Below are 112792 nucleotides of genomic sequence, written 5' to 3'. Positions count from 1 at the left end.
GTTATCCAAGTCCCCTTCTTGCAGAAGCCTTAAACTAGACAAGGTTACACAATATATGAAACCTTTGCTTTTAGACATTGGGGCAACATGATATGCAAAACTGTGAACCCTGAGAGAAAGGAAATAAACAAGGTGAGTTGGTGATCGTCCCAGTTTACTACATGAAATTGGTTTTCAGACTGAAGCAAAGAAAGAGGAAAACCCCAAAAGAGCTCCACAACCTCCCTGAGTTGAGAAGACAGAAACTAGAGTTTAACAGGCTGAGGCAGCTGGAATCTGTGGGCTAGAGAACCAGAGAGAAGGGAACTGCATAGAGAGTATGCCAGGGACCTGCAGAGGAGACCCTCACCTTTTCTGGTTGATCCTGATGTGCCATTGTGTGAGAACAGACATACCTAAGGCCAGGGAAAGAACTAATGGCAAACAGCATGTCAAAAAATTCCTGGACCTCACGCAGGGCTAGAAATTGTATTCCCCCCAGCCAAAGTGGAAAGATCTCGTCACATGTGAGATATTGGTAGAATCCTTAAAAGGATATTGTCTTAGTAGTGGGGCTAAATTAACTTTAAAGTTGCTCTGGATTTACAGCAACAAAGCTTAAAAGCAAGACAAAAGAATCCAACCGGATTCAACTTGCTTAATTGCTAACCAGAATAAAATTCAACATTTCTGAAGGATCTGAAAACATAAAATTATCACTGATTGGCATCCATTTAAAAAAAATTACCACACTTGCAAAGAAGGAAAATACGAAATATAGCCAGGAGACAAGTCGATTAAAAGTCATTTCTGGGAAAAAAAAAAAAAAAAGTCATTTCTGGGAACAGACCCAGAAATGGCGAAGACGGTGGAATTAACAGATTAGGACATTAGATTGCATATTATGTGTGTTTTGAATGCCCAAGACAGTAGAGAAAAATCTGAGCACGATGAAGAGAGGGAAATAGAAGATATAAAAAAAACCCAAACTGAACTTCTAGATGTGAAAAATACAATATAAGAAATTGAAAATCCATGCTATTTAAAAGTAATACTCACTTGGAAGAATATTTAAGGAATACATATGCGTAAGGTCGGATCTTAACAAACGGCACCGCGAAACAGAGGAAAGCTTCAAGTGAGCTTTATTAGGGAGCGCTCCCGGGCGAGGTTCACTGGTCCGAGAGAAAGGGGCCAGAGAAGTCGCTCTCTCGGGCGAGGGTTGGGCAAGATTTTATAGGGGAAGAAGGGAAAGGGGTGTGGTGAATCTCCTAGGGCACAGGGTATTCCTTATTTGGTGGTCTTTTCGGGTATCCTGGGGGACCGTTAGTCCCGCCCCTCGAAAGGCGGGAAGGCTGGGCTGGGTTCAAAGTCCCCAGGTCAGTTCCTGGAACTGGGTGGTCCGGAATGTCTCCAGGGCAGTTTCTGGAACTGGGTGGTCCAGAGAATTTCGGTCTGATGCAACCTGTGAATCTGATTGTGTTCCCCTGCCTCGGGCCAGTTGGCCTTACAATATGTATACGCAAAATAGAAAAGTAATGACTCCTGTAATCCTGAATTTCATGTACGAACTGTTTTATTTAAGAGGTTGACCACTGTCTTTCCAGACTTTTATTTGTCTGTGTGAACAAATATAGTATTATTTGAAACAATAAAATAGTAATGCATAATTTTTTGCCGTTATAATAATTCAAAGTTGTGACCATATTTAACTTCGCAATAAGTATTTTAATATATTGGATTTACCTAACATATTATATTTATATTTATTAAGTTCACTCTCAAGGTTTAGAAATTTTTGTCCATTAAAGATATATAAAACAGGCCTTGAAGATAGTTCCAAAAGAAAAATTTAAAAATATTTCAGCAATTATCATTAGTGAAATCAAGATGTAACTTCCCAAGCTGCTACTTTAAAGGTGGTAACAGCTATTTAAATGTATTAACTCCGGTATCTTTACTAAATTGAAACTTCCATTATGCAACATTAAATGGAGTTTACATAAGTGGAGTTTATATAGGCATTTTTTTGGTGGTTGTTTTGATTGTTGTCAGAAGTAGACTGTTGGCAAATTCGAACATGTAGTCTAGGATGTGGTAATAACTGAATTTTGCCAGAGTACGAGATGTTAAAGCAAAGATGGGATGGGGTATTTGAGAAAGAAGAAACAATGGAATGAATGTTCCCAGTTCATGGATCAGAAGTTCTGAGTGATTTAGAAAGACCTAAGAGAGGGGTCAGCCTGGGGAGGTCTCCAGGAGCCCAGCATTCAAAGGGTCTGAGATACATTTGCAAGGACTTGTTTGCTATTTATAGACCCCCTGTTCTAAGCACTAAGTTTGTTGTTTAAAGATTCCCACACTGCAACTTTTTATCATGTAAATACTAATTAGTTAAGGTTTATCTTTGAAATCACAGATTTTCCAATGATCAGATTATCATTGTAGTGGGGAGTTTTGACAATTAAAAAAAAGGTTTACTTCGCTGTGTTTTAAGCAATTCAGTAAATAGACTCAAAATTTCTAGCAGTGAGGAAAGATCAAAAAAAAAAAAAAGGAAACCAGATTTTCTTTAAAACCGAATGTATTTGTGTTATGATGACTAGGATATGGTAAATTTTAAATCTGAATCCTGTTTAAGCAATGTCTAAAATAGCTACCTATTCCAAAAATATTTTGGGAGTGCATCATTATGTGAAATGTAGTGAAGATAGACTGAATGGTAAATAATACTATGTTTTTTAAAATGGTCAGTATATTTTTATAAAAAATTCAGGAAAGTAGTTAGGTTTCACACTTAAAATTGTTTTTGTCCTTGCCAGTGAGATTAATAACACTTGTTTACTTTTTAATACGTAGTAGACATTGTTTTTAAAACTCTACTTGTTTAACCCATTTAATCCATACAACAACTCGTGGAAGTAAGTAGTATTATCATCCCCATTTTTGCAGGTAAGAACATTTAAATGTGAGAGGTTAATTAACTTTCCCAAGGTCACCCAGCTAATATGTGGAAGGGCCAAGGTGTCAGCCTAGGTAATCAGGCTCTGGAGTCTGTGCTTAAGCACCAAGTGATACTAATCCCACAGGGAAATGGCTATTCTATGTCTTATAAAGACAGTATACACATTAAGAAACATAAAATTACAATTAAGAAAAATTGGCCAGGATACATTATAATTATGAATTGAAAATAAAGTTGGTAATTGTAATGTAGAAGAACAATATAAACATAAAGTAAATCTCTCAGTAGTTCATTTATTTACAAATAAACATGTTAACTGGAATCAAACAAGTCAGAGAAGTTCAGTTGCATTGTATTATAGTGGAGAGAATACAGAAGCCATTTCCTGACCTACCAATTATGACTGTGTCGTTCATTGCACAAGTCTCCTAATCTCTGTGTATTTCACTTTTCTCCTCTCTAAATAGGAAGGCTTGTACTAATTATTTTTAAGATCCTTTCTTTGCTAACCTTTTAGATTTGTTTCTTTTAAATGAATATGTGTAGTTTTTCTAAGTCAAATTTAAATCGAATATTCTTTCATTGAAACATGTTACCTACTGGGTAATTGTTGTTTGTAAGCAGCATGTATTCAGTATTCATATTTTCTCTATGATGGCTACTTTTGGGAGATGTTATCAAAATGGCTAATTAGTGTCTATTGTTACAAGTTAAGAGAAATAATCAAATGAGGATTAATTGAATAAAAGCCATAGACTCAAATGTGAAGTTATCCTTACAGCACTGGATTATGACTCATTCCTTCAGAGGTACCTCAGTCAAATTCTAGCATGCTGCATACAGTGGACATTCTGTATATACTATTGATTTGCATACACAAACTGTTTCCTCCTCACGCACTCATTTTGATAAATGCTATATCTACTGCCACCTGGTGTTCAAAATATGTCAAGTGTTTTAGAAAGTCATAAAAATCTTTTACACTGTTTTCTTTTTCTTCTATTTTTGTTTTACTTTATTTTTTTAGGGAAGTTCTGGGTTTACAACAAATCTGAAAGGGAGGTACAGAGCTTTCTCACATACCCCCTGCCCCCATGCATGCCCAGCCTTCCACATTATCAACATCACTCACCCGAATGGTTTATTTTTTACCAAGGATGAACCTACATTAATGCATCATAATCGCTCAAAGTCCATAGTTTACCTTAGAGTTCACTCTTAGTGTTGTACATTCTATGGGATATTGGACAATTGTATAATTACATATGTCCGTCATTAAACTATCTTACAGAGTATTTTCACTGCCCTAAAATTTTTCTATGCTCTGCTTCTTCATCTCTTCCCTCTCCCCCTCCGCCCTTGGCAACCATTGATTTTTTATTGTCTCCATAGTTTTGCCTTTTCCAGAATGTCATATAGTTTGAATCATACAGCATTATGTACCTTTTCAGACTGGTTCTTTCACTTAATGATATGAATTTAAATTTTCTCCATGTCTTTTCATGGCTTGATAGCTCATTTCTTTTCAGCACTGAGTAATATTCCATTGTGTGGATGTACTTTGGTTTATTTATCTATTCATCTGCTGAAAGATATCTTGGTTGCTTCCAAGTTTTGGCAATTATTACTAAAACTGCTATAATGTCTGTGTGCAGGTTTTTGTGTGAACATAAATTTTCAGCTCTTTTGGGTAATATCAAGGAGGGCAATTGCTCAATCATATGCTAAGAGTAAGTGTTGTTTTGTAAGAACCTGCCAAACTGTCTTCCAAAGTGGCTGCACCATTTTGCATTTCCGCCAGCAATGAATGAGAGTTCCTGTTGTTCCACATTCTCATTAGCATTTGGTGTGGTCAGTATTACAGATTTTGGCCTTAATAGGTGTGTAGTGATATCTCATTGTTATTTTAATTTGCATTTTCCTGGTGCCATATTATGTAGAGCATCTTTTCATATTCTTTTTTTTTTTTTTTTTTTTTTTATTTATTTATTTATTTTTGGCCGCGTCGGGTCTTCGTTGCTGTGCACGGGCTTTCTTTAGTTGCGGTGAGTGGGGGCTACTCTTTGTTTGCAGTGACGTCTCTTTGTTGCAGAGTCTGGGCTCAAGGCATGTGAGCTCAGTAGCTAGGTTCCCGGCTTTAGAGCACAGGTTCAGTAGTTGTGGCGCACGGGCTTAGTTGCTCCGCGGCATGTGGGATCTTCCCGGACCAGGGATCGAACCCGTGTCCCCTGCATCGGCAGGCAGATTCTTAACCACTGCGCCACCAGGGAAGTCCTCTTTTCATATTCTTATTAGACAGCTGTATATCTTCTTCAGTGAGGTAGCTGTTAAGGTCTTTGGCTCATTTTTAAATAGGGTTGTTTTTTTCTACCTGTTGCATTTTAAAAGTTCTTTGTACATTTTGGATAACAGTCCTTTATCAGATGATATGTCTTTTGCAAATATTTTCTTCCACTCTGTACTTATCTTCTAATTCTGTTGATATTATCTTTGGCAGAGTAGAAGTTTTTACTTTTAATGAAGTCCAGCTTATCAATTCTTTTTTTTCATGGACTGTGTCTTTGATATTGTATCCAAAAAGGCATCACCATACCCAAGGTCATCTGGGTTTTCTCCTATGTTATCTTCTAAAAGTTTTATAATTTTGCATTTTACATTTACGTCTGTAAACAACTTTGAGTTAATTTTTGTGAAGGGTGTAAGGTCTGTGTCTAGATTCATTTTTTTGCCTGTGAATGATCAGTTATTCCAGCATTGTTTATTGAAGAGATTACCTTTTTTTTTTTAAACATCTTTATTAGAGTATAGTTGCTTTACAACTATGTGTTGTTAGTGTGTTAGTGTGTGTTAGTTTCTGCTTTATAACAAAGTGAATCAGCTATACATATACATATGTTCCCACATCTCCTCCCTCCTGCATCTCCCTCCCTCCCACCCTCCCTATCCCACCCCTCCAGGTGGTCACAAAGCACCAAGCTGATCTCCCTGTGCTATGCAGCTGCCTCCCACTAGCTAGCTATCTTACGTTTGGTAGTGTATTTATGTCCATGCCACTCTCTCGCCTCGTCACAGCTTACCCTTCTCCCTCCCTATATCCTCAAGTCCATTCTCTAGTAGGTCTGTGTCTTTTTTTTTTTAACATCTTTATTGGGGTATAATTGCTTTACAATGGTGTGTTAGTTTCTGCTTTATAACAAAGTGAATCAGTTATACATATACATATGTTCCCATATCTCTTCCCTCTTGCGTCTCCCTCCCTCCCACCCTCCCTATCCCACCCCTCCAGGCGGTCACAAAGCACCGAGCCTAGCCGATATCCCTGTGCCATGCGGCTGCTTCCCACTAGCTATCTACCTTACGTTTGTTAGTGTGTATATGTCCATGACTCTCTCTCGCCCTGTCACAGCTCACCCTTCCCCCTCCCCATAGTCTCAAGTCCATTCTCCAGTAAGTCTGTGTCTTTATTCCTGTTTCACCCCTAGGTTTTTCATGACTTTTTTTTTTTTTTTAATTCCATATATATGTGTTAGCATACGGTATTTGTCTCTCTCTTTCTGACTTACTTCACTCTGTATGACAGACTCCAGGTCTATCCACCTCATTACAAATAGCTCAATTTCGTCTCTTTTTATGGCTGAGTAATATTCCATTGTATATATGTGCCACATCTTCTTTATCCATTCATCCGATGATGGACACTTAGGTTGTTTCCATCTCCGGGCTATTGTAAATAGAGCTGCAATGAACATTTTGGTACATGACTCTTTTTGAATTATGGTTTTCTCAGGGTATATGCCCAGTAGTGGGATTGCTGGGTCATATGGTAGTTCTATTTGTAGTTTTTTAAGGAACCTCCATACTGTGCGTTTGGTAATTTTTAAATTCTATTTGACATGTTTGTCTTTTAAGTGGAGTGTTTAGATCATTTACACTTTATGTAATTATTGATATGGTTGAATTTATATCAATGATATTGCTGTCTTACTATGCTTTCTATTTGTTCCATCTTTTGTTTGTCTGTATTTGTTTTTCAAGTTTTCATTCTTTTGAAAAATTATTTTAGCACTTTGAAAGTTTCCATTTGTCCCCTCTTTTGGCTTATTAACCTTCTCTTTGTTTTATATTTTTAAATGGTTATTCTATAATTTAAAATGTGCTTCTTTAACTTATCGAAGTCTAACTTCAAATAATATACCACTTCATGTATACAGTATAACACCTATTCCAAAATACTTCTATTTCTTTAATCTTGTCCTTTTTGCCATGTTGTTAGGCATTTTTTATACATGTTTACAAACAAATTATAAAGAACATACATTATTATCTTGCTTTATACAGTCAACTTAAAAATATTAAAGATGAGAAAATATGTCTTTCATATTTATTCACATGTTTACAATTTCTAGTGCTTTTCATTCCATTGTTTAAATCCACATTTCAATCTGATATAATTTGCTTTCCACCTGAAGAACTTCCTTTGACCTTGTAGTGCAGCAACACTGGTGATAAATTTTCTTATCTTTTGTTTGTGTTAAAAAGTATTTATCTGATTCACTTTGTTATAAAGCAGAAACGAACACACCATTGTAAAGCAATTATACTCCAATAAATAAAAAGTATTTATCTTTGTTTTGGCAAGATTACACATATATAAGATTGTTAGATATTGGCCCATAGGTTACTGAGACTCTGTAATTTTTTTTCTCTCTAAATTTGCATAGTTTTTATTCCACATTTTCAAGTTCACTGATCTTTTCTACTGCAGTTTCTAATGTGCAGTTAAACCCATCTGGTTTATTTTTCATTTCAGATGATTTTTGTTCATCCCTAGGACTTCTATTAGGATAATTGTTTATAATTTTAATTTCTCTCCTTATTACTTCATGTGTTCCTTTATAACCTTGTCCATGGTTATAATATTCAGAATAGCTATTTTAATATCCTGTTCTGCTTATTTCATAATTAATATCATAACTGAATCTGTTTCTTTTTACTTCTGCTTAAGAGTCACATTTCCTGCTTATTCCATTTTCTGAAAGTTTTGATTGGTTACTGGACATTGTGGATTTTATAGTACTGAGTGCTGCATTTTACTGTATTCTTTAAGCATGGCATGCACTTAAATTCCTTTCAGATTTGTTTAGCCTTTGTGAGGCTTGTGTTAAAGTGTGTTTAAGTCAGGTCTGGAGCAGCCTTTGATAAAGGGCAGAGATCCTGAAACTTAGTTGTCTCAGGACCCATTCTGTCAGATTTCATAATCTTGTGCTGACTATTGTTCAATGTCTAAAAATATTTGTTTCCTACATTTTGTCAAGTTTTCTAGTTATATACAATGAGATGGCAATTCCCACATCAATCTTTTTTAAATATAGGCAGAAGATCCTGACTTTAATTTTAAGTAATCTTAAATAAAGCCCTCTTCCCCAGTGATTGTACCTCATATTAATGACAGCTTAGAATTTGATTTTTTCTCTCCCACATTAGCATATTTAATTTTCATCCATTAAATCAACACAGATCTCTTGAAGTAACTAAGATATGGAGACTATAACCATAACAGAGTAATGCTATAAACAAAACTTCCTACCACAGTCAGCAACATAGAATCTCCGGACCGCCTAGATGAGTTACTCTACTTTACAATTTCAAAGAGAAAAAGTTAATCATATACAGTTAACCTTATATAGGACTCAACTGATAACATAAGAGCCACTGACATAAAACAATATAAAGCAAAATAAAACATACAGAAATTATTTGAGTGCTGTCTTAAAAATACCTATAAATGCTTACTATAATAATAATAATTTATAGTCTAGTTAGGATAGTGTAACACATTTCCATCTTCTTGTTAAAGAAGATTTGTGTAAAAGAGTAGAGAGGCTTATATTTGTAGTGTATGACTTGGCCGTGGGGGCCATCCTCCCTCCCTCCACCAAGAGCAGCAATCAACTTCAACCAATTATGTTGATAATTCTGGCAAATTGAGGTGAATGCACAAAGGCTGTTATGTTGTAGGTTTAACACATAGTCTCTGATTGGGAAAAAAAAAAAAAAAAGTGCCCACTGTTTTTTTCATCTAAAATAATAAAAAAGTAACGTGATCATATTAGAGATTAATGATGGCTGTTCCAGGAAGGTGTTTAGAGCCTCCTGGCATTTCTTGTCATTGGTGTTAAGAAAATGGACTAGAGTGGATTCATATCCTACAAGCTGTTCCATTGGTAGCACATCAACACTTCATGCTGCCTCACAAGCACTTACCCAATTATAAGGTGACCTCATGACAAGCTGCTTTTGCTTCTTACATACTCTGCAGTGGGTGAACTGTTCTGGATTTTCATACTTGTGGTTTTAAAATATTTTATATTTCTGTTTAGCACTACAATTCTGATTATTGCTACAATTTGCTTGGGTTTTCAGTAGAAAACAATGCAGGTCAATGCAAGCTAATGCACATGCAATCGATGTCTTGAAAGCTTTTAATCATACTTTCTTCCTGTACAGATCAATCGTTAATGAAGGTATCCAGTTACTTTCCTTGGAGTGTGTTTGGGAATAGAATTAAGTGAAGAGATCTTGATATGGCTACCTGTTTATAACTGTGCATTATTCATGAGACTTTTCCTGTGTGTATCAAATGCTGCAGCAGCAGAGATCCTCAGCAGACCTTGGCTGGTTTTTCTTGGGTTGCACTGCAGTAGAATCTTTGTGTGCACTGGAAGGATGCAGTGCTTTCTTCTGCAGAAAGCAAGGTGAGGACAGGGAAATACGTTTAATAATTTAAGGTTCAGGAGAAAAACAGACATCTTAGAGATGATTCTTAGTCACTCTTTGGGATGTAAAAGAAAATAACTCAACACATCTCCTTTAATCAAACTGATGCTACTACTGCAGAGCCTTGCTTTTCCTAAATATGGCAGTGCTTCTCCTTGATCTAAAAGCTTCGCTCAGTTGAGAGAATGAATACTTTCCTTCACCATAACTGTCAAGCATGGTTGATAGAACAATTCGAAAGAAATAATTATTCAGCAAAAAAAAAAAAAAAGATAGCTCTTTCATGTACTGAAACAGTATGATGTACCCAATGATCGAAAAACACTATTTTATGAGTTTATGATAGTTTCCTTCCAATTCACTTGTTTAGGATTATTGGAGAGAATCCTAAGCAAAAAGTGAAAGTCAGTGCAGGGTTGGAAATTACTGCCCGTAATACCCATATGGCTAAAAAAGAGACAATTATAATAGGATATTATATTAGAGTTCTATGCTCTCTACTGCACTACTGTATAACAATTTTTCAGTTTTAAGCTCTAGAGAATATGGTTCTGCTATAATGGTGTGATTTTTTTTTTTTTTAAAGATTTGGACCTTTGCCCGGAAATTTTGGAAAGAGGTTTGGTTCATCCCTCAGTGTTCACATTTTTCTTCATTGCTTAGGTAAAGGAGATACAATGTGATCTGACTGTTCCCTACTTTAATCATAAAATATGATTATACTTTAATCATAAAGTATGATTATCTGAACCAGACCCTTCTAACATTGCTTAGCATTCATTGATTGTTGGTCTCCCTTGTTTCATAACAGATGCCCTGCCTCTTCATCCATGTTCTGGTCAGTGGAAAGAAAGTTAAAAAGGATAGAATTTAGTTACATGGACAGCCTTAATTGAAAAAAAAAAAAGGTTATAAAGTATAGTATTTATTCCAGAAGGTCATGTTATCTAGCTAAGAATCAGGAATGCTATTAACACGTAAGGATGGGAGAACAAGTTTGGGGGAAACAAAGAGTCTTTGTAACATACTAAGAGTCTGCTTAACCATGAGACCTAGTTAGAAAATTAGCCTTTATCTAAATCTTACACTTATTCAAAGGAACTTATTGAACAATTTTCACTGTCGTGCCTTGAATTTTCTGTAGTTTTCTCATCAGGATGAGAGTATGGTGCCCATTTGGAAAGGAGGCTGCTATCTCTGTTTCTGCTGGATGGACTGGAAGCTTGGAGAGAATTAAGACAGTATTCTTGGTGATGGATTTTCAAGTGCTCAGGCTGGGTTGTGGCAGCAAAGATGTGATTTTCTGAGCAGAAGAACTTCAAGTAATTGGGAGTTGAAGCAAGAGTGGAAGAAGAATTGGGCTGAAACTTGTGAAAATACTGTTTTTCCTAATTGTGTTCATACTGCTAGTGTGTGATCAAAGGCCAGATCAAGTCCTATGGTGATAATCAGTTTAGTAGCTGTGGTACATTTACTTCCATTAGTAATCTGAGTTGCAGCATATACCACCTTTAATTATTTTTATATCATTTTATTAATGGTCTGTTGCCCCACCTAGATGTCAACTTCTTGAGGTCAGAAAGTCTGTATTTTACTTGGTTTTTGTACCTAAATATACTACTTGGAAATAAGAACAGACTGGTTTTTTGGCATATGTGAGACAGTCTATGCTATAAGAATTTTAACACAAAAAGGATTATTCAGCAAAAAAAAAAGGATAGCTCTTTCATGTACTGAAACAGTATGATGTACCCAATGATCGGAAAGCACTATTTTATGAGTTTACGATAATTTCCTTCCAATTCACTTGTTTAGGATTATTGGAGAGAATCCTAAGCAAAAAGTGAAAGTCAGTGTACGGTTGGAATACACTATTTTGCATATTTTCAGATATTATTTGATATCAGTTCAGATTTTTTTTCACCCTTTTAACCTTTGCTTCTGCCCTCCCTCAATTTCCACACATTTAGGAAGAGAATTGATTTGTTCTTTCTAAACCCAGTCAATTATATGTCAAGGCAGAAAAGGCAAATAGCTTCTAAGTACTCTGGACTTTGCTTTTGAAAAGCCTGGATCTTTAGGAAAACTTATAGGTTTTAGGTAATCTTCAGATAGAAACAAAACATCTTGACAAAGCACAGGGGAAAGGTGAATTTCCTTTCTTCAGACTAGAAAAAAAGGTTCTCCCAGACGGAAATCAGGAGTGCTTCTTTCAAATCGGGGCCACCAGGGAGGTGAAAAGATCTAAACAATTCACTCTACAAGTCTCACCACACAGGTCACTTCTTCCCAAACGTTGCTTGCCCAGCTCTTCTATATCTAAGTTTCCTCTCCTACCTCCCATGTTCTCAGAGCCATATAGTTTCTCTGTTGTCTTGAGCAATCAATTCAGCTGTGGTTCCAAGCTTGTTAACACTCAGCAAAATACAAGTATCATAGGATGTACTCTTCCTTCCTTCCTTCTTTTCTTCCTCTCTCCCTCCCTCCCTCCTTTCCTTCTTTTCTTCTTTCCAGTTTTCTTGCCTTTACTTTTTCAAAAAAATAAAGTTAATTTTAAAAAATTTAAAAAAAGAGAGAGAATAAGATTTAAGCTTACTTTGAGGTCAATTATTACAGGAGGTAGAATTTGAGTTCTTTCAGTTTCAAGAACTATAAAAGGCCAAAAGTTTAGGTGGTGTATGGATTAGGGATAATTTGTGGAGAGTTGAGCTCATAAAATGTATGGACAAAGTTTAAAGGGAAGTCAAGGGATTTTGCTTCTAGACCTGAAGGTGTGGTGGGGGTTGGGGATCAGGGTGCAGGAGGCATGGTTACAAGAAGTTCCCTAGAGACTAGATGTAGCTATAACAAAGTGTCAGTTACAGAAGTTGCAGCCATAAAGAGTGAAAATTAAACCCAGTAATCTGGGAGATGCAGAGACTTTCCTTCTCTGCCCAGAGACACCTGAATGGTTGAGAGGAGCCAGCAAGGAGGATGCAGGCACAAGTAGCTGGTCCAGAAGTTCTCCTTGTCCTCATGAGCTGTTAGTAGAGGGATCCTTCCTCATTCCCTGACCTCCCTCTGAGAAAAGCCAGGTTGCTTGGCCTATGGAAACCTCTTTCAGTCCAGCAGGGACGAGTGGCAGCCCAAGCCACATCAGATAAACAAGGAAAACCAAAATAACACCTCCAAGGCTCTGAAATTAAACGACTATGAGAAACATAGCCTGCAAAAATAGACCAAGACCTATATGCTAAACCTAAACAGTGTGATTAACTGCTAAAATAAAAGATTTAAGTAGGGTCCAGTATCTCCTAATATAGACAAAATATCCAGAGTATGATTTTAAAAGAGCAGCCAACATACCAAGAACTAAGAAAAATCACAAGTTGAAGGACAAAAGACAATTTGTTGACACTAATCCTGAGATGAGTCATATACTGGAATTATCTGAGAAATATTTTTAAAACATCCACTATAACAATGCTTCAACAATGAATTTCAAATTCTCTTGAAACAAATTAAAAACCAGAAAATCACTGCAAAGAAATAGATTCTATAAGAAAAAAACAGTGGAATTATAGAACTGAAAAATACAATAACAGAAATAAAAAACTCAATAGATGGGTTCAACAGTAGAGTGAAGATGATGAAGGAGAAAATCAGTGAACTTAAGCAGAGAACAATACAATTCACCCAATCTGAGCAAGAGATAGAAAAAAGATTGTAAAAAAAAAAAAAAAAAAAAAATGAACAGAGCCTCAGGTACCTGTGAGACAATAACAAAAGAGTCATCCATCATGTCATTACTATCTCAGAAGGAAAGGAGAAAAAAGCGAGGCTGAAAAATTGTTTGAAGAAGTATTGGCTGAAGATGTCATAAATTTGGTGAAAGACACAAATCTACAGTTCCAAGAAGCTGAGTAGATACCAAACAGGATAAACACAAAGAAATCCATGCCAAAGCTGCACCCAATTAAAAAATTTGAAAACTAAAAATTATTGAAAGCAGCTGTAAGGAGATGACATTTTACCTACAGTGGAATGAATACCAATGCAAATGACAATGGATTTCTTATGTGAGGTTATGGAAGCCAGAAATGGCACAATATTCTTCAGGCAAAAAACTGTCAACCACAAATTCTATATCCTATGAATTTATCCTTCAGGAATGAAAGAGAAATAAAAACATTCTCAATTCTCAGAGGAAGAAAAGCTAGAAGAATTTGTTACTAGCAGACATAGTCTTTCTAAAAATTTAGTAATATATTCTGTTTAACCCAATATATCAAAACACTATCATTTCAACTTGCAATAAATATATATTAAATATAAAAATATTAAAGAGAAATAAACTCTCTTACTTTTAAAGATTGGCGAAGCAAAATTCTTCAAACAGAAAATAATTGATAAAAGAAGGAATAATGGATCATCAGGAAGAAAGAAATAATGCAAAGAGCAGAAATATGGACTCATACAAGGGACTGTCCTTTTCCTTATGAGTTTTAAAACCATATTTGATGACTGGAGCAAAAATTGCAGTGCCTTCTGATTCCCAAGAAAATAATATTTTCAAATAGGGAAGACAAAGAGACAAATGAGAGTGAGGTTTCCATACTTCACTAAAAGTGGTAAAATGCTTTATATTAGACTGTATAATTTGTAGATTGATATATATATAGATGAGTAGATATAGTAATACTCAGAACAAGCACTACCAAAAATATACAAAGAGATACACTTAAAAGCACTATGAATAAATCCAGATGGAATCCTAAAGTATGTTCAGAATTGTGCAGGAAGGTAAGAAAAGAGAACCAGAGAAATGAGACTGGAGGAAACAAATAAAAAACAAATAATAAATGACAACCTTAAATGTTAACATATCAATAATTACCTTAAATGTAATTGATCTAAATATACCAGTAAAAAGTAGATTAAAAAATGTGACCCAACCATATAGTGATTATAAGAAACCCACTTCAAATTCAGTGACATATGTCTATTGGAAGTAAAAGAATGAAAACAAGGAAGATTTCTCTCAACAATGGGCAGGCATCATCCAGTTCATTTAAGGTCCAAATAGAACAAAAAGGTGGAGGAAGGATGAATTCTCTCTCTCTGTTCTTGAGCTGGGACATCTATATTCTCCTGCTCTTGGACATTGGAGCTCCTGGTTCCAGGGCCTTTAGATTCAGATTTTAGGACTTACACCAGTGTCCCTCCCCAGTTCTTAGGCCTTTGGCCTTGGACTGTGAGCTACCCCATGGCTCTCCTGGTTCTCAGGACTTTGGATGTGGACAGAACTGTACTGCCATCTTTCCTGGCTCTCAAGCTTGCACATGGCATATCTCAGATTCTATAATTGTGTGAGCCAATTCCCATAATAATAAATCTCCTCTTATATATCTCTATGTATCCTATTAGTTCTGTTTCTCTGGAGAACCTTGACTAATACCTTTTTAAGGATAAAGACAACTTTATCTCTAAATTACTGTGCCTAGGAGATGCTCAACAGTTTTTTATGAAAGATAGTAAGAAGAAAAGAAGGGAAGAATGGTGATGAAATTTTGTATGAATGGGGACCCTGAATTTATGGGTCATTTGAAGATGTTACCTTCATGTGGTTTAGACTAGAATCCAGGAGTAGGGGTGTTGTGCCACCTGGATGGTTAATAGAGTAGATAGCTGGAGTTGAGAGAAAATCCTGTGAGCTAATTTGTAATTTTGAAGTCAGTGAAGATAAGAGGTTCACTTGCAGATGAGGAGAAGAGTAAGTGTCTGACCCTGACAGTTTTAGGTTACCTAACATAAAGAGGAAAATCCCCACTGGTAGAGTGAAGCCTCAGTCATTCACTAGGCATGTTATTGAGTGTTAGAGTTGAGCATGTGGACCTGGAATTTATTGAAAGGAGCAGTTAAAGGAGGAGAGGGTTCAAGAACCAAAGGGCAAAATAAAGCATGTCTGGGAAGGGATTCAGAGTGCCCAGAGTAATTCTACTCCAGTTTCTATTCCATCTCTGCTGTGAAAATTTTATCCTATTGTTGATTCCTCTCTCTCTTTATTGTCTAGCTTGAAGAACTAGTAGCTGGAAACCTAGGTCTCATCTCCATGACGAACTCCTCTCCTTAAAAGTGTCTCTGTGTTGAATACAGTTACGTTTTTCTCTAACTGATAAAATCTTTCTTTTTCTTCAGGGGCTCATTTAATTAATATCACCTGTAATTTCTAATGTAGAATCCATCATTCCTTCCTGTATATATATATTACAGGTTATATGAAATAGTATAAAACTTACCATATATTATATATCCAGCTGAATAGTTATGTTTCCCCTGGCAGCCAATAAATTCTTTAGTTTCATATTTATCTTTGTATGTATCTATGTGTATATGTATGTATATCTATCCAGGCTCTGGGTTTATCTCTAGTATCTAGCATTCAATAAATGTTGAATGAAAAAAACTTCTATAGTTTCATCCCTTGTGCCTTTCCTTTTTCCAGAAGTGGTCATGACTTTTAAAATTCCTTCCACGGGGGTGGGCTGTGGGTAGTGGTGGTGGGGGGCTGGATGTTGGGGAGAGAAGGAGAGAGGGAGAAAGGGAGAGAGAGAGAGGGAGAGAGAGGGGTGGGGGAGAGGGCGAGAGGAGAGGGAGGGAAAAAGATTCCTTATCTCTGCACAAAAATATAATTTATCTTAAACTTCCTTTGTCTTTACCCAGGTCATTTATTACTAGGCAGGTGTCATACAGAGTGGTTTACTATTCAGGCTCTGAAACTAGCCCTGGTTTGCATTCCTGGCCATGTTAATTACAAGTTCTGTGTCATATAAAAGCCCTTATAACCCTTCTAAGCCTGAGTTTTTTCATCTATAAAATGAGAATTATCATTGGTTCATGAGTTGTGAATGCTGAGTTCATGCATGGTAAATACTTAGCACAAGGCTGGGCTTAACAGTCTGCTCAATAAATTGTAGCTATTTCCAACATTTTAAAAACCATATTAAAGTGAATTATATTTATTAAAGAAGCAGAAAGAAAAATTTTAAAGAAGCAGGTATTGATAAATATTAGCATAACAATAAATTTAATTTCAGCATTATCTTCCATATAGCAACTTCTAAAAATATGGAGATATATCCAGTAAACTTCGGATTTTGCTAAGAGGAGTGCTTTTTACATTTTTCAGTTTGTAAGGATCTCTGGTAAGCTTACTAATATTTATTTTACAAAATTAAGTTAATCCAAACGAAGCAAAAATGTTTCCAGTTTCGAACTTTGAACCTGAATGAATAAGCTTTAATGTAAGGCTCATTTTAAAAAAGTTCTTATTACACCAAGTTGCCAACCTAATTTACGAAAGAAAAAGAACCAAAGCTTACCTTGGTTAACAAGTTGTATTTACTATTTTCTTTAGTATCTAAAAAGTAAAATATGTTGTAAGATTTGTTAAAAATAATTCTTTACATAGCTTTCGGAAGGTTAGTGGCAAACACGATTTACAATTAAAAGATATCATTTTCGAACTAAAATCAGTTCATAGTCTTTATGGAATTTACAGAAGCAAGCTTAGATTCAGTTTAAATATTTGAAGCAGTTTCCACATTAAAGCATTTCCAAGAAATAGAAAATTGAGAAGCTTAAATAAAGCACCAGCTGTCACCATGTCACCAAATTAACACTGATTCCTCACTGGTCCCCATCACATGATAGAGAACAGGAGGAGAGAGGGAAGCAACATTTATAGTAAGAAACAGAACTCTGAAATTACATTTGCTTAGGGGATCCCCCAAAGGCATCTTGGTCAGGTTAATACATTTCTGAGGAGCAGAAATAGATTATAATAGTTAAGGCTCAATCAAGATCATGCATCATAATAAAATACAATTACTGATATTTAAGTGATATTGAATGTCATACAACATATTTAAAGCTTTTCATTAAGTCATCAGTATACATATTTTCCTTCTGAATCCTTTAGGGCTTTGTAGGCACACTGAAATCAATCATCACACAAATAGAATAAATATCTGAATCTCAAACTACAGGGATGCAAGAGACTGCATTTTATGATTACATCAAAACAACAATTTGTGCCTATCTTACTAGTGAAAATTAATGCTTAGGATTTTAAAGTTTTTCAAACATAAAACATTTTACATAGTAATTATGTATGTGATGAAATAAACACAAAACAAAACAGAAAACTTGGAAAGATAAATGTGAAAGTGGAAACTAAGTTGCATACACTGATGTTATAAAACACCACGAACAGCAAACTCACACTTTGATCTCCTAGTTCAGAGTCCACACAGTTTTAGTGATCATTTTCTTTCTGAAAGTTATAAAAATCCATGAAGTGCAGTGAAAAGTACTACAAAGTGGCCACAGTTTCCCAATGAGAAATGAGAAAAATTAGAAAATGTAGGCTATAACTGTAGCTCCCTTTATGCTGATTGTTCTAGGAACTCATTCTCTTAAAGAGAGAATGGTCCTTAGCTGGAACTAGCCAAAAAGATGAGAAAACAGGAATCCAAGAACAATGAAACAACATTAATTCACAAACCAAAAATAAATAAAACCAAAACAATCAAAAACAAAACCTAGGCTCTAGTCAATCTTTTTCAAAAGTGGTTTGAATCAGCCCAAGAGTCTCTTTGATTAATCTCAGAGACACTTTCTAAGAACTGCCTTTCCTCTTCCCCTGATTGGCATCGGCCTAGGCAAGTTTATGATTTAATGGCCTGTAGCATTGTACTATTTTTTAAAATACCATCCCACTTTAAGAAAGTACTTGTTTATTTGTAATTAAGTCCCATTAGTAGTGACTTGAATCCCATCAAGTTAAAGTAGACATAAAATGTATAAGTAAGCTCCTTTGGCTACTAATTTCTGCTATTACCTCCCCCAACCCTCCAGAAGAAGCACACTCCATATAAGCCATATAGAGAAAACAAGTATTGGATTATTAAACAATAGTTTTAACCCCATTTAACTCTGCAGTAATATCAAGGGGTTGTCTTGGTCAGACTGAATATACAGGGGTAAAAGTGAATTGGACGTGGGATCTTGTGAGCACAAGCTTCTCTTCCATGGGTTGTAAACAATTGATTTTTAAGTGAAATCTTTAGTTTCTCTGATCTTTGCTTTTATTTCTGATCTAAACTTTTAACATTTGGGGAATATGTAAAGAAGGTGAAAAGGTAGTGAGTGGGATTAGATCTGGCTTTAAATAGTTGACTTTCCTTCAGTTTTGTCAAAATATGAACCTTCTTTGATAGCCTGAACTTCCACGTCTCCATCTATCATATGAATATCTGATGTTTTCTTGTCATTTTGCCTCAAACGGTAACTTTTATAAGCACGCTGAATGATGGTTGCTGAGACTGCCTCTTGTTTTCGTTTCAGAGTAGTTGTAATTGGCTCATATGTGATCTTAAAAGGGTTGGCTAACATAAATCCAGATTCCACCTCTGAAAGAACTTTCTCCATGCTTACATCTTGACTCATAACTCGCTTTGTTAAAGCAAGTAGGATGTCAAGGCAATGAACTCTGTCCCCGACAGCCATGGGAAGATCCATGGCAACGATCTGGCCCTTGTTTGGTTTTGCCATGAAAAGAGGAGGATGAAGAGCAGCTGCAAAGTCTGAAAGCTTGCTAGAGTCTATATACTGGGTTCTATCAGGATCAAACCTCTTCCATACCTGAAAAAATTTTCTAAAATCATCTTCACTCAATGTCTTGGCTTTTTTCTTAGAAGCAATATTTAAAAACTCCATGACAACAACAATGTACATGTTTACAATGATCAGCCATGATATGAGGATGTAACTGACAAAATAAACAATCCCAACAAAGGGGTTACCACAGTCTCCTCTAACCTGAGTCCCAGGGTTAATTTTATCAGGATCACAGTCAGACCATTTACTGTTGAAAATTGCATTGAGCATCCCGTCCCAACCAGCAAATATTGTAACTTGGAAAAGACAGAGCATACTGCTGCCAAAGGTTTCAAAGTTGGACACATCATTAATTCCAGCTTCCTTTTTAACATAGGCAAAATTGTACATTCCAAAGATGGCGTAGACGAACATGATCAGGAAGATGAGGAGACTGATGTTCAACAATGCGGGGAGGGACAGCACCAAAGGAAGCAACAGATCATGGAACACCTTTGGTCCTTTCTCAGGACGCAGGATGTGGATGATCCGTGAGAGAAGTATCAGTTGCACAAGGGAAGGAGGTACAAGGTAATACCCCACCATCAGAGGCAGAAATAGTCCTTGGTGTAGGAAAAGATAAAGCAGGCAATACAATTATTTAGAGGAATATAAATTATTTTACATTTCTTTGGTTTTCTTCTATATGTTAAGGTAATTAATCCTTCCCGTATAACATTTAGCACATATTGAAAGTCTGGGTTAGCCAAATACTAATTGTGGCAATGCTCAGAGTGTCTAACAAAATTTGGAAGAGAATTATTTCTACCATCATTTTCAGAGTATTACAGATCAAGCACTTCTGGAGTCACAGATGGCATGAATTCATAATATAGGACAGTAGTTATATTTTTTTTCCTGATTGCAGTTAGATCAAGAAATTTAATTCAACCCAACCTTTATTGGATACCTCATAAAGGTGTCAAGAAAATATGCGGAGATGAGTGACATGACTCCTATCCTCAAAGACCCTATAATCTAGGGAGTAGAGGTAGATATTTAAACTAACTATAATGCAAGGCAGAAAGACCTAGTGGGTAAACACAGTTTAAAAAATATTTTGTATTCAGTGATCACAGATTATAATTTGATTTATTGACTTCATAAATAGTATCTGGGACATTAGGAGCTTTAAATGTGAATTGAATAAATGAGTCTTCGCCAAGAACTTTTCTTTCTGGCAATGGTGGGAGGATGACGGCACTATGAGAAGGAGATATATAACTATAGAGCAAGGTGAAATTATAATTACCATAAAAAAACATAAGGGATGCTCTCTGAAAGTACTGGAGAGGGTGTGGTTCATTCTGAGTTGAGAAGGTGGAGAAGGGGAAAATCCCATGAAACTTCTAAATGAGATGGTATGTTTGCTGAATCTGGAAGGATCATGTCTCACATTTCTGTTAATTTGGTCACTGTCAATGATGGCATTCTCTCTGACGTTCTATCTTACACATACCCTCATTTCCACAGTGCTTTAGTGAACTTTCTACTCTGACTCAAATTTTCATTTCTCCTCAATCTCTCAAACCCTTCCATTATGCAGGAGGTTTCCCTACTTAATTATAAACACATTTTTACTTCTTCATCACTAAATTTTCTTCACTTCCTTTCTTATCTAAAATCTGACTCTATCTTGAGGACACTATTTCCCTTGCAACACTCTCAAGCACAGATAACTCACTCTTTCCCATTCCACATTTCTCAGGGTAGAAAGATGGAACAAGCAAGCATATTTCCCTCTTTCCAATGTGATTTTCAGATACTTTTCCTTCACATTAATTTTATAAACAAAAAAGAAATTTTTGAGTTTGTGGACCATGACATTCAACTCTACCATCTCCTACCATTCCTTGATTCTATGATCTATTCATTCTCCCTCACTCATATTCATTGGAGACTTTCATACATGGCTCACTGTCACCCTTTCCACCCCAGCACCTACCATCAACAACCCATTGAAAGGCTAGCCCTCCAGTATTTAGCTTTCTTAAATTTTAATAATCTCCATCATTTTACTGTAGACACACCCATCTATGGCCACATTCTGCACCCAGGATACCTGACCTTCTGAGATCTCAAATTCAAACATCTTTATCTCGGACTGCAATTTCCTCTCCTTCTAGATGTCTGATTCAGTAACTTTCATTTCAATCTCATGGGGCTCTTTAATTCTGTTTTCCTCTGTTTTCTTCCTATCAGCCCTTTCCTGACTTTACATACTTTTCTAGCAAGCTTCTTGTACTTGTCTATCAATATTAGCTGCACTGCCTCTACTACCAGCTGATGAATGAATTTTCTGGGAGCACAACTGAGCAGTTTATCTACATTTTTCACTACTGACTGCATAGAATAGTACCTGACAATAACATTAAATATTGTTTCTACTCTTATGGAGATAACATTATAGTATGTGTCTTATGGGAGGCAGACAATAAACAAACTTTTCTCTGCCTAAAACACTTTTGTCTTAGATTCTTGGCTACCTCCTTATCCAATGGGTCTCTATTTAGATTTTTGCTTCTTCCGTGAAGTTTTCTCTGATCTCTACTTACTGATTAGGTGGTCCTTGCTCTGTTGTGCTGTTGTGGCACCCCATGCTTCTTCCCTTATCATAACCTTAATAGCACAACATTAACATGTACTGTTTAATTATCTGCATCCCTTGATAGATTATAAACTATGTATATACAGGAATTATGCCTACTTTGCTTGTAACTGAATTCTTTGCACACAGCATAACATATATTCAAAAAGAGGGTAATCAAGTATATTTGTTAAATAAAGGACTGGGATCTCCAGAGTAAGAGAAAACTTGTAACAAATTCATTAAACCCTAAAACTCTAGTGTTGTGAAAGTAGCAAACAGTTTTAGAGATTAGAGGAAAGGGAACAATAATGAGTTTGAAAGGTTATATCATGCTAAGACATAAAGGTCCTTCTAGTGTCATCTTAGAAAAATAATGTATGTGATATACTGAAGGGGTAATTAAGCATTTATCTGGTGGTCTGTGAAGTAAAGTCTATGTATTAATTCAGAAAGTATTTTAATATCTTATATCTGTCAGGCATGTGTACATGTATGAATGTAAAAATGTAAGGCATTCCTGCTGGAAATAAAAAGGATCCCTACCTGTTTTGCTTATTAAGAGACTATATCTCAGGAGATATTTACTCTAAGAGCTTGCCTGAATTAATATTATTACAAATGAAAATTTGACTAAACAAAATCTTACCTGTCATAGAGAAAACAACCACCATAAAATCAAAAAGGTTCCATCCATTGGTGAAATAGTTATAACGGAAAACGATGAGCTTTAGTACACATTCTCCAGTGTACAGTGTAACAAAAACTGAGTTAATCCAGTAGACAGCAATGTCAATTTTGGGGTTCTGTTCATCACTTTGTATCATAATGGTTATTGCTTGGAAAAATATAAGAACCATGATGATGATATTAAAAACTTTATTTGTTACCAAGTCAAAGACAAATCCTTGGAATTTGTTCTGTGTGTAAAGAAAAAAGGTGTAATATTTTTATTAATAAGATATTTATACAGACATATTGTCTTTAGATTTACAGCTTCCCTCCCAGCATAAATAGGAAAATAACTGAAGACTAAGTTTTTACCAAGCAATAACTATAGCACAGAGTAAAAGCAAACAGAAAGACAACCAAAAGCTCTTTCAAAGACTATATTTTAAAAATTTTGTCAAAAGCATTTGTTGTTAAGAATTTTAAAAACACATCTTCATTTGTAAGAGAGACTATATAAAGGAAACTTTTTCAGAACTTAAAAAAAAATCTAGGTATTTCCTTACTCCTGGGCGAGGTACTGGTTTTTGAGAGACTTCACACATCAGCTTCTTCAGTGCATGGTATTGTTTCTTCTGTTTTACTGTTATAAAGATATTTGAGCCTCCCAGGTAAATAAAGGGAAGAAAAAGATATTAAAATCATATTTAATCCAAATTTCATCTTACATTAATATGCGTTTTCGAAAGCTTGGCAATTATTGATTTAATCCTTTAAAAAAGGCTTAACTGCAATGAACTAAATCATGTTTAAACATGTCTGATCTTCTGAACAGAAATTCATACAAAACACAGAGTATACACTGGAAATGATTGATAATTATCTTTTGATGAACTTTCCTGTGGGTAGTCAACCCTATTTTAACTTTTTAGTTACTGAGGCCGACCTCTTGTTAGAGACAAAGGAGAAACAGCAGAGGATATCTGGAAAGGTGACTAAGAAAAGTTGAACTAAAAAGCTAAAGGTAAAGCTGGTTTATACCTTTTAATAATCAGGAAAAAATGTAATTGGTCATATATGTGTTTTTATATGTTCATACGTTACTTAATTTTCCAAATACTATTAGAAGATACTTTTCACTATTATTCAAAAAGCACCAGTGTTTACCTCTTCATTGAACCTTCTAGGGATTATTCATCTTTGTGTTTCTAGTGCTAATTTCAGTATCTTATATAGAATATGCAAAGTGAATAAGAGGTGAACATTTAATGTGTTAATCTAGGAATTAGGAATTGTTACTGCCCATGGCAGGACTTGCTCACTTAAAATTGACAGGGGTCATCAGTTTGAAGTCCAGAAGCAAATCCTAGGATATCATCCCATTAGGTTGAAATCCCTAGGAAGATGAAGCATCCAATCCAATGAATATTTCATTTGACCACTGATCTTTCTAATCCCATCTAATTAGTGCAGACTCAGAGTGGTTTGTTTACCAGATTCTGCATGTGGTTAAGCTTTGATGACATGGCCAAAGATGGAATTTCAAGATTAAACTCTTCTTTTCTTTGATTTACCATAAGGCATTCCTACACCTAATAGAAAGTAGGGCCCTGAGGTTAAAATAAGTGAACTTATATGACTTTTGAGATATTTGTATTAATAGAAGCCCTGAAGGGAGTCTTTGTGTGGAGATGGCACCAAACATGGGTTGTTCAATTCTGCCTCTGAATTCTCTCTTATTTGTTTCGAGCACTCCTATTTAGGTCATGTAGTTAGGATTTATGACTCTACTTCTAGCAGAAAAAGCTATTTCAACCGACAAAGATGTCTCTGCTGGTTATGACTCTGAAAGCTTTGAGTATATCAGAGAGTAAAAAAGTGTGGTTTATTTTTCTTGAACATCTTCAGATATTTGTGCAGATGCATAACAATGTTATTTTTCAGCATGTCATTATTTACAAACCCATATACAGAAACATTTGTAATTTTTAACTTTTAATCTTGTCTGTGCTTACTTAAATATAGAAAACAATGTAAAAGTGAACATTTCAGCAATATCCATCAATCTGTAGGAACATCAATCATTTTTTTAAAGATAAGTACTAAATAAAAACAATATTAAGCTGGATCCAAAACTAATTATTTGAAGCAGGACATTTTTTTCCCCTCAGACATTGATGAAAAAAGAATATTTATACTTATCTTTACTTTATGTTTGTTGAAATTAGCAATAATAGCACCAATCAACATACTCAGAGGAAGAAATAATCCAATGATAATGAAGTCAATAAAGTAACAACACATGTAGATGTTGTCTTCAAAATTAGGCTGCATATCTACCTAAAAGTTAAGTTAAAAAATAAGTGAAATAAGGCAGAACATAGAGGATTTTTAGGGCAGTGAAAATACTCTGTATGATATTATAACGAAGGGTATATGTTATTATACATTTGTCCAAACCCATAGAACGTACAACACTGAGTGAACCCTATGAACTATGAACATTGGGTGATTATGATGTGTCAATGTAGGTTCGTCTTTGGTAAAAAATGCAGCACTGTGGTGAGGAATGTCAATAATGGAGAGGTGTGCATGTGTGAGAGCAGGGGTATATGGGAAATCTCTGTACCTCCCTCTCAATTTTGCTGTAGATCTAAAATTTCTCTGAAAAAATTGTTTTTAAAAATAAAATAAAAAGTGAGAAAATAAGCAAAATATTTATACTGACCTTTTAAGACTTAGAAAATAATTTATGACAAAAAAATACAACAGTGATACTTGAGGCAATATTTCCTCCTTGGTCTTTGGTGAAGAGATATCATGGCTTTTATTTGAATTTTAAAATTTATTGCATTGGTTTAATCATTGTTATGATAATCCTTCAAATGGGTCTGTTTGGCCTCAACCATTGTATATAATCCTGGAAGGAGTTCATTGTTCATGAAATATTCAATCTGAGATGTATTTAATTTCTATCTAGCATAAGCATTTGCTTTTACCATGTTAATTACTCAATTATTGCTTGTGTCCTGTCCTTGAATTGCAAAAATGTCTTTGTGTGAACCTTAACAGTGGCTCTAGGATTATATTGTACTTACACCAATAGAATCAACTGCTGAATTCATAATAGTGATCCATCCATTAAATGTGGCCTGTAAAAATGGCATGTATTTAATTTTTATGGAAATCTTATGCTTTGTGGCAAATAAAAATTAAAACTCAATCTGTTATTAATACAGTAAAGCATTTGATTAGTAAGGCTGACCACACTTCAATATACTGTGTAATTGAGATCTTTACCACTTTCATTTTTACATTTATACTGTTTATTAACAACTATTTAAAACTACTTAGCTTAATTGTAGTTAATAACTTAAAATATTTTAAGATAGTATTAATAAAAAGAGAGAGAGAGAGCACTGGTTAGATAGATAGATAAATGGTAAATAAATACACGCTGCCCAAGTGTCATAGTTAGTTGTAACTGCTGTATGTGTGCTTTACTATGACAGAGGTAAGACAGGAATTATTCACCACCTTATATCTGCTAGATATTGGGGGACCAAGTAGCCATTCCTCAAAGTACTAAGTAGAAACAAAATAGCAGTAATCTGAGTTAGATCAAAAATTGTGAACCTATTATCTCATCAGTGGTGGAGGAAATAGCTTTGGCCCGTACCTGTCATTTCCTCCGTTAGTCCTACCTTTATTTCCACTTCCTTCTCCCAACAGAGCAAGGACTTTTGTCTTTCTAAATGAGCTTAGTATAGTATGTCCCATAACATGTATCTACTAATAATTGCTAAAATAATTTAAAACCAACTTTATTAAGCACCCACATTTTGTCCTTTATGTTCACATACAATATGAATGAACATGTAATTCACAAATTCAAACATGTACTTACTACTTGAAGCAGTGAAAGGAAACTGATTCCAACATTATCAAAGTTCAGTTTTGCATTCTCCCATGGCATGGATTCATTAAACACAAGGCTTTCACATTGACTTCTATTCATGACTTCAGATATAGGAAACCTTTCTCTACTTGTTGGGTCAATGCATTCATAGAATGTGCCAGCAAATAAGTGTACTCCTATGATGCTAAAAGCCAGCCAGATCATAAGGCAGACCAGTAACACATTCCATGTGGGTAAAGTTGTTTTTACCAAAGCTCTCACTACCACCTGGCATATAAAAAACAAACATGTAAACTTTAGGTAAGAAATGTGAAAGTGTTTTAATTAAATTGGAAATATTTATTAATGTAATGTCATATTGAAATAACAACAAAAAAGACCATCTTTAAAGATTTAATAGATCACATCTGGTATTTGAATAACCTAAAAAACAAATTTCAATTAAAAATATATATTAAAGGCCATGAGCCTGTGCTCTAGTGTCAGCCTCAGTGCACCCCAAGTTACCTCACCACCCACACCTGCCCAGACTGTCCTGCTGCCTACTGCCTGAGCAATTTCAGTGCTAATTAGATGATACCAGCCTCAGATTGCTGATCTTTCTGGAAAGTTTTAACTGTGGAGGAGAAAGGAAATGTCTTAGCTTTAGAAGATAGGCCTGCCTTGAGGGAGTGGCAGACAGGTTGAGGAGGGCGGGATTTCTAAGAATTAGAGAGAGGCTGGAAGAATATAATAGCTCCTGAGGGCTTCTGAACCCCAACCAGGTCAGCCCAGCACAGCTTCACCGAACACGACCCTTGGAAGGGAAGAAGCGAGGTCCTGGTTTATTAAATGTGAGGAGTAAAATGCCTGCAGTAGAACTAAAACAATCAGAGTGGTTGATGAAAGAAAGAGAGAGAGAGAAGAGAAGAGAAAAGAAGAGAAGAGAAGAAATGAAAAGAAAAGAAAAGAAAAGAGAAGAAAAGAAAGATTGAAATGTTCGAGTTTTAACAAGCTGCCACATGATAACCATGTGCTGGTCTTAAGATCACATTTTGAATACAGTGTGGCTGACAGGGTCGTGGTGCTCCGGCTGGGTGTCAGGCCTGAGCATTGGAAGTGGGAGAGCCAAGTTCAGGACAATGGATTACCAGAGACCTCCTGGCCCCACGTAATATCAGTTGGTGAGATGTCTCCCAAAGATCTCCATCTCAATGCTAAGACCCAGCTCCACTCAACGACCAGGAAGCTCCACTGCTGGACACCACATGCCAAACAACTAGCAAGACAGAAACACAAACCCACCCATTAGCAGAGAGGCTGCCTAAAATCATAATAAGTTCACAGAAACCCCAAAACACAACAACAGATGTGTTTCTGCCCACCAGAAAGACAAGATCCAGCCTCATCCACCAAAACACAGGCACCAGTTCCCTCCATCAGGAAGCCTACACAATCCACTGAACCAACCTCACCCACTTGGGGTAGACATCAAAAACAACAGGACCTACAAACCTGAACCCTGTGAAAAGGAGACCCCAAACACAGTAAGTTAAGCAAAATGAGAAAACAGAGAAATACGCAGCAGATGAAGGAGCAAAGTAAAAACCCACCAGACAAAACAAATGAAGAGGAAATAGGCAGTCTACCTGAAAAAGAATTCAGAGTAAAGATAGTAAAGATGATCCAAAATCTTGGAAATAGAATAGAGAAAATACAAGAAACGTTTAACAAGGACCTAGAAGAACTAAAGAGCAAACAAACAGTGATGAACAACACAATAAATGAAATTACAAATTCTCTAGAAAGAATCAATAGCAGAATCACTGAGACAGAAGAATGGATAAGTAACCTGGAATATAAAATAGTGGAAATAACTACAGAGCAGAATAAAGAAAAAAGAATGAAAAGAATTGAGAACAGTCACAGATACTTCTGGGACAAAATTAAATGCACCAACATTTGAATTATAGGGGTCCTAGAAGAAGAAGAAAAAAAGAAAGGGACTGAGAAAATATTTGAAGAGATTATAGTTGAAAACTTCCCTAATACAGGGAATGAAATTGTCATTCAAGTCCAGGAAGTGCAGAGAGTACCATACAGGATAAATCCAAGGAGAAACATGCCAAGACACATGTTAATCAAACTATCAAAAATTAAATACAGGGCTTCTCTGGTGGCGCAGTGGTTGAGAGTCCACCTGCCGATGCAGGGGACACAGGTTCGTGCCCCGGTCTGGGAAGATCCAACATGCCGCGGAGTGGCTAGGCCCATGAGCCATGGTCGCTGAGCCTGCGCATCTGGAGCCTGTGCTCCGCAACAGGAGAGGCCACAACAGTGAGAGGCCCGCATACCTCAAAAAAACAAAAAACAAAACAAAAAACAAACAAACACACCCAAAACAATTAAGAAAATGGTAATAAGAACATACATATCAATAATTACCTTAAATGTAAAAGGATTAAATGCTCCAACCAAAAGACATAGGCTGGCTGAACGGATACAAAAACAAGACTGTACATATGCTGTCTACAAGAGACCCACTGCAGACCTAGGGACACATACAGACTGAAAGTGAGGGGATGGAAAAAGATATTCCATGCAAATGGAAATCAAAAGAAAGCTGAAGTTGTAATTCTCATATCAGACAAAATAGACTTTAAAATAAAGACTATTCCAAGAGACAAAGAAGGACACTACATAATGATCAAGGGATCAATCCAAGAAGAAGATATAACAATTGTAAATATTTATGCATCCAACATAGGAGCACCTCAATACGCAAGGCAAATGCTAACAGCCATAAAAGGGGAAATCGACAATAACACAATCATAGTAGGGGACTATAACACCCCACATTTACCAATGGACAGATCATCCAAAATGAAAATAATGAAACACAAGCTTTAAATGAGACATTAAACAAGATGGACTTAATTGATATTTATAGGATATTCCATCCAAAAACAATAGAATACACTTTCTTCTCAAGTGTTCATGGAACATTCTCCAGGATAGATCATATCTTGGGTCACAAGTCAAGCCTTGGTAAATTTAAGAAAATTGAAATCGTGTCAAGTATCTTTTCCAACCACAATGCTATGAGACTAGATATCAATTACAGGAAAAAAATACAAACACATGGAGGCTAAACAATAGAGTACTAAATAACCAAGAGATCAGTGAAGAAATCAAGAGGAAATCAAAAAATACCTATAAACAAATGACAATGAAAACACAACAGCCCAAAACCTATGCAATGCAGCTAAAGCAGTTCTAAGAGGGAAGTTTATAGCAATATAATCCTACTTCAAGAAACAAGAATAATCTCAAATAAACAACTTAACCTTACAACTAAAGCAATTAGAGAAAGAAGAACAAAAAAACCCCAAAGTTAGCAGAAGGAAAGAAATCATAAAAATCAGCATAAATAAATGAAAAAGAAATGAAGGACACGATGGCAAAGATCAATAAAACTTAAACCTGGTTCTTTGAGAAGATAAACAAAATTGATAAACCATTAGCCAGACTCATCAAGAAAAAGGGGAAAAGACTCAAATCAGCAGAATTAGAAATGAAAAAGGACAAGTAACAACAGAAATACAAATGATCATAAGAGATTACTACAAGCAACTATATGTCAATAAAATGAACAACCTGGAAGAAATGGACGAATTCTTAGAAAAGCACAACCTTCCAAGACTCAACCAGGAAGAAATAGAAAATATGAACAGACCAATCACAAGCACTGAAATTGAAACTGTGTTTAAAAATCTTCCAATAACCAAAGCCCAAGACCAGACAGTTTCACAGGCAAATTCTATCAAACATTTAGAGAAGAGCTAACAGATATCCTTCTCAAACTTTTCCAAAATATAGCAGAGGGAGGAACACTCCCAAACTCATTCTATGAGGCCACCATCACCCTGATACCAAAACCAGACAAAGGAGTCACACACACAAAAAAAACCTACAGGCCAGTATCACTGATGAACATAGAAGAAAAACTCCTCAACAAAACACTAGCAAACAGAATCCAACAGCACATTAAAGGGATCATACACCATGATCAAGTGGGGTTTATCCCAGGAATGCAAGGATTCTTCAATATACACAAATCAATCAATGTGACACATGACATTAACAAACTGAAGGAGAAAAACAATATGATAATCTCAATGGATGCAGAAAAAATTTTTGACAAAATTCAACACCCATTTATGATGAAAATCCTCCAGAAAGTAGACATAGAGGGAACTTACCTCAACATAATAAAGGCCATTATATGACCAACCCACAGCAAACATTGTTCACAAAGGTGAAAAACTGGAAGCATTTTCTCTAAGTTCAGGAACAAGACAATGTTGCCCACTCTCACCATTATTATTCAATGTTTTGGAAGGTTTAGCCACACCAATCACAGAAGAAAAAGAAGTAAAAGGAATCCAAATCGGAAAAGAAGAAGCAAAACTGTCACTGTTTGCAGATGACATGATACTATACATAAAGAATCCTAAAGATGCTACCAGAAAACTTCTAGAGCTAATCAATGAATTTGGTAAAGTAGCAGGATACCAAATTAATGCACAGAAATCTCTTTCATTCCTATACACTAATGATGAAAAATCTGAAAGAGAAATTACAGAAACATTCCCATTTACCATTGCAACAAAAAGATAAAATACCTAGGAATAAACCTACCTAAGCAGACAAAAGACCTGTATGCAGAAAACTACAGATGCCAATGAAAGAAATTAAAGATGGTACAAACAGATGGAGAGATATACTATGTTGTTGGATTGGAAGAATCAAGATTGTGAAAATGACTCCACTACCCAAAGCAATCTACAGATTTGCTGCAAACACTATCAAACTACCATTGGCATTTTTCACAGAATGAGAACAAAAAACTTCACAATTTGTATGGAAACACAAAAGACTCCGAATAGCCAAAGCAATCTTCAGAAAGAAAAATGGAGCTGGAGGAATCAGGCTCCCGGACTTCAGACTATACTACAAAGTTACTGTAATCAAGACAGTATTGTACTGGCTCAAAAACAGAAATATAGATCAATGGGACAGGGTAGAAAGCCCAGAGATAATCCCATGCACATAGGGTCACCTTATCTTTGATAAAGGAGTCAAGAATATACAATGGAGAAAAGACAGCCTCTTCAATAAGTGGTGCTGAGAAAACTGGATAGCTACATGTAAAATAATGAAATTAGAACAGTCTCTAACACCATAAACAAAAATAAACTCAAAACGGATTAAAGACCTAAATGTAAGGCTGGATACTAAAACTCTTAGAGGAAAACATAGGCAGAACACTATGAAATAAATCACAGCAAGATCCTTTTTGACCCACCTCCTAGAGAAACAGAAATAAAAACAAAAATAAACAAATGGGACCTAATGAAACAAAGGTTTTTGCACAGCGAAGGAAACCATAAACAAGGCAACCCTCAGAATGGGAGAAAATATTTGCAAGTGAAGCAACTGACAAGGGATTAATCTCCAAAATATACAAGCAGCTCATGCAGCTCAATATCAAAAAAACAAACAACCCAATCCAAAAATGGGCAGAAGATCTAAATAGACATTTCGCAAAGAAGGTACACAAATTGCCAACAAACACATGAAAGGATGCTTAACATCACTAATCATGAGAGAAATGCAAATCAAGACTACAATGAGGTATCACCTCACACCAATCAGAATGGCCATCATCAAAAATCTACAAACAATAAAGGCTGGAGAGGGTGTGGAGAAAAGGGCAACATCTTGCATTGTTGGTGGGAATGTAAATTGATATAGCCACTATGGAGAACAGTATGGAGGTTCCTTAAAAAACTAAAAATAGAACTACCATAGGACCCAGCTATCCCACTACTGGGCATATACCCTGAGAAAACCACAATTCAAAAAAGAGTCATGTACTACAATGTTCATTGCAGCACTATTTACAATAGCCAGGACATGGAAGCAACCAAAGTGTCCATCGACAGATGAATGGATAAAGAAGATGTGGCACATATATACAATGGAATATTACTCAGTCATAAAAAGAAACGAAACTGCGTTATTTGTAGTGTGCTGGATGGACCTAGAGTCTGTCATACAGAGTGATGTAAGTCAGAAAGAGAAAAACAAATACCGTACACTAACACATATATATGGAATCTAAAAAAAAAAAAAAAAGGTTCTGATGAACCTAGGGGCAGGACAGGAATAAAGACATAGACGTAGAGAATGGACTTGAGGACACGGGGAGGGGTAAGGGTAAGATGGGACGAAGTGAGACAGTGGCATGGACATATATACACTACCAAATGTAAAATAGATAGCTAATGGGAAGCAGCCGCAGAGCACAGGGAGGTCAGCTCGGTGCTTTGTGACCACCTAGAGGGGTGGGATAGAGAGGGTGGGAGGGAGGTTGAAGAGGGAGGAGATATGGGGGTATATTTATGCATATAGCTGATTCACTTTGTTATAAAGCAGAAACTAACACACCATTGTAAAGCAATTATACTCCAATAAAGATGTTAAAAATATATATATTAAAAATCCAGATATTCTCAAAGTTTTTGTACTAAAAATATTAAAAGACAACAGGGCTGATCGGTATAAATACTAGAATACATAATTATTTCACTTATTTAACTCGTTTTTCCATTTTCTCTATTGTGCCAGAAATGGGCAAGACAACTGAACCTGTGTATATGTATGAGATTATTTAGAAAGCATATAAAATGAGAGTGAAATAAGCCTGGATCTAATCTTGGGGATTCTAACTTCAGGGAGGATTAGCCTATAAAGGAGATGGTGAAGAAGTGGAGGGAAAATAAGAGGAAGACCAAGAGATTGTAGAGATTGTAGATTCTTGAAGCCAAGGCAAGAGATTGTGTCAAGAAACACTGAATGCGCAGCTGTGCCTCTCAAAATCATAGATCTCCTCTCTGAACCACTGTCTCTAGTGACCTACTCCAGAGTGGGTCATTTGGGAAATGAATCTACCACCTAAGCTTAAATATAACAATAATCTATGATCACTGTCTCCATTTCCTCAGTTCCTTCATTCTTTAAATATTATTGATACATTCAGAATTTTATTCTTATCAGTCCACTAAAGCTGTTATGGTGAATGTAAACCAGTGGCTATACCCAATAAAATATTTTCAATCTTTGCTACCTCTTTATCTTTCCTTTATCATTTATACTTTGACTCCTTTTCCCCAACCTCACTTCTTTCTCTCTCTCTCTCTTTTTTTCCCTGAGGGACCCTTCTCTTTTCTACCATTCTAACCTTCCCTTCCCTCAGCCATTACTGGATACGGAGCCTTTTGCCTATACTTTCTTTCTTATATTCCTTAGATTTCTGTCCTTGAATTAATATTTTGATTTTTAATTATGCTTTTAATTACATTTAGTTTTACTTCTAAAACTAAGTCACAGATCCTTTGTTGACATTTAGATATTTTGAAAGGCCCACTGATGCTTCTGATGAAAAAAATGCTATGTCTATTAGAAAATACACACAAATGTAAGAATAAAAGCAATAGATATGGTTGAAACAAATATTTAAATAGTAAGAGCACCTGAAGCTTATTAAATACATAAAACATTAATTTTGTAATCACTTAGCTTCCTTATATACTCAGTTAATTCAGCTACAGAACTTCCAGAGGATGAGATGAAGTTTAAGGTCTGGATCTGACCTTGACCTAAACATAATTATTTACCTGACCTCGAATTGTCCATGGCTACTCTCTCATGGCCGTTCTAATTAATGAATGGCATCAAATAGTAACAGCACTTGATTTCTGAGAGGCAGCTTCCCTGGCAAATCGCTTCCTACTTTTCTGTGAATCAAGGGCAGAAAACTTGCTGATTTTGACACTTTTTTTTCCTCTTTGTATGTAAATTTATTAGGATAAAGAAACGCTGATATTATGCCAGAACGATTTTTAAAATAAGGAAAAGTAGTCTAGTTACATTCATTATCTAATTTCTGTGTGTTAGTGTGTATCTGTACATGTGTTTTGCTTTATTTAGGTATAATTTACAAAAATTGTGTAAATTTAAGATGTACAAGGTGATGTCATGATATATGTATAAATTGTGAAATGATTCCTACAATCAAGCTAATTAACACATCCATCACTTCACATAATTATCTTTTCGGGTATGTGGTGAGAAACATTTAAGATCTACTCTCTTAGAAAATTTCGAGTATACAATGCAGTATTACTAACTGTAGTCACCATACTGTACACTAGATCCCCAGAACTTATTCATCTTATAAATGAAAGTTTGGACCCTTTGATCAACATTTCTCCATTTCTCTTACCCACAGCCCTTATGTTTTAATAGGCCATGTGTGGTTTATAGCCCTAGAATATACTATGAAATTATCTTATCACTAAACTGAATTTATGCTAGAAATTTGGCTGTATTGTCATTCCTGAATCTTACAGATCTTTTCAATCATTTTCTCCTTTTCAGCTTATTTTCCTCCTTAAATTGGTTTAAAAGCACTGGGGAATATCACCACCTTGTGGACTTCCATAACATTGTTAATAAAGTGTTTCGTAAGTCATAATGTAAATTACAATTAATATTCAAAATTTTTGTTTACTAGATGTATGATAACTGGAAGTTTTCTGTATTTGCTACATGATCAAATGTTTCTTTTCCAACATCAGCACATCAAATGTATTTGGAGAATAGGTTGACCAGTCACAGATTCGTATTAATTACAAAAATATTGTCAATCATGCATTTGCATATATATTAAAATATAATTAACATACTTAAAACATATACACATGTATACACAACTGTGTATCACATAATCATATTATATTGAATCATATAAAGATGGTACTATTAAAATTTTGGAAGGATGTTTTAGGTAAAACACATTTTTTAAATTACTTATATTTGTTTAGATTTATAATAACCACTCAAAGTTTGAAATAAAAATAAATATCTATTTTTTAACCAAGTGGAAGGAATTTAAGTATTGAGTTTCTTAATGAATGGCAGTTTAAATGTAACATACAATGTATCAACTATAAAAACAATGCAGCTTAAACATAAATAAGTTTCTTATTGTTTCCACCTACATTGGATATATGATATTCCATAGTATTAGTCAAAGAGGCAGGCTAATGTTAAATAATCCATGTAAATGACAAATGCAAGGAAATATAAATGTATGATTACAAAATAAAAGGTAAAATACTACTCTCCCATTTCTGCATATAATTGATCACTGTATGGCTATATAATTATACTAATTGTGGTGGTCATAGACTCTGCTTTTTCTTCTAGGTTGAGTCATATGGGACTTCCATTATAGGCCCAAAGATTGAACATTGGCCATTTTATATGGTGCAACCTATTAGTTTCCCTCACATTGTTCAGAAGAAGTTTTAACATGGGAGTGAGAGAGAGAAGACTGGCAAGAATTCATAATTTGTGACGTGTGACTTAAAAGTGAATTTATTTTAAAACTCAAACTGTTATTTCATTTGGTAAATTAATAAGTGTGTATGATGTCCTTATAATTTAAAAAAGTTAGCTAACTGATCAACATTTCATTTTCTATCAGTTATATATATATATATATTTTTTTTTTGCGGTACTCAGGCCTCTCACTGTTGTGGCCTCTCCCGTTGTGGAGCACAGGCTCTGGACACGCAGGCTCAGTGGCCACGGCTCACAGGCCCAGCCGCTCCGCGGCACGTGGGATCTTCCCGGACCGGGGCACGAACCCGTGTCCCCTGCATCGGCAGGCGGACTCTCAACCACTGCGCCACCAGGGAAGCCCTATCAGTTATATTTTTAACATGGATATCATTTCATTAATACTTCTATGTATCAGTGGGTTATTATTTCTTCTCTCTCAACTATTAATTTTTTGCTTATCTTTATTAGTTTTCATATCTTATGAGCAATAAAGGCCTAAAATGTTAATAAGCATAACTAATAAACCTTTCTTCTGTACTTTTAATTAGTGATATGTAAGACTTCTGTATTAATATTGTTAAAGGTACAAATGTGAAGACAACATGATTGTTAATTTATGGAGATTTATTAATCCTAAATAAAAACCTATAGATTAGAAACTTTTCTCTTACCTTCATTCTTTCAAATTGAGATAGAACTCTGAGTGCTCGAAGGAATTTAATGGAAATAAGTGGTTTTAGTTCTTCCCGAGATTTGCCTATTAAGCTAAGACAAAACACCTGGGTATATCAAAAAAGTGAATAGAATTTAATTTTAACTTTAATCAAAACAATGTGTAAAAAACTTTTATTATGGAAAAGATACAGTCAAAGCCTACTAAGAAATTTATGAAATATTTTAATATACATTTCAATATATCTTAATGATGACCTACAGAAAGATATAAGAAAATCATTCTGTGTTCAAATCACTTAAAGAAAGATAAAACTATTTTCTGGTAATAGGAATATATGCTATCGAGATAAACAAAAGTTTGTATATTTGAGATTCTTCATGGTCAAAGCTTAATATTTATATCCACTTTTTATTTTTAAATTAAATTAAGAATCAGTTACATGATTATTTGCAATATGGTAATAGTACACAATGTATTCATTAAAACAAAATTCGGAATATATTTACATATGAATCTAAATATGAAGATGGTTAAGATGATATAAAAAATAGGATTTCAGAGAAGAGGCATAAAGAAGGAAATGAATACTGTTAAGTCCAAGTACTAATTACCAAAAAATGTAGCAAGATTCTAAGGTGATTTTTTAAACTAAACATATATGTATAAATATGATTCAAATTCTAAAAAATTAACGGAGATTGAGCAAGGTGGTATAGTTATGATTAACTTTTGTTGTATCTTCATATTTTCTGTATTTTCAAGGCAATATAAATGAAAAAAATTACTCTCTTTTACTCCATGCTAAAGAGATTATCTTGAAGTGGACTTTGAAGTAAGGGTATCATTTATATAAGCATGGAGGGATGTGGACTCAAAAGAACAATACCAGGAAACAGGAAGGTGGGTTGCAGGTGTAGTATGGTTTGGTTGAAGTAGAAGGTTAATTGCAAGAATTAATTTAGAAGACAAAGGTCAGATATTGTAAGTCATTATTTAAAGACTGAGAAGCTTCAATCATTGTTTATAGAATAGGGAGACATTTGTGCATTCAAGAAAAATTATTGAGCACCTAATACGTGACATGAATTGTTCTAGGATAACAATTGTATAGGATAAGGAGAGAACCAAACTGAGAAACTATTTTGCCTTAATGGAGCTTATCTTTCAGTAAGCAAAATCAGTGAGTAAATTATATTGGGCTGGCCAAAATATTTGTTTGGTTTTTTTCTGTAAGATGGCTCTAGTAGCACTTAGTTGTCTTTAACTTCATTTGAAACAATTTTGTTAGATTGTATTGTGACAGCTGTCATATCTGTGTGCATTTTTTAAAAACTTATCAAAATTGGTGAATTTTTGTGTAACCATTTTAATATTGAAGATGGAAAAAAAGAAGCAACATTTTCAGCATATTATGCTTTCTTATTTCAAGAAAGGTAAAAACACAACTGAAATGCAAAAAAGATTTAGCAGTTTTTGAAGAAGGTGCTGTGACTGGTCAAATGTGTCAAAAGTGTTTTGCGTGCTGGAGATTTCTCGCTGGATGATGTTCCATGGTTGGGTAGACCAGATGAAGTTGATAGTGTCAAATTGAGACATTAATTGAGAACAATCAGCGTTATACCATGTGGGAGATAGCTGGCATACTCAAAATATCCAAATCAAACACTGAAAATCATTTGCACCAGCTTGGTTATGTGAATCACTTTGATGTTTGGGTTCCACATAAGTTAAGCGAAAAAAACCTTCTTGACCGTATTTCTGCATGCGATTCTCTACTTAAATGTAATGAAGACATTCTGTTTTTTAAAAAAAATTGTGACAGGCAATGAAAAGTGGCTACTGTACAATAACGTGGAATGGAGGAGATCGTGGGGCAAGTGATGAACCACCACCAACCACACCAAAGGCCAGTCTTCATCCAAAGAAGGTGATGTTGTGTATATGGTGGGATTGGAAGGGAGTCCTCTATTATGAGCTCCTTCTGCGAAACCAAACGATTAATTCCAACAAGTACTCCTCCCAATTAGACCAACTGAAAGCAGCACTCAGCAAAAAGCATCCGGAATTAGTCAACAAAAAACGCATAATCTTCCATGAGTTTAATGCAAGACCACATGTTTCTTTGATGACCAGACAGAAACTATTATGGTTTGGCTGGGAAGTTCTGATTCATCCGCTATATTCACCAGACACTGCACCTTTGGATTTCCATTTATTTTGGTCTTTACAAAATTCTTTTAATGGAAAATATTTCAGTTCGCTGGAAGACTGTAAAAGGCACCTAGAACAGTTCTTTGCTCAAAAAGATAAAAAGTTTTGGGAAGATGGAATTATGAAGTTGCCTGAAAAATGGCAGAAAGTAGTGGAACAGAAGGGTGAATATGTTGTTCAATAAAGTTCTTGGTGAAAATGAAAAATGTGTCTTTTATTTTTACTTAAATCCGAAGGAACTTTTTGGCCAACCCCATATAATATTAATAGGAAATGAAGAAAGCAGAGAAAGCACAAAGGAGTATTGTAGTGGTTGCAGTTTTAAATATGGTAATGCAGAAAGACCTAACTTCAACACTTTCTTTTCAGCAAACATAAATGAGGTGAGCCAGCAAAAATTTCAGGTGGAAGGAAGAATAAGTGCAAAGGCACTAAGATAGAAGTAATTTTGGCATGGTTTTTGAACTTCAAGAATTCCGGTGCTGGTGGAGCAGTATATAGACCAGGATGGGGGAAAGGGAGAGTAGCAGGACATAAGACTGGATCATGTAGAGACTTGTAGGCCTTTGATTGCAAAGACTGTAGCTTTTACTATGAGTGAGGGGTGTTTATTGGAGGATTTCAAGAAAAGTGACTTGAGCTGAGTTTCATTTTACAACAGTACAACATCTGTGGTTGCTATGTGGAGAGTAGAACAAAGGCGTGCAGTGGTGGAAGCAAGGATCTCAGCTTGGAATCTACTGCAGTGATACAAATGGGCAGTTCTGGTAGCTTGGATCAGTGTGGTACTGGTGAAGGTTATGATAAGTAGTCTAATTTTAAATGTATGATTTAAAGGTAGAACCAATCTAAATATTTTAGAATGCTGATATTTTCAAGATATTCTGCAATAAGAGTATTCTAATTAGCAGCAGGTTTATAGGCAATGATTAGAAGAATCAGGAGTTAAATACTGAACTGTTAAAATTTTAGAATGAAAAGAAAAGGATGGATGTGAAGCATTACATATGAAGATATATGGGATGTTGGTGACTGAAAATGTATATAGAGAGGGAAAAGAAAGACATAAGTAAATGGAAGAGTAAGTCAGAGTAAAGAAGGAAGAGTAAATCAAATAGCCTTTCAATTTTTTCTTTAAAATACGTACAATAACAACCATGAAGTCTAGTTGGTACCAGCCATTAGTGAAATAGGCTTTAAAACCGTATGCCATCCACTTTAGAAGCATTTCCAGAATAAAGATGTAAGTGAAGATCATGTCACCATATTCTAATAAGATTTTAATAGTCTTCCTCTGATCAATATATATATCTTCAAAAGCCTGTGGGTAAAAAATTTAAGGATTAGTGTACATGTAATTTCTTTTTTTTTTTTTTTTTTTTTTTTTTTTGCGATACACGGGCCTCTCGCTGTTGTGGCCTCTCCCGTTGCGGAGCACAGGCTCCGGACGCGCAGGCTCAGCCGCCATGGCTCACGGGCCCAGCCGCTCCGCAGCATGTGGGATCTTCGCGGACCAGGGCACGAACCCGTGTCCCCTGCATCGGCAGGCGGACTCTCAACCACTGCGCCACCAGGGAAGCCCTACATGTAATTTCTATAAGCTCTTTTGGCACAGAGGGGAATGAAATCCCATCTCTAGATGGTGAGCATTGTCATAGGTTGTAGTCTCAAGGGCTTGTTCACTTGGTTTGGATTTATTCACACAATCCACATCTGTTTTCTGATCCCATGCCTGTAGCAGACATCATTCATTGATTCCAGAACCTCCAAATTGTGTTCTAATTAGTGATCTGAAAAGCCTCTCTCAAATCAATTAATCAAACTTAAGAGGTGGAATCTTTAGTCACATCTGACCTGGTTCTTGTCTCTAATTCCACATAGCCATCTGATAGATATATGCTATTGAGATTAAAGGAGCAGAGATAAACAAACAAAGAAACAAAACCCCCCAAACCTGTGTTTTCAGAAATCCATGCTGCTATTACATGAAAAAGTCACAGAGTTTGTCAGATCAACCATTGGAAACACATGAATATGAAATAAAATTATAATGTTTTTCTAAAGTTTCTTGGTTTTAATAGATCAACCTCAATTTTACTGTGAAGGAAGCAAATTCTGATAATGTCATTCAAAGCAATTTCATAGTATTTTTTATCACTGTAAAAAAGGCAATAAAATATCAATAACCTCAGGCAGACTTGTTTCAAAGTGTATTTGAGGTCAAAGATTAAACAAGGATGAAAATAATCTTTGGTAAATAATGGTGTGACTCTTAAAAACCTATTAAATAAAAGTAAATATAAAATAAGAGAATTGCTGACTCAACTGAACGAATTATGGAGTAAAAGTGTTTATAAAAGCAGATTATAAATATCATCCAAAGTTATTTTAAAGGACTTTATTCATTACATGTATTTACTTACTGAATAGGTATATAATGTGAAATAATATAAAAAGATATACAGAAGTCTCTATTTCAATTAAAACATTAAAAAATAGGCAAAACCAATCTGTGGCAGTTGAAGTCCACATACTGGCTATCCACATGGAATGAAGAAGTAACTGTTAGGGTCAGAGTATGGTTCTGGAGCCCTGGTAGCATTCTATTTCTCAAGCCAAGTGATGGTTACATAGGTACATACACTTGGTGAAAATCTTTTATGCTATACACTTAAGATTTTCATGCTTTTCAGTATGTGTGCTAAATGTCAGTATAAAGTTTACTTTAAAAATATTTGCAGTACAAAGTCTGGTTCCCAACCATGACTCTGTTTTGTGCATCTCATGATTAACTATTTCTTGTGTATCATTCTTTGATCTTCTTTAATCAAACAAAAGCAAATATCAATATGCGTTCTATTTTTCTCCCTTTCTTACATAAAATGTAGCATGCTGTACACTTTATTCTTTCTTTTTTTCACTTATTACCATATCTTGGGGAATTGCAATATCAGCATGCAGACAGCTCTTGTATTTTCTAGGTAACTGCACAGTGTCCCATTGGATGACTGTACCATAGCATATTTAAACAGTCATCTAATATGGTTTCTTTTTGTTTTTCAATCTTTTGCTATTACAAAAAATTCTTCAGTGCATAGCCTTGTAAATGCATTTAATATGTGTGAAGATTTTAAAATAATTTCCCTGAATTAAGATTCTTGGGTCAATGGGTAAATATATTTGCAGTTCAAAGGTTCTTAAAAGTATGTGCAGGGACTTCCCTGGTGGTACAGTGGTTAAGAATCCTCCTGCCAATGCAGGAGGCACGGGTTCGGGCCCTGGTCCAGGAAGATCCCACTTGCCGCGGAGCGACTAAGCCCATGCGTCACAACTGCTGAGCCTGTGCTCTAGAGCCCTCGAGACACAACTCCTGAGCCCATGCCCCTAGAGCCCGCAACAAAGAGAAGCCACCACAATGAGAAGCCCACGCTCCGCAATGAAGAGTAACCCCTGCTTGCTGCAACTAGAGAGAAAGCCCACGTGCAGCAACGAAGACCCAACGCAGCCAAAAATTAATTAATTAATTTTACAAAAAAGTAAATGCAATATTTCTCTTTCCAATGGAACGGGTAACAAAGTACTAGCACAATATGTGCATTTTATTAAACTTTATTAAAATAAGAAAAATTGGGTATTTATTAACATTCTTTTTTCCTGCTATCATTCATATATTTTGAAATTATATTATTTATTTAATATTGAATGAGGCATATACAGACTTTCTGAGAAACTGTAATGTATGTCTTCCACAACTAAAATCCTAGAATATGAAATTTTGTGCTATAATAAGTATTCTGGGGAAAAATGATTTGGCATGGTGACTTCATGAATGTAGACTCATGATGCATTTTTTTCCATAAAAATATGAACTCTCACTTACCAGAGCACCTGTGCTGAGCAGAGTGACAAGGCCAATGAAACACTTAAAACAACTGTTTTCTACTATCTTGCAGCAAGTTTTCCTTATGTTCTGCCAAATTTTTCTTTTCCTGGAGTCTCTGCTGATTTGAGCAGATGAAGATCTTCGTCCATAACCTGTCAAGAATGAAACTATTAAGAACAGAAATCTAGAAAACTCATGAAAAAGTAAACATTCCAAATGTTTTGGCAAGTATTTATTTACAGAGTCTAATATAGGTGGTTTCTGACATAAATATTTGATTTTTACCTCTATTGTAGTGACCACTGCAATCACTGAGGAAAAAAAGAAAAAACTTAGCTTGTGAGTTTGGTAACAGTAAGAGGAAAGAAATTGTGAAAGGAAGAGATGACTTAGAACATCCTCTTACCCTGCTGGACAGAGTCTGAGAATAGAACTCACCCCCACTCCTACAAAACACACACATGCATACACACAAGACACACACACACCATCTTCTGATTACTACATTTTTGTATAATGCCTGAAAAGTCATTCTCTGAAGATTCACATGGCATAACAAGCATTTCCATTTAAATATACAAATATTTATGACATGGTAAGAGGTATAATATCAGTTAAGTAAATTAAATTGATCCCAGCTCTTAGGTGGCATGGGAATGGAAATTTTGATTGAGACTCTTTAAGGAGCTAAGCTTGGAGTAATTTGTGGGTAGGGTACTGGTGTATGAGGTTGAATTCTACCTTCTCGTCAAGAGAGTTAGCATAAGGAAAACGTGAGGCTTGAGAAGGGTATGATTAACAGGTAAGAGAATGAAGAATGGAGGTGGGTGGAGTTTAAAGAGACACATTTTAGAATTTTATAAAATTTTACCTAGAGTCAATTTATACATCTTTGGTCAGAAAAATATAGAAAATGTTTCCTCCCTGGTCTTGTATGATACAAGTGCTATAACTCAAGCTACCAAGAGCGGATTCTTATTTTTGAATATAGGAATTTGAACATTTAGCAATTACCATTTTGATGATTTCCAGCGATTTCAAATGTTCAGAACCTACAGTTATTTGTTAATCTTGTTAGGAAACTAATTTGAATTATAAGTCATTGAGGGTTGCATGCTACATATCTAGTGAGTCGGTCAACTGACAGAAGCCCCATACATTTCTTAATATTCATGTGGTATATAAAAATACATGACCATCACGTGATTTGTTTTCCTATGAGTATTTTAAATATTGACCCCATTCCACGAGTTATAAAAACATACACACGTACACTAATTTAATCTTTTTAATAATCCCATGAAGTCTTATTATTATTCTCATTTTACATGTTAGGAAATGAGCCAGAGAGAGGGTAAGTAAAAGCTAGTAAATGGTGGGCTGGCATACGAACTCAGGCTGTCTGATTTCAGAACCAACACTCTTAACTACTTCATTAGACTCCCTAGGAAGTAGGCCCTTCCTCTCTTTTCCAAATACTGACTTTTTCTTAGATATTTATTATAAGTTTCTATCAGGATTCATATGGGCATGTGTACAGGTGCATGCACACAAACATGTTCATGTGTGTGTATTCCTTAGTCAAATTAATAAACTCTTTAAAATTAAAAGTATATTCAATAGTATTATTTAGGTTAAGAGAAATTTAGTCTAATTTCAATACAATTTTCAAAGGAATTACTTTTTTTCTTACCGTTTTTAAGACGCTTTGGCTTTCCACGTTCATAGACCATTTCTTCTTCTTCAGAGATAGAAATATCAACCGTACTGCATTCAGATGAGCTAGATTGCTTTACCTTCTGAAAAGTAAAATCCCACCAAGAAAGTTGTGATTAAACTTTCATTTACTCACTGTAGTTAAAGTTTATTTTATTTTCAGAAAAAAGAAAAATTATGTACAGAAAGACTACTGTCAGGCGTAAAAGACTTCAGGCCAATTTCATAATTGATATTAAAATGCATACATATCTCTGGGAATTGAAGTTTTTAAAAAATATTTAAAAAATTAACTTAAGATAAAATGATTTTTAGATTAAAATTAACATATAGTTAATAACACTGTTCTCCTAAAAGATGTGCAGGCTATCTCAAATTTCTGAAAGGAAAGATCTAGGTAGAGTATACAAAAAAGAAAATTATAAATATTTTGTTCTACCTCTTTGTCTTTTTCACAGTAAGCATCAAGGAAATAAAATTAGAAGTTTTGTTTGCTTTAAACCATATACGGTCAATTGTAAGACATCATGGTGCTCAATTAAAAAAATAAAATATACAGCAGGATATTACTCTTAAATAAGCAAATCTCTTGAAAAATTATTTCATTTCCCTTTGTATTCTCTTTATTATTGATAAAATAAGGGTATAGCAATGCACTTATTTGGGAGTAGACAATAAATAAATTAATATTATATCATGTTTGAGCATTCAATGATTGAAAATTATACATTTTATATTTAAATGCTTTATTAGAGTTTGGAAAACCCTTGCACATAAATTATTTGATGACATTTTCCCAAAACTGTGTGAGTACTTTTATTCTAAATTTATAAATAAATCAATTAAGATTCAAAATTATAAATCATTTTAGTAAAAGATTATTTAATGGCCAATATATATTGCTACATTATGAAAAAACAAGTTTCAAAATCTGATTTAAATTTTATGCTTTTATGAAATTCATATAGTTATATATTTGTAATAAAATATGAAAGCTTAAATACCAAAGAGAGCATGAATCTATGAATTATCAGATCACATGTAATTTTATATTTCATCTTTGGCTTTTGGTATATCAACATCCTAAGCACTCTTGGGCTACATAATCTGGAAAGTGTTATAAATATATAAATGAATAAATCTTCTTTGAGTAGTTAACCAATCAACAAGACCAAATAATTATGCAGCTTAAATGACAACTTCTGAAACTTCAACATTTACAGTTATATTGATTTCCATCTTTCCTATGTATTTTCGTATCTCCAACTTTCTAATGAGATTGGCAAGAAGTTTCCCATTTCCACATGATGTGCTATGATAAATAGTAATTTTACTGAGAAATGGATGGTAGTACATGCCTTATAGTGTTGTTATAATTTAAATAAAATCAGTTAGCACTCTATAAATATTCATAAATATTTAAGTGAAGATATAGAAGTGTGCTGGAGAAGAATACTTTTCATTTTCTAATAATGGTATTAATTAAAGGAAAATGAACCTGAGAATATGGGGTGTGACAAGGAGTGAAAATGATTCTCGGAAACAAAGATGCCTGCACTAGAAACTAGAAGGACTTTGAATAATTGAAACTTAATTCCTTTTAGAAGGCCAATTTGATAAGTTATTGCAGAGAGCGGCTGCCAAGCCAGAAGAGGTCTGGGAGATAAGATGGTGTCCGAGACTACGGGGACCTGGAAAAAGATATTCTCTGCCCTTCCCCATGCCAGTGAATGAACTAAAACGATTCTCTAGTGAGGTCCAATGCAAGTGGCTCACAGTGCAGATGTGATCTCTATAGATGTAGCTTTGAATTAAATGATAGCTCCTACTAACACATTATGCTGCTCGCAAATGAAGACAGTAAGACTGTATCCCGTAGGGTATACATTTTAAAAGCTAAGTGAACAGCAGTATCTGCCCTTCTTTGAATATGACCCTTCTCCCCCACCACCCTGTGTTTATAAAGTTGCAAAATGTTCACAATTCAAACTGGTGGTTTTTTCCTTTGTTCTTTTAGTCCAACTCAATTATATATGCTATAATACGTTGCAGAAATGGACTGACAAGAATCTTAAAATTTTAGCAAGCAAGAAAGTAATTTAGCACTCTTCTAGTCCCATCTTATATTTTAAATATGATAAAGTCCAGGAGAGTTTGGTGATTTCTCCAATAACACACATAGATTTTAAAAATGTAGTTTTCTTCAATATGCTTTTCATCACCCCATGCTGCTTGCTTATTAATGGACAGACTATTATAATTATATTATCTGTTGTTTACTAAGTGCTTACTATATATGGGCATTATTCTATGCACTATTGAACTATTTTTCTCAATCTTTCTTTTCTATCTCCTCTAAGAAATAGATACAAGTTTATCCTCATTTACAGACGAGGAAACTGAAGCTTAGAAAGTTTAAGAAACTTGATCAGCAGCAGAAAATCAGGAGCAAGGAATGCTATAGCTAGGATTGAATGGGTAATCTAACTTGGGAACTTCAGCACTGCTTCACTTCCTTATCAACAATGCCATCAATCAACAATAAGAAATCATGATATTAAAACAACTTACTTCTTTGCTGCTTCCATCACCTGACTTGCTCTGAATCTCCTTATTGTTCAGATTTTCTATATCAGATTCTTCTGACGCAATCGGTACAGTTTCTGAGACACTGGGACTGGGGATAAGTGACTGACTCCCATTTTCGGTCATTGTGTTTTTCTCTGTGCCACTGCTTTTTTCCTTATCCTTGAGGAATTCTTGGGTGTTGCTCAATTCAGAGAGAGTATGGTCAGAAATATTCTCTTTAACATATATATCACTTACATTGTCCATTGTTTCCTCTGGAACATTTTGGTTTTTGCATAATATTTTAGAAAGCACATAATTTATTCCTTTTTTAATCCTCGCCATTGCACGCTGGAGATTTTTTGCTTCATCATTCTCTTCAGTTGTTGCAGCCTTGTATGAACTAAATGAGCTGACCAATGCCAGAAACAGGTAAAGTATCTGAATGAGGAAGTAAATGAGGTTAAATGCATCTCATTTTTTTGTTTCCTTTCAAACAACAACGACAAAATAATCTTTTAAAAAAGCGGACCTGAGATTTGAAAACAGCATACACACTGCAATGCTATTTAGGCTATTCAGTTTTTGCTCATCTACAGTGGGCCAGGTGCTGTGTTAGTGGTTTGTAAAGCCAGAACTCATCTCAAGGTCACACTATTCTATGAAATATCATTTGTTTCTCTTTTACAGATGAAAACCACAAAGCTTACAGATGCTAAGTATCAAAGATCACAGAGGTTGAACATAAGTCTGTCTTATTCCAAAGTTTGTTTTTCTCACTAAACCAGGCTAACTCTCCCAAAGTGAGAAAATGATTTGCTACTCCAGGTGGCTGACTTCACTTTAGCCCTAACCCAGGAAGATGTGTAATGACATCTTCATGGGTCTGCAAACCCATGAGGAATCTCATGGGGAGAGAGCTATCCCTGGTTCTGAAGCCCACATCTAACTTTCCTTGTGACGTGCAAGCACAGGGATTGGGTAGGTTAACTGATTCTCTGTGATAATAAATTTGGTCAAATAAGAAAGAGATGAGTGATGGAAGAATCATTCCTAATATTTGCAAGTTATTTTGAATTCGAGGATAGTGTGTATTTCGACCTTTACCATCACTGAGAAATAAGATCAAGGCATGTACATTTTGCAGAGAATCAGATTTTTATTTTGTTTGTTGTTGTAGGGTATAGATTATAATTTTAGATTCTAGTGTTGGAGATTTATGTTGATTATTCTCTTAGACTTAAAGTAGTAATTTGAGCATTTTGTCTATTCTGGCAGTTTTCTCTCCTCTCTTCAGATATTTGAGTTTCTGAAGATTTAATTTACTTTATGCTTTGCCTATTATTTTTAAAGGGAAAGGTTCAAATGTTACACATTATGTGTAATAATATGTATATAACTTACATAACATTTTCCTGCTTGTATTTCTGATTTCTTCATATATTAAGATCTACTTTTAAAAATACTTATACTGAAAATTTATGTGTACATAAAATAAAATAGCTAAGTAGATGAAGATCTGCAGCATTCATTTGTTAAAATATCTTTCAGAATTTTGGATCTATGTGAAGAGGTGAATTCTCAAGGTCTGATAATTACTGTTTCTCATGCGCATATACACCTAAAATATTATGAAGTACCCACCAAATCGTGTTCATTTCTAATGAATTACTTTTACTTCTCAATACCCAGATATTTTTTAACACTTAGGAATAGAGAAAGCTCAAATGAGACTCACTCATGGAAAAATCAAAATATTGTTGCAGTTAATAAAGTCATCAAATAAATCATCTTAATCGTAACCATAGTTCTGGTGTAGCAATAAAACAGAGGGTATAAGATGGCTCAGCACTGGAAATTTCTTGCAGGTAAGATCATCTGAACAACTAACATATATTTTCTATAACCTACAATTACAGAATCTCAATGGAAAAAAAAAAACTGAAAAGACAGTAATTGAATGCCAATATCCCCAGAATAGTTTGATTTTCTCCCACTAGTGTCCCATTTTGATATTAAGGCTTACTTACAGATAATCTGGGCAGGGGCTCCATGGCCCTTGTAGGAACTAGACTATTAGCATCTCTATCATTCTCAAAGGACAAAGGGAAAGACCAAGTATAATTTAAGGTAGTTGGTTGTTTTTTTTTCCTTTGTTTGGTTAAGTATTGTCCACAGTGAGAAAAATGAAAAGGGTGTTTAGTAAGAATTTCATGACTATAAGCTTCATATGAGTAGAAACCATGTTTTCTCTTAAATAGACAACCAGCACAATGCTAGGCACAAAGTACATGATAAAAAATATTTGTTGAAAAATTAATTAAGTATGGAATGAATGAAAGAATAGATTTTTGTGTCAGGATTTGGAGAAGGAAAAATTATGCTACAGCAACTGTATATTTAAGAGCTTACAATGTAAGATTTCTTATATCTTAGACACACACACACTTCCCCCTATATATATATATATATATATATATATATATATATATATATATATATATATATACAGTAAGAGCGTTAAAAGGCTGAAAATCAAGTTCAAAATGCTCTGGAACTGTGATCTAAAGAAAGAACTTTATAACACTGTAAAATGCTACTGCTTTGTTTAAGTGCGCTCTGAATTAAAAATAGCCTAGTCTCCTAAAAGATTAATAGGAGGACTCATGATCCCTTCCTTCATGGAGCCTACAGTTTAATAAGGAAGATAGACAAGTACATGAACAATTAAACATAATGTCAATGTGTGCATATGACAGGAGTATGCCCAGGGTAAACAGAAGCAATGAGGAAATGTGCTGATACAATGGAGTCTAACCTGTGATTTTTTTCCCCACCTTTTGGGAGATGTGCTTGACCTCTATGACTTAAGAATAAAACGTAAATATTGAATCTCTTTTTTTTCCTGTAAGAAGAATTTTGTCTTATAAGCCATTTTTTTCTTGAAGAAGTAAAAGGTAATATCACTCCAATTACTGGAAATTTAAAAGTGAAAGTACTTCCTCTTAGTTAATGCATAACAGTTTTATAGATCAGTGGTTTTCCAACTTTGCTGCACAATTTAATCAAATGAGGATTTAAAAAAAATCGTGATGACCAGATTATGTCCACATACCAATAAAATCAGATTCTCTGGGAATGAATCCAAGACATTAGTTTATTTTTATTAGTTCCCCTGGTAATTCCAACGTGCAGTCAAATTTGACAACCAGTGCTACATTTAAGTGCTTCTTAAAATTTAATGTGCATACAGATCACTTGGGGATATTGTTAAAATATAGATTCTGATTCCACAGGTCTGGGATGGGATCTGAGAGTCTTCATTAATAACTATCTCAAATAAAACCAAAGCTACTTTGAGTAGCAGGTTATAACCAGTGCTATCCAATGGAGATATGATGCATATCACATATGCAATTTTCCAGTAGGCACACTAAAAGTGTAAACAAAAACAGGTGAAATTAATTTTACTAATATATTTTATTCAACTAAATGTATCAAAATACTATAATTAAAATACATTCGATATAAAAATTATTAATGAAATCATTTACATTCTTTTTTGGGAGGTAAGACTTCAAATTCAGTGGGTGTTTTACACTTATGACACATCTCAAAGTGGACCACTCATATTTTAACTGATCAATGGCCACATGTGGCTAGAGGCCACCATATCAGATAGCACGGTTATAGACCACTGGCTTCCATAAGTCCACATTATGAAAATGCCAGACTACAATACATCAGTTTTTCAAGGAAAATTTTAAAGCATGGATTACTTACCAATAAGTTTCCAACTAAAATCACCATCATGTAAAAAGGAATACAACTGAATTGGCCTGCTACCTTAAAGCAATCCCATAAAGTTTCTATCCACTCTCCACAGAGAATCCGGAATACATTCAGGAAGGAGTGGAGGAAATCACGCATGTGCCAGCGTGGAAGTTGACAGTCTTCATCTATGTTGCAGACGTATATTTTGTAATTTGAACCAAACAGCTTCAGGCCAAGCACAGCAGAAAAGAATATGAATGTGAACAACAGCAGGACCAAGTCTTTCAGGGCCATTACTGAGTTACCAAGAGTCAGCAGCAAAATCTTGAAAGTTGGCCAATATCTCCCCAATTTGAAAATTCGCAACTGATAGAGCAATGTAAAACCCAGAATAAGAAAAAAACAACAAAAAATCTGGTCACTATTCATTACGATGTACATTAAAATTTTTTATCAGCATTATACACATATACATATGTAGTCTTTAATGTAATATTCAGTTTTGAGCATTATTAATACTAAGCACTGAAAATTCAGTTTATGTATAATTCTTAATACATCTTACATATTCTATAGTTTATTACTGTAAATCCATGTATATTTTCTTCTATTGATCTGTCAATTCCCATTCAATATTACACTATTATAATTATTCTAGTTTTATGTTTTAATATCTGGTAAAGCAAGTATCCATTCTTTGCTTTGTTTTTCACAGTGTATTGAATATTTTCCCACATTTTGACATATAGATGATGCTGGAAAAGTCTTCAGCTTCCATTGAATTCCATTGACAGTTCTATTGTGTATTTACCTTTAAAAATAACATGGAAGACCAAACATAACATGCTAGGTTTAGTCTGAATATTTCATTTCTTTTCACCAGATTAAAAAAATTTTATTTATATGGCACAAAATCACCTTAATATTTGGGTCATCTAAAATCCATATATTATTTTTATATGTGCTATACCTTCCTCAACATTTTCTGGTATATAGTTGGCTTTCTGGACTCAGGGGTAGGACTTAACATTTATCCATGTAAAACTTAATCATCTTAGGGCTTCCCTGGTGGCGTAGTGGTTGAGAATCTGCCTGCCAATGCAGGGGACACGGGTTCGAGCCCTGGTCTGAGAAGATCCCACATGTCGCGGAGCAATTAGGCCCGTGAGCCACAACTACTGAGCCTGCGCGTCTGGAGCTTGTGCTCCGCAACTAGAGAGGCCGCTATAGAGAAAGGCCCACGCACCGTGATGAAGAGTGGTCCCTGCTTGCCGCAACTAGAGAAAGCCCTCGCACAGAAACGAAGACCCAACACAGCCAAAAAATAAATAAATAAACGTAATCATCTTAGATTCAGTCCATTACTAGTCTTTGAGATATTTTGATACTACCTTTTATTACATTGTCTGTATTTCCCAGTCTTGTTTCATCCATAAATTTGATAAATACAGCTTTTATATTTTTCTCTTACTCATTAGACAAGCCTATGGATAAAGATTTAAGATAGGATTCTGAAGAATTATTTGGATAAGATCAAATCTACTTAATTGTTCTTGATATCTGCTACATTCCTTCAACTTGTTACCAAGAATGAGACAATATATTATTTATCAAATGCCCAACATTTCTATAAATATCATTCTAATAACATTATTTCTTTGCCTAGTTTTCTGATGCTTTTACTACCACCTACATTGCAGGCATATAGTGATTCTGACTTGATAATTTTCTAATAACATTTTATTGGCCTGACCGTTCTTCTTTTACAAAGTTTTCTACCCTACATTTAGAAATACTCACCTGATTCTTTAGTTACACACTGGCATTCAGCTTCTGGGACTCTTTATTATCCTGCTTCTCAAAACTGACCCAGTATTCCTGACCCTGCTTTCTAAAACTGTATCTCAAATTTGCTGTATATATGGCGTATTTCCTTTAATGCCTGAGCCAAACAACAGCATTGGAGACTACTTACTCTTTTCTGGGTTACTTTCTAAGCTTGTTACATATGAATCAGTTCATTTACTACCTCCAGTATACCAAAAGGATAGGTATTACTATTCTTCCCACTTCACGTCTGAGGAAACTGAGATGAATTTTTATAAAATAAAATTTAGGTCTTGGATTCTACTTACCACCCTGAATGATCGTAAAACAGCCAGTCCATGACAATGTGTTACATAAAGTTCTACTAAACCATGGAACACAATTAGGCTATCATAAATGTTCCAGCCTACTTGGAAATACCCATATGGATGCATGGCAATTATTTTAAAAATCATTTCTGCTGTGAAAATTCCAATAAACACCTAAATAAAACAAAACACAGAGATGAGAATATAATTCCAGTAGCTCTGTCAGAACCCTCACACGCAGAAACTGTAAATTTTCACTGCCACCTTTTTCATATTTCCTCTGTCAAGATCTGATTAGTTTCAGAGTCTGTATTACAAGTACAGGCTCATAGCTTTTGTTTGACAATCTAATGTCAAACATCGTGTAATCTTCAATTACTTTAATAAAAGTCATCCTGGAAGAAAACAAAAGAATACTTGAGAGTGAAAATCTTTTCATTTTGAATAGTTCCTTTTGGGCTAAAGAGTACATATTAAGATATTTAATTTTTAAAAGAGTAAAAGAAATTTTTCAAAAGTATATATGATCCAGAAAAAAAGCAAACCCATGGAAATTGTCCTTTGAAAACTACACTGGCAGAACTAACTAAATTACTGTTTTGGTATCAAGTAAATGTATAGTTCAAAATTGGTAGCAGTTGGCTGTTTGTATTAGTATCAAGTAACTAAACAACAATAAAAGCAAACGAAATTGAACAATATATATTTGCTTGAATGTGACTTGTTTTTAAACTCATAGAAATCTTTCTCTTTTGTATTGTATGTGGAAAGAAAAGATGGGCAAATCTCAAAAATACCTTGCCAAAAAGATAAGCTCCAGTCTAAGATTAGGTGCAGTTGTAACAGAATTCAAAATTCAGATGTCAGCGAAGGACTTGTGTCTGTTATTTCACCTCTGCCCTACCTTGATCTAGGGGCTACCATACCAAAAGAGGGGATATTTGAGAAGGGAGAGGAAATAAATAATTTCTACTTAACCTGACTGCCATGCAGCTAGCTAGAAGTATTAAATTTAAACGGACTCTAGCTATAAATCTATTCAATGATAAGAATATTCACAAAGCAGGGCTGGGGGAGGTGAGGTGAGAAAGCATGAACACAGTACTTCATCTCATACTCATATAATGCATTTGCAACATTTTGGAGTTATAAAATAAAATAGCAGGGATAATGATGACTAAAGAAAAGTTGAAATTGCAAAAGAAAATAATGTACAATGAGAGCCTTACCTGGTTTTCAATGTTGAGAATATTGTTCATTTCTAAACTCATTGGGTAGTGTTCTAAGGCCAAAAAATGTACATTTAGAATTATGCATATGGTAAGGAAAAGATCGGTAAATGGGTCCATTATAATCATATGGACAAACTCTTTCAACTTTAACCAACAAGGAGAACAATTCCAGATCAAGAAAGTTTTAGCAAATCTATACCAACAAAATGGGCATCTCTTCCTGGATTTTCTAAGTTCTGAAATGAAAGAATAGAAAAGTTATGCATTAGCTAATTGTTTATTTAAGCTCTAACTAGTAGAAATTTTTGACTTTTGCATGCAAAGGGAGGTTTGAAACTAGACTTCTGATTTTGTATTAGCAAATAGAAATATTTTGTATTAATAAAAATCTGAGCAAAGTAAATTTCTTCTATTTTGTTCATGCTTTCAAGTTAGACAAATGAAAATGAGACAAATTACGTATTAGAATCAAAACATAGGAGTACCTCTCAAGAAAAACAAATATGGAATATAACTGAGAGTATATTTATAATTTTAGATTTACATGCTTTACAAAATAATGTCTTTCAATATTGTCTATAATAATGATTACTAGTTATATATATTTAAAAAGCAGAGACAAGTATAAAAAGGACCTTAATAGGTTAATGTTATATACACCAAACTGTATTTTTAGTTACAAGGTAATACTTCATGTTGTTTTCAGTGTTAAACAAAGAAAATACCTTGGTACTCTTTGGTTCCTTTTCCAGTGTCTAAAACACTATGCTTATGATATTTTAAAGTATTGTTTATCCTAATAGTCTCATGTTATTCCTTAAATTTTAGTTACTATCATCCAAAATTCTGAAGAAATTGGAGGATTTCCTTAAAAGTGAGTCATATGGGGACTTCCCTGGTGGCGCAGTGGTTAAGAATCCTCCTGCCAATGCAGGACACACGGGTTTGAGCCCTGGTCTGGGAAGATCCCACATGCCACAGAGCAACTAAGCCCATGTGCCACAACTACTGAGCCTCTGTGCCACAACTACTGAAGGCTGTGCACCTAGAGCCCATGCTCCACAACAAAGAGAAGCCACCACAATGAGAAGCTCACCACTACGAAGAGTAGCCCCCGCTCGCTGCAACTAGAGAAAGCCCGCGGGCAGCAACAAAGAACCAACACAGCCAATAAATAAATAAATAAATAAATAATTTTAAAAAAAAGTGAATCATATGAATGGTACCTTCCATAGTGTCTAAATATTTTTTACTTTACCTTCTTTATGTCTGATAGTAGCATCATCCAACATATCCAAAGAAGTAATCATAGAAGTTGATGATCTTTTCTTCATTTCTATTTCTGTAGTCTTGGTCTAAAAAGAAATTTGATGAGTCTAATACTGGCTTCTCCCCTTTGTATATCTAAGACAATAACTATAAGACGGCTTATAACCTTCTTGAAAATGCTGATTCTTTCTTCCAAAAGCCTTTCTGTGTTCCATAATTTGCCACTCTTTACACTATAGATATTATTAAACTGACTTAGGATTATTTGGAAAATGAATGTGTACTACTTGCAACTCAACAAAATCATTTTATATTATGAGGTCAACTATAAAAGGAGAAAATCAGAGAATGATAGTGGTATTACCCATATTTGACAAAGAATTCAGTGTACAGTTTAGAATTATTGTGGAATATGCAGTTGGCAAACATGCTACTGGACAATAACACCTTACATTTCTCTAACACCTTACATTTTTTACTTGAGGATATGTTAACTACGACTTTGTAAACTCTCTTGATAAAATCAATTATTTGGTGTTGAGACGATGAAACATGTCTCATGTAATATCAGGTAATAGAATGAATTTTAAAGGATATTTTTGGTTAGAACAAATTTGATACTTCCAAAAACGAATCACTTCTTTCTGTCCCTCATGACTCTTGAGTAACGGTTTTAAGACACCCTTTGTTTTGCTGATGTGGTTACCGAGTTAAAAAGAACCCTTGCATTGGAAAGGCACTCAAAACTCCTCGGCTTCGATGCAGATGTTACAAGTTCTACACATTCATGATTATCACAAGTATGGCCCCAGATGTTTCTAGTGACCATGTATAAACTTTGTATTTGAATTTAAACAGTAAGAAACTGGCAATGGGTAGATGACATTGCACCATAGAGCCCCCAACAGTTTTTACACTTGGCACACACAAAGAATAATAATATTTGTATGCTTGTTAATTTGGTAAATAGGTGAGCCTAATAGGTGAAATAAATAGTAAATAAATTTAAATAGGTGAGGCAGCTTTTGAATAGAGATAACTGGCATGGTCCTGCTGCTGCCCTAACACTGAGGGGATTCATGGTTGAGGCTCACTGATAACCCATACCCAGAACACCCTGGCTGGCAGGTTCTGCTGTGGTCTATCTGAAGTCCCAGAGTAGATATCAAGGGAATCATCACATTCATCTCACTCAGTAGGAGTCAAGTCCTTCTAATTTAAATACTAGAGCTAGAGGAGGTAAAAACCAACTGTACTACATACTGAGTTCCATCAGGAAAATGACAGATTCTTTAGGTCTACAGATCTCTGTTGCCTCACTTTTTTTTTTTTTTAAACTGAAAAAGTAAGCAAAAGCTCAGGATGTGAAGCTAATTTATTTATTTAAACCAATGCTTATTCCAGAAAGTATTTTCTTTGCTGACTTACAAGGCTACATAAAATATGTGATCATTTATATAACTCCAAATTTCCATGAGTTAAAAACTGACAGAACTATAATTTTTGTTATTAAAGTCTGATAGGAATTTCCCAGGTGTTTCTTCATAAAGATGATACTTTGTCATATCGTGAACAATATCCTCCACTATATTCTTAATACCGAGGAATTACTTCTCATAGAGCTGCTTGTGGTAGTGACGGTGACAATGTTTGATGAATTTACAACAAAGAGCAATCCAGTTAAGATCATCATCTGTGATGGGGGGAGCAGTGGAGCGGGGAGAGTGATAACGTTATTGTTGAGACAGTCAATGCTCATTACTGATTTGGCTTGAACTATGGATATGTTTTAGGATACAAAATGAACAAACCACATATCAGTTTAGTAATTATCTCAATTGAACTTCTCAATAAGTGCCCATACGTTGGCCAACTCCTAAGGATACACCTAGTTTACAATGTAAATTGAAAGGATTATGACTCAAAAATTTTCTTTTTGGAAGTTTAAGAGCTAATGAGGATATATGCCTGAATTTTAGACAATCCAGCATTAAAATTAAACTGGAAGAACGGGCTAGGATTCTTCTCACTGCTGGTTTCAATTTTCTCTGGAGGGGAGATATGAAAAAGGAAGAACCCAGTCATACTCCTGGCATTTAGCAATGAACACCTGAAGTGCTCATCTGGGACCCAGACTTCCTCTCTCTACTGCAACCCCACTGGCCTTTTTAATCCTCTGACTCATCCTGTTCCGTCCCGCCGGAGAGAACGGACTCATTCTTCAGATCTCAGTTCAAGTGCCAAGTCCTCAATAAAAACCTTTTCTGACTCAGAGAAATTCTTTATTACAAGTTTTCAAAGCACTAAGTTTCTCACTTTTATAGCACTTCCCATATTTTCATTTATTTTTTTTAGTGGAGAATAATACTCACCAGGTACCCAATAGGTTGCTTCAACCATTAATGACATTATACTTTCCATTTTTCATGTATTACTCACCCTACTTTTTTCCTGAATTATTTTAAATCAAATTTCAAATATCATAAAATTTCAGAATAAGCTTTTTAAAAAGATAACCACAACACCATTATCACAGTCAGCAAAATTATTAATTCCTTAATATTATCCAAGACCCAGACCATGCTCAATTTTCTTTCATTTCTCAGAAACATTCTATTATAGTTGACTTGTTCCAATCAAAATACAAAATGATATACATTTTTTTTGGTTTGCAGTTCTACTGATTATCATGCTTTTAAATTTATTTAGCCTGTGTAATTTGTTAAAGACACTGAATCACTTATATTGTAGAATTTTCCACATTCTTAATTTGGCAGATTATGTCTTTTTAGTTTAATTTAATGCATTCTTCTCTCTCCTATAGTCTCTGGAAAAAGATGGTTAGATCTAGAGGCATATTAGACTTAGCGTGGATTTTGGCAAGAATATATTGTGGTGTTTTATGTTTCCTATTTCATAACATCAGGAAACACAATGTCTGGTGGTCCTAAAGTTACCATTTATTTTTATAGTTTATCTCCCCATTAGACCATTAGCTTCATGATGATAGACACTGTATTTATATTTATTAATTTTAAAATCTCCAATGCTTAATACAATGCCTAACATACAGAATATTGTCAATAATGTTTAATTATACAGGTGAACTGTAAGGATATCAGTTTAGATGGGCAAAACTTTTTTTAATATTTATATTCCTACAGTTGTATAAATCATTCTTTTCTAAGGTTTTGCCAATAACTGACAATTCATAGGAAAGTTTCACCTACAAACTGTGTAACTGATGAAATAATATTGTTTCAGTGTTGATTCTCCAGAACAGTGATGGTAAAGTGATGAAAAATGGGTTCTCTTTCTCAGTGTTGAGAAATCAATTACCAATAAATATAGATCAAACTTTGTAACTGGAACTTCTCAATAAAGATTAAATTTGAGAATTTGTGAAGACACTAATTATGTGCCTGGCACATAGTTGACACTCAATAAACATTATATACTATTATTATCATTATTATTATTATTACTTTAATTATCCCTAAAAGGGGGACATAGTCAAAGACTTAAAGAATTTTATATTGACAAGTATTCTCCATATGGACGACAGTGCCTTCTTGCAGTTGTCTTCTTGTCTTTCCTATAATTAGCCATTACCATTTTTTCAGTTGCTTAGTATATTCTAAGCAGTGCTAAGTGCTTTACAAATGTTTATTTAATTTGAATCTCACAACAACCTATGACACAGATATTATAATACACACCTTACAGATAAAGAAGCTGAAGTTTAGAAAGGTTAACAGGCTTGGCAAATATCATACATCTATTAAGTGGCTAAAATGGACTTAAATCTATATTTATCTGACTGCAAAACTCTAATTTTAGCCAATATGATCTACTGTTTTCTTATAATGTGAGAATATGAAACACATATGTAATTTCCCAGTAATTCCAACATTGGAATTAGAATCTGTCTAGGGTTAAATCAGGTTGGTCATCTAAAGGGTCCTCAGTATGTTCCATTTTAAATTCTTCACTGTCCAGTGTTTTCTTATGTATAAATAAAAAAGGAAAAGAAAGCACATCTTGTGAAAATAACTTTTATTCTCATTTTCCCAGAAAACTTTTGCATGACAAAATGTTCTAGTACTCTTCCAGGAACAGAAACCTTTTATAATTGAAAGAATTTAATTAAAACCAGAAAGGCTTTATGTGATCCAAATAGCCAAAGGAATGGAGATATTGGGAAATTAGGGAATAATCTAAGTTCTTCATAAGCAGAGCTAATAGGGCATCTCATCTGGAATAAGAGAAGTATTGTGCTCTTGAATGCATTTGTGTGTAGCCCTTGAGATTTGAAATGCCACTTCAAAACAAATTACACATTCAACATATCATTCAGACTACAATCATTCAATCTGAAGGACCTCAGACTCATTTCTAGAGACAGAAAGCTTTTGTAATTTGTTCTTCTGTGACTTCCTCATGGGTGATATGATGGCTATATTTGATAGCTTCTTTTTATACATGTTTTCTTCATACCGTCTGTAATTGATTCATTTTTCAATTGTATGCATTGAAACCTCATAGATACACATATCTATCAATAACTTGTCATTTGGTATGATCCTATATCATATCATTCAGACCCCACTTTGTAGTGGAATGACTTTTCTAGAGCTTCTTTACTGATGACAACTTAATGAAAGGGTTATATAACAGGGAAGTTAACATTTTCCTCTTTTTGGCCCAGCAGGGGCCTTTGGTATTAATGAATTTCTTAGCCAGTCATACTACACATGCCGGAGTGAATCTTTTGCCCTTTACTTTTCCTCAGCTCTTTTTATCTTTTTATGTGAGAGGATCCTGGATATAGCCCCTTTCTATCTTTTGTTTGCTCCGTCAATCTGTCCTTTTTACATCTACTAGAAAATATAGTTCGAGTATTTTTCCTGTGTAGACAATCTTTATTAGCAAGTGTTAAGAGTGCAAAAATAAATATTCCAGAAGGATGGAAAAGAAGGCAGGGCATGGCCCCCCTCCCGCAAGTGAGGGTCCTGTAACTAGGCCAGTGGGGTGGGAGCACTGGACTTGCTTGTGATCACTTTGGGCCAAGCACCCTCCAAAGAACAAGCTTCTTGGCAGGGGGACTGCTCACAACACGCAACACCTCAGAAGAGGCATGGGTTCCGTCCCCCTTAGGCTGCTTTGGCTTCTGCCCACTGCACACCTTGACAGCTTCTGGGTGGGGATATTAGGAGACTGAGCTAAACCTATCCCTCTCTAAACCTAAGAGGAGGTGTGAGCTAGCTAGGTCCTGTGGAATATAAGAAAGCTACTTCTGGTTGCTTTCCTAGGTCCTGTTCTTCTTTTCTGCACACTTATGGCACAATTTAGATTTTTAAAGATAATTTTCTACAACTTCTTTAATGTTACTTCTGTCAATACTTTTAGATTCGTGGGCAAAATCTTTTGCTATGAGGCTAAACATCTGAAAATATATTCAAACACAACACTAAGGTCATTGAAAATTAGAGTAAAATTGTATTAAATTTTACTGATCATGGATTTAATTATTCCACAGGTAAAATAACTCCTTAGGTCAGGATGCACAGTGCATTTCCTCTTGAACGAGTTAGAAAGTCAATAAAGTAAAATTTTTTCCTCTTTTTACAACTTCAGTACTATACTTCGATCCATGCTTTTAGTACTTTCTGATTTCTAAATTATGGAAGGCACTGTCACTTTTGAGTTGAACACTGAAATTTTCCAAAGCTAATTCTGATGTGCTGTCTGAAGCAAGTTTAAATTAATAAATTATACCTGCATTAAGAGAAGTCAAGTTCAAAAAAATGTATAATATATCCATAGTTTATCAGCAGCAGTAGTATGCATTTTGGAGCAAAAACAAAATCTTAAACATGTTGGTCACTCTTACCACACCACACTCAGGAAAGAATGTTATGTAGCAAAAGTGAGCCCTCCTATTAAAATCACTTACGATCTTATTATGTACCACACACAGATATTGAGCATCTATTAGAAGACAATATGCTCCAAGAAGATAAACTCTGATTCCAAAAAAGCATTTAAAAAATCTGTACCTCTGCTGCTTTATTTCCTTCTTGAAGTTCCGTTAAAGCCTGCTGAAGCTCCGGCTCAATCTTCTTAGCTTTTTCAGCAGCTCTCTGCTTTTCTTCTTCACAGGAGATAGCAAGTATGCCTAAGAACAAACTTGCCATATAAAAGGCAAACCAAAAACTTATCACAACAAAAAATATCATGTAGACCTTCCCAGAAGCATAAAGGATCTAAGGAAAGGTGGAAAACAGGACAGAGAGGAAACGTTATTTGTCTTCCTGCAATCTGTTATTTTTAAATGAAAAATGAAATTTTGTTATGAAAATAATTTAGTTATAAGTGGAATGTAATCACAAGACAGCTTAAGTACTGGCTCTACCTGGAGAAATAAATGAAAGCTCTTCAATTTAGACATATATGTAAGGTACAAAATATATGGTACAAAACCAGGGAAGAATTTAGTAATTTAATTAATTCAGGCTGAACATCTGACTTTTATGTCTTCATTAACAGAGTAAACATGTTGAAAGGAAAAAACTATCATCTTTCAATAAAGAAAGCTGGACAGTCTAAATATGAAAGATTATTTACTTTGAAGTAGAATCTTTAACTATACGAAGTGTAATAAAGTCAAAGAATGACTGTTTGGAGATTACTTTCCTCTGAACTTTATGGAAACATCACAACGAAGTACAAAATCAGGTCTATTCAAAGGGGTGAGGAACAGGAATATTTCTATATCTGTCGGAATACCTGCTTTGTTGATGAACCTCTAGACAAATCACAAAGGAAAGTTATATCATTCACTTATATGAAGTCATTTGTGGATAGAAAAATACAAAATTGTAGATTTCCAAACTGCGCATTGACTAGCTTTTATTTCATAATAATTACCTAAGATATATCAGAAAACTTTTAAATTTATAAGTAGATATGACAAATCTAAAATATAGTCCACTGATTTATCTTCATTGATTAAAAGTATATGAACAAATTTCAAGAAAACAAATGGGAATAGTTTTAATTTTTAAGTATTCATTTGAATCAATAGACAGGTATTTACAGAAAATACTGTGTTGATATAACAGAGTTAAGAATGTTTACAAATTAATACGACCTTCTAACATTTAGTCAGAAATAATTTCTTATTAATCTATAGTATGTTTTTCTTTAAAGGTATTTTTAATAAACTCGATTATCCCAGTGAGTCAGCTATTTAGGATGTGGTTAAATATTTTTCCTACTAAATGGCTGTCATTTACAGTATATTCAGGAGTTAGTAATAGATATCATGGAGTACACTGCAGGACATGTATATTAATAAATACTTTATGGTTATCATTTTATTAATTCTGGGCAAAACATTCGTGTGGTATTTACCACATAGAAAAGAGATGAAAATTAGACAGGCAAAGATCTCACAACTGTGGGGGAATGCCTGAATTCAAAACTTTTGCTCTTTCCCCTATATGAAGCTGATGGCGAATAAAAGTATACAATCTTATTAGAATGGAAAAGTATACAAATTCTAGTTCTATTATATTTTAGCAGGAAATAGGGGCTAATTATACCCCTTTGTCATAGATTTGTTATGAAAATCAAATGAAACAATGTATGAGATGATCTTAGCTCATGGCAAGTATGCATTACGTTAACTATTGCTAAACATAACTCCATTCCATGAGGATTGACAATCTGCTTTGTTCATTTCCGTACTGATGCTGTATCAAAGAGTACTTGGGTCAAATAAATATTTGTTGAATGAACGGAGAATGATATCCTCTAAAACATGAGCTGTACTCTTTGGGAATAATTACCAAATTTCCCTAGCCACAGTCAGTCTAGTTCAGTAGGGCAATGCTCAGAGTAAAAAACAAGTCCAAATCAAAGCAAACCTTATCTACACTAGTCAATAAAAATTTAGAGTACAATAATGATGAAGGTCCTGTAAGACTCCAGCACCAGGGCACTCCCAAACTGATTTCTCATTTCACTGGTTGTATGAGAGGATTTCCTTTAGACCAATGTTACCAAGAAAATTAGCTAACGCACTTTGAAAGCTGTAAAAAAAAAGGCAAGACGTTCACTATTATATAAAGTAACATAACCCATGAATATTTACTTATATTTTTGTTTATTAAAACTTCATCAAACATTTCTATGTGTTAGATGCTGAGAATACAAAAATTAAAATAAGACCAAATACTTCTTCTTAGGTAGTGTATCTCCTAGTGGGAGGAAATGCTGAACAAGCAATTAAAATAAGCACTACCTGAGGCAATTATAGGGTACCATGGAATTCTGATGTAGAATATGTACAGCTCTAAAAGAAGAGGTTGGGGAAAAGCTCAAAAAAGAAATATAGCTTGGAGGCAAAAATCTGAGGCATGAGACTGAAGATGGAAGAAACTTGAATTTGTACACACTGAAACAAGAAATTACAGGAAAAGGTCATTTAGGAAACAGCAAATCTTTTTGACTGAAATAAAGCAGAGAGTATATATTGGGATATTTTGGGAAATGAATCTGGCAACAAATGCTGAGACTAGATTTTAAAGGGCACTATGGACAATGCATATGGACTTTGAACTTCATCTCACAGAAATTTGGAAATCACTGAAGGATTGTTAGGAGAATAACATGATGAGATTATTTTAGAAATAAGAAGTTTACAGTGTTGTGGTGGAGGCATTGATGCTTGTCAAAATTTTGGGAAATAACAATATAACTACTCTTACAAAATTAGAAAAATATAGTTTGCATAAAGAAAAAAATCACTTGTAATATTTTCATGTACTTTTACTAGAAATATAATTATACTACAAGCATGTTTGGTTTACTTGATTTTCATTTAATAATATATTATGAATCTTTGTACCAAAAATATATTATATTATCCTTATCATTATTAATGGCCTGTAAACACACATACACACACACCATAATTTACTCAATCATAAAAAGTATGGTGTGTGTGTTTAAAAAGAGTGCTCTTCTTCAACTGTAAATACTTTTGGAATTTAAAGTAATTTACTTATTTTATCTAATATCCTTTGATATTAACTATGCTGCTGAAATGACACTGCATATTCCACTATACTGGAACTTTTCTTAAAAGAAAAATTGAATCTCTATTTTAATGAGCACGTATTATATCCTTCTGAGACACTATGGCACACAAATCGTCAGTTATAAAGGAGGACTCTCAGCATTTTGATTTCAAGTCTCATAACAGCAGGCTTTCTGCTATTACAACTGGAACCTGATTGAATATTAAAGGAGAATGAGAAGAAATAGAGAATTAAAGAGAAGGAGTACATTGTGGGCATTCAACAAATAATTTCTTAATACATGGTAATCTCATAGGTTCAATTTTTTTGTCTAAAGAATTAGTACTTAGAAATGCTCTTTACTTAGTTAATGTCAAACGTCTGAGACCACAGAGCAGTATAGTGATCTCTGGCAGATACATGTGTTTTAACTTTCGGGAGATTACCTAAATGCTCTGATCTTAGGGTCTTCATAAAAAAGCGCATATACATATTTATATCCTTGTAGGATTGTTTCAAAGATTAAATAAGATATCAATACCATACATAAGAACACAGACTTGGGCTCAGTTTTAACATAGAGTTTGACATTAGGTTATTCTCGTCCTCTTTTCTTCTGTCCTCAAATTCTTCTTCACATAAAAATTTAATACAGTGTATTATATTTGATCATTATTTCAGAAAGGAGGAGCATGGCACCATTTTTCTGTGCAGTGCAGATTCTCTGTGTTCTTACCTGGTGATAAAGTGCTTCAGGGTAATCCTGCATCATTAACCGAAATAGGGCTAATAAGGTCCAGCCAAAACTGTCAAAATTTGTGTAGCCATAATCAGGATTTACACCAGCTTTTACACACACATATCCTTCAGGACACTGACTAATTAAGACACAGAAAAGAAAAACTGTTTACTCTTAGGTGACTTTCAGATTATGGTCAAATCATAAATACATAACATCTGCCCATGAATAATAAAGGGCTCCCTCTTCCACAGGAAGTAGTCTTCTCCCAAACAGTTCCCGGCGGAAAAAGCTGCATATGAGTTAGATTTTAAGTTGATATAAGTGAACAGTGTTAATTAAACTAAAAGACAACAGGCCTTCACAAATGGTTTTTGCTAAGCCTTTTGTTAAAGATTTCTTTACTACCCAGTATCAAAGTGAAAGTATAACTGACGGAAAATAACACTGATAAAAATAAAACTGTAGTAGTTTAGGGTTTAATTTTTAAATGATATCATCTCAAACCCTTACATCCCATTATTCAAGGGTGAGAAAAATTTTATTATCAATAATTTATAAGCAGAACTGGAAGTTTGGTAGAAAGATGATTAAATATTTATTTCATTTCCTTTCATGGAGTCTTCATACTTTTACCTACTGGGGCTTGGGTGTTGTGGTCCATTATGACAGTAGTGGCCCAATAAATCATGCTTCCTCCATCCACAACTTTCTGTAGTTCCTCCTACATTATTGGAACTTTGGCCATGTGACTTGTTTTGCATACTTGTTAATGGTTAACAATTGTGATGCAAACAGAGGTTTAAAAAGTACTTGTGTGTTGAGGCTTGTTAAATTGCTGACCTACAGAATCTGAACAAATGAATTTTTGTTCTTGTCTTAAAGCACCAACTTTTAGGATAGTTTACCATGCAGAAAAGTATGATGGCTGCAGGTAAAACGCTGTATGACTTTCTCTTCTGGCCTTGACATACTATATCATTGTGATTCTGTCTATCCATGACCAGATATCTCCAACAAGCATTTCAGGTCAAATTTAATTTGGAATGTCCATTGAAAGGGTTAGCTTGAGTGGGATGGGGCAGAAACGATGCGATGAAATCACAATCTGGACTTGAAAACAGAAAGGAAGCCCAGAAGTAGGGTGGCAAAAAGAGTTGAGTAAGCAATATGTCTAAATCACCTTAATACAACTAAACTACATAACTCATGTTCCCCTCTCCCGTGTGCTTTTTTGTCAATCTGTGCCCAGAGCCTCTAAGAAAGAGCTGAGTTTACAAATGGGTGTCAAGTCATCCCGGCTTAGGGAAGTAACATAAGGAATTGAGTCATAGTACTGCTGTGTACCTTCTTAGTACTGCATAGTACCTTCTTATCTCTTCATCTGAAATTATAGGACAATAAAACTTGAGAGTTTTGTCATCTCACTGAAGAATTATTTATAAGTACTGTTTTTAAGAGCAATCAGCTTGTGATTAATGTAAATTATATTCATTAAAGACATACAAGTCATAAAATAAGTGAAATAACATCATATCTTTAATTTTTTTTTCTTCAAAGTCTTCGGGCTGAAGAACAAATTACATTGTCTTTCTTGATAATTCCTATTAGCTCTGGGGCACACTGAAAACAGAAAATCAGATTCTTATTTAAGTCCCAGCTCTTCCATTTGCTAACTTCTTGACCTTGAATAAACCATTTAGCTAGTCTATCCATTATACTTTTTTCTGTAAAATCAGATTAATAGTATTCCATATTGTACACTTCTCAGCATGGTTTTGATGGTAAAATGAGATTATGTAATCAAATGGGAACCATTAATAAAAGCAATAATCATTAAATAAATACTATTGATCAGGGATACTGAAACGGAGCAGGACCCTATGGTCCTTGCTCTCCCATGTCCTCATCCTGACTTTTGTCTGTGGAAAAACTTTAACCAAAGAATAAGTTTAATCGGAGAAGTGAGAAAAAGTAGAAACAAAGGAAAACAGTCAAAGGAGACCAAATAATAATAGTTTAGTCATTAAACATAGTTAAGGACCTTTAGTTCCTTTTCAAGGGCTACAGATAATATTCTGAGCCATATCCTGTGAGCTGTCTATAGATGATGAAATCCCCACCAGGTGGAAGAAGTTAACTACATGAAGACCAGACTGTAGCCGTGACATGAGCTGCCATAATTCCAAGAACTGGCCTCAAGGAAATGGGAACAAACCGACCCTGGAACTGAAGATTAACTGTACTTAAAACAATCAAAATGATGCTGGTCAGACCACCGATGACCAATATCAAGATGTCTGTCAGAGCTGGCTGCGCTGTTCCTGCCTGTAGCCCCCTCCCTCCATCTATAAAAGCTCTTGCTCCCTGATTGTCAGGGCGGTGGGGTCAGAGTCGGCCATTGGACACAGGCTTCCGCCCTCTCCCCACCCCACTCCCTGCTCACGGTTGCTGGTACCCAAAATAAAGCAAACTTTCCTTTCCACCAACCTGGCCTTTTTACCGGCTTTTGAGCGTTGAACAGCCAGACCTCACTTCTGGTTACAATAGAAGAAAACATTAATACCACTTACCCAGCATCTGTTCTGTTGCCACAAAGAAGAGCATATCTTTCTCCTTCCAAATAATAAAAGTTTTCTGTTTCTGAAAAATAGGAAAGAAATGATATTCCATATCTAATCTTGAGTGGACAGCATATCTGAAACCCAATTAAATCTGTACAGATGAACATACTTCTGTACAGTGAGAAGGAAGGAGCATAGAGCTTGCCTCCCCCGCTTTTCTTTTAAATCTAGGAGGCTGTCCTAGCATCCAGTGTACAGGCCAAAAGACCTCTGGCAATCCACCTACTCCAGCCAGGTATGACCAGACCCTGAAAGAAAAATTCCCAAGACTAATCTATTTGAAAACTGAGGATTATTCCTTCCAGGATTTATTCCTGATGATCTTCCTGAACAGAAGACCAGAGTTTTCTGTCTCTGGGTTTAATTTCCATTCTCTTCCCACTTTGCAGCTTACTTTTCTACAATGAGTGTCCAGTGCCGCCTAATTACTTGTCCTGATATCACCTAGTTTCAATCATAATCTGAGCTAATCTGAGTCATAGCCCGTAGAATTCATCCAGGTATTTTTATCTGCTATCAATCAAAATGTAAATTGTGTATTTATAGATATCAGTTACCAGGGTTAGGAACATACATGCTTAGTAGCATTGCTTTTTAGGTTCTGAATTCAAATCACACAAATCAAACCCATGAGATCAGTCCTGGTGAGTGTGTGTGTGTGTGTGTGTGTGTGTGTGTATACAAAATTGAATTACACCAATCTCAGAAAATGTCACTTTAATTTGTCACCTAAAATAATTTTAGAAGAATTTAAAAATCATAGTTAGGAGCCATTAATCAAAACTTTTGAGTGACTGTCAAAAACCAAATGAAATTTGACATTAGAACTGAGCAGTCCCAAGTGCTCTTCTAAATACAAGGACTACGACATGGAAATTAGGTTAAATAATGTTTTGCAAATATATTTCCAGCAATTCCTAACATGCTATTTGAGAAAATGGAATGACTAGAATTGGACAAATATGAAAGTGATAATCTTTAAAATGATTTCATTATAAGATACATACTTTAACAAAGAAAAGAACTTGGACTCTATTTTCTTAGCAATAACCAGTGAAGTAGCAAAATTTTTAGTAATTAGCATATTTTTATTACAACATCAAAGAAGTTAAAGGGGATTTCATTTGGAATCTAAGATTTAACAACCATCTCCTATTGTTCTTATCACTAGAATTAAGACCATGAAATAGACCTACATAATAAGGAAACATTTCACATATATACTAATAATTTTGCATTACTTGCATCATAATCATATTATGGGATAAACCAAAGAGTAAAATTTATTAAGATTTGTTTTAGAACTTATTAAATCCAAAGTATAAATAAAATTAAGGTAGAAGGACTACTTAAGGTTAAACAATATTTTATTTTTATTAGTTAAACAATATGCTTTTGGTTTTTTCTAAATACTGTCAGAAAGGAGCTGATGATTTTAATATGAGGGAAAAATCTAATAAGAGAGTATGGCCTGGTGAAAATGGAATGGGTTTTAAAGCCAGATGGAGCTTGGCTAGAATCCTAGTTTTGCCACCGAGTGGTTATAGTATGCTAGAACATTCACAAAATTTCTCTTTACTTCTGTTTCCCTGTTGGTAACAGGGGTTATTCATGTCTTCTCTGCAGGATTATGGTGAAGATATGTGATCAGGCATGTGAATTACTTATGTATAAGGGCTAAGCAATACTTGTTTGACATTATTTCTGTTAGCCTAAAATATTTTCATTATTCATCAAAGTATAACTCAAAGCATTTAAAATGAGCAGCAGCAATTGAAATACAACAATAGTAAGAATTTCTATATTGTAGGTCATTTTTTGATTTATATGATCACCCCAAAGTTTATAATGTGTACACTTACATTTAAATTTTAAACAACTTTATCGAAGAAAGGTAGTATCATGAGGATTGTACTCTGATAAAATTGCAATTAAGACTTTGGTCATATTTATTTATTTATGAAAGGATAAAACTTGCAAGTTTTAGCAATTCCAAAGTTAGGTTTCCCTGATTTAGCTGTCTGAAGATTTGGAACTTTATTATCCTGATAAAGGAAACTGATCCAAATTAGTACTTGAGCATAGTTATGGCATTTATATGAAGGTTGTTCTGAAGTCAAATTTGTTCTGAAATTGAATGTTCAATATTTCTGTGAAGAATGTTTTGCCAGTAAGAAAAGTTTTAATTTTTTTGATATAGATGCAAGGGATTCTTACCTCGAATATAATAAGGGTTTCCAGTTCTGTTGTGCAGTGTTTCAGTTTCATTTTCTTGGGGCCATCGCAAACATTTATGCTTCAGGTTGCCCATGAAGAGCTCCATCCCAATTAGAGAAAATATGCTCAGAAAGAAGAGAGTTAGGATAATGACCCCAGTGAGTTTCTTCAAACAATGGATCAGGATCCCTACAAAAGACTTCAGACCTGAAAAGAGAAAGGTTTGTTTTCGATAAAATAAAATATCTTAGTAAAGCAGGATTAGCAAATTTCTCCCATGGCAAATGCAGATGCCATCAAAATCAATAGCTTTGTGTTTTATAATTTAGTTCACCATTATCTAGGTCCAATGACTAAAATGAATAAAACCCTTAACTTTGAGGTTTCTGTATGATTGCTAATTTATTACACCTGGCAATAATTTAGACATAACTTAGTATTTTTAAATTAGTTATTTGTTTGTTTCTCTTTACTACATAAAGAACAGGCCTTCTCTCTTGGCTATTGCTTTTCATACCAATCACCATTATTTATAAGCATAGGTAAAGGCGTAGAGTTAAAAATCAACATGGGTTGCAAATGTTGAAACAAGAAATAGTTTGAAATAGCGGTATTCTATACATTCTTTCATTAACTTTTTTTTTTTAAACATCTTTATTGGAGTATAATTGCTTTACAATGGTGTGTTAGTTTCTGCTTTATAACAAAGTGAATCAGTTATACATATACATATATCCCCATATCTCTTCCCTCTTGCATCTCCCTCCCTCCCACCCTCCCTATCCCACCCCTCTAGGTGGTCACAAACAACTGAGCTGATCTCCCTGTGCTATGCGGCTGCTTCCCACTAGCTATCTATTTTACTTTTGGTAGTGTATATATGTCCATACCACTCTCTCACTTTGTCCCAGCTTACCGTTCCCCCTCCCCATATCCTCAAGTCCATTCTCTAGCAGGTCTGTGTCTTTATTCCCATCTTGCCCCTAGGTTCTTCATGACGATTTTTTTTTTCTTAGATTCCATATATATGTGTTAGCATATGGCATTTGTTTTTCTCTTTCTGACTTACTTCACTCTGTATGACAGACTCTAGGTCCATCCACCTCACTACAAATAACTCAATTTCGTTTCTTTTTATGGCTGAGTAATATTCCATTGTATATATGTGCCACATCTTCTTTATCCATTCATCTGTTGATGGACACTTAGGTTACTTCCATGTCCTGGCTATTGTAAACAGAGCTGCAGTGAACATTGTGGTATATGACACTTTTTGAATTATGGTTTTCTCAGGGTATATGCCCAGTAGTGGGCTTGCTGGTTCATATGGTAGTTCTATTTTTAGTTTTTTAAGGAACCTCCATACTGTTCTCCATAGTGGCTATCTCATTAACTTTTTAAGAACTCAATTTTTGGAGCTGATTAAGTAAAACATGAAAAACTTTTAATGATTAGAAATGAGAATAACACATAACTGTGATTATATGTGGCTGTATTTATATCAGAATACTTACTAATCGAGAATTCAACTTTAAAGCTAGATTTATTTAAGAACATTCATTTTTCTAATTATTAAATAATACATGCTCAATTTTGAAAACATAGAAAACAAGAAGATGCAACAACAAAAACCCCATAATTAAATTCCATTGATGAAACTACTATAAGCCTTCCTTCCTCCCTTGCTTCCTTCCTTCTTTCCATCCTTCCTTCCTTCTCTTTTTCCCTTGCTCCTTTTTTATTTGTTGGTCTGTTTAAATTTATGATCCTAATAGTTACTCAGCTCAACAATGGATGAGAATATACTAGCTCTGTGACGCTGAGCAAGTTACCAACATTTCTATGCTTGTTTTATTATTTTTTAAATGGGTATAGTGATACCTATTTCATATATCATTGTGAGAATTGAAAATCTATTTTTTAAATGACCTCCTCAGATGATTAGATTTCTTGAGTGTAATAGAATAGGGTTGAAATAAAGTTATTCCTGTGGTTAAAGAAATGTGATATCTAGAGTAGATATACAATTTTAATTGCTATCATACCGAAATACATATTTATAGCTACTTTTGCCACCTGGAATAATACTATTAATTTTTTTTGCCATATGCAAGTCTCTTTAAAGTATTACATTAGAAATGGAATTTCTGTATCAAAATATATGACCATATTTAAGTATCGATTCATACGTTCAAATTGTTGAGATGTTGAACCAATGCATAAACCAGAGACTATAAATATATAGTCAGGCCTTCACTAAAGCTAGGACATTTTAAAAAAATCTCATTGCCAATGTATTAGAAGAAAAATAAGAGATATAATTTATAAACCACACAATTCACCTGTTTAATGTGTACTATTTAATCTTTCAGTATATCCACAAGGTTAGGCATCCATTACCATATTTCTCCAATCTTTTTTTGCTGTTTTGCCCAGCCTGTTCTCCAAGTACAGAGTATGCAATATATCTGGCCTTTTTCATGGTGTTCCAGTGGATGAAAGTTGCCTGTAGATCTTATTTTTGGTATTATCACACTTGCCTGTGGGTTTATTCGTTCAACTATTTCATAATACCTCTGACTCATAGAAGCCAAAACAAAACTCAGGGTCAAGTTTTCCTAGCTGATTGTTTTTATTCATTCAGAACAACAAATCAGAAGGTATTGGTAGGCTTCTCTAAGACTCTTTCCGGAATGGGAGGTGTAAATTAGTTGTCAGCTTCTTCCATCAATGTGGTCACAGCTCCACTTTATTTAGCAGAATCTTCTTAAACTTTGTGGCATGTGGAATGCATCCTATCCAAGCACTGACAGCAAAAGCAAATTTATCTTATTTTATATTGCTTTGCTCATTTCAACTGGTTTTTAGACACAGTGAGGAAAAGAAGAGGACAGATTAGATATCTGTCTAAACTGCTATCTCTCTCAGAAGTCTAAGGACAATTTTATAAGTTCATATTTAAGACATAAGAATAAGTAAAAAAGAAAAAAATAGAAAAATAATATATTTTGATTGAGCTCTATATTTTATTATCAAAAGCATTGAACCCATTTCAAATTAGTAAAAAATGTGATATTTCTTTCTTGCCGTTCCAGGAGTGACTGAAATAAATTTGAAAATCAGATAATTCATTTATTCCAAATCTGAAACACTGTTCAATTTAACATTTCTTCAAGCAATAATAGGGGTGTTCAGATGAATACACAGAAGTACATGAAACAAAATGAAGAACCCAGTGCCTTTTCTTACCTTGGTTTAAAGGAATAATTTTCAAAATTCTCAAATTTCTTGTAATTCGAAATATTGAAATGAAGTTTGGAGGTGAATATCTTGATATATGCCTGTGGGATTAAATTGGAGTCATTTAGAAGTCATATTGGCTCTTTATACTATTTGAAACTTATTTTTAAAACCATATATCCAAATGTTTCACTTGCTTTCATTATTGCATTTTGCAAACAGTTTTATTATTGATTGGAAGGGAAAGACTGCTATAGTGCAAGGTATCCAAGTAAATATTGATCTACAAACAAATTATGAGTTTATAAAAGCTTGACACTCTGAGTAGTCATAATTCCATATCAAATACTCTATATTATGTTCATAAATACTTTGAATCTAATTGGTGAAGAGATAGTTAAAAATAAGGAAATCCACAGTTTTTTAAAGGAATAAAATTTAAGTATTTAAACTTCTGGTGATGATAATGATGGTGATGAGGTGATGACGATGATGAGAATGGTGATGGTGATGACAGCAGAAGTAAAGGTGTATAGTGGTTAAGGATACAGACTCTGTAGCCAGACTGACCATGTAGAAATACAGGCTCCACTATTTAAATTACTTAATCTTTCTTGCCTTAGTTTCCTCAAACGTAAAGTAAGGATAATAATACTTCCTAATTCTGAGGATTTGGGGGGATTAAATAAGTTAATATATGTAAAGTTCATGGCAAAGCATCTGGCACATACTAAGGGCTAAATGTTAGCTGTGTTACCTAAGTGTTAGCTAATAGCAATGGCAAGAGCAGAAATAATAATAGTAATAGTAGAAGTAGTAGTGATAATAATTTCAACGATATTAGCTACTATGTTTTGACTGCTTACAACATGGCAGAAACTAATTATGTTCTTTATAAAGGTTATTTCTTTTTCAAAAAAATTGACCCCAAGTCCACAAATAGAGTATTATTTTAAATTATTTTAACAGAAGTTTGATGCCAGTGACAATTTCTTTAGCCATAAAATAGAGTACACTAAGTAGAAGGATTAAATAAATCAATACACATGTAAATTATTAGAACTTAATGTATCATTCTAGAAAAATGTGTGCATATAAAATATCTTATTCTGATAACTAGAATATTTACTGTTTTTAAGCAATGTAGATTAGAGAAGAATCAAATACGTCAGGATCCTCTCTTAAACTCCCAGGAGATTTTCTGTTCACTGAAAATAATCACTTCAAATGCAAAAATTCAATCTATTGTTTTTGCTTTGGGTAGATTACAGAGATAATATCCCACTCCTTTAATTTTGAATGCATATTCTAAGGATTAGTTCAGTTGGAGCTGCCTGAGGGAGCTCATTATGGCTATGATTTATGAATTATTCTTTACTCACAGAATTTTTGCAGGCAGAAAACTTTATCATCCTCAGTGTTTCTTTATGAAAAGCATTTTCTTAGCAAGGTTATTAAGATGTTTGCAACTTAAAAGAAATACTCACTCAAACAAAGTTACACTGAAATCGAGCCAGTTCCATGGATCACCAAAGAAATAAAAAGATCCTGCCCAGATGCCTCTTGCAATGAGTTTTACAAGTATTTCAAATGTATAAATTCCAAGCAAAGTATTCCTGCAGAAAAGTTTTCATATAATAACTTCATATTAAAAGTGAGACTAATACATCGTCAACTCTGAAGAACTATGTCGAGGATAATTATCTGGCAACCAAGCAACCAACCAACCAATCAACCAGACGACCATAGGACAGGGCTTTAGTTAGGGCTTCTAGAGTGGGCTATGTCTTACAGCATTAACCATGAAATTTGACTATCAATTAATTGTGGAATGTGTATAAATATTATATTACGTACAATGTAAATTATATATTAAAAATATTAATTTGCTATATTATGTAATATATAATGTACTGTAACACAATGTATTAAATATAAAATATAATCATATATGCAATTATACATAATAAAATTATATAACTTACTGTAATGCTGGCCCCCATTTTGGCAAATCAGTCATGGACATAAATATGCAGTCAATCAGGATGCTAATTAAAATTAACAGTCGGAAAAAGGTAAGTTATTGTCAAGGAATAATGTTAATAAAAATAATATTGGAAATACATGTTTCTATAATCTGTTTATATGTATTTACACATATGAGATCACATAGTTTCTCAAATGTCAAAAAAATATACTCCTCATATTGAAAACAATGAGGATTACTAAGATTTGTTAACATTTACTACTGTTGTGTGTACTAGAAAAGAAAAAAAAAAAATATATATATATATATATATTTTTGGCCATGAGGCATGTGGGATCTTAGTTCCCTGACCAGGGATCGAACCCGAGCCCCCTGCAGTGGAAGTGCGGAGTCTTAACTGCTGGACCACCAGGAAAGTCCCTAGAAAATATATTTTAAATGTACTTTCAAATATGGAACACAGTGCAGTTATAATCAAGATTTCAGTATGACCTAAAATGAAAATTAAAAAGAGAAAAAGACTGCAGCAATATCTGAATAGAATAGTTGCATTTGATATTAGTACAGTTTAAAACCAACAGAAAAGGATATGGATGTACCAAAATCTTAATGGCTGTTCTTCTAACTGAATTGAAAGGAGACAATGTACACCAGGTGGCACTGAATCTGAATACTGTTCTCTTTTTATTTAATACTATGAAAGTCTGTAAGAGGAAAAGAAGAACATCAAGTGAAATGAAAATAAAGAACATCAACTGAAATTAGAACTGAGAAATTATGATCTCATCAATTATGAAGCATATTGCCAATGATCATTTGTCATGAAGTCTAACAGTTATACTTCTTACATTTTGATATCCTTTTACAGACTAAATCAAATGGAAAGTTTTCTTTAAACTATTTTTACTTATATTTAGCCTTATCTATCACTTTTTTTTAAACAGTGTTCTACCTAAGAAAACTGTTTGCCACACACCAATCCTCAAGTCTTCCTGCAAAACTAATGTAATAGAAAGAAATCTATATCCAGATGGCTCATGGGTATGCATTTAAGCATACTAAAATTCAATGAATGTAAAATAAGTTAATTTTATTTTGAAGCAAATAAGGTATGGGATTATAGTAGTAAAAGTGACCGAATGCACTCAAACATTACATTAATCATTAGTAATTACCTACGGTATAAACCCCCACTTGTAAATTATCAATGACATAAACATATATATATATATATATATATTTTTTTTTTTTTTTTTTTTTTTTTGCGGTACACGGGCCTCTCACTGTTGTGGCCTCTCCCGTTGCAGAGCACAGGCTCTGGACGCTCAGGCTCAGCGGCCATGGCTCACGGGCCCAGCCGCTCCGCGACATGTGGGATCATCCCGAACCGGGGCAAGAACCCGTGTCCCCCGCATCGGCAGGCGAACTCTCAACCACTGCGCCACCAGGGAAGCCCCGACATAAACATATTTAAAACAAGTTTATATCATGTAAAACTAATATGTTGGCATATAGAAATATTAAACCAAAAAAGGGAAAAATCAGAAACATTTTAAAAAGGACTTATGTATATGTGTGTATATGTATATGTGTGTAAAATATGGATACACAGTAAAAATGTATATGTATGTGTGTATGTCTGTATATATATATACACACGCACATAAGTATATACACACATACATATGTGCACTTTTACTATATATACATGCCCATTTGGAAAATTCATTTGTTGTGGTGTGTGCATAACTATATTACACATAGTAAACATTATATAGAGTATAATGTAACAGTTATGTAACAGTAATGTATAGTGTATAATGCAATGTGATAAAATATATTATAATATACTAAAATATATATTATATTTAATATATAATTATACAGAAGTGTATATGTGACTATACATTGGTATTTATATTTGTCTATATATACAAATATATATTCATTGATATTTTATGGATACCTATTCTAAATGGAAAACAAACCATGCTCTGATTCTCCTCAATGGAACACTTCTCCAACATACAATTTGTGTGTATTTTGGCCTGATTGTAGTTATTGTCCCTCTTTCCATTTTAAAAGCAAAAAGAAAGTAAAAAGGGCCAAATAAAATAAATCTGATTGTTTAAAATGTGCTTTCCATGTATTTTCCAAAACAATTTCAAACTTCACACAGGATGTAGCCAACCAACTTATGTCTTTGCGAAGGAATGAGTAGATCCAGATAGAATAATTTTCTAGTTAATGTTTAAGTGCTGAAATTGTTCATTTCATTTTAGAATTATTTATTTGTATGCCATCTTTAACAGAGTAAACTAAATATAATTAAAATTTTTAGTATCTTTGTGTTATCACTAATAACAATACTTTTTATACTAAGGTATCCTTACCGCTTTTGGTTTTTTTCAAAATCTTTGATTTTGTCTTCACTAACACACCTAGATTTGTCTGTCACGTCTGTAAACACTACAAAGAACTCAGAACTCTGCTATAATAGAGTTACCTTTAAGGTTACTGTTATATCAACTGTTAATGACTTAAGCATAGCAAAAGTGAAAGTGGAGATAATTGAGATGAGGACTTACATTTTCACTAAAATGTTCTTAAGGTTTTATAGGTGTTTTATAGCGAATGATGCATAATGCCCATGGAGTCTACCAGAGATACTGGAGTCTTTTGTTAATATATACATTTATACTGTAAATTGTCAATATGCTTCCACCATGCAAAGTATTCAAGAGAGTTGTGATTATACAAAATTCTCACTTTGCCTTCTGTCCAGAAAGTGATTCATTTCCATTTCACCCATTTGGTAAAATCACTGAACACTCTACAAGAATATCAAATTACATTTGTCTACAATGGGACTAATCCTCATCTCTCCCAAATTTGATCTTTCTTTATAGTTACTTCATTTTTGTCAGAAGCACTTCTATTCTTTCAAGCTGGAAACCTTGGCATTATTAATCAGTCTTCAAATCCTGCTATTTCATCTCGGATGTGTTACCTCTCTCTCCAAGACACTCCTATAATCCAGACCTCTTGACTTCAGGCCTCAATTGTTTTCTCTCTAATTTCATCTTTCTGACCCTATCTCTTCCATGCAATAGTAATTTAGGAATCTCTAGATTAATCTTACTTAAACACTGCATTCATTACACCAGTATTTTGGCCACCACATTAAAGCCATGTTGCCATCTCTGTTATCTCACCTTATTTCCCACAATCTGCAACACAGCTACAGGGTTCTAGTTCTATCATCAGCCTGTCTCTTCCCTATTCCAGAATTAATATCTGCTATTGACTGACTGTTCATTGAAGAGCTTCCCTTTGCCTTGTAAAAATGTGAAGTGTTCTCCAAGCTATAACTCAAATTCTATTTTCTTATTAGAGACTCTTCCAGCTTTGTCAGTCTACACAGATCTGTCTTTTCTAAGCATAATTATTTTTATTTCTATCATTTTGTGCTTCTTTTTGGATTGTTCAAAATATTTAGTAAGTTCCTCAAATCATTCTCTGGATAGAGAGGCTGTGACTGTATGAATGAATAAAATTTATGAATGAAATATACATTGGCTTTATTTTCCTAACTACCGAGTAAGCTCATCAAGTTGAACAGTTGAAATTGCTGTACATAGTATGGAAATTTTACATGATAGTTATTTTAAAATCAGTAATCTTAAGTAGCCAATCATTATGCTCACATAAAAGAAATCATTTACATCAAGGCATAACAGTATAGCCTGTTACATACAAAGTAAAGTAACCCTAAACAAACTAACCTACCAGGCAAATATTCGGTTTTGATAAAAATCTCAAATATGTGTGAAATTTCTTATCCAGTTTTCTGTAACTTAAAATTACCTCTTCACTTATTCTTCCATCTTCTTTCATCCTATCTCAATTACATTTTTCACATGTCTGGAAAATGAATAAAAATATAGTCATAATAAGTTTAATTAATCCTTACCATTTTATTCTTGTAGTATGGGTCCACATCTTCCAATGGCTCTGACACCATTGCTCTAGGAAGATTTCCATAAACAAATGGCAGCTCTTTTCCAGCTTCCAAGTCAGTGTTTGGCTTTAAATCTTCTTTGTGTTCCTCACTGTGTTTTTTAGCACTATGCTGTTCCATAACTTCAAGAGACTCTCTGGTGAAGGGGACAAGGCCCTTACGTTCTGGGGAAGCCATTTCCAATTTTGCACCTGAAAAGTATTTTCTTCAGTTCTAGATAAGATTTGTGTATATAAAGAAAAATTTAAAATTTTAAAAGTCTAGGATAGGAATAAAAGAGAAGAGCAAACTGAATAAAAGCATTCAAAGAAAATTCCTGAGCTTTAGAGAAATCTGAGTCATTAAACTTGGTTTTGTTTCACTTAATATTAGACTTAATTTGTAATTTCACAAATAACTCATTCTATTTCATTTATTCATCCATTGAATCTTCTTTCTTTTACTGAAATCTGCCTTTCAGTTTCTCCCTTGTAATGAAAGAGTTCTAAAGTGGCTAGAGATTGTTGGAAGGCCAAATCCAATTATTTCACTCTCAGCTGTATTTAACTACTGACTAGACTTTCCTTCTCTAAACTCAGTTTTCATTGGCTCTGGGGGCCCCCTCTTCTTTATCTCTTCCTATAGCTCTGATTAATTCCTTTGACTTAGTTTTTCCTCTGAAATTTTAACTTTGATATCCTTTAAAGTTCTGCTTTTCCCCTAGTTATATCCATCTTTTTGGTAAATACATAGGCAAACACAGAATTTTAACTACCGTACATGGGTATTTACCAAGTACATTTCCCCAAACACTCCCTTCCCTCAGTCATCTATGTGGCAATCCACCAATAACAGCAATTTAACAAGTAAAAACAAAGTTTGTTGTTTTTCCCCAAGACTAGAATCACTCTTTTACCTTCTAGCCATTGTAAAAAAAAAACACACACATATAAACTTATTGCCTTGAAAGTTACTCATGAAATGTTTTTCTTTGTCATTAATTCCTCTGAAAAAAGTAATTTTCTTACAATTATTTTCCATTAGGTATTTAAATATTATCCACTGTTCATATACCTACATCAAGATAGTCATCTTTGTAATTCTATCTCTGGATTGCTCTAGTAGTCTTTACAGGTCTCTCTCAATTCTAGTCTTTATCTACTTCAAGCCGTCCTATGGGTCACTCAATTAGTCTTCATTAAATACAATTTCATGCATCAATTCTCCATTTATGAACCTGATTCTTTCCTCTCATAAAATTATGTTCTTTTGCTGATTTTTCCCAGTCCAATTTCTGTCAAAACCTACACTTCAAATGATCCTGCTCAGTGACAACTGACTGATTATTCTTTATACATTCTTCTTAACCCCCTTGGTAATTTTATTATTGCAATTAAGGATAAGAAATTTTGTACTTGATACTGTAGCATTTTCTATATGTATATTTTGTCTGTAATAGTGTTGGCCTTAGCTGAATTTCTTCTATAATATTTTCCTAAGACAGAAATCACACACATATGTATATACACATATATGCTAATCCAGAATTTTCCACTACTGGGTAAAATTGAGTTGTTTAATAGTTGAATCCATTACTTGCTATTAATGGAAAGTAAGAAAAAATATGTTCATTAATCATAATGGAGTACCAATCATTGTGAGAATCAGACTCCTAATAGGTTAAATAAGAGGTGTGTGAGAGATATTTAAAATATACAAATGGCAGTCTTGTAGACATCCAAGGAGAGGACACATAGTCCATTTCTGTACCCTGAAAAATAAAAATGGAAAATAATTACTAGGGTAACTCCTTACGCCGTTCATGGCATCACAGTTTTCTCGGCTTTTCTTTTAATTTCTACTGCATTCTATCTAAAGAATGGCTTCCTATGCTTACTTCTAAGAATGCACATAGAACAAAATGCCATCGCCTGCCTCAACTTTGATATTTCAGTTTAAGTTCCCACCATATGCCTATAACCTCTACCTCCAAAAATGTAAATTAAAAGATACTCTAATTGACTAGCCCAGCCTATGGATTTATTTCCTCTTGGTTCAGTTATTTGTGACCAGAGAGAGGGACATTTTCACAATAGCAATGGCAGCTTATGCCCAAGACCCTCAAGAGATGCTGCAAGGATGCGTGTGAAGCAGTTTTAAAGAGAGAAATATGGAATAGGAATGTCAGCATATATCTACTTGGAACTCTCTTTCCAGACTAATAAAAACTAACAATTGCTCATCATAAAATTTACTTATTTTTCAAATATCTTGCTTCAATATCATGCACAAAACTAACACTTATTAAAAGATTATTAAGAATTATTTATATACACCATACACACATACAAATGCATGTATAGGAATACCTCACATATCAAATTTTATTGAGGGGAGTCAAAATGCTTTGAATAAGTACAATTTACGGAGACAAGCTACAGACAACTGAAGTTTGCTCTTACTTACATATATAATCTTCTTCCCTTAAAATATTTAATGAGCTTTCAAAATTGTACTCCTTACATGGAGTTCCTTGAATAGATTCTTAACAATTCATGGTTATAGACTAGTATAAATGAAATCACAAACTTTGGAATTAGACTTACAATCAAATCCTAAATTCTGTTATTAATATTCTTAGAGGTCTCAGTTAAATTACTTATGTTCTTGAACCTGTCAATCATAAAATTGGGGTTCTTACTCGGGTTAAATAAGGATAAAATAAAATAATGTGAATGAAAATGCCTAGTGTGGTGATTGGCACATAATAGGTTCAAACTACACATAAATTTTAAAAAATTAATTAATTTATTTTAATTTTTTGGCTGTGTTGCGTCTTTGTTGCTGCGCGCGGGCTTTTCTCTAGTAGCGGAGAGCGGGGGCTACTCTTCGTTGCGGTGCGTGGGCTTCTCATTGGGTGGCTTCTCATTGCAGAGCACGGGCTCTAGGCGTGCAGGCTTCAGTAGTTGTGGCACTCGGGCTCAGTAGTTGTGGCTCGTGGGCTCTAGAGCACAGGCTCAGTAATTGTGGCGCACAGGCTTAGTTGCTCTGCGGCATGTGGGATCTTCCTGGACCAGGGCTCCAACCCATGTCCCCTGCATTGGCAGGCAGATTCTTAACCACTGCGCCACCAGGGAAGCCCTAAACATAAAATTTTAACTGTGATATGATTTTATATCTTAGAATGATTGGTCGAATCTAACAGAATAATAGTATAGTAGGAATACATGTAAGGTTTTGAAATTTGGACCAAAACAACCCATCTGCACAAGTGCAGTCAGTACGTTTTTACAGCAGAGAAAACTGCCAAGGGGGTTTACTTAATAGTAAGTGCAATATAAATCAATACTGACTTGTGTCTGCCAAGAAAGCTAATATAAACTTTATTGGTATTGAAGGAAGATGAAGGAGGCAATTTCTCTCTCTTCTGCTGTATTCCATGACCACTCTTAAAAGGCATGCATGTAACTGGAGGGTCTTCAAATGGGATCAGCATATGATAAAACTCAAATCATGCCATCTACAGACCAGTTAAAATAATAGAGGATATATTAGTTGAAGCAGAAGAGACTGAAGTAGAACATTATTGTGTCCAAGTATCTGAATGATTTTATGTAGAAGAGAAATTAGATTTAAGTACTACTTTAAAAAAATAAGATGAACTAGGAGCAATGAGCTGAAGCCAGAATAGATTTGGCTCAAGATAATAAAGCACTTTCTAAATAGCCATTGAAAAATGGAATAAGTTGACTTGGACATTAATCCTTCCCTCTGACTAGCAATGTGGAAGCATGGACTTATTAACAGTTAGAATAATTTAAATGGATCCAAATATGATTGATGGCGACCTTGTACTTTTAGAACTTTGCAATCCTAAAATCTTTGAATATTCACAGAGTATCACATGACCTAAAAGTTTAGGCTAAATATTAGCTAAACTAAACCTATATGCAGCACTGAATTAACAATAATTGAGTTAACAAAATCAAAAGCATTTTTAACATATATCTCTTCATATTACAGCAAAAGTGCTTTTTTTATATTTTTAGTGATCCATTCTAACTGCTAAAAATCATTATTAAGTTTATGTGTGTAAAAAATAGTGTCCTTAAAAGTAGATACAAAGGGAGGTTGCAACCTTATTGCAAAGATGCCACCATTAATGAAAATATTTTTGAACACCATCCATTGAAACGTCAAAATTTAATTTGCCAGCCAGTCTTCTTACTGTATAGTCCAAATATAATCTTCTTTTCCTTTCTGTTATCACTTCACAGCACAACAGTCTTTGATTACTCAGTCTGCCACCTACTAGCTATGAGATCTTAATAACATAGCCTGGGTAAATTTTGGAACCCCTCATATATCACACTGGGTCACAAACATTAAACCAGACCATATACAGAAAGCCTGCTACACAGTACTGACTTTATCAGTGCTAATTCTCTCTCCCAATCCAGTCAGTTCTCCCCAAAGACTTCTTTAGTCATGATTTTGATGTTGAATGAAACTACTCCAGTTGTTGACTAGGTGAATAAATGGATAGTGGGCCTTGTCTTCTGTGGTATGACAAAGAAATGCAAGCACTTAATCAGATAAAACTGGCTTGCATCTGACTTTTAGATGGCTGAGTGCAGATTGTAAATTATTAATCATTAAATCATAATTCAGTAAAAGCATTTCTGTGGGGAATTTATGAAATATGGTGCAGGCCCTACGTTTTCTGGTGAATGATCTTAATATAGCACTAATGCCTGAAAAATATAGAAAGATTAATAGTTAATCTAGCCATTAGACCACCTTTCTAAAAAACTGAATAGCTGAAGTAAGATTTTGGCAAAAATTGTATCAAAGTCAACTCAGGTTTGGACTCTAACAAGTGCCAAGTGTAATAATATTTTATATTGTTGATTAAAGTGCAAGCCATTTCTCTTGGTCATTAGATGAAAGGAGCAGTACCAGCATCAGTATGGAGAAAAGATCTTTTTTTTTTAACAGCTTTATTGGAGTATAATTGCTTTACATTGTTGTGTTAGTTTCTGCTGTATAACAAAGTGAATCAGCTATACATATATCCCCATATCCCCTTCCTCTTGCATCTCCCTCCACCCTCCCTAACCCACCCCTCTAGGTGGTCACAAAGCACCGAGCTGATCTCCCTGTGCTATGCGGCTGCTTCCCACTAGCTATCTATTTTATGGTTGGTAGTGTACATATGTCAGTGCCACACTCTCACATCTTCCCAGCTTATCCGTCCCTCTCGCTGTGTCCTCAACTCCATTCTCTACATATGTGTCTTTATTCCTGTCCTGCCCCTATGTTCTTCAGAAACACTTTTATTTTGATTCCATATATATGTTAGCATATGGTATTTGCTTTTCTCTTTCTGACTTACTTCACTCTGTATGACAGATTCTAGGTCCATCCACCTAATGACAAATAACTCAATTTCATTTCTTTTTATGGCTGAGTAATATTCCATTGTATATATGTGCCACATCTTCTTTATCCATTCATCTGTCGATGGACACTTAGGTTGTTTCCATGTCCTGGTTATTGTAAATAATGCTGCAGTGAACATTGTGGTACATGACTCTTTTTGAATTATGCTTTTCTCAGGGTATATGCCCAGTAGTGGGATTACTGGGTCCTATGGTAGTCCAATTTTCAGTTTCTTAAGGAACCACCATACTATTCTCCATAGTGGCTGTATCAATTTACATGCCCACCAACAGTGCACGAGAGTTCCCTTTTCTCCACACCCTCTCCAGCATTTATTGTTTCTAGATTTTTTGATGATGGCCATTCTGATCGGTGTGAGGTGATACTTCACTGTTTTGATTTGCATTTCTCTCATGATTAGTGAGGTTGAGCACCCTTTCATGTGTTTGTTGGCAATCTGTATATCTTCTTTGGAGAAATGTCTATTTAGATCTTCTGTCCTTTTTTGGATTGCGTTGTTTGCTTTTTCATATTGAGCTGCATGAGCTGCTTGTATATTTTGGAGATTAATCCTTTGTCAGTTGCTTCATTTGCAAATATTTTCTCCCATTCTGAGGGTTGTTTTTTCATCTTGTTTATGGTTTCCTTTGCTGTGCAAAAGCTTTTAAGTTTCATTAGGTCCCATTTGTTTATTTTTATTTCCATTTCCCTAGGAGGTGGATCAAAAAGGATCTTGCTGTGATTTATGTCATAGAGTGCTCTGCCTAAGTTTTCCTCTAAGAGTTTAATAGTGTCTGGTCTTACATTTAGGTTTTTAATTCATTTGCAGTTTATTTCTGTATATGGTGTTAGGGAGTGTTCTAATTTCATTTTTTTACAGGTAGATGTCCACTTTTCCTAGCACCACTTATTGAAGCGGCTGTCTTTTCTCCATTGTATAGTCTTGCCTCCTTTATCAAAGGTAAGGTGACCCTATGTGCATGGGTTTATCTCTGTGCTTTCTATCCTGTTCCATTGATCTATATTTCTGTTTTTGTGCCAGTACCATACTGTCTTGATTACTGTAGCTTTGTAGTATACTCTGAAGTCTGGGAGCCTGATTCCTGCAGCTCCTTTTTTTTTCTCAAGATTGCTTTGGCTATTCAGGGTATTTTGTATTTCCATACAAATTGTGAATTTTTTTATTCTAGTTCTGTGAAAAATGCCATTGGTAGTTTGATAGGGATTGCATTGAATCTGTTGATTGCTTGGGGTAGTACAGTCCTTTTCACAATGTTGATTCTTCCAATCCAAGAACATGGTATATCTCTCCATCTGTTTGTATCATGTTTAGTTTATTTCATCAGTGTCTTATAGTTTTCTGCATACAGGTTTTTAGTTTCCTTAAGTAGGTTTATACCTAGGTATTTTATTCTTTTTGTTGCAATGGTAAATAGGAGTGTTTCCTTAATTTCACTTTCAGATTTTTCACCATTAGTGTATAGGAATGAAAGAGATTTCTATGCATTAATTTGGTATCCTGCTACTTTACCAGATTCATTGATTAGCTCTCATAGTTTTCTGGTAGCATCTTTAGGATTCTCTGTGTATAGCATCATGTCATCTGCAAACAGTGACAGTATTACTTCTTCTTTTCCGATTTGGATTCCTTTAATTTATTTTTCTTCTCTGAATGCTGTGGCTAAAACTTCCAAGATTATGTTGAATAATAGTTGTGAGAGTGGGCAACCTTGTCTTGTTCCTGATCTTAATGGAAATTGTTTCAGTTTTTAACCATTGAGAACGATGTTAGCTGTGGGTTTGTCATATATGGCCTTTATTCTTTTGAGGTAAGTTCCCTCTATGCCTATTTTCTGGAAAGGTTTTATCATAAATGGGTGTTGAATTTTGTGAAAAGCTTTTTCTGCATCTATTGAGATGTTCATATGGTTTTTATCCTTCAATTTTTTATTATGGTGTATCACAATGATTGATTTGCCTATATTGAAGAATCCTTGCATTCCTGGGATAAAAGGAATACACTTGATCATGGTGTATGATCCTTTTAATGTGCTACTGGATTCTGTTTGCTAGTATTTTATTGAGGATTTTCACATCTATGTTCATCAGTGGTATTGGCCTGTAGTATTCTTTTTCTGTGACATCTTTGTCTGGTTTTGGTATCAGGGTGATGGTGGCCTCATAGAATGAGTTTGGGAGTGCTCCTCCCTCTGCTATATTTTGGAAGTGTTTGAGAAGGATAGGTGTGAGCTCTTCTCTAAATGTTTGATAGAATTCGCCTGTGAAGCCATCTGGTCCTGGGCTTTTGTTTGTTGGAAGATTTTTAATCACAGTCTCAATTTCAGTGCTTGTGATTTGTCTGTTTATATTTTCTATTTCTTCCTGGTTCAGTCTCAGAAGGTTGTGCTTTTCTCAGTATTTGTCCATTTCTTCCAGGTTGTCCATTTTATTAGCATAGAGTTGTTTGTAGTAATCTCTCATGATCCTTTGTATTTCTGCAGTGTCAGTTGTTACTTCTCCTTTTTCATTTCTAATTCTGTTTATTTGAGAGTTTTCACTTTTTTTCTTAGAGTCTGGCTAATGGCTTATCAATTTTGTTTATCTTCTCAAAGAACCAGCTTTAAGTTGTATTGATATTTGTTATTGTTTTCTTCATTTCTTTTTCATTTATTTCTGCTCTAACTTTATGTTTTCTTTCCTTCTGCTAACTTTGGGGTATTTTTTGGTCTTCTTTCTTCAATTGCTTTAGGTGTATGGTTAGGTTGTTTATTTGAGATTTTTCTTGTTTTTAGAGGTAGGATTGTATTGCTATAAACTTCCCTCTTAGAGCTGTTTTGCTGCATCCCATAGGTTTTGCGCTGTCATGTTTTCATTGTAATTTTTTCTAGGTATTTTTTGATTTCCTCTTTGATGTCTTCAGTGATCTCTTGGTTATTTAGTAGCGTATTGTTTGGCCTTCATGTGTTTGTATTTTTTACAGTTTTTTTCCTATAATTGATATCTAGTCTCATAGCACTGTGGTTGGAAAAGATGCTTGATACGATTTCAATTTTCTTAAATTTACCAAGGCTTGATTTGTGACCCAAGATATGATCTATCCTGGAGAATGTTCCATGAGCACTTGAGAAGAAAGTGTATTCTGTTGTTTTTGGATGGAATGTCCTATAAATATCAATTAAGTCCATGTTGTTTAACCTGTCATTTAAAGTTTGTGTTTCCTTATTTACTTTCATTTTGGTTGATCTGTCCATTGATGAAAGTGGGGTATTAAAGTCCCCTACTATGTTTGTGTAACTGTCAATTTCCCCTTTTATGGCTGTTAGCATTTGCCTTGCGTATTGAGGTGCTCCTATGTTGGATGCATAAATATTTACAATTGTTATATCTTCTTCTTGGAATGATCCCTTGATCATTATGTAGTGTCCTTCTTTGTCTCTTCTAATAGTCTTTACTTTAAATCTATTTTGTCTGATATAAGAATTGCTACTCCAGCTTCCTTTTGATTTCTATTTGCATGGAATATTTTTTTCCATCCCTTCACTTTCAGTCTGTATGTGTCCCTAGGTCTGCAGTGGGTCTCTTGTAGACAGTATATATACAGGTCTTGTTTCTGTAACCATTCAGCTAGTCTATGTCTTTTGGTTGGAGCATTTAATCCATTTACATTTAAGGTAGTTATTGATATGTGTGTTCCTATTACCATTTTCTTAATTTTGAGGGGTTTGTTATTGTAGGTCTTTTCCTTCTCTTGTGTTTCCTGCCTAGAGAAGTTCCTTTAGCATTTGTTGTAAAACTGGTTTCATGGTGCTGAATCCCTTTAGCTTTTGCTTCTCTGTAAAGGCTTCAATTTCTCCATCAAATCTGAATGAGATCCTTTCTGGTAGAGTAATCTTGGTTGTAGGTTTTTCCTTTTAATCATGTCCTTTTAATCACTTTAAACATGTCCTGCCACTCCCTTCTGGCTTGCAGAGTTTCTGCTGAAAGATCTGCTGTTAACCTTATGGGGATTCCCTTGTATGTTATTTGCTTTTAATATTTTTTTCTTTGTATTTAATTTTTGATAGTTTGATTAATATGTGTCTTGGCATGTTTCTCCTTGGATTTATCCTCTATGGGACTCTCTGCACTCCTGGACTTGATTTACTATTTCCTTTCCCATGCTAGGGAAGTTTTCAACTATAATCTGTTCAAATATTTTCTCAGCCCCTTTCTTATTTTCTTCTTCTTCTGGGATCCCTAGAATTCGGATGTTGGTGCATTTAATGTTGTCCCAGTGGTCTCTGAGACTGTCCTCAATTCTTTTCATTCTTTTTTCTTTATTCTTCTCTGCAGTAGTTATTTCCACTATTTTATCTTCCAGGTCACTTATCCTTTCTTCTGCCTCAGTTATTCTGCTATTGATTCCTTCTAGAGAATTTTAAATTTCATTTATTGTGTTGTTCATCATTGTTTGTTTGCTCTTTAGTTCTTCTAGGTCCTTGTTAAACATTTCTTTTATTTTCTCCATTCTATTTCAAAGATTTCGGATCATCTTTACTATCATTGTTCTGAATTCTTTTTTAGGTAGACTGCTATTTCCTCTTCATTTGTTTGGTCTGGTGGGTTTTTACCTTGCTCCTTCATCTGCTGCCTATTCCTGTTACTTCTTATTTTGCTTAACTTACTGTGTTTGGGGTCTCCTTTTTGCAGGCTTCAGGTTTGTAATTCCTGCTGTTTTTGGTGTCTTCCCCCAGTGGGTAGGGTTGGTTCAGTGGCTTGTGTAGGCTTCCTGGTGGAGGGGACTGGTGCCTGCGTTCTGGTGGATGAGGCTGGATCTTATCTTTCTGGTGGGCAGGACTGAGCCCAGTGGTGTGTTTTGGGGTGTTTGTGAACTTATTATGATTTTAGGCAGCCTCTCTGCTAATGGGTGTGGTTATGTTCCTGTCTTGCTAGTTGTTTGGCATGGGGTGTCATTGAGTGGAGCTGGGTCTTAGCGTTGAGACAGAGATCTCTGGGAGAGCTCTCACTGATTGATATTACATGGGTTGGGAGGTCTCTGGTGGTCCAATATCCTGAACTCAGCTCTCCCACCTCCAAGGCTCAGGCCTGACATCTGGCCAGAGCACCAAGACCTTATCAACCACATGGCTCTCACCAGACAGAATTCTTCAGTCTTCCTCTCTGAAGCATTCAGAAGTGCTATTAAGAGGTGCATTCTTAGAAAAAAAAATATTCTCCTTAAAACAGACTTTAAGCAATTGAGTATGAGCCAATATTTACTGTAATAAATATGGCAATTTTAGTTATAGTAACACTTGCTGAGTGAGTACCATTTCAAGGCACTCGACTAGATGTTTCTAACTCTATTACATCATATTTTCATGTATTACCCTTGTGATCACCATTTTACAAATGAGGAGAGAGAGATTGATGAGTTTCATGACTTTATCATTGTACAGCTAGATAGGTAGTGAAGATAGATGCTAGCGCAGTTGTGTCTAAATCTAAATTTGGGTACCTCTAAACTATACCACAAAAGTGCTTACAAGCTGTAAAATTTTAAGACAAGTGTAAGCAATTGGTACTTCTGTATGGCTACTTTAGAGATATCCAAAAACCAATGGGCTTACTAGGATAACTTGCTTCGCTGAGTAGCTAACAGGTTGATGTCAGATGGGATTGTCTAGAAATTTTCTTTGTTAAGTGTTGTAAAAATCAAATATTTTGTAAAATTTTGTAAAATAGAAGGTGAGTAAGCATAGTGGACATTAATTTGGAAGGAGGAGGTGCTGCCTAGCATGGTGACCCTGTACATAGATTTAGGGAATTTGTTACTGTATGAATCATGGTGGGAGACCTCCTGCAATACAAGTGAAAAGGACCAGATAATGACTTTTCCAGGATCTTATGGATCTAGGAAGTGACCACATGACCTTGGCTAAGCCAATCAAAGACATTAGCTCAAGATTTCTAATATGAATTTAATGACACAAAATAAGAGAGGCAGTGGAGAATCCCTATTTGCAAGAGAGTCAGAAGCTTCAACTTTTCAGCAGTTGAGGGAGCAATAGTAGCAATGGAGTCAGTAGCAGAGACTAGAGCTATATTTTTGGTGGTTTTAGCTGAGGTATTATTAATGTCAGCTGGACTGGTTCTGTCATATGATATTGGCTTTGATCTTGGCTGTGACTTAGTTCGCCCCCCCATTACCCCTCCCCCATTTTTTCTGTGGACGCCCAGATTTAAGATTATTAAGAGTTGAGTTTTTATCTGTCACGTGATTTCATTCCCCGAGACTGATTTTGTTACTGTCATTAAGTATAATTTGAAGCATTAGTATAATATAGAATCTACATAAAAACTGTAGTTTCAGATCAGAATGGGAAAATAGAGGTTATTAAATAGCTTATACAAGGAAATATGTGGAAATGCTTTTTTCCCCAGCATCTTCACAATTAGGGGGAGTATTCTCTTTCTGTCAGTCATTTAAAATAAAATTGATACCCAATTTTCTATAAAGACTTGGAGTATGACAGAGAGAGTGCAAATTAATTTGGTTTTACTTTTCCTTTACAGGCATTTTGAAGTTTGGGCATTCTCTGCCTTCTAGTTATGCTGATGGTGTGGGTTTTGTGTAGTTTTATTTGTTTTTCTTTTTTTGGACTGTATTCCTTGTGTAGTATATATATGAAGGATCAGAATTAGGCAGTTCCCATTATCCTTGCCTCCATCCACTTATATCCAGATAAAAGTTAGATGGCTCAATGATTCAAATCAAAATAAAATTTATAAAAACACCAAACTATGAAACTTATAAAAGAAATCATAAGTAAACATGTTTATAATAATTTAAAATGGAAGCCCTAGTTTAATAAAGCAAAGTCCTGCCTAGGATGTGAGGAAATAAAGCACTCTAATAAACTTTTTTGGTAGAGTTAAATTCGTACACATTTCTTAGAAGGTAATCTGATACTAGTTCTCTAAATTAAAATGTATATACCTTACCCCTGCAATTTGAGCAACAGGAACTTACTTCATGGGTACATCTCAAACCAATTCACATGCACAAGATTGTTCAGAGTAGTATTTTGATAGCTAAGAATAGAAGCAGCTAACATGTATTTCAAGTACAGCTGCTAAAATATATATATTTTAAAGTATACGCACATAGAATTATTTTGAAAATAGAGACAAGTGTTAACTAGAAAATGATGTGATTCTTAATATCTTTATAAATTAAAAAAATAATAGTTGATTTCTAACTATGTGCATAGATCACAGGTTCTGACAGTGAGGTCTATAACATCTGGATTTTATGATTGACTACCATATCATATAGAGAATATGGAATATGGAGAAGTACCAGTTTAGAGATTATAGGAGGGAGAGATAATGTTTTGTATTTTGGGGATTTGAGGTCCATCTGAAATATCCAAAAGTAAAAATTCAGAGATTAATTGGAAATTTGGATCTGGAGCTTAATAAAGAAAATTAAACTGTATATGTTTGTATATGTTTTATATATACACTTAAATATATGTGTATATATGAGTGTGTGTATATATACATACTATATATGGTTATATAGTTATATGATATATAAATAGCTGAAAAGAATAAAAACGATTATGTGCATTTGCAAAATGTGTGGAATTCTTTATAGACTGATTTCAATGACAGCCTATTGAAAAGGATCTACCTAAAACTTAACCTTTTTGATGGAAAAAAATAGTTTAGAAAGCAAATTATTTTATATATCACTACTAACGTTTTAAATCATATCAGTTAAATATTAACAAGGGATATTATGGTCAAAATAGTAAAAGCACTTTAAAAAATAATATATTATATATTAGGAAACAATGGTAACAATAATCACTGTTCTTCTAGTCTTAAAAGAACAGAAGACAATGTAACAATCTTTAAACTGTTGAAAGAAAAAAAAATGTAAGGCTGGGATTACACATACACCAAAATTACCCTTCAAGAATGAAGGCAAAATATATTTTCAAATGTTTCAGATGGAAATTTAGATCTCTAGGAAGGAATGAAGAGAAAGAGAAATGATAAACATGTAGGAGAGTATAAAAAATATAAAGCATAATTACCCAAAATTGGAAGCAGCCCAGTTGTCCATCCATAGACTAGATAGAAAAATAAAAACTGTGGTATATTTATACAACAGAACACAATCCTGTGATAAAAATGAATGAACTACTGATGCACATAAAAATGAGAGTCCAAAAACATTATGCCAAGTGAAAGAAGCCTTACACCAAAGATTACAAACTACATGATCCATTTCATATGAAATGCTAGAACAGACAAAATTAATTTCTAGGAGTGAAGTAGGAACTGACTGGGAGATTGGAGGAATGATGGAACTTTCTCAGGTGACAGTAATGTTCAACATCCTGAGGGTTTGGAGCACACAGGTATATATGTTTGTCAAAACTGATAAAATGATACATTTAAGTTTTGTGGATTTTACTTGGCTTTACCTTTAAAAAGCCCATAAACAAATACTGAATTCTAGTTAACTATATGAACTATTAAGTGTTTATGGGTGAGGCCTAATGGTATTTGCAACTTATTTTGAAAGGCATCAAAAAATAAGAAGAATTAATTGATGGTTTGAGTAATGCATAGACAGACATGTGATAAAGTAAATATTATAAAATTACAAGTGAAGATTCTAGGTGTTGAATGTATGGGTGTCTATTGTACAGTTCTGTCAATTTTTCTACATGTTTGAAATATTTTATAATAAATATTTGAAAAAAAAGTTTGGTTTTGGAGCTCTTGTCTGGATTCAAATCTGGGCTTTAGAACTTTGTAACTGTGACCTTGAGCAAGGCACTTAACCTCTCCATGCCTCATTTTCCTCAACTGTAAAATGGGAATAATAAGAGTACTTACTTCATAGGGTAATATGAGCACTGAATGAGTTAATAAATATAAAGCACCTAGAACAGTGCTTGCCAGGTATTACACACTCAGTAAGTACTAGTTGTTATTTTTAATCCTTTAAAGCATAATACTTTTTTGTTTAACAATCTTTTTAATTAAAATTTCTGCCTTATTTCTCGGAATTTATAACGGGAATATGCAAAATATAATTTAATTTCTTACTGATAAATCAAAGTAATAGTAGTATTCAATTACAATAATCAGCTGCAATACTGTGACATACTTAAATAATTTTTTTTTTTTTTTTTTTTTTTTTTTTTTTTTTTTTGCGGTACGCGGGCCTCTCACTGTTGTGGCCTCCCCCAGACACGCAGGCCCCGGATGTGCAGGCTCAGAGGCCATGGCTCAAGGGCCCAGCCGCTCCGCAGCATGTGGGATCTTCCCGGACCGGAGTGTGAACCCGTGTCCCCTGCATCTGCAGGCGGACTCAACCACTGCGCCACCAGGGAAGCCCCTTAAATAATTTTTAAAACTCAAAGAGTTCTGCTTTTTACATTTTCTTCTGCTTTATTTATTTGTGCCTCATTTATCATCAGACTTTTGTTTTTGTTTTTTTGCGGTACGCGGGCCTCTCACTGTTGTGGCCTCTCCCGTTGCGGAGCACAGGCTCCGGACGCGCAGGCTCAGCGGTCATGGCTCACGGGCCCAGCCGCTCCGCGGCATGTGGGGTCTTCCCGGACCGGGGCACGAACCCGTGTCCCCTGCATTGGCAGGCGGACTCTCAACCACTGCGCCACCAGGGAAGCCCCAGACTTTTATTTATTTATTTATTTTCCACTATCTAAAACAGGATAGTTTATTGAAATTGAATAATATTAAAATCATTACTGCAATAATTACAGTGAAACCCACCTTTGCATTGCCTCAATTTTGTCCCACACATCCACCTTGATTCCCAGGGAAAAAAAAATTTTACATGTACTCAGTATATTGATTCCTTATAATTTACAATGTCATATCAGAGATACTTGGTAAGGACTGCAGTGATTGCCATGAAACTTGCTGAGAAGAGCATGCAGAGGCCTGATGCTTTGAGAAAATGCCTGGCATAGTTTTCTCATGGGCACAGGAGTCCTGGACAGGCATTGCAGGACCCAGGGACCTTCTGAGCCAAAGTGCAAGTTCATTCCACAAAGGGATCTATAAGGAGTTCCCCCCTTGAGAAGCTTTTGTTGATTGTCACATTTGTAAAATGTCCATGGTATCATCAGATTTTTAGATTTTATTTTTACTGCTTTCAAGTTTCTTGCTTCTATCTGCTTCTTCTTCTAACAACTGCCTCTAACTTGCTAAGTGTAAACACCATAATAATAGGCCATGAGTGGCAGTCCAAGACCTTCAATGAAAAAAAATAATCAACCATTATTTTCTTGTCCTGAGATATATCTTAAAGGGTTGAGATTGATGAATAATGACTCCCGGGTTAATAGGCAGAATGTACTTCTCTTAGATTCCAAGATTCCTGTCAGGTTTAGAAGAAGCTGATGATATTTCTTTATATTATAAGTATAATCCAAAACAAGTCACATTTATCACCTGACCATTTAAAGTCCCACAGGTAGAAATATTTCTACGTGGGAGGATTGATTGAAAGGCAGCTATCGGGACAGATCAAACATCTGATGAAAATAGCCATCGTACTCCTGTGGGTATATAAGTTCTAGCCTCCAAAAACTGGTTCAGGCTTCACTCCATTTACTACATAACTAATATATATTCTTGGATTCTTCTTGTATTTGCATCTCTTTACTCCAGTGTGCTAACATTTTCTTTATTCCAACTCTTTTTCTTGCCCCTGAGATTGCTTTACTCTTTCTGACTTAAATGACTTTTGATTTTGGGCTCTTGTCTTTACATTTTCTGCAATTGTATTCTGCCCAGGGTTTAGCCAGTTTTGGCTAACGCTCCTCACTATGTGTGACTAACTTAGGATTGACCTACTTCGGGTCCCAGTTCTGGACTTTCTGGTGGCTTCAGATTTCCTGATTGCTCAACTCTATCCTTCCTGAGATGTCCTAACCCATCTGAGACCCCTTGGAACACATTACTGGAATATGCTATCTTGCAGAAAGTGGTTATAAAATAAGTGAGTTTCTCAAAAATATATTTATAATCATATACACTTATTTTTATTTATAATTCTATATTTTAGCATTTTAATTTCAGATATATTTTTAAAATATATATAAATATTGCAGTTTGATATATAATATAGGGCAATAAGTTTAACCATGGTTTTTGCTTTTGACATTCATTTATTTAGCAATCATTTGTGGAGCATATATTAAGTGTCAAGCACTGTGCTAGGTATCAGTGCTGGAAATAGTAATAAAACATAGTCACTGGATTTAAGGACAATGGGAGACAGACTTGTAAACAAATAAGAACCAAGTTATCTTGGTCATCTCTGAAAATTATTAAGTTTCAAGATCAACAGAGACTGAAATTAAAATCATTTCCAACACTGGTGGGCCTGGATTCTACAGTGTTAGATTTTCCCTCCTCTTCTTGAGGGAGGGAGCAGTCAGGACATTAAGATTCAGAATGACACGGTCAACATACACAATAGGATTAGAAGATCATAACCAGTGTCAGATAACAGAGTCTATCTGCATCTGATTGCAAATTTTCTAAGAACAATGAACAGGAAGCTTAGTGGCAGTTGAAATATTAGGAAGGGATGCAGATCACTGGGGATAGGATCCCAATGAGGGTCTCCCACCTGACTAACAAATGCCGCTATGACAGTGATAAAGGCAGTAGAAAGCCAGGTTGCCAGGAACACAAAAGGTAAAGCTGATTCTGCCTTAAATAGTCCTACTTGAATCTTCTAAGACAACAAATATGTTGATTCCCTACTGGTGAGTCTGGGAAAGTGGTCTAACTCAACATTCCAAACCTCTCAATGTTCCCAGTTTCTCTAGATGTTCTCAAAACTTCTACTGCTTTGTGAAATTGGCCTCTAGGATTTCTGAATTATCCCTGTTACTCTGAAAAAAATGAACAAGTTTTAAAGGAGCCAGGATCTTCCTAGAATTGTATTTCTCATGATCCCAAGAATCTGTCAGATCTTTGGCCAAAAATTTCTGGCCAGTGGCCTCATTTTGGGTTAACAAGTGAAAGAAAAGTACTCTTTGCTACTTCCCATAGGAATGCAAAGGGGCTCTGTCACGCAACGAGATTCTACAAGTTATCTTCAGTCCTAATGTCCTTGATGCAACTGGTTCCCCTGAGATGTAAGACCTGATCTCAACATCTGTTTAAAAAATCCAGAACTGGAACTATACCTTGGAGCTCTTGGGGACCATTCACAAAGAGGTGACCTCCTTAAGCATCCTCTTAATCTGCAGAGAGACTGTGAGTTTTCTCAGACCTTCACTGTTGCCCAGCTTCTGAGCAGTGGAGCTAAGCTCATAGAACCACAAACCATTTCCTAAATCTTCAGTCAGATGGAAGAGCTCTGAACCAGTTGTCATAAAAGACCAACCATTAGCACCTACTCTGGCTCTGGGTTAGCTTGAGATGGGCACAAAACCTTCGACATTGTACTAGACCTTGGGCAGCTGACTAGATGTGATACCGTCAAATCTGCAGTTTATGAATCCTGGGGCCTCTGAGAGGAGGGAGAAGGGAAGAGGGTGTGGCCCCCTGATCAATATCCTGGTACTGAGAGTTGTAGGGAAAGACAACCCTCTCAGTACACCTGATTTGAATTATACCAGCTCTTGACTGCATATTAGAAATCTCCTGGCACTAATGTTGAATATCTAGGAGTCAGCAGCCCAACCCAGACAGACAATTTCAGAGTATCTTGGGCTGGGGTCCCTTGGGATAAATCTAATGCAGCCTGCTAGACAGAAAGATTCCTTTGGCTGATAGCCATGTTTCATTCAACCACCTTCAAAAAGCAAGCAGAGACATCATTACATTTTCTTTCCTTGTTTCTCTTATCTGATATCCTAAGTATGAGAGACGAAGCTTATACCAGAATTGCAAATACTCGCTTTAGAATATCACTTCTCCAAAAGATCACATTCTTTTCACCTCTCTGGGCACCTTATCTCCCTCAGCTCTACAATTTTCCTTATTCCGTGGGTGCCTTGACCTTACCAGATGTTGCCATTCTGCCACAGAGGTTCTGGTGCAAAACAGGTCTAAAGTTTGAAATGAAAAATGCAACTGGGATATCCAACTTATCCTGTTGCTCCCAGTTCCCTCAAGATAATGAATCTAGCTTTTTCCTTCCACTCTTTCCTTTTGTTTCCAACCCACTCAATCTCATAGTTAAGTAGCATGACCATAAGTCACAGCATTCTGGGGGACAGTTTGGGTTTATGCCTGTTGCTGAGAATTAATTATTAACGGCATTCTCTTTCCTTTTCAAAAACCTCTGTGTTAGATGATGAATGACAGCCACTCAATCAGTGCGCCAGTGCTCGGCCTCTCTGTAGTTTAGTTTCTGGGAAGAGGCTGTGTGTATAGATAGCATTCTCTATCAGCAACTGCAGCTGTATTTCTTAGAGATGACGAAGGTCAGGGAAGAAAGGGGATGCCGGAAGTCGATGTTTTTCCTCTCCCTCTTTCTCCCATTCCTTATTGCTTCCCTTGCCCCTCAGTTTGATTCCCAGAGCACAGCCTGCCAGTAATGCAGTCAACTGTGCAGATAGATTCTGCACATGTAGGAGGTGACTGCCCAGAGCAGTCACCACCTTCTCACTTTCATTTTTTGCACCTTAGGGAATTAAAACTACAGCATCTAAATAATCAACCTATATGCATTCTGGGAAGCTGGAGTTGATCTTAGATGTGAGAAACAGATGCTAGTGTAGCTTTGCCAAAGAGAATTATGAAATGTTCACTTATTATAACAGATAATAAATATTTATTCTCTTAATACATTTACCAAAAGGTTTGGGGTAGTATACAAAGGTGTAGGCCATAAAGCAAGATAATATAAGTTAAGAAAAATGAAGCAAAAATTAGGACAGTAGATCCATAGAGTAAGGATAACTTAGCAAATGTCAATTTCACTCTGACAGGAAATAGGAAATAAAGGGTAAAATGACTTCTTACTTAGTTTCCAAGCTATTTTGAAACAATTATGCTCTCTATCGGACATGGACAATGCAACAAGCCTCTTGTACCAATTACATTCAGATAATTGCAAAAAAAAAAAAGTAATGATAGTAATAACAAGGCTGATAAACATTTGGAGACTAGAAGGTACTGGATGCATAACTGACAGAGACAGAGCTAATGTGATGATTAACTGGAATCTATATTGTTGAGAATGTAGGAACCATACTGCTTTAGTGAAGTAACCAATTTAGATTATATTTTTGTTCATTGGAGCCTCTTGACTGCACTACATAGATATATTATGGCTTATATTTCATCTTATCCAATTCTGTAACGACTCACAGCTAAATTCTCTGATGCAAAGCCTTTTCACCAAGAGTTCTCTATAATTTTTTCTTCTCCAGGGTTTAGAACTCAAATGATATTTGATGTATTGCTTTTTTCTTATGAAGGATACAAAAATATTATCATTTTCTTTTAGGACGCATAAGGAAAGATGTCTCATGAAATTTTGAAAGATATAAATAAGATTAAAACAACCAATAATCTTAACAGTAAATCTCTAGAGACATACTTCAGACTCTTCTCAATGGATGCAGTCTTTGGCAGGCTAGGATATGGAAGTAATGGGCCCTCTCTCATAGTTCAGGAAAGAGTGTAAATAAGTGCATTTCTTCTGAAGGACTGCTTGGCAATACTTCCTAAAATAAAGTTGCATGAACTCTTTCACCCTGCAATTAAACTGCCCTATGAATATTTTGCTAAAGTTTGAGTTCTGTGTTCATATGGAATGATTCTCCAAATAAATTATTTAGTGAAAAACAAAATGTTGAGAACAGCTTGCATTGCATTCAAAGAGCGGCTTTGAATAAAATGTTTTATGAGGATTATACACACAGTGGCCTATATGCTAGCACATGCATGGCGTTTTCCCTCTGAAAGGAAGTAAACTGCTATATCTAGACAGAGGGACTGAAAAGGTGTCAGAGGACTCTGTTGCTTTCTGGTTAGTATTTCTATACTACTTGAACATAATTTACCATGTATCTGTATTACTAAAATCCAAAAATAGAAAATTTACATACTGAAGGCTTGGGAATAAAGGACAGATTGACCAGAATAATGCCAATCCACCTGGAATTTTGCAGTGTCTGTTCCCCTTGACTTCAACCTACCTGGTTTTCTGCTTCTGGATTATTTTTTCACTTCAACTGCTTACTTCCTGTTTAGCTTTGATTATCTGACTCCTACACTTTTACTTCTCTCTGGTATACAGTTTATCTCACCTGGCTTAATTGACTTTTTCTCCTTTGTCCCTGGACCTGGATTCTGCCTGCAGCTGTGTTCTGCAACCAGGTCAGCCAATTTTGGCTTCTATATATCCACTTAATTCTGGACTCAACTCCCTCACTGTGACAATTTCAGCCAACATGTTCCTAGAATATGTCATTCTGCAGAAGAAAACTGTAAATTAATAATTTTCTCAAAAACATAAGTATGCATTGCCATTTTACTTTGATTTTATTCCTTAATAATTTTTTTATTCCAGGCATTCTTCTATATTCAAAAACTCAGAAAGTAGCCTTCGAAATAAACAAGTATCAGCAAAAATCCAAAGGGACAGGTGCTATCTCTCCCCAAGTAAAAAGTTATCCTTTGAGAACTGAACTCCCCCCAAATCTGGTAAACTCAAATTCTAGTGATGGTTCATTAACATAATCAGGATCTGAGGTCTTTGTGTCATATTTCTAGGGGGGAGGAGTTCATGTCACACATTCAGAGTAGTACGACTTATACTGAGGAGAAGAAATCTGGACAAGAGTGTCACGTGACAAAGTCTTAACACCTGGTCTCTTTTCACATTCATTTCGAAGAATGAGCCCAAGGAAAGGTCAGTTCATGTTTGAATGCTTTGACAAGATGCAGGATGGTAAGTGTCTATGGGAGATGGAGTCTCACTAGGGTGAACCATTATGACTGGCAATGGAGGCAGAGAAGGCTTCTAGAACATGAAGGAAAGTTGCCTGGGTTTTAAGTATGCCCACTTGAGCTTCCCTATGGCAACCTCATGGTTCACAAACAGGGTCCCTTGTTTCTATGGATATGATAATAACTTCCAAGCTGTGCCTGTCCAGCCCACCAAAATAAGCATGTTGGGGAAAGGCCAGAATCTTTCCAGAACTAACTATTCTTGTGACCCAAGTCAGTCAGACCCTTGACCAGAGGAATCTGGCCAGGAGCCATTTAAGAGCTCAAGACGGAGGAATGTATTCTTGCCTCTGCTAGAGTAACACAAAAGGGAGCTTGTTATGCATGTAACTTCTATACTCATCAGCAATCCTGAGACCTTCTGGCCTATGGCTTTAGACGACACTGAATCTGTGGAATGCTAAATTTAAAAAAAATTCCGGGACTGGCATATTCACTGGAACCCTAGACGCCTCTCAGAATTGGCTATTTACCTCTGCTCCCGATCATCTAAACAGTTGGTCTGTTTTTCCAGGATCTACTTGTACCACCCCCAAAACTACTCTAGCTTTTCAAATGTGGAACTAAATACACAGACACCAGGTTTTTCTCAAATTGGAGAGTAAGAGCAACTAGAGAGGAGCCTTTAAACATATTAGGGTGAGGCAGGATATGGACCAGTGCCAAAATTATAGCCTATAATTAGGTTCTTAGACCATGCAGCCGCCTCTGGGAGAACTCAGAGAATGAGAAGCTGGTGGATGGGAAGCCTCACTCTGGCATTTAAAGCAGAAGGGAAGGAATATTCCATTCAACACTATATATTCAACCAGGGACTATGGCCCTCAAATCAGCATCCTTTTACGTTCCAGTTTAAAACCAAGTGCCCTGGACTAATCTCTGACTTTTAAAATCAGAATTTCCTTGGGTGGGGCTTCAACATTTTCATCAAGCTCCTGTTTGATGCTGATACAGTCAGTCTGGCACCTGGCTGTCACCACAATCAAAACTGTCAACAAAGTTGGCTATCCTCAGTCAGCAAAAGCTGAGTCAATCCAGTCAGAAGTGCTGTGTATACAACAGGGATATCTGTTAGCCAGACACGGGGGTTCCCCTATCAGCATAGCGCATGACCAGAATAAGCCTGGTTTATAAATAACAATAAATGAACAAACACATGGAAATCATGATCCCAGCTGGGCAAAGAGATACAGACGAGCTAAAGAAACATCCCTAGAAGCTCTCCAATGAAAACTTTCTCTTCAGCCTTAAAGGTTTCCTTTTTCAGTGTTGCAGAGGTGAGACCTTGCTTGCATGGCCTTGGTTAGCCCACATTAATAGAAGAGAAGGGGACCAACTCAGGGAAAAATGAGATCTGTCCATACAAGTTAGTGTCATATGATGGTGGGTGACTGTGCATTGCTGATAGCTAGTCAGGGTGGGCAGAGTTTACAGATGTCCTCTTACAATGGACCAGTCACAATATGGGTTAGTAGAAATAATGGGACCAGACTTCCAGGTATCAAGACTGTCTCTTTTATGCTAATGCCTCTACCATAAGCTTTCAAGAAAGAGTCTATGGTGGTAAGTTTAGGGTTGTGGGTCAGTCTCTGAATACCCCAGTTGTGTTACAGATACTGTCATAATGAGATCTAGGCCTGGGGCATATTGGGATACTTCTTCCCTAAGTGAGGGATTGAGCACAATACTGTTGTTTCCATTTTCAGTGTGCTTTAGACCTGTATTCATCCTACCTGTGCAAAATTAGTGGGAGTGTAAATCAACTACCCTCCCAGAGCCTTTCCCACAGGAGGCTGTGAGACAGAATGCCCAGTTCCTAGGTGCTTAGCTCTTCGGCCCCCTCTGCAGTAGAGACTGACACACAGCAACATGTGTATCATGTCCTTTGGAATCTGTTGGTTCCTTTTCCTGAGCCTACATCCAATTTTAGGTTCTTCTCTTATTGCTTTATATACATTGATGGTAAAAAGGGAGCTCACAGTACCTGTCCTCTCAGTGCAGAATTTTAATAAATCCCAGAAGACAAGAGTAGCATATTTATGCCTAAACTTTGATTTCTCCTATGTTAATTAGTGGATCAAATAAATTCAGCAATATCCAATATACTGATGGTTTCATCCCAAGGAAGTAAGAGCATATACCTAAAACAAAATTTAAAACTAAAAAGAGAAAGAGAGTAAAGTATATTTTGAGAATATTCAAAAGGTTTAAATATGAATTGTTAACCAAAGTACACAATTTTGTGAGGATGGAGGCTCACAGGTTAGAATATATTTTAAATTGTACTGGTGGCAGTAGATCATGACATGGATTTGAATTTCACTTCCTCTAGTGCGTTCTAGTGAGGTCTGTCAAGACCTCTTTTATTCTTATAATGAAGTGGACTTTAAATGAGAGCTAGAGAGTGAAGTGGATAAAAATACAGAACAATTCCTTATATAAGCAATAGTTACACATGGTATTACCTTTACAAAATCCTTCATGTAATCTCTGTCATTTGGTCCTTGTCAGGATCTGTAAGTTTTTTATGTCATTTACAGATAAGAAAAATAAAGCTTAATCAAAAGTTCAATAACTGCAATTTCACAAAAACAGAAATCATTTTATCATATAAAATTCAAAGTTTTCTTCATTGGAATTCCAGCTCATCATTGATTAGCCAGGTACCATCATCAAATTATTCCTCGTGGGCCTTATCTTCTTTACTTGTAAAACTAGAGGCTGGATTATAGAAACTTTAATTAGGGCTGGTTATAGCAGGTATGGTGCTCAGGACTCTGTTTATCATAGGGCCCAGCTTCCTTATATCTTGCTATAGAGTACCCAATAGCCAGGAAAAAAATATCCACAAAAAGCACCACCCAAACTCCTCCTCATTTCAAGAAATTTTTCTGGCCAGTATCCAAACTTGACTCCATCATTTCCATTAATGAAAGGAACCCATCAGTGTGTCATTCCACATGTGTTCATCATTTGTCCTTCTTAGACCGATATCCTAAGTATTGGAAGCAACATAAAACTACAGTCACAATGATCACATCATCATCACTTTTAAAAGAAAACCTTCAGAAGGTATGCATATTACAGAACTAAACAATGGAAAAACAAAAACAAAAACCTGTTGATCCAAACAATACCAAAATGCCCAACTGTTTAAACTGGCACACCATTTCCCATCACATCTGTGCCGCTAATTTTATCTGTTGATTCTTACATGAAAAGCATCAATCTTGAAATCACTAAGTTACTTGGCGTAGAAGATAAGATTCCTTAGAAGAAGTATACTCCATCTTGCATAAGCTTTTATTCCTTCTGTTCTATCATTGTGTCATGTAACCTAAAAGTCATTGCATATACAGTTTTTAGAAATTTTACACTAACAGAGCATCTTGCTTTCATAAGCTTACCTGGTGGGATGAGAAAACTGACCACACATACATACAGTGCAGAGCAAACATTCACAGACAGTTGCTGCTCTTGAAGTAGCTCTCTTAATTCAAGTCCAGAATCTCCTACTGGGGACCCTAAGGGTGTGTATGGGGTGAGGCAGGCAGGGTGGGTGGGAAAGGCTGGCAGCAGGTGACAGCTATCACCATCCCAGGACTGGGCACTCAGCAAGAAAAAGGCACTTACTTGCTACCATGTGACGGGTCTCCACCAGCACCTAAAGGGAAGCTGGGCTTCCTTGCAGCCCCTTTCTCCTCCTGGGCTTCTCTTTCCTCCAGGATCTCTGGTCTCCTGAGCTCTGGTTGCTCAGCAGGTGTTGCTAGGCTGGCGTCGGCCCTCACCAGCGGATGCCACCCAGGCCACGACAGCTCAGCAGTAAACGGACCCCACCGAATTGTCGGCTGGAAAGAGTTTCTGGGGCGGCTGCTCAGCCGCTGACCCAAACACCCCTCCTGCCCAGGTGCGCAGTGGAGCTCCGCCCGCCGCCTGGAAGCTATTTCGGAGTCCTTCTCACTCCTCCCTCCCCTCTCCCAGCCACGCCACCCTGTCCCCCGCCCTCCTCCCCAGGATGGTGCGCGACTTCGGCCTCCAGACCGGGCGTGGGCGGGGTGATGTTGACAGAGACAGCGGCGGCTGCGGTGTCCCCTCTACTAGCTGCCTGGGAAGGGAGGGGGCGAGAGGAGCGGGATGGGGGAGGAGGGGAGCGGGGAGAGGACTGCAGGAGCGGGAAGGAATGGAGAATAGAGGAAGAGCGGGGATGCAGATGGGATGCAGCTGGGGGTGGGGGAAGAGTCGTAAACAGGAGGGACAGGAGCGGGAGAGGAAGAGAAGAAGGCAGCAAACTCAGGTCTTTAGGTCTAGGAGCTCGCTCTCCCTCCTTGCCTAGTTGCCCCCATGGAGGCCGTGAGAGGCAATTATTAGCCTGCAGCATTCAAATCTGGACAGTGCTGTAGGTGCGTGTGTGTGGGTGTGTGGGTGTGTGTGGGGGGTGCAGATGTTTAGGAAAGAATGGATTGGAGCCACTATACCTTCTCACTCGGGATTTCTTTCCCACTCTGGCGATTTGAGACACAAAGACAGAGGAACAGTTATGCATATCTTGGAAAACTAGTGCACGACAGGGTGGTTTGGGAGTGAAAGAAGGAAGTGTTTGACCTTCTTTCCCAAAGGGAGTTTGGAAAATTTTGTTACATCATAGAACATTCATTTTATAACCCGATTCTGTTCAGAAATAAGGATCCCTGGGCTTCCCTGATGGCGCAGTGGTTGAGAGTCCGCCTGCCGATGCAGGGGACACGGACGGGTTCGTGCCCCGGTCCGGGAAGATCCCACATGCCGCGGAGCGGCTGGGCCCGTGAGCCATGGCCGCTGAGCCTGCGCGTCCAGAGCCTGTGCTCCGCAACGGGAGAGACCACAACAGTGAGAGGCCCGCGCACGGCAAAAAAAAAAAAAAAAAAAAAAGGATCCCTACAACACGTGTCAGAAAGACAATAAAAATGAGGAAAAGGGAAAAGAAATCATGTATATTTATAAAAGGCTCAAATTTTACATTCCAAGGCATCGGACAGAAGAATAAAGTAGAACTAAGCTAACATTAGTTCTGTGCAAACCATGTCAGAAACAGCATGTTTCATCCATGATTCACAGAAAAGGTCGTTACATGTATTTTGTTTGTTTGTTTAAATCATAACATTTGTTATGAAAAATTTCAAATATATACAAAAATACAAAGAAACTATAATAAACTCCTATGTACTCATCACTCAGCCTCAACTATTGTCAACATGTAGCCAATTTTATTTTGTCTATACCCACCCTCTCACCTTGGGTTAATTTAAAACTAGTTCAGATATATCATTTTATCCAAAAAAAAAAAAATCAGCATATATGTCTCTGAATGATAAGAACTTCTAAAAAATACAACCCAATTCAATTATCATACCTAAAAATTAATAATCGTTATTTTGTAGTCAAACATCCGCTTGATCTATTTTTTTAATAAATTTATTTATTTATTTACATTTTTGGCTGTGCTGTGTCTTCATTGCTGTGCGCGGGCTTTCTCTAGTTGCGGCGAGCGGGGGCTACTCTTTGTTGTGGTTCACGGGCTTCTCATTGTGGTGGCTTCTCTTTGTTGCATAGCATGGGCTCTAGGCGCACAGGCTTCAGTAGCTGTGGCACGCAGGCTCAGTAGTTGTGGCTCACAGGCTCTAGAGAGCAGGCTCAGTAGCTGTGGTGCACGGGCTTAGTTACTCCGCAGCATGTGGGATCTTCCTAGACCAGGGCTCGAACCTGTGTCCCCTGCATTGGCAAGCAGACTCTTAACTACTGCGCTACCAGAGAAGCCCCTCCTTGATCTATTTTTAATAGACAGTGTGTGGATTTCCAGCTTCTCTTGCTTACACTTTGAGGTAACCCTACAAGTGGATTGTCCATTGCATTGGACTTTTCTTGGAGCATTCCTTCATACCCAGTAAAATTCTATGCATCTTTCTGTACAAACATAATAGAAATAACATAATATAAAGTTAACAAACTTAAAAATATCAAATATTTTAAAGTTTAAATAAGATATCTGACATAAATAAAGAGAAATTCTGCTTTGTATAATGAACAAATATAACAGGCAACTAATCCCAAGACATTGTGCAAACCAAAAATAGAAACAAGTGGTAAATGGAAGGGAAGCCAATGATATTGGATTTATCTTCTGAGTTGGACAATAATTTTTTGTTGTTTTTATTCTGGAGCAAATATTTTGTCACTAATATTAGATAATATTACTAAATTAATCTGACAAATTTTAGCAATTATTATGATCCTAATAAGAGCTTATGAGACCCTTTTGGGTTGCCCGGCTGGGGAAGTGTGTGGGTAGGAGGGGTCACTTGCTGTTTGTTTTCCATGCTTCTGCCTTAAGAACCTTATAATCATATATTTTAAGCTGTGTTTCCTAAGTATATACCCAGGAGGCAGAAGCTCTAGACCTGCTTGCTCTACCTCATCAAGAGAAACCTTTTCTATCACACTACACTTGAACCAGATAAGCCCCTGGAGGAATTATTTCCCTTGCAGCCTGCTTAAGTAGAGGTTGTTTATTTCTAACCTCAAATATATCAGTGTCAGGTGTGTGGACGGGTCTGGTGTTTTGATTCTGACTCCATATCACCACATCAGAGGTCAGTAAAACCTTAAAACAATTCTCCCAAAATACAAACAAATCAAAACATACCTTCTTTGAACATATGTCCACTAGCTGTATCATCCTTTCCTTCTACTGGTCTAGCATTCATCTTCTGACTTTATAAATATTCTTATTTATTAAGGATTTATTTTCTGGTCGACAGTCTTCCCTTCCATCTGGACTCTTACAACTTTCTACTTTCTACTCTTAACAACTTTCTCATCCATTTGGATACTGATAAGCATTTCAGTAGCCTAGTTTCTACTTTCCTCCCTAACAGATGATTTTTTTCCACTCTACCTCAGCTGCTAATTCCCACACTCACATTTTGAATCTTGTCATAGCTAGCAACTGCTTGTTTTTCTCTGTAACCTTTATCTGACCTGCTAAAGGTCAGTTGTTCTTTTTTTTTTTTTTCTGTCTTGTACCACCAGAATGCATGCTACATGACAAGGGAGACTTGTTTATCCCCTGTTATAAGGTGCTTAGAACAGAGGTTGTAATATAGTAGGTACCCAGTAAATTTGTTAAAGGAATGAACACCAAGCATGCCCCCAGTCCACTGTGTGCTTCTTGGAAGAATGTGGTGATTCACCATAGAAACAGATCATAGGGGGCTTCCCTGGTAGCGCAGTGGTTGAGAATCTGCCTGTTAATGCAGGGGACATGGGTTCGAGCCCTGGTCTGGGAGGATCTCACATGCCGCGGAGCAACTAGGCCCGTGAGCCACAACTACTGAGCCTGCGCGTCTGGAGCCTGTGCTCCACAACAAGAGAGGCCGCAATAGTGAGGCTCGCGCACTGCGATGAAGAGTGGACCCCGCTTGCCACAACTAGAGAAAGCCCTCGCACAGAAACGAAGACCCAACACAGCAAAAATAAATAAATTAATTAATTAACTCCTACCCCCAACATCTTCTAAAAAAAAAAAGAAACAGATCATAGGGCACATGTAATATGAAGAACATGAAAATTGTTTGTTGATCTGCTTTTATTCTGCTTCATCTATGATACTTATACACTTTAATGCTTCTGTATACACAGATGTGAAAATTTCCTCTGGCTGCAGAATCTTGATACAAAGCACAGGTCTGTCTGAAAAGAAGTGGTACAAATAAGAAAGTCCAATTTTGTCTATGGGGAATGCCAAGGCACTCAGCGAAATAAAACACTCAGCATTAAAACAAAACAAGAAACAACAAAAAAACTATAACCTTATTCTACAATACTAAGAAATAGACATTGGTGTGGGATCGTTGTCAAAATCCAGGCCTAGATATTTTTAAGGATGAATATAAAATAAAATGTATTGTAGAAACATGTTTCTGAATCACTTGAATTTTATGATTTTTAAGACTTCATATTGGGACGTCCCTGGTGGTGGAGTGGTTGAGAATCCACCTGCTAATGCAGGGGACACAGGTTCGAGCCCTGGTCCAGGAAGATACCACATGCTGTGGAGGAACTAAGCCCGTGTGCCACAACTACTGAGCCTGCGCTCTGGAGCCTGCAAGCCACAACTACTGAGCCCACGTGCCACAACTACTGAAGCCCGTGCACCTAGAGCCCACGTTCTGCAACAAGAGAAGCCACTGCAGTGAAAAGTCCGCGCAACGCAACAAAGAGTAGCCCCTGCTCACTCCAACTACAGAAAGCCCATGCACAGCAACGAAGACCCAACACAGCCAAAACTAAATAAATAAATAAATTAAAAAAAAGAGTAAATCCTAAGAGTTCTCATTACAAGGAAAAAAAAATTTTTTTAAAGACCATATCTTCTTTAGCAAATGCTAGTTAACTTTCCACATGTCATGTATAATATCACAGGCAAATGCTTATGATCCTTTTTGTCTTAGTCAGTTAGGGCTGCTAACTGGTGGCTTATAAATAACCGAAACTTGGTGGTTTATAAATAACAGAAAATTATTTCTCACAATTTTGGCGGCTGGAAGGTGACAGCATAGTCAGGTTGTGGTGAGAGCCCTCTTCTGGATTGCAGATTGCAGGGTTATCGTTGTATCTTCCCATGGTGAAGAACTGAGAGAAGAAGAAAAGTCTCTTATGATTCTTATAAAGTCACTAAACCCATTCATGAGGGCTCCACCCTTATGACCTCATCTAATCCTAATCGCTTCCCAAAGGCCCTGTCTCCTAATGCTATCACATTGGGGAGTAGGGTTTCAACATATGATTTTTTTTTTTTTTTGGAGGAGGACACAAACATTCCATCAATAATACTTTCTTTTCAGTTTTTATCATCCTCACCTACCTACATCAAAACAGTACTTCAGGGACTTCCCTGGTGGCGCAGTGGTTAAGAACCTGCCTGCCAATGCAGGGGACACAGGTTTGATCCCTGGTCTGGGAAGATCCCACATGCCATGGAGCAACTAAGCCTGTGCTCCACAACTACTGAGCCTGTGATCTAGAGCCCGTGAGCCACAACTACTGAGCTGCACACCACAACTACTGAAGCCCACATGCCCTAGAGCCCACGTGCTGTAACTACTGAGCCCGTGTGCTGCAACTACTGAAGCCTGTGAGCCTAGAGCCCGTGCTCTGCAACAAAAAAAGCCACCGCAATGAGAATCCTGTGCACTGCAAAGAAGAGAAGCCCCCACTCGCCGCACTAGAGAAAGCCCATGAGAAGCAACGAAGACCAATGCAGCCAGAAAAAAAAAGACAGTGCTGCAAAGCCAATATCAGTTTCTTATCATTATTTTTATTTGTATAGTATTCTACTTATGGTTCTGACTATATGTTTGAATTACCTAGAACTGTTCCAAGAAAACCTTGCCACAGTCTTCAATTCTGTCCCAAGTTCCAGAACTATAAGAATTTGGACAGTGAATAAAACTGTAAAAAGTTGTTTAAACAGTTGCAGAGGAACCAAATAAATGTCTTGATTCTTAAGGATTCTCAGAATTGAAGGAACAGGCCATGCATGGTAAGAGTCAATTGCGGTCCTCTATAAAAAAGTGGACAAAAATTCTTTTAGAGCTTTAATTATCAGTTGATAAATTACTAAACCAGTTCCAATTTCTCAGATTCCCTGGAATATATGCATATGTACATAATGTCCCAGTTTGACTCTTCCCCAAAATATTCCAAATGTAGGCATAGTCAACAAAGACTATCAGTGAAAAGCCAAATTAAATATAGGAAATCAGCAAGGAAACATACGTCAAACTTCTCATTTGGAAAACACATTCATATAGTATAAGGTGGACCCTTTTGTGCCTATATTTATTTCATAGTTTTCTGTGGTACCAAGAATCAGTTTAGACAAATCATAGACACATCTGGAGTTTGTGTTCAAAATGTTCCTGATCACAATGCATTGCATTTTGCAATTTTGAATCCAACATTCATCTATCAAGTAATTTCTAACCAGTCTTGGCAGAAATCCAGAATATTTTCAAGTGAAATAATAAAACACAAAACAGAGAAAAATACAAAATCACAATTTGTTGTCATTTATCTGAATGTTCCATTATAATTTGTGTGCCCACATGTGAAACAGTTGAACATATGCATGCCATATGTAAAAGTAGGATTTGACTGCTGTAACAAAAAGCTAAAAAAATTGTAGCTTAAGCATGGTAGAAATTTATTTCTCTCAAACCTAATAACCTAGGCATAAGGAGTTCAGGGCTACAAAATATCACCAAATCAGGTTCTTTCAATTTTGTTGATCTGCCATCTCTACTGTATTATACAATTGTTTGCATGATTCAAGATGGCTCACCAACACATTTGTAGTCCAGGTAGCAGTAAAAGGGAATAGAGAAAATGGAGTTCATGCCCATTCCATAAAGGTTACAATCCAAAAGTTTTACTTTACACATTCTTGAGTTCATATCGTGTTGGCCAAAACTTAACCCCATAGACACAACTGGCTGCAAGGAAGGCTGGGGAATGTCGAGTTTATTCTGATGTCTATTCTGTGAGCCAAAAGTTGAGGTTTCTACTAATGTAGAAAAGTAAGAATGAATATTGGGGGATGATCAGCAACTTCTGCCATGCCCTGTCTGCATCTGCAATTGACATTCTAATTAGACTGGATGCCCTCACCACACAGCAAATTAGAAGAAAAATGTGTAACTTCTAAAGATTTAAGAACTTACAAAAGCAAAACTAAATTTATCAATAAACATTTCTCCCCACCTAAATTAGAATTACCAGGCAAGAAATTCAGATTGAAGAACAACCATTTGAACAGTTACAGTATTAGATTCTAATTTGTTTCCTCAAATGCATTAGATTTCTTGCCTATCAAGAGTAATACTGGTGAAAGTCGAGATAATCATCTCTTCAGGCAGCTAGGAAAATCTCAGGAATTAGGGAGACCTGGTTATCTTGCAACTGGGCTAGGTTGTGTGCTGAAAACAGGAAGTTGTTTGAAAATCTGTAGGCCACCAGAGGTCTAAATCTAGCCCACCCTGCTAACTGCCCCTTCCTCAACTCGTGGTAGGAAATACATTCTCTAGAAAATTTGGATTGTAAAGTCTTGAAATCTGGAATATTAAACACAGAGAAGAATACAGAGAGGTGCTAGACTGAAAATAAGACCTTTAATAAAAGTTTGTATTCTAAATGGTGAGACTCTCTCCCCTTTGCTCCAGGTAATTTCCCTTAATCAACACCCAGTATTCTGGTAGTCAGATTTTATATTTCAGAAGGGAGATTCTAGGATCTGCTCCTGGAAAATCTGACCTATCCCAGGACAGACCCATTGATACTGGTATATTCATGTCTTCAACAAAATAGTTAACTGATTACTGGATCATCCTAGAATAAAGTCTTCTAGTCCACAAGATTTACCTCCCCAACCCTCAAACACATGTATAAATGTATAGTGTATCTGGTTATTTACTTAGTGATCACTAAACAAGAATCACTGGACATTTGAGGAATGATTTCATCATAGGAGAGAGGAACTGAAACAAGTCTATTGAACAGAGTAACTTTGTGAAGGTAGAGACAGTAAGGCACAGAAGAAAATTCAAAGAAAATATAATTAACGTGGGAAATAAGAGTGAGTGATATATCCATGGAACAAAGATAGGATGTACTCTTTTAAAGGAACAATATATGAAAGAGCTCTTGGAATCTTAACCTATGATAGATGATGATGATGATGATGACGATGATGATGGAAGAGTCTGTATAATAAAATTGTGGAAATGCCCAAGTATACACAAAGAAAGAGACAACAGCATATTAAAGATAAAATAAGAGACTAAATTCCAAAGGTCCAACCTTCAGTTTCCAGAAAGAGAGAATAGAGAGCAAGTG

The 112792-nt window shown here is 35.5% G+C and overlaps 1 protein-coding gene across 3 annotated transcripts; it reads right to left on the bottom strand.

Annotated features, from left to right (window-relative positions):
• Positions 1–16733: 16733 nt before the first annotated feature.
• SCN7A (sodium voltage-gated channel alpha subunit 7) lies at positions 16734–104785 on the bottom strand. Of its 3 annotated transcripts, none has more exons than XM_073807616.1 (25): positions 104498–104785; positions 79379–79639; positions 75998–76109; positions 75404–75494; positions 74906–75034; positions 73428–73519; positions 70179–70385; positions 67911–67980; positions 65335–65476; positions 61572–61778; positions 55502–55598; positions 54241–54479; positions 53012–53185; positions 50886–51242; positions 47106–47543; positions 44512–44617; positions 42816–42970; positions 40083–40256; positions 36720–36827; positions 26584–26862; positions 25775–25828; positions 24879–25016; positions 23243–23347; positions 22657–22927; positions 16734–19983 (listed from the first exon to the last, which is right to left on the bottom strand). In XM_073807616.1, exons 2-25 carry the CDS (start codon positions 79601–79603, stop codon positions 18929–18931), a joined length of 5025 nt encoding a protein of 1674 aa, XP_073663717.1. In that variant the 5' UTR covers positions 79604–79639; positions 104498–104785; the 3' UTR covers positions 16734–18928. The 3 variants fall into 3 exon arrangements, with proteins under 3 accessions (XP_073663717.1, XP_073663716.1, XP_073663718.1); XM_073807615.1 differs by having other exon boundaries at positions 79379–79617; XM_073807617.1 differs by having other exon boundaries at positions 47361–47543; positions 79379–79617.
• Between the last annotated feature and the right edge of the window lie 8007 nt (positions 104786–112792).

Source organism: Tursiops truncatus, chromosome 7 (genome assembly GCF_011762595.2).
Source record: "Tursiops truncatus isolate mTurTru1 chromosome 7, mTurTru1.mat.Y, whole genome shotgun sequence".
NCBI classification, from domain to species: Eukaryota; Metazoa; Chordata; class Mammalia; order Artiodactyla; family Delphinidae; genus Tursiops; species Tursiops truncatus.
This window is presented reverse-complemented; position numbering and strand designations above follow the sequence as displayed.

Excerpts from the sequence above, each read along its gene's own strand:
- SCN7A (XM_073807615.1), bottom strand. Across the intron at positions 47,544-50,885 it reads TTTTAGTTGGAAACTTATTG|ATACTTTACCTGTTTCTGGC; the intron begins GTAAGTAATCCA and ends TTCCTCATTCAG. Across the intron at positions 36,828-40,082 it reads TAGACTTCATGGTTGTTATT|GTGTTTTGTCTTAGCTTAAT; the intron begins GTACGTATTTTA and ends TGATATACCCAG.